Source organism: Staurois parvus, unplaced genomic scaffold (assembly GCF_062004578.1).
Source record: "Staurois parvus isolate SC_StPar_1 unplaced genomic scaffold, SC_StPar_1.0 ptg000941l, whole genome shotgun sequence".
NCBI lineage: Eukaryota > Metazoa > Chordata > Amphibia > Anura > Ranidae > Staurois > Staurois parvus.
The window spans coordinates 691,690-835,868 of NW_028318737.1; the positions used below are offsets into that span (position 1 = coordinate 691,690).

The window sequence follows — 144,179 nt, forward strand, 5'->3', positions numbered from 1 at the left end:
CGTCCTCCGGCACAGTGAGTATCTGCTCTCCTATTCCCCACTCTGACAGCCATGCAGAGGTTCCTGAACCCCCAGAACCATCGCTGAAAGAAATAACAGCAGTCCACACTCATGGCACATCGCTCACACAGCTTACTGTGGAATATAAACGCATGAAAGAGGACATTTTATTTATCCGCCATGATATGCACAAGATGAGAGAGAGGGCGACCACCATTGAAGGCAGGGTGAGCACATTGGAGGATGAACTCCCTCCATTGTAACAAGATGTACATTCTAACACCATGAGAACATCTGAGCACCTGGCCAGATCAGAGGACATGGAGAATCACCTACGTAGGAGCAACCTTCACCTGGTAGGCTTGCCTGAGAAAGCTGAGGGAAAGAATCCTGTGGGATTTATTGAGACTTGGTTACTGAATACATTCGGCAAAGATGACCTAACACCTTTTTTCTCAGTGGAAAGAGCCTATCGGGTCCCACCCCGTCCTCCACCACCGGGGGCCCCTGACAGACCTTGTCTACTGAAACTTTTACATTACAAGGATAGAGATGTCATCCTCCATCTTGCTAGACAACCACCTGCCATGGAAATACAAGGTGCAAAAATATCTATATTTCCAGATTTCTCAGCTGAAATCCAGCGTAAGTGAGCCAGATCTACTGATGTTAAATGCCGCCTACGTGTGATCCAAGTGTCTTACTCCATGATTTATCCTGAGAAGCTACAAGTCATAATAGATGGCTCCGTACAATTCTATGACTCCACTGCAGCAGCAGCTACCTTGCTGGATAGGAATGAAAGGCGCTTATGTCCAGCTCCAGTATGACTTATCCATTGCCCAGCGTTCCCAGCTCAAATTTCTCCTTGTCTCTCCCTTAGTATGAAAGCGGAGTTCAGGGATGAGTAGATTGCCTGTTTTGCTTTAGTAACAGATGACTCTCATGGCTACACCCTTTGGAATGTCACATATAGTCCCTTTGCTTTCCCCTTCTGTTATCCTGCGGGGCGTTTTTGAGTTGACTCAGGTTTGCCCGTGTTTGGGCCTAAGCTGGTATTTTTTCTATTTTTTTCACTTGCTATGCTGTCTCTGGACTGGAAAACATCCTACGCCAATTATCGCCTACTGGAGTGTGAGAGGAGATCTATCATCTCTGGGTGTTCCCTATAATTGTATATATTGTGCTGACGATATCCCACCAAACACTTCCTTGGGACATGGAACACTACCCCTGAGGAATCACACTCCTAGTCTTCATAACCTCCTTCATAACTATGAGTAATCAAAAGGATATTGTCCTTTCTTGGAATGTCCATGGCCTGCATGACCCAAAGAAGAGAATGGCTGTCTTCACATTCCTCAGCCATCAAAACCCTTCCATTGTATGCCTTCAGGAGACTCACATGACTTTGGATGCTCTTCGTCTTTTGAAACGCTCTGAGTTCCCCCTTCAGTTCCATGCTGCACACTCTCAGTACTCTAGGGGCATGAGTATAATGGTTGTCAGAGGAGTACCTTTCATGGTTATCTCATCCAAAATAGATCCATTGGGTCGTTATATATTTCTGTTATACAGTTGGGACTCTCATTTATGTGTTCTTGCAAATATGTATGTACCTCTACCATTTCATATGGAGACGGTGAGATGTCTGTTTCAATTTATAGCCACCCATCCACAAACACCATTATTGGTAATGGGGGACATTAACACAGTTTTGGATACTTCCTTAGATCTCTTAAAAAAAATTATCCCCACTTGGCCCTAGACAAATCACTCCTTTTGTCCACCACATGAAGGAAATTGGACTCCGGGACTTATGGCGATCTCTCCACCCACTAGATGCTCAATTTTCATGTCACTCAAGCTCCCACTCCTTGCTATCCTGCATAGATTTGGCATTGGGTTCCAATCTGATTCTACCATATACACCTCAGGTGACCTCTTTAGCCAGGAGCCTATCTGATCATTCCCCAATGCGTATATCCTTGTCCCTGAAAAGGTCCTCTACATTTACATTGGGGAAGCTCAACCCATTCTGGATAACTCTCTTCACTGACTTAATGCATAAACAATTACAGGGCTTTCTATTTGGTTACAGACACTCAACGATTCCTATGATTGTTTGGGATGCTTTGAAAGCATATATTAGAGGCACGTGTATCAAAGACATTTCCAGAATGAAGACTAACTCCAGACAGTGGGAGGTTGAGGCCGGCCAAGAGAGGGGGTGCTTGCGGCACAACAGTTTCTGCGCACTGTCCAACTTCAGCATGCTAAAAATAAACATTTTTTCTTCTCAAACCTTGAGGAGGCGGAAAAGACGGGTCATATTCTCACAATCATTGCAAAAGCTCAGTAACCATCTTCTCATATCTCTTCTTCAAAACTGTCCGACTCAATTGGTCACAGATACCCCCTCCATCTTACAAGGCTTTAGATCTTTTCATGAAACGCTCTACTCTCCCAAAGTGTCTTCTGATGACTCTAGTATGTGGGAGTTTTTAACACTTCCTCAACTTACTATCCAACAAAGGCAAAAGCTTAATGCACCACTCACTCCTGAAGACTTGCAGATGGCTGGAGCTTCATACTCCAATTCCAAGGCTCTCGGCGGAGATGGGCTGCTGATGGAAATTTACAAATCTTTTGGGGGAATACTTCTACCTGAACTACTTAAAATACTCCAGGTGGCATTGGAACAGAACTCCCTCCCCATGTATGAGGCAATAATAGTCGTACTTGGAGCCGGGGAGGGACCCAACCTTAGCAGAATCCTACCGGTCCATATCGCTATTGAGCTCAGACCTCATAATTATTACTGAAGTACTGGTGACCAGACTGACTAGGGTTATCTCTACACTTATTCACCCGGATCAGTCGGGTTTCATTCAGATCTACAGCAATCAATAGTCATAGGCTTTATCTTAACCTTCAAATCCCTTCTGATAATATGGGTGATGGCGATTTTGTCTCCCGACGCTGCTAAGGTGTTTGGCAGTGTAGAATGGAGATACCTTTGGCAAGTCCTTGTGAAATTTAACCCTGGGGGACACTTTCATTTTGTGGATTTAATTATTCTATTGTGCCCATTCGGGTTAACAATGCCCTGTCCATCTCATTCACACTAGGCAGAGGGACACGGCAGGGCTGTCCTCTCTCCCCGCTGTTATTCGCTATAGTGATAGAACCTCTGGTGGCTGCCATTGGAGAGGATCCGGGTAAATGGTTTTTGTAGAGGAGAGCAGATGGAGAAAGTAGCGTTCTATGACGATGTATGACTTCTGTTTTTGGGTGATACATTTGCCTCATTGACACACCTAATGACATTAATCAGTGAATTTGGCTCCTTCTCCGGCTTCTCAATAAATTGGGATAAGTCCACCCTTCTCCCACTGGACACCCTTACACATCCCATACCACCTGAAGCTGCGCAGATGGAAATAGTGGCCTCCTTTATATATCTGGGTATTATCATTCACCCCACTCTATCGAATATACAGATCTAAACTGACATCCATTCATTAAAACATTTCAACAGAAAACAACTAGCTGGACTAAACTCCCTCGATTCGTGGTAGGGAGGTGTAACTTCATCAGAATGATCTGGGCCCCTCAATGACTTTATATTCTGCACAACGTCCTTGTTTGGATTGCTATACGGATCTTTAGAAGATTTGATATGGTGTTTGGCTCCTTAATCTGGTGGGTGCCACGCCTCGGATTAAACTAGAAACTCTACAGGAGGCTAAAGATATGGGAGGCCCTGAGGTTCCCAATCCTTCTCTTTATTATATTGTGGCCCAGTTACAACACTTTCCAGCCTGGCAGGACAATCCACACCCAGACCCGGTCAGTTCACTTCTTCTAGGGATTGTGTCCACAGATCATTTAGTGGAATGCCTGGAAGCAGGTGAGTTCAAAGCCCTAGCACAGTTCCCCACTCTAGCACTGATTGACAGAATGTGGAGCAAGGCCAAATATTATTTCCAATCTCAAGGTTTTACCACATTCACACGTATCCTTAATAACCAGAACTACCTGGAGCTTCTTAAACTGGAGGGGGTGAACTCAGTGGAAAGAGTGTCTTGAGTGGGGGAGGGGTGACAACACTAAGGGAGAAAGTGTCCTCAGAAGGGGAAGGCTGTCCCCAGTGCAGGAAAGGAGGGGAAGCGGTGTCTTCAGAGGAGGAAAAGAGAGGAATGGAGTATCTTCAGTGGAGAGGGTGTCTTTAGTGGGGGAGGGGTGTCCTCTATGGGGGAGAAAGGGGGTGTTCTTAGTGGAGGACGGGAAGGGTTTTTTGGGTAAATGACACCAGATCAAAGTCCTCCTGAGAAGTTCCTAAAAAGACAACTGTCTTGTTTATGTAAAAAGATAGCTTTAGCTGAATCTTAGAAAGCACAGCGTATTCTGAGGGGGGGGGGGGGGCTAGGAGGTAAACTGGCCCCAGCTTTGTTTATGGACAGGGAGGAGTTCAATGGTCTGTTTACACAAGTCCTAAACAAAAGCTCCATTGTTCTCCAGTTTCCTTTCTCCAGAAGGAAGAACCTGCTCTGGCTGTACAGATCACACAGGTGGAGTCTACACTGCAGTCTGCATTGTCAGCCGAGCAGCTGAAGGAGTCCAACATCTAACCGTCTACTAATCAGGCGTACTCTTGGAGCACCACCTACACAAGACTCACCTCGTCCATCTAGACTGCTCACTAGAGCTTCTTCTACAGCCTCTGACCCATCACTTCCCTCCTCTGCTGGAGGCACTTTATTAGGATCTATAGAGGGACAACTCCGGCCTCGTATTGTCCATCAGAATCAAGGAAACAGCAGAGATCCGGCCACAGGGGAGGTAGGAAACATCAATGCTGCAACAAGGGATCTCCCACTCATCCAACCATCCCAACAGATGATTCATCATCAACAGAAATAGACGGAATTGTCACCTTCTCCTCAGCTGGACTGACATCGGGGAAGATGGACCTTCTGGGGAAAGGTTTGGGCTTTAGCCCTAAAGGTATCATGAAGAAGTTGTTGTTGGCACAGGACTTGTATAGATGTCTCAGGAATATTAGATTGAAGGGACATTATTCTTGGAGAGGCGATATTGAGGGATCATCTGTAGTCACACCACTGAGTAGGTCTCTCTGAGGTTTACAGGCAAAATGGAAGTTTCCACCACCCACTACATATGCAGCAGCAGAAATGTTTCTTCATTTGGATGATAAAGATGGTGACGTATGACAGTCTATAATCAGGAACTCTGGGGTCATATCCTAATAATGGGACCATTGAGGAGAAAGGTGCATTGCCATCATTAGCAGCAAGGGGAGATATAACATTGAAGCCAGCTGATATGGGGGATGGGTGGTCATTATGGACACAGCATGTGATGACAATGAGACACTGGAGAGTGCAAAGTCTGGTGTAGCTCTGCATGGGAACCAATCAGCTTCCAGGTTTATGGTCAAAGCTTAATTGAACAAGCTGAAGTCAGAACCTGATTGGCTCCCATGCACAGCTGCCCCAGATTTTGCACACTCCAGTTTTAGTAAATCAGCCCCATTGTGTCCATCTGAGATGGTTTGTGCCAGATCCCGGGTTGTGAGTTCCATTCAGTACAATGTCTTTGGGTTCTCTTGCTAGTTGACTGCCCCCTTGTTAGTTGAGGTGTTTGTAGTCATAGAGGTGTTGGGTCATGATGGAATGATGTTGTGTCAGGTGAATGGTAGGCTCTGACCTGGTTTTATCTGCCAGCTCTGTGTTGATTCGCTGAGTTTTCTATTGTTTGTTATGTCCATCCTTGGAATTAGGGAGGACAGTATGATGTTGGAGTGAGGACATTTTTGTTGTGCGGTCTCTGTTAGTTGTAATAGTTTATTCTCAGAGGCTTCCTTTTGTCCCTGGAGGATGTTTGGGTCGGTGTGTATGATGATATGTTTGGGTCGGTGTGTATGATGATACGTTTGGGTCGGTGTGTATGATGATACGTTTGGGTCGGTGTGTATGATGATATGTTTGGGTCGGTGTGTATGATGATATGTTTGGGTCGGTGTGTATGATGATATGTTTGGGTCGGTGTGTATGATGATATGTTTGGGTCGGTGTGTATGATGATATGTTTGGGGTTGGTGAAATACACATCATTGATGACTCCTATCGCTTGTTCAGTTGTTGGACTTGAATTTAGTTGTCTCTTGTTCCTGGGAAGAGCCGTTTGGTGTTTAGATATTTCCCATTGGAGTCTATTAATAACAAAAAGAATCCGGAGTTTGTTGGCTGTTCTTGTGGTTTGATGATTGTTTGTTTGTAGGGATGGGCTTCATGTTCCAGTTGAACCTAAGTTTGATTTGAACATGGGCCGTTCGTGTGTTCAGCAAACACAAACAGTACGGGTGTTCAGTGGGCTGTTTGCTCACCATGCCCCACAATGCACTGCGCCCTGACAATGCATTATGATTGGACAAAGCAATGCACCTAACCACAAGTCAAGTGTAATACTTTGACCAATCACAGTGTGTGGTGATGTCACAGGGGGGCGGGGTATATAATGTTGGATCTACTTTGGGGGACATTTTTTAAAATGTTTATTTTTAATAAAGGACTGGTCAAAGACTGACTCCTATCACTTTTTACACTACACATTTTTTTGTGAATGGGTAGCAATACCATATACCGCCTACTCATTCACATAGGTGGGGGGCCAGGATCTTGGGGCCCCCTTGTTAAAGGGGGCTTCCAGATTCCAATAAGCCCCCCAGGCTACAGACCCCCACAACCAAAAGCTATGGATGTGGGAAAGAGGCCCTTGTCCCCATCAATGGACAAAGTGCTTTGGGGGGCTCCTGGCCTAAGGCACCCCCCCATGTTGAGGACATGTTCCCTGGTATGGTTCAGGAGAGGGGGTGCTCTCCCTCCTTCATTTCCTGACCTGCCGGGCTGCATGCTAGGATAAGGGTCTGATATGGATTTTTAGGGGACCCCCATGCCATTTTTAAAAAAATAATTGGCATGGAGGGTTCCTCTCAAAATCCATACCAGTCTTGCATGTCTCACTACTAAAATACGGCGTGATTTCATCATATAACTCATGCCGGATATTAGTAACTGAGCGGGATCTTCATACTCAGATGCGGTAAGACACCTCTCAGTCCTTCATGTTTGACATTCATTGTAGAACATTCTGTAGGTTCGGATGTTTGACCGCGACCTGAACAGGGGGGTGTTCGGCCATCACTATTTGTGGTCTCAGGATTAGTAGAGTTGTCTTGGCTATTGCTGGTCTTTGTTACATTTCGGAAGCTGATTGGTCTCACCGGTCTGTTGTTCCTTGATGGGTACTTTGTATAAATCATCCTCTTTGATTCTCTTTCCTGATTGTTGAACTCCATTTGTATCTTTGGTGTCATTATCTCTTCCCTCAGTTGAGGGTTTTCTTGGTGTAATTGTTACATTTTAGACTGAATTTCTAGGATAGATCTTTGGGGGTAGTTTTAGTGTTTTTTTAGCTCTTCTCTCAGCTTCTCATTTACATTTTCTCACTTGTCTTTGAAGTTTTTCTTTTAATTGAACAAAGTCTCTCCCTAGCTGAGATTAAGCTGGTAATTTTTGGATTCTTAGATGTACTTTCTGAACGAACCTGCAAATCGAATCCAAGCATTCTGGTTATCAACTCATACTCCCACCAGGCATGGATTGAGCAGGTGAACCCCATAATAATACATGAAAACCTAACTTCTCCTAGGAGACTTATGGCTCTCTGGCAGAACTGGCTGGATACTCCGGTACTCACTCCCCATACTTCATTTGTCATAGCTTTTTATAGGTTTACCTTTTTTAGGCCCCTAAAAATGGACCCGGCCAACTGTACCCTACTAAATGGTGACTACATTGGAGGCCGATACTTGGTGTATGATCCTGTAGACACAGGCCTACTTGAATGGAGTCAGCTATCTATGTATGTACTGGAGAGAGTTACTTGCCATGTACAGGTGAATTGTTCTACGTTGCTTCTTATTTCTCTTTTCATTTGTTTATAGAAAGTAAAAGTGACACCAGAGACAAAGCAAGTTATTGTTCTGTATGATCTGTAACATTGCCACAACTGCCTATACATTAGAATGTATGACTCCATTGTCTGGGCTGAATGTTGGATATACTGTGTGCACTTAAACTGTCTTAAATACAATTTAATGTAATAAAAAAATATATTTTATATATATACAGTGGGGATTGAAAGTTTGGGCACCCCAACTAAAAATTGGTATTAATGTGCATAAAGAAGCCAAGGAAAGATGGAAAAATCTCCAAAAGGCATCAAATTACAGATTAGACATTCTTATAATATGTCAACAAAAGTTAGATTTTATTTCCATCATTTACACTTTAAAAATAACAGAAAACAAAAAAATGGCGTCTGCAAAAGTATGGGCCCCCTGCAGAATTTATAGCATGTACTGCCCCCTTTGCAAAGCTGAGACCTGCCAGTGTCATGGATTGTTCTCAATCATCGTCTGGGAAGACCAGGTGATGTCAATCTCAAAGGTTTTAAATGTCCAGACTCATCTGACCTTGCCCCAACAATCAGCACCATGGGTTCTTCTAAGCAGTTGTCTAGAAAACTGAAACTGAAAATAGTTGACGCTCACAAGCTGGAGAAGGCTATAAGAAGATAGCAAAGCGTTTTCAGATGTCAGTATCCTCTGTTCGGAATGTAATTAAGAAATGGCAGTCATCAGGAACAGTGGAAGTTAAAGCAAGATCTGGAAGACCAAGAAAAATATCAGACAGAATAGCTCGCAGGATTGTGAGAAAAACAATTCAAAACCCACGTTTGACGGCACGATCCCTCCAGAAAGATCTGGCAGACACTGGAGTTGTGTTCACTATTCCACTATAAAGAGATACTTGTACAAATATGGTCTTCATGGAAGAGTCATCAGAAGGAAACCTCTTCTACGTCCTCACCACAAAAATCATCGTCTGAACTTTGCAAATGAACATATAGACAAGCCTGATGCATTTTGGAAACAAGTTCTGTGGACCGATGAGGTTAAAATTGAACTTTTTGGCCGGAATGAGCAAAGGTACGTTTGGAGAAGAAGGGGCACAGAATTTAATGAAAAGAACCTCTGTCCAACTGTGAAGCATGGGGTTGGATCAATCATGCTTTGGGGTTGTGTTGCAGCCAGTGGCACAGGGAACATGTCACGAGTAGAAGGAAAAATGGATTCAATACAATTTCAGCAAATTTTGGATGGTAACTTGATGCCATCTGTGAAAAAGCTGAAGTTAAAGAGAGGATGGCTTCTACAAATGGGTAATGATCCTAAACACACCTCGAAATCCACGGGGGATTAAATCAAGAGGCGTAAACTGAAGGTTTTGCCATGGCCTTCACAATCTCCTGACCTCAACATAATTGAAGATCTATGGATAGACCTTAAAAGAGAAGTGCGTGACAGGCAGCCCAGAAATCTCAGAGAACTGGAAGACTTTTGTAAGGAAGAATGGGCAAAGATACCTCAAACAAGAATTGAAAGACTCTTGGCTGGCTACAAAAAGCGTTTACAAGCCGTGATACTTGCCAAAGGGGGCAGTACAAGATATTAACTCTGCAGGGTGCCCAAACTTTTGCGGACGCCATTTTTTTGTTTTTTGTTATTTTGAAAGTGTAAATGATGGAAATAAAATCTAACTTTTGTTGACATATTATAAGAATGTCTAATCTGTAATTTGATGCCTTTTGGAGATTTCTCCATCTTTCCTTGGCTTCTTTATGCACATTAATACAAATTTTTAGCTGGGGTGCCCAAACTTTCCATCCCCTCTGTATATACTCATATATATATATATACAGTATATATATATATATATATATATAGAGATGAGCGAATCGAAGTATCCGAAGTGGAATTCGAGTCGAATATCGGAAAAATTTCGATTCGTGCCGAATCCGAAAAACAGCCTAATTCGGACGCGCGAATCGAAATTTTTCCGAAAATGGCGGCTGACATGTGCGGCGACGGAGCGGGGATGTCGGGGAAGGCGCGCAGACAAGGCGCGCTGCCCCATAATGCATTCCTCAACGACATGTGATCGCATCAGCCAATCAGCAGCCAGCCAGCCAGCACTGTGTAATGGTCGAGGTATATATAGCGGCCATTTTGGAAATCTTCATTTGCCTGCAGTCATTGAACAGAGGCAGACCGCTCTGTACTAGGGACAGGGACAGAGTTAGGGCCACAGAAACGAGAATTGGGGACAGAGAGAAGTTACTTAGGGACAGAGAACCATTACTCAGGGACACAGACTTGTTAATGAGGGCCACAGAATCGTTATTTAGGGACAAAGAAACGCTAGTTAGGGCCACAGAATTCATACTCAGGGACAGACAGAATTGTTACTCAGTGCCAGAGAATTGTTACTTAGGGCCACAGAAACGTTATTAGGGCCACAGAATTTTTACTCAGGGACAGACAGAATTGTTACTGAGTGCCAGAGAATTGTTACTCAGGGACAGACAGAATTGTTACTGAGTGCCAGAGAATTCTTACTCAGGGCCACAGAATTCATTCTCAGGGACAGACAGAATTGTTACTGAGTGCCAGAGAATTGTTACTCAGGGACAGACAGAATTGTTACTGAGTGCCAGAGAATTGTTACTCAGGGACAGACAGAATTGTTACTGAGTGCCAGAGAATTGTTACTCAGGGACAGACAGAATTGTTACTGAGTGCCAGAGAATTGTTACTCAGGGACAGACAGAATTGTTACTGAGTGCCAGAGAATTGTTACTCAGGGACAGACAGAATTGTTACTGAGTGCCAGAGAATTGTTACTCAGGGACAGACAGAATTGTTACTGAGTGCCAGAGAATTGTTACTCGCACAGACACAAAATTGTTACTTGCACAGACACAGAATTGTTACTCGCACAGACACAGAATTGTTACTCAGGGCCACAGAATTCATACTCAGGGACAGACAGAATTGTTACTGAGTGCCAGAGAATTGTTACTCAGGGACAGACAGAATTGTTACTGAGTGCCAGAGAATTGTTACTCAGGGACAGACAGAATTGTTACTGAGTGCCAGAGAATTGTTACTCGCACAGACACAAAATTGTTACTTGCACAGACACAGAATTGTTACTCGCACAGACACAGAATTGTTACTCAGGGCCACAGAATTCATACTCAGGGACAGACAGAATTGTTACTGAGTGCCAGAGAATTGTTACTCAGGGACAGACAGAATTGTTACTGAGTGCCAGAGAATTGTTACTCAGGGACAGACAGAATTGTTACTGAGTGCCAGAGAATTGTTACTCGCACAGACACAAAATTGTTACTTGCACAGACACAGAATTGTTACTCGCACAGACACAGAATTGTTACTCAGGGCCACAGAATTCATACTCAGGGACAGACAGAATTGTTACTGAGTGCCAGAGAATTGTTACTCAGGGACAGACAGAATTGTTACTGAGTGCCAGAGAATTGTTACTCAGGGACAGACAGAATTGTTACTGAGTGCCAGAGAATTGTTACTCGCACAGACACAAAATTGTTACTTGCACAGACACAGAATTGTTACTCGCACAGACACAGAATTGTTACTCAGGGCCACAGAATTCATACTCAGGGACAGACAGAATTGTTACTGAGTGCCAGAGAATTGTTACTCAGGGACAGACAGAATTGTTACTGAGTGCCAGAGAATTGTTACTCAGGGACAGACAGAATTGTTACTGAGTGCCAGAGGATTGTTACTCGCACAGACACAAAATTGTTACTTGCACAGACACAGAATTGTTACTCGCACAGACACAGAATTGTTACTCAGGGCCACAGAATTCATACTCAGGGACAGACAGAATTGTTACTGAGCGCCAGAGAATTGTTACTCAGGGACAGACAGAATTGTTACTGAGTGCCAGAGAATTGTTACTCAGGGACAGACAGAATTGTTACTGAGTGCCAGAGAATTGTTACTCAGGGACAGACAGAATTGTTACTGAGTGCCAGAGAATTGTTACTCAGGGACAGACAGAATTGTTACTGAGTGCCAGAGAATTGTTACTCGCACAGACACAAAATTGTTACTTGCACAGACACAGAATTGTTACTCGCACAGACACAGAATTGTTACTCAGGGCCACAGAATTCATACTCAGGGACAGACAGAATTGTTACTGAGTGCCAGAGAATTGTTACTCAGGGACAGACAGAATTGTTACTGAGTGCCAGAGAATTGTTACTCAGGGACAGACAGAATTGTTACTGAGTGCCAGAGAATTGTTACTCGCACAGACACAAAATTGTTACTTGCACAGACACAGAATTGTTACTCGCACAGACACAGAATTGTTACTCAGGGCCACAGAATTCATACTCAGGGACAGACAGAATTGTTACTGAGCGCCAGAGAATTGTTACTCAGGGACAGACAGAATTGTTACTGAGTGCCAGAGAATTGTTACTCAGGGACAGACAGAATTGTTACTGAGTGCCAGAGAATTGTTACTCAGGGACAGACAGAATTGTTACTGAGTGCCAGAGAATTGTTACTCAGGGACAGACAGAATTGTTACTGAGTGCCAGAGAATTGTTACTCGCACAGACACAAAATTGTTACTTGCATAGACACAGAATTGTTACTCGCGCAGACACAGAATTGTTACTCAGGGCCACAGAATTCATACTCAGGGACAGACAGAATTGTTACTGAGTGCCAGAGAATTGTTACTCAGGGACAGACAGAATTGTTACTGAGTGCCAGAGAATTGTTACTCAGGGACAGACAGAATTGTTACTGAGTGCCAGAGAATTGTTACTCAGGGACAGACAGAATTGTTACTGAGTGCCAGAGAATTGTTACTCGCACAGACACAAAATTGTTACTTGCACAGACACAGAATTGTTACTCGCACAGACACAGAATTGTTACTCAGGGCCACAGAATTCATACTCAGGGACAGACAGAATTGTTACTGAGCGCCAGAGAATTGTTACTCAGGGACAGACAGAATTGTTACTGAGTGCCAGAGAATTGTTACTCAGGGACAGACAGAATTGTTACTGAGTGCCAGAGAATTGTTACTCAGGGACAGACAGAATTGTTACTGAGTGCCAGAGAATTGTTACTCAGGGACAGACAGAATTGTTACTGAGTGCCAGAGAATTGTTACTCGCACAGACACAAAATTGTTACTTGCACAGACACAGAATTGTTACTCGCACAGACACAGAATTGTTACTCAGGGCCACAGAATTCATACTCAGGGACAGACAGAATTGTTACTGAGTGCCAGAGAATTGTTACTCAGGGACAGACAGAATTGTTACTGAGTGCCAGAGAATTGTTACTCAGGGACAGACAGAATTGTTACTGAGTGCCAGAGAATTGTTACTCGCACAGACACAAAATTGTTACTTGCACAGACACAGAATTGTTACTCGCACAGACACAGAATTGTTACTCAGGGCCACAGAATTCATACTCAGGGACAGACAGAATTGTTACTGAGTGCCAGAGAATTGTTACTCAGGGACAGACAGAATTGTTACTGAGTGCCAGAGAATTGTTACTCAGGGACAGACAGAATTGTTACTGAGTGCCAGAGAATTGTTACTTGCACAGACACAAAATTGTTACTTGCACAGACACAGAATTGTTACTCGCACAGACACAGAATTGTTACTCGCACAGACACAGAATTGTTACTCAGGGCCACAGAATTCATACTCAGGGACAGACAGAATTGTTACTGAGTGCCAGAGAATTGTTACTCAGGGACACCTAATCGTTGAATTAAATAGTATGTCAGACAACATGCAGAGGAGTGGCAGAGGAGGCAATGTTTTAGGAGCGAGCAGACGTGGCAGCAGAGGAAGGGGTCGAGGCAGCAGTATTCGCAGCCAGAGGCCAGTGCTCCCGGTGTCATCCAGCGGTCGTGTCTCCACCGACAACCCTGCCGTCATTGATTGGTTGGCTCGGTCGTCTTCCTCTTCCCAGGTCACCTCTGACACCTACAGCCAACGGTCGGTGGGTACGTCAGACACAACCGTTAGTTGGCATGGCCCGGGACCAAGCCCACTGAAATCACGTGTCCTCTACCTGCCCCTGTCCTTTGCTGTTCCCTCACCAAGCGAAGTATCGCATGCTGTGGGCTCAGCCCCACTGTACAGTGAGGAAGAGCTAACAGAGGGCGGTCAGGAACGGGGGGAGACATCGGCCTTTTCAGCAGCCAAGCGAACAAGTACTGGCGAGGAGAGTGGCTCGGTAGCCGGTCTAGAGACAGGTCTGTCTCCTGACCCAGACGCAGCCGAGGGGGCTAGTAGTGAGGCGGAGACCCTACTTGATGATGAGGAGGTTGATCGCACTTGGCAGCCTCGTCGTCATCAGGCAATTTCTTCCGCATCATCAGGAGAAGAGGGTGGCAGCTTGGCAGCGAGCAAAACAGTCGGTGGGTTGCCCAGGAGACAGCAGCAGGGTCGCATCAGTGTCAGTGGAGCCAAACGTCCACGGAGTAGAGCACCAGCTCCACTGCAGCCTACCACCACGGCCAGTAGTGGTGCCGGTGCGCACGGAGGAAGTAGCAGTCAGCCAGTGAAGAGTAGCGGGGGCAAAGTTTCCTACTCGGTGGTGTGGCAATTTTTCCTCAAGCCGCCCGAGGAAGTAAACGTAGCCGTATGTCGACTATGTGGCCAGAAATGCAAGCGTGGCCAGGGGGCCCATGTTGGGACTACAGCGTTGCGTCAGCATATGCAGCGTCACCATTCGGTGGCCTGGGAAAACCGTGATAAACATACGGCGGTTCTGCCTGCCCCAGCCCCCGCTCCATCACCCGCTCCGTTACTTGCTCCGTCACCCGACGTCGTCAATCGCCCTCTATCAGCCAGTCAAGGCTCCAACACCTCTGCTGAGGGGAGTTGTCGCTCATTGGCATCTTCCGCTCGTTCAGATGCTCCTTCTCCTGCTACTCCTCTTCTCGGATTCCGTCAACAGTCTTTCTTGGAATCCGTATCCAAGAGACAACAGTTTGCGAGCACGCACCCGACGGTGCAAAAGCTGAACGTCCTCCTGTCCAAGTTGCTGGTGCTGCAGTCCCTCCCTTTCCAACTGGTGGACTCAGCACCTTTCCGAGAAATGATGGCTTGTGCCGCGCCGCGGTGGAGAGTGCCAAGCCGTCATTTCTTTGCCCAAAAGGCAGTGCCAGCCCTGCATTCACATGTAGAAGAGATGGTGGGCCAGTCTTTGAGCATGTCGGTCTCTGCCAAAGTGCACGGCAGCGCCGACGTGTGGAGCTGTAACTACGGTCAGGGACAGTACATGTCATTTACGGCCCACTGGGTGAACGTGGTGCCGGCACAGCCGCACCAGCAACTTGGACAGGTCACGACGCTTTTGCCTCCACGTTTGCACGTCCTTGGTCCAGCAAGCATGTCCGCCTCTACCACCTCTTTTTCCGCCGTGTCCTCAGCCGCCACCCCCGTGCCAAGTCCCATTACCCGACCGGCATATCACATGTGCAGGGCGCAACGGTGTCACGCTGTGCTGCACCTGGTATGCCTTGGCGAACGTAGTCACACAGGGGAGGAACTGCTGAGTGTAATGAACAGAGAAATCGACAGATGGCTGTCTCCGCGCAAACTAAAAATCGGAACCATGTTGACTGACAACGGAAAGAACATGGTGTCTGCTCTGCGTCAAGGAAGGTTGTGCCATGCGCCATGCATGGCTCACGTGTTCAATCTGGTTGTCAAGCGGTTCCTAAAATCCACCATCCCACTGCAAGACATCCTTAAAATGTCACGTAAACTGTGCATGCATTTCAGCCATTCCTACACCGCAAAGAACACCCTCATTGAGCTGCAGCGGCAGAACGGAATTCCACAGCATCGCCTGATCTGCGACGTTGCAACAAGGTGGAATTCAACCCTACACATGTTAGACCGCCTTTACGAGCAGCGAAAGGCCATCACCGATTTCCTGATGTTACAAGCGGATAAAGGTACTCCCCTGTGTAACTTAGATGTCAGCCATTGGCAGCTCATGCGTGACACCTGCCGCTTGCTCAGGCCCTTTGAGGAGGCCACGCTATTCGTGAGTCGGCAGGACTATGGGATGAACGACGTCATTCCTCTGTTGCACGTCCTGGAACAAATGCTGTTAACAATGGCTGGTCAGGGTGCGGTAGACGTGGCGCACAGATCTCAACGCCACATGACCCCTGTGGGGGCAGGACAGGAAGAAGAGGAGGAGGTAGAGGAGGACATTTGTGCTCAGGAATTATTGAGTGAAATGGGTGGTTTTTCCACTCAGCGGACAGGAGTGGAGGAGCAGGAGCATCTGGTAGAGGAGGAGGAGGAGGAGACAGAGGACCCAGACGCACCGTGGCAGTATGCTGTGGAGATGGAGGCAGGGAGTCCCTCGCATTCCTTGGCACAAATGGCCCATAGCATGCTCGGTTGCTTGCGTAGCGACAGCCGAATAATAACCATCAGACAGAGGGATGACTTTTGGCTGTCCACCTTGTTGGACCCTCGCTACCGGTCCAAAATGGTGGCCTTTTTCACACCTGCTGAGAGGGAGGCCAAAATTACGTACTATAAAAACCACCTATGTAGTCAGTTGGTCTCTGCCTTTGTGCGCCAACGTCCATCCTCAGACACTGTGGGCCCTGTGCGCTCGCGTTCCGCTGGCATGGCAGCAGGGGAGGGGTGGGGTGGTAGGAGCAGTGGCAGCTCCACCAGCAGCGGCTGCCTCAGTCTGCAGTCGATGATGAGTAGCTTTCTTCACCAGCGCAGTGAGGAAACTACTAACCAGCCGCAGCAGCAGCAGCAGCATCAGGTGGACCTGGAGCAGGAGCTCAAACAACAGGCTTGGGCCTACTTGGACAGCACCCTGCCAACCGAGGTAGACAATCCCCTTGACTACTGGGCAACGAAACTTGACCTTTGGCCCCAACTAGCTGAATTTGCCCTTGAAAGGCTGTCATGCCCGGCCAGTAGCGTGGCATCGGAGCGCGTGTTTAGTGCGGCAGGAGGTATTGTAACTCCGCGGAGGACACGACTGTCCACCCAAAGTGTGGAGAGACTCACGTTTGTGAAAATGAATCAGGCGTGGATTAGTCTGGATTTCAAACCACCAGTTCCTGACACAACTGACTAAATCCGCCATGAATCATGCCTCAAACATGTGCCACTTTCAGGTCTCCTCACACTGCTGGTGTGTTAAATTTTTTGACATAGGGTGCAGGCAGATTACGGGCCTCCTATAGCTGCTGCCAGGCCCCTAATCTGCCATGGGCCCCTATATACCGCCTCCTCATGCTGCTGCCAAGTCCAGAGTCTGTCATGGGTCCCTGTACGGCCTCCCATTGCTGCTGTCTCCATCGCCACACTCTGCTGCCATGTGCCACTTTCAGGTCTCTTCACACTGCTGGTGTGTTAAATTTTTTGACATAGGGTGCAGGCAGATTACGGGCCTCACATAGCTGCTGCCAGGCCCCTAATCTGCCATGGGCCCCTATATACCGCCTCCTCATGCTGCTGCCAAGTCTAGAGTCTCTCATGGGTCCCTGTACGGCCTCCCATTGCTGCTGTCTCCATCGCCACACTCTGCTGCCATGTGCCACTTTCAGGTCTCTTCACACTGCTGGTGTGTTAAATTTTTTGACATAGGGTGCAGGCAGATTACGGGCCTCACATAGCTGCTGGCAGGCCCCTAATCTGCCATGGGCCCCTATATACCGCCTCCTCATGCTGCTGCCAAGTCCAGAGTCTGTCATGGTCCCTGTACGGCCTCCCATTGCTGCTGTCTCCATCGCCACACTCTGCTGCCATGTGCCACTTTCAGGTCTCTTCACACTGCTGGTGTGTTTAATTTTTTGACATAGGGTGCAGGCAGATTACGGGCCTCACATAGCTGCTGCCAGGCCCCTAATCTGCCATGGGCCCCTATATACCGCCTCCTCATGCTGCTGCCAAGTCCAGAGTCTCTCATGGGTCCCTGTACGGCCTCCCATTGCTGCTGTCTCCATCGCCACACTCTGCTGCCATGTGCCACTTTCAGGTCTCTTCACACTGCTGGTGTGTTAAATTTTTTGACATAGGGTGCAGGCAGATTACGGGCCTCACATAGCTGCTGCCAGGCCCCTAATCTGCCATGGGCCCCTATATACCGCCTCCTCATGCTGCTGCCAAGTCCAGAGTCTGTCATGGTCCCTGTACGGCCTCCCATTGCTGCTGTCTCCATCGCCACACTCTGCTGCCATGTGCCACTTTCAGGTCTCTTCACACTGCTGGTGTGTTAAATTTTTTGACATAGGGTGCAGGCAGATTACGGGCCTCACATAGCTGCTGCCAGGCCCCTAATCTGCCATGGGCCCCTATATACCGCCTCCTCATGCTGCTGCCAAGTCCAGAGTCTGTCATGGTCCCTGTACGGCCTCCCATTGCTGCTGTCTCCATCGCCACACTCTGCCATGTGCCACTTTCAGGTCTCTTCACACTGCTGGTGTGTTGAATTTTTTGACATAGGGTGCTGGCAGATTACGGGCCTCCTATAGCTGCTGCCAGGCCCCTAATCTGCCATGGGCCCCTATATACCGCCTCCTCATGCTGCTGCCAAGTCCAGAGTCTGTCATGGGTCCCTGTACGGCCTCCCATTGCTGCTGTCTCCATCGCCACACTCTGCCATGTGCCACTTTCAGGTCTCCTCACACACTGCTGGTGTGTTGAATTTTTTGACATAGGGTGCTGGCAGATTACGGGCCTCCTATAGCTGCTGCCAGGCCCCTAATCTGCCGTAGGCCCCTATATACCGCCTCCTCATGCTGCTGCCAGGTCCAGAGTCTCTCATGGGTCCCTGTACGGCCTCCCATTGCTGCTGTCTCCATCGCCACACTCTGCCATGTGCCACTTTCAGGTCTCCTCACACTGCTGGTGTGTTCCATTTTTTGTCATAGGGTGCTGGCAGATTATGGGCCTCCCATAACTGCTGCCAGGCCCCTAATCTGCCATGGGCCCCTATACCGACTCCTCATGCTGTGACGTTGCAACAACGTGGAATTCAACCCTACATATGTTAGACCGCCTTTACGAACAGCAAAAGGCCATCACAGATTTCCTGATGTTAAAAGCAGATAAAGGTACTCCCTGTGTAACTTAGATGTCAGCCATTGGCAGCTCATGCGTGACACCTGCGCTTGCTCAGGCCCTTTGAGGAGGCCACGCTATTCGTGAGTCGGCAGGACTATGGGATGAACGACGTCATTCCTCTGTTGCACGTCCTGGAACAAATGCTGTTAACAATGGCTGGTCAGGGTGCGGTAGACGTGGCGCACAGATCTCAACGCCACATGGCCCCTGTGGGGGCAGGACTGGAAGAAGAGGAGGAGGTAGAGGAGGACATTGGTGCTCAGGAATTATTGAGTGAAATGGGTGGTTTTTCCACTCAGCGGACAGGAGTGGAGGAGCAGGAGCATCTGGTAGAGGAGGAGGAAGAGGAGACAGAGGACCTAGACGCACCGTGGCAGTATGCTGTGGAGATGGAGGCAGGGAGTCCCTCGCATTCCTTGGCACAAATGGCCCATAGCATGCTCGGTTGCTTGCGTAGCGACAGCCGAATAATAACCATCAGACAGAGGGATGACTTTTGGCTGTCCACCTTGTTGGACCCTCGCTACCGTTCAAAAATGGTGGCCTTTTTCACACCTGCTGAGAGGGAGGCCAAAATAACGTACTATAAAAAACACCTATGTAGTCAGCTGGTCTCTGCCTGTCTGCGCCAACGTCCATCCTCAGACACTGTGGGCCCTGTGCGCTCGTGTTCCGCTGCCATGGCAGCAGGGGAGGGGTGGGGTGGTAGGAGCAGTGGCAGCTCCACCAGCAGCGGCTGCCTCAGTCTGCAGTCGATGATGAGTAGCTTTCTTCACCAGCGCAGTGAGGAAACTACTAACCAGCCGCAGCAGCAGCAGCAGCATCAGGTGGACCTGGAGCAGGACCTCAAACAACAGGCTTAGGCCTACTTGGACAGCACCCTGCCAACCGAGGTAGACAATCCCCTTGACTACTGGGCAACGAAACTTGACCTTTGGCCCCAACTAGCTGAATTTGCCCTTGAAAGGCTGTCATGCCCGGCCAGTAGCGTGGCATCGGAGCGCGTGTTTAGTGCGGCAGGAGGTATTGCAACTCCGCGGAGGACACGACTGTCCACCCAAAGTGTGGAGAGACTCACGTTTGTGAAAATGAATCAGGCGTGGATTAGTCTGGATTTCAAACCACCAGTTCCTGACACAACTGACTAAATCCGCCATGAATCATGCCCCAAACATGTGCCACTTTCAGGTCTCCTCACACTGCTGGTGTGTTCCATTTTTTGTCATAGGGTGCTGGCAGATTACGGGCCTCCCATAGCTGCTGCCAGGCCCCTAATCTGCCATGGGCCCCTATACCGCCTCCTCATGCTGCTGCCAAGTCCAGAGTCTCTCATGGGTCCCTGTACGGCCTCCCATTGCTGCTGCCTCCATCGCCACACTCTGCCATGTGCCACTTTCAGGTCTCCTCACACTGCTGGTGTGTTCCATTTTTTGTCATAGGGTGCTGGCAGATTACGGGCCTCCCATAGCTGCTGCCAGGCCCCTAATCTGCCATGGGCCCCTATACCGCCTCCTCATGCTGCTGCCAGGTCCAGAGTCTCTCATGGGTCCCTGTACGGCCTCCCATTGCTGCTGTCTCCATCGCCACACTCTGCCATGTGCCACTTTCAGGTCTCCTCACACTGCTGGTGGGTTCCATTTTTTGTCATAGGGTGCTGGCAGATTACGGGCCTCCCATAGCTGCTGCCAGGCCCGTAATCTGCCATGGGCCCCCGTACCGACTCCTCATGCTGCTGCCAGGCCCGTAATCTGTCATGGGCCCCTGTTGTCGCTTGTTGGCATATTCCGCTCGTTCAGATGCTCCTTCTCCTGCTACTCATCTTCACGGATTCCGTCAGCAGTCTTTCTTGGAATCCGTTTCCAAGAGACAACAGTTTGCGAGCACGCACCCGACGGTGCAGAAGCTGAACGTCCTCCTGTCCAAGTTGCTGCTGCCAGGCTCGTAATCTGTCATGCGCCCCTGTACCGCCTCCTCATGCTGCTGCCAGGTCCAGAGTGTGTCATGGGCCCCCGTACCGACTCCTCATGCTGCTGCCAGGCCCGTAATCTGTCATGGGCCCCTGTACCGCCTCCCCATGCTGCTGCCAGGTCCAGAGTGTGTCATGGGTCCCTGTACGGCCTCCCATTGCTGCTGCCAGGCCCGTAATCTGCCATGGGCCCCTGTACCGACTCCTCATGCTGCTGCCAGGCCCGTAATCTGTCATGGGCCCCTGTACCGCCTCCTCATGCTGCTGCCAGGTCCAGAGTGTGTCATGGGTCCCTGTACGGCCTCCCATTGCTGCTGTCTCTATCGCCACACTCTGCCATGTGCCACTTTCAGGTCTCCTCACACTGCTGGTGGTTTCCATTTTTGTCATAGGGTGCTGTATGGCCTCCCATTGCTGCTGCCTCCACCGCCACACTGTGGCTCCACACTCTGGTTTTGGCCCCGTGACTGCCCAAATGAGTGAAGTGTGCGGTGATTCTAAGATCGACGGCACTCATCTGCATGTCATACTGACTGACAGTATTATTTCTCTTCCCCAGCAGACTCCAAGGGCATTTAAATTAAAGGTACAGTGTTCTGCACTAATATTAAGTCTCTCTGAAGCCTAGAAACACCCTTTTTTAAGTTAAATTCACAGCGAATTTATTCGACTCGAATCGAATATTGTCCACGAATTCGCCGAATCAGTCGAATCGAATTTTTCATTTCTTCGCTCATCTCTATATATATATATACATACATACATACAGTGAGGAACAGAGGTATTTGAACACCCTGCGATTTTGCAAGTTCTCCCACTTAGAAATCATGGAGGGGTCTGACATTCACATTGTAGGTGCATTCCCACTCTGAGAGACAGAATTTTAAAAAGAATTCAGGAAATCCCATTGTATGATTTGTAAAGAATGTATTTGTCTCGCACGGCTGAACATAAGTATTTGAACACCTAAGAAACAGCAAGAATTCTGGCTCTCAGAGACCTGTTACTGTGCCTTTAAAAAGCCCCCCTCTACTCCACTCATTAATCTAACTTAGTAGCACCTGTCTGAGCTCTTTAAAGACACCTGTCCACCCCACAGTCAGTCAGACGCCAACTACTACCATGGGCAAGACCAAAAAGCTGTCAAAAGACACCAGAGACAAAACTGTGGACCTCCACAAGGCTGGAAAGGGTTACGGGGCAATTGTCAAGCAGCTTGGTGAAAATAGATCAACTGTTGGAGCAATTGTTAGAAAATGGAAGAGGCTAAAGATGACTGTCAGTCTCCCTCGGACTGGGGCTCCATGCAAGATGTCACCTCGTGGGGTATCACTGATGAGAAGAAAGGTGAGGAATCAGCCCAGAACTACAAGGGAGCAGCTGGTCAATGACATGAAGAGAGCTGGGACCACAGTTTCAAAGGTCGCTGTCAATAGAACACTACGCCGTCATGGTTTCAAATCATGCATTGCACGGAAGGTTCTCCTGCTCAAGTCATCACATGTCCAGGCCCGTCTGAAGGTTCCCCTGCTCAAGTCATCACATGTCCAGGCCCGTCTGAAGGTTCCCCTGCTCCAGTCATCACATGTCCAGGCCCGTCTGAAGTTTGCCAATGACCATCTGGATGATCCAGAGGAGGCATGGGAGAAAGTCATGTGGTCAGATGAGACCAAAGTAGAACTTTTTGGTCTAAACTTCACTCGTTGTGTTTTGAGGAAAAAGGATGATTTGCATCCCAAGAACACCATCCCTATTGTGAAGCATGGGGGTGGTAACATCATGCTTTGGGGGTCCTTTTCTGCGAAGGGGACAGGGACGACTTCACTGTATTAAGGAGAGGATGAATGGGGCCATTTATTGTGAGATTTTCAGCAACAACCTCCTTCCCTCAGTCAGAGCATTGAAGACGGGTCGTGGCTGGGTCTTCCAACATGACAACGACCCGAAGCACACAGCCAGGAGAACCAAGGAGTGGCTCCGTAAGAAGCATATCAAGGTTCTGGAGTGGCCTAGCCAGTCTCCACACCTAAATCCAATAGAACATCTTTGGAGGGAGCTGAAACTCCGTGTTGCTCAGCGACAGCCCCGAAACCTGACAGATCTAGAGGAGATCTGTGTGGAGGAGTCGGCTAAAATCCCTGTTGCAGTGCAAACCTGGCCAAGGACTACAGGAACCGTCTGACCTCTGTAATTGCAAACAAAGGTTTCTGTACCAAATATTAACATTGATTTTCTCAGGGGTTCAAATACTTCTGTTCAGCAGTGCAAGACAAATACATTCTTTAAAAATCATACAATGGGATTTCCTAATTTTTTTTAAAAAAATTCTGTCTCTCAAAGTGGGAATGCACCTAAAATGTGAATTTTAGACCCCTCCATGATTTCTAAGTGGGAGAACTTGCAAAATCGCAGGGTGTTCAAATACTTCTGTTCCTCACTGTATATATACATAATGATGTACATTGTACATATGCTTTCAATATATATCATACGTGTCAAACATCTATATCAGCTCTCTAGGTTATTTCATGTGGCCCTTGCACCTCTCCTGCAGGTACCCCCTTTTTTCCTCCCCCACCTTGTCTCAGCAGTTGGCAGCAGTGAAGAGAATAGAACTCCTCTGCCAAATCCTGCACCTCTCAGTGCAGCTGCAGCATCCCCTCATCCTCGTCTCCATTGGTCTCAGCATTCAGCAGACTCTGGTAATTGACTCCACTCCTCCTCTGGACCTCCTCCAGACCCTTCACTTTCTGCTTTCCAGCTCTGCCCCCAAAGGAGGTGCACGGTGATGTTAGGGTGGGTGTGGGGTTCTTGGCATCTGATGTAATGGGGGGGTGAGGTGCTCTGGAGATCTAGTCTTACAGTTACAACTGGCCCTTTGAGGACAACCATAATGCTGACACAGCCTGCGATGATATATAAGATATATTTATTAATGATCATTAAAAATAAAAACCAACTTTAGCCCTTTATATAGAATTCTGATTTTTTTATTTTTTTTTGTACAGGTGGATTGATGAGCCACGTTTTCGGTCATGCTGGTCTTCGTGAATACAACTCAGTCACATGGGAAACCAAACATCTGGGTGTCTTAATTGATGGAAAGTTTTTATTGCAGTTCACTGGAGGAGTCACACAGGACACAAGTCATATCCGTGTTCTAAATGTCATAAGTGCTTTGGGTCCTCTTCAACACTGATCCAACCTCAGAGGACAACATGAGAAAAGTCATTTCAGTGTTCTGGAAGTGACAATTGCTTTACAGTAAAGTCCAACCCATGTATACATAAGAGGAGTCATTTCAAGCGATTTCTTGTTTGGAACGTGACAAAGATTTTACAATGGAGGCAAAACATATACCCCTGACCCCTGCACTATATACTCTGTTGTACATTACATACTCCTGACCCCTGCACTATATACTCTATGTTGTACATTACATACTCCTGACCCCTGCACTATATACTCCATGTTGTACATTACATACTCCTGACCCCTGCACTATATACTCTGTTGTACATTACATACTCCTGACCCCTGCACTATATACTCTGTGTTGTACATTACATACTCCTGACCCCTGCACTGTATACACTATGTTGTACATTACATCCTCCTGACCTGTGCACTATATACTCTACAGTGGATATACACCCCTTAAAATGTCAGGTTTCTGTGATGTAAAAAATTAGACAAGGATAAATAATTTCAGAACTTTTCCACCTTTAATGCATGCTATAAAGAACTGCATTGAAAAACAAACTGATATCTTTTAGGGGGTAAAAAACAAAAAATACTAAAATAATGTGGTTGCATAAGTGTGCACACCCTCTTATAACTGGGGATGTAGCTGTGTTCAGAATGAAGCAATCACATTCACAATCATAGTAAATAGGAGTCAGTACACACCCGCCATCATTTAAAGTGCCTCTGATTAACCCCAAATAAAGTTCAGCTGTTCTAGTCGGTCTTTTCTGACATTTTCTTAGTCGCATCCTACAGCAAAAGCCATGGTCTGCAGAGAGCTTCCAAAGCATCATAGGGATCTCTTTGTTAAAAGGTATCAGTCAGGAGAAGGGAACAAAAGAATTCCCAAGGCATTAGATGTACCATTATTATTATTATACAGTATTTATATAGCGCTAAAAGGTTTGCTCAGCACTGTACATTATAGTGGGGGATGGTACATGAGACAGGACAGTAACAGAACATGAGGGGTTCAAGGGCCCTGCTCCTTGGAGCTTACAATCTAGGATACCATGGAACACAGTGAAGACAGTCATCATCAAATGGAGAAAATATGGCGTAGCAGTGACATCGCCAACAGTGACATCACCAACAGTGACCTCGCCAACAGTGACCTCGCCAACAGTGACATCGCCAACAGTGACATCACCAACAGTGACCTCGCCAACAGTGACATCGCCAACAGTGACCTCGCCAACAGTGACATCGCCAACAGTGACATCCCCAACAGTGACCTCGCCAACAGTGACATCGCCAACAGTGACATCCCCAACAGTGACATCGCCAACAGTGACATCGCCAACAGTGACATCGCCAACAGTGACCTCGCCAACAGTGACATCACCAAGAACTGGACGTCCCTCCAAATTGGATGAAAAGATGAGAAGAAAACTGGTCTGGGAGGTGGCCAAGAGGCTTACAGCAACATGAAAGGAGCTGCAGGAATATCTGACAAGTCCTGGCTGTGTGGTCCATGTGACAACAATCTCCGTGTTCTTCATATGTCTGGTCTATGGGGTAGAGTGGAAGATGGAAGCCCTTTCTTAGGAAGAAAACCACCCAAGCCCGGCTACATTCTACAAAAACACATCTGAAGTCTCCCAGAAGCATGTGGGGAGATGTGTTCTGGTCTGATGAAACCAAGGTTGAACTTTTTGGCCATAATTCCAAAAGATATGTTTGGCATAAAAACAACACTGCACATCACCAGAAGAACACCATACCCACTGTGAAGCATGGTGGTGGCAGCATCATGCTTTGGGGCTGTTTTTCTTCAGCTGGAACTGGGGCCTTAGCCAAGGTAGAGGGAATTATGAACAGGTCCAAATACCAGTCAATATCGGCACAAAACCTTCCGGCTTCTGCTAGAAAGCTGAACAAAGAGGAGCTTCACCTTTCAGCATGACGACCACCCAAAGCATCCATCCAAATCCACAAAGGAATGGCTTCACCAGAAGAAGATGGAAGATTTGGAATGGCCCAGCCAGAGCCCAGACCTGAATCCGATGGACAATCTGTGGGGTGATCTGAAGAGGGCTGTGCGCAGGAGATGACACGCAATCTGACAGATTTGGAGTGTTTTTGCAAGGAAGAGCGGGCAAATATTGCCAAGTCAGGATGTGCCGTGCTGATAGACTCCTCCCCAAAACGACTGAGTGCTGGAATCACATCAAAAGGGGCTTCAACAAAGGATTAGTGTAAGGGTGTGTACACTTATGCAACCAGACTAATTTCATTTTTTATTCTTAATTCCCCCTAAACGATTTCAGTTTGTTAAACTGAGTTGTACAGTTTATAGGTCACATTAAAGGTGGAAAAAGTTCTGAAATTATTTATCTTTATCTCATTTTTTTTACATCACAGAAACCCGACATTTTCACAGGAGTGTGCAGATGTTTTATATCCACTGTATGTTGTACATTACATACTCCTGACCCCTGCACTATATACTCTATGTTGTACATTACATACTCCTGACCCCTGCACTATATACTCTATGTTGTACATTACATACTCCTGACCCCTGCACTATATACTCTATGTTGTACATTACATACTCCTGACCCCTGCACTATATACTCTATATTGTACATTACATACTCCTGACCCCTGCACTATATACTCTATGTTGTACATTATATACTCCTGATCCCTGCACTATATACTCTATGTTGTACATTACATACTCCTGACCCCTGCACTATATACTCTATGTTGTACATTACATCCTCCTGACCCCTGCACTATATACTCTATGTTGTACATTACATACTCCTGACCCCTGCACTATATACTCTATGTTGTATATTACATACTCCTGACCCCTGCACTTTACACTCTAGTTTGTACATTACATACTCCTGTCCCCTGCACTATATACTCTATGTTGTACATTACATACTCCTGACCCCTGCACTATATACTCTATGTTGTACATTACATACTCCTGACCCCTGCACTATATACTCTATGTTGTACATTACATACTCCTGACCCCTGCACTATATACTCTATGTTGTACATTCCATACCCCTGACCCCTGCACTATATACTCTATGTTGTACATTCCATACTCCTGACCCCTGCACTATATACTCTATGTTGTACATTCCATACTCCTGACCCCTGCACTATATACTCTATGTTGTACATTCCATACTCCTGACCCCTGCTTTATATATTCTGTTGTACATTACATACTCCTGACCCCTGCACTATATACTCTATGTTGTACATTACATACTCCTGACCCCTGCACTATATACTCTATATTGTACATTACATACTCCTGACCCCTGCACTATATACTCTATGTTGTACATTACATACTCCTGACCCCTGCACTATATACTCTATGTTGTACATTACATACTCCTGACCCCTGCACTATATACTCTATGTTGTACATTACATACTCCTGACCTCTGCACTATATACTCTATGTTGTACATTACATACTCCTGACCCCTGCACTATATACTCTATGTTGTACATTACATATTCCTGACTTTTGCTCTCCCCCCTCCCCCCACTTCTATATATACACATAATATGGATTCTCTTTTGTTCCCCCCATTTCCTCCCAGCTGGACATTTTATATCGGATGATGTGATTGGAGCACAGACTTTTACATGGTGATAATAATGTGATAACATCCTCCAACTTTGGACCCTTAAACAGAAAGTGATAATGAGGGAGGAGTCAATACCCCAATGATGGTGGTCTTCAGGATCAGTCCAGTCTTCATCTTGGTTGTTCTCCCCCCATCCTCACTCTCTGACCTCTGGTGGGGCTCAGCCCCGCTGTTCTTCATGACTAAATCATGGACTAAATAAGGAAGTGCAATACTTCTTGTGTTGGGAAGATGGTGATGAGTGATAGAGGGGGTGGGGACCCTCGTCCTATAATCCCCTCATCACTGTCCCTCCTATAAAAGACAGTTCTGGTTGTTTCCTCACTCTTTGACTAAGGTCCATGAATAAAGAAATGACCTGGTAGGAGATCAGAGGAGCCATTTCCTAGTTCCCTTGAGGGTGGAATTGTAAGCTCCTCAGAGACCAAGCTGCCTGATGTGGGTGGAGTCCTGGTTTGGGGGAACCAATCAGCTCCTGTCTAGTAATCCTCTTTGTCTTTGTATTTTAGTCCATGGCCGGGAGATGAGGAAAACCTCCGAGGATTGTCTCACTTTGTCTCCAGACTGGAAAGTAGAAGATGAGGACATCACACAGTATAGTCCAGGAGAAAACCCGGCTCCCTCCAATGTCCATCCGGCACCACCCAGTGTAGATGGACCATCGGATTCCTCGTATCCTGAGGAACCTCAGACTGTGCGTGACCGGGCCGGCCTTCCAACAGGGAAGAGGTTCTCCTGTACAGAGTGCGCGAAATGTTTCCGTTATAAATCCCATCTTAATGTGCATAAAAGATCTCACACGGGAGAGAAGCTGTATTCCTGTCCTGAGTGCGGGAAATGTTTTTTAGATAAGTCCAGTCTTTCCAAACATCAAAGATCTCACACAGGGGAGAAGCCGTATTCCTGTCCTGAGTGTGGGAAATGTTTTTCAAGGAAGTTCAGTCTTCACACACATCAGAGATCTCACACGGGGGAGAAGCCGTATTCCTGTCCTGAGTGCGGGAAATGTTTTCCAAGTAAGCCCAGTCTTAACACACATCAGAGATCTCACACGGGGGAGAAGCCGTATTCCTGTCCTGAGTGTGGGAAATGTTTTTCACAGAAGTCCTATCTTTACAATCATCAGAGATTGCACATGGGGGAGAAGCCGTATTCATGTTTTGAGTGTGGGAAATGTTTTTCAAGGAAGTCCAATCTTTACATGCATCAGAGATCTCACACAGGGGAGAAGCCAAATTCCTGTCCTGAGTGCGGGAAATGTTTTTCAGATACAGCCAAACTTCATTTACATCAGAGATCACACACGGGGGAGAAGCCATTTTTCTGTCCTGAGTGCGGGAAATGTTTTTCAAAAAAGTACAATCTTCATATACATCAGAGAACTCACACGGGGGAGAAGCCGTATTCCTGTCCTGAGTGCCGGAAATGGTTTTCAGATATGTCCAGTCTTCATAGACACAAGAGATCTCACAGGAGGGAGAAGCTGTATTCCTGTCCTGAGTGCGGGAAATGTTTTTCACAGAAGACTGATCTTCTCAGTCATCAGAGATTTCACACAGGGGAGAAGCTGTATTCCTGTCCAGAGTGCGAGAAATGTTTTTTATACAAGGTCAGGCTTCACACACATCAGAGATCTCACACTGGGGAGAAGCCGTATTCCTGTCCTGAATGCGGGAAATGTTTTTCACAGAAGTCCAATCTTTACAAACATCAGAGATCTCACACAGGGGAGAAGCCACTTTCCTGTCCTGAGTGAGGGAAATGTTCCTCACTGAAGTCCTTTCTTCTTGTACATCATGGATCCCACACAACCCTGGAGGTGTATTAGTGCCTTGAGTGCGGGAAATGTCTTCTAGATGAATGTTGCTGGACATCCCAGCTCTCATGTGGGGAAGAAGCACACCCTGATATACACCTCAGATATACTCCATGGCTGATCTTCATCATGGAAGAAACAGTTCATAAGGAGATCAGAGGTCCCCAAAGACATGGATGAAGTGTGGGACCGGGTTGGCTATTGATGGCAGGAGAAGAAAAAAAAATGGAGTCCTGATATAGAGCACTGGGCTGACTTTTCATTGGGGTGTAGCCTACAGTGAAGGAAATGCGTAATTGCTCCCCCCTGATGGTGAATGTTCGCCCCTCACACAGAAATGATCGGTCTAACAATGGAATGTTCGGTGTAACACTGAGAGACAGAATACAACAAATTCAGCAGAAATGCGTCTAACAAATGATGACTGATCTGTATGTTCATGAGGGAAAGAAGGATTTGATCCCCTATCATTCAGCAGGATTTCTGGCTCCCAGGTGTCTCTCATACAGGTAACAAGCTGAGATTAGAAGCAGTCTCTTAAAGGGAGTGCTGCTAATCTCATTGTGTTACCTGTATAAAAGACACCTGTCCACAGGAGCAATCAAACCATCAGATTCCAAACTCTCCACCATGGCAAAGACCAAAGAGCTGTCCAAGGATGTCAGGGACAAGATTGTAGACCTACACAAGGCTGGACTGGGCTACCAAACTATGGCCAAGCAGCTTGGTGAGAAGGTGACAACAGTTGGTGCAATCATTCACAAATGGAAGAAACACAAAACAAGTGTCAGTCTCCCTAGGTCTGGTGCACCATGCAAGATCTCACCTCGTGGAGTTTCAATGATCATGAGAACAGTGAGGAATCATCCCAGAACTGCACGTGAGGATCTTGTCAATGATCTCCAGGCAGCTGGGACCACAGTCACCAAGAAAACAATTGGTAACACACTACGCCGACAAGGACTGAAATCCTGCAGTGCCGCAAGGTCCCTCTGCTCAAGAAAGCACATGTCCAGCCCGTCTGAAGTCTGCCACTGAACATCTGAATGATGCAGAGGAGGACTGGTGGGAAGTGTTGTGGTCAGAGGAGACCAAAATCCAGCTCTTTGTCATCAACTCGACTCGCCGTGTTTGGAGGAGGAGGAATGCTGCCTATGACCCCAAGAACACCATCCCAACTGTGAAACATGGTGGTGAAAACATTCTGCTTTGGGGGTGTTTTTCTGCTAAGGGGACAGAACAACTGCACCGCATCAAAGGGACGATGGACGGGGCAATGTACCATCAAATCTTGGGTGAGAACCTTCTTCCCTCAGCCAGGGCATTGAAAATGGGTGGTGGATGGGTGTTCCAGCATGACAATGACCCAAAACACATGGCCAAGGCAACAAAGGAGCGGCTCAAGAAGAAGCACATTACGGTCCTGGAGTGACCTAGACAGTCTCCAGACCTTCATCCGATTGAAAATCTGCGGAGGGAGCTGAAAGTTTGAGTTGCCAAACATCATCCACCAAACCTTAATGACTTGGAGAGGATTTGCCAAGAGGAGAGGGACAAAATCCCTCCTGAGATGTGTGCAAACCTGGGGGCCAACTCCCGGAAACATATGACCTGATTGCCAACAAGGGATTGGCCACCAAGTACTAAGTCATGTTTTGTGAAGGGGATCAAATACTTATTTCCCTCATCACATGCAGATCAGTCATCATTTGTTAGACGCATTTCTGCTGAATTTGTTGTTGTATTCTGTCTCTCAGTGTTACACCGAACATTCCAATGTTAGACCGATCATTTCTGTGTGAGGGGCGAACATTCAACATCAGCAGGGGAGCAAATACGTATTTCCTGCACTGTATATGCTAGAGATGGTCTGCATATAAATGGAAGGGGGTCTGCTGTGCTGGGGGAGGGGTTTATGGGAAGGCTGGAGGAGTATATAAACTAGGATGGAGGGGGGAGGGAGACTTCAGTTTTAACGGGGTAGACAGATCAGACAGGTCAGTACTTGTTGGTGTTACAAAAAAACAGTGGAATTGGTACCATTTGTATGAAAATAAAAAATGCTCAAAATCCATGTGAACAAGGTGTCAGTGAATGGATAAGGTGTCGGTGAATGAATAAAGTGTCAATGAATTGAATGAACCAGGTGGCCGTGAATGGATGAGGTGTCAGTGAATGAACAAGGTGTCGGTGATTGGACAAGGTGGCGGTCAATGGACAAGGTGTCAATGAATGAACGAGGTGTCAGTGAATGAACAAGGTGGCGGTGAATGGATGAGGTGTCGGTGAATGAACAAGGTGTCGGTGAATGGACAAGGTGGCAGTGATTGGACAAGGTGGCGGTGATTGGACAAGGTGTCGGTGAATGAACAAGGTGGCGGTGATTGGACAAGGTGTCGTGAATGAACAAGGTGTTAGTGAATGGACAAGGTGTCAGGGAATGGACAAGGTTTCAGTGAATGGACAAGGTGTCAGTGAATGGACAAGGTGTCAGTGAATGAAAGTGTTTGCTCACCAATGCCAGAAGTGTGCCCAGCACAATAGGTGAGTTGGAAGGTTTGGTGCATGAAGAGAACTAGGATTGAATTGGTATTGCTGAATCTTGGCTTCATTCCTCACATGACTGGGCCATTCATATTCCTGGCTAGGTTCTCTTTCGGAGAGACGGGGGAAATAGGAAAGGTGGTGGAGTCTGTCTCTATGTGAGAAGTGATCTCAGAGCGAGTGTGAAAGTGGACCTAGTTGATGGAGAGTGTGATGAGGCTGAAGTATTATGGGTGGAGCTGCACATGGGGGGCGGTACTACAAAGGTCATCATTGGAGTTTGTTATAGGCCTTCCAGTGTTAATGAGGAGGTGGAGACTCAGCTCCTCCCACAGATGGAAAGGGCTGCAAGGGCTGGGACAGTGATAATAATGGGGGATGGTAACGACCCAGAAAGTGACTGGAGTAATGGTACTGCGGGTGTAAACACAAAACAACCCCTCCTGCCCTCTATGGCCCAGAACAAGGGTGGATAGATGGACCCGGAACTGGAAGAAATTCCCCACCAAGGCATCAAAGGTTGTGCGGCTCTAAACAAGGCTGGGGAAGCCCCACCAATACTGGAAAGTGAAACAAAAAGTGCACCAACCTTGCGCATTACCTCAGTAAAATGTGATTTTATTGGATGTGAAAATATCCTCACAAACAGAGAAGTATAACAAGCGTGTAAAGTCCTTGGTGAGACTTGACCAATCAGAGACCAGCGCGAGTCTAAACACGAGGGAAGGTTCTCAGAGTCAGGCTGACGCGTTTCGAAGGGAGTCCCTTCTTCATCAGAGCTGACTTGGCAATGAGAGCCCTCTTCAATATATACCCTGGGACAGAGGTTGGACCCTCCCACTTGGGTTGGGCAGTCCCGGGAAAGGAGGCGGGACAAAGGTGACATCACAACATGCTCACACAAGCAACAATACATTACACATCAAGAGGTATAGTAAGAGACATTAGAAACATTCACCGGCATTAAAGCTGTAAGAAACGCAGGGCAGTGTAATATATACATGAGGAGGTCATATAGTCTGTGTATATATATATATCCCCATATAATAAATAATGACATATTGGGAATGCTGCATTGGGGTTCATGGGGATAATATTGTTGGATCAGCACAATGTATAAAAAGTAAAAATGAATGAATTGAATACATAATTCCTTTGGATAAAAGCCTGCTGGTTCCTCAATTGTTGGCTTCTTTCCATGGAGATAAATGTGAACACAAAGTAGGCATACACATACATTTCAATGGCAGCCAGAATGTCCTTGCTTTGTGTGGGCTGTCAGTGGGGTCATTGGGCAGATCTTTGTCTTTAGATGTATGGAGTATTCATGAGTAGTGTTACTATACTGGCAGCAGAGGGAGATCAAGTGCTGCCATTGCCAAATATAGCTTCTGGAGGTGAATTGGAATGCACGCCAAAAGGTGCGTGGCTGTGGGGGCGCATGTGCAGTGAGGCGGTGGCACGCTGGAGTAGTCATGGAGATGGGCCTCCGATGGTCTATCGCACATGTGCAGTTAGGCGGCGGCACGCTGGAGTAGTCATCTAGATGGGCTTCCAACAGGCTATCGCACATGCGCAGTGAGGCGGTGGCACGCTGGAGTAGTCATGGAGATGGGCCTCCGACGGGCTATCGCACATGCGCAGTGAGGAGGTGGCGCGCTGGAGTAGTCATGGAGATGGGCCTCCTGTGGGCTATTGCACATGCACAGTGAGGCGGCGGCACACTGGAGTAGTCATGGAGATGGGCCTCTGATGGGCTATCGCACATGCGCAGTGAGGAGGCAGCGCGCTGGAGTAGTCATGGAGATGGGCCTCCAATGGGCTATCGCACATGCACAGTGAGGAGGTGGCACGCTGGAGTAGTCATGGAGATGGGCCTCCGACAGGCTATCACACATTCATGAGGTGGCATTGTGCGCTAAAGCTGGCTCCTCATTTACCTAGTGGAGCGCACTCCGGACATCCCGGAAGGACGGCTGTGAGATGTGTTCCAGCTGTGACTTCTGGTCTTCCCAGGGAGTGCCTCCAATGGGAGGGGTCTTATGCTGAGTGAACCCCTCACAAGTAAGGGAGGAGAGACACAGGAACTCGTGTACAGCTGTTTGCTGTTGGGGATAATACACTGAAGTGGAAATTGTATAGAAATCAAAATGATATTGAGAGAATCCTGCTTGAGGAAAACAATAGAGGAGGCAGCAATAATTACAGTGCAGGACTTACACAATGACACTTGCAGCACCAAGTATGGCATTATCACAGTTCACACTACAATAGATGGAACATAGAATCATTATTAATATGGGGTACAGAATAGAGAGGGGACAGTATCTAACAGTAATGATAATAATGATGGTACTAGTAAATAGACAGTTGTGTTCAAAATAATAGCAGTGTGTTGATAAAAGTGACTAAAGCTGAAAATCCTTCTAGTAGCTTTTATTTCCATCCACACAAATGCATTGGGAACACGACACATTCTATTCCAAATCACAACATGAAGAAAAATAGATCAAATTTGTGTTGTTCCTCTAAAAAAATGGAAGAAAAGTGACTATTAGACGGTTCAAAAAATTCGCAGTGTTTGTATTCTTCTTTACAAACTCAAACATTCACTATATAAACTGAGAAATGTTTGAAGATTTTGCTTTCCTTTGAATGACTTCATGAATATTTGGTTGTAGTCGCACTGTTTCTGAGAACTGCTGTACATCTGTGTTGCATGGAGTCACCCAACTTCTGGCCCCTGTGATCAGGTATTCCAGCCCAGGATGATTGGACCACATTCCACAGTTCTTCTCTATTTCTTGGTTTGGCCTCAGAAACGGCATTTTTGATGTCACCCCACAAGTTTTCTATTGGATGAAGATCCGGGGATTGGGCTGGCCACTCCATAACGTCCATCTTGTTGGTCTGGAACCAAGATGTTGCACATTTACTGGTGTGTTTGGGGTCGTTGTCTTGTTGGAACACCCATTTCAAGGGCATTTCCTCTTCAGCATAAGGCAGCATGACCTCTTCAAGTATTCTGATGTCTTCAAACTGATCCATGATCCCTGGTATGCGATAAATAGGCCCAACACCGTAGTATGAGAAACATCCCCATATCATGATGCTTGCACCACCATGCTTCACTGTCTTCACAGTGTACTGTGGCTTGAATTCAGTGTTTGGGGGTCGTCTGACAAACTGTCTCCGCCCACTAGACCCAAAAAGAACAATCTTACTTTCATCAGTCCACAAAATGTTGCGCCATTTCTCTTTAGGCCAGTCAATGTGCTCTTTGGCAGATTGTAACCTCTTCAGCACACGTCTTTTTCCCAACAGTGGGACTTTGCGGGGACTTCTTGCAGATAGCTTGGCTTCACATAGGCGTCTTCTAATTGTAACAGTCCTCACAGGGAACGTCACACCTTCTTTCATCTTCCTGGAGCTGATTGTTGGCTGAGTCCTCACAGGGAACGTCACACCTTCTTTCATCTTCCTGGAGCTGATTGTTGGCTGAGTCCGCCCCATTTTGGCTATTCTTCTATCCATTCCAATGGTAGTTTTTCGCTTTCTTCCACGTCTTTCAGGTTTTGGTTGCCATTTTAAAGCATTTGCGATCATTTTAGTTGAGCAGCCGATCATTTTCTGCACTCCTTTATATGTTTTCCCCTCTCCAATCAACTTTTTAATCAAGGTACGCTGTTCTTCTGAACAATGTCTGGAACGACCCATTTTCCTCAGAATTTCAGAGAGAAATACACTGTAACCAGCATATACAACATTTGCTGCCTTCCTTCCTTAAATAAGGGCAATAATTGCCACCTGTTTATCAAAGAATGAATGACCTCACTAATAGAACTCCACACTGCTATTATTTTGAACACGCCCCTTTCAATGAGTGATTCAATGACACAGAATCAGCGGCATGCATGTCATGACTGTTGGGTTTGTTGGATTTCTATGACCCTACTACACCTGCTAGGAAATTATTTGCCATGTAGAAATATCATTTCTACCAAAAACAGTGATTGATCCGGTTAGTGATGTCTGACGGCTATTATTTTGAACATAACTGTATTTCTATATCATTATCATATCTCCTCTGAAGGTCTCATCTCCAAGGAGGATACGTTTCATGTTTGTAGTCATTGCACATCCAACCTGAGGACTGGTGACCAGAACTGGACGTCATACTCCAGATGTGTCCAAACCAGCATTTTGTAAAGTGGGAGACTGAACTACTTATACTGACCTCTATATCATTTATGAACAGAATTGGACCCAGAACAGAGCCCTGGGGTACCCCACTTATAACTCAGACCATTAAGAGGTACATTTATCATCACCCTTTGTATGCACCCAGTGACCAGTTTTCTCTCCATGTACATACACTATTGTCAGCACCAACATGCCTCAATTTGTGGATTAAGCATTTATGGGGTATCGTGTCAGATGTTTTGGTGAAGTCTATATACACTACATCCACGGGGGTTCCTTTATCCAGATTACAGCTCACCTCCTCATAGATTGTTAATAGGTTGGTCTGACAAGAACGATCTTTTCCCATAAATCCATACTGGTTACTACTAATGATACTATGTTCATCAGCACATTCTTGGGTATGGTCCCTTATCATCCCTCCAATAGTTTACAAACTATTGATGTTAGGCTGACTGGCTTGTAGCTTCCAGATATGTATCTTGGTCCTTTCTGGAATACTAGTACCATGTTAGCTTTTCACAAATCTGCTGCCACCATTCCGGTCAGTAAACTTTCCTGAAGACTAGGAATAACAGTCAATGACCTGGATACATTCTTTGAGGACTCTGGGGTGCAAGCCATCTGGTCCTGGTGATTTGTTCCTATTAAGTTTTTCTAGACTTTCTAGTCTTTTGTAAGGGACCACTACACTGACCACTGATAAAAGAGAATCCTTCTCCAATCAGTCACAAATGTAAGGGATCACTAAGCAGACGGCTTCCAGGGACACGCAGCCACGGACAGTGTGCAGGGTCCCTCAGCAGCAGCTCCCAGGGCACTCAGCAGCAGACGGCTTCCAGGGACACGCAGCCACGGACAACATGCAGGGTCCCCCAGCAGCAGCTCTCAGGGCACTAAGCAGCCGATAGGGTACAAGGGTGCTCAGTAGACAGGCTTACAGACTTGCAGGGTCTGGCAGGGTCTCAGCTGTGGGGTCTGACCTTTGAGGAGAAGGCTCATGCAGAGCTGTGGAGATTCCAAACCCTAGGGTATTGTAGAGGGCTACAGTCCTGACCTTTTGGGGTTCTGCAGAGTGCACAGCGGGGATGGCTGGGGAGGCTCGGTCCCCCTCACCCATGCCTCCCAGCATCTTTCTGGGAGCAAGATGATTCCAGCAGCATGGACAGGAACAAAGAAAAGAGGGCTGCTTCCTGTGTGAGTCTTTTGAAAACCATGTGGGATGCAGCTAGGTTGCCTCGGCAATGGCTGGCCCAGCACTGTCCATGAAAGCTACACCTTCATCGGAATGTGCAAGGGGGAAGGGAGGGGTGGAGGGATATAGAGGGGGATGGGAGAGGCACTGGCCCTCTGTGACAGGGATCCTTCTCTCATTGGTCATCAATGTAAAGGGCCACTATTCTGGTCAATAATGTAAAGGGATTTTTCTCCCATTGGTCAACAATGTAAGGAACCACTACAATACCACTGATATAAGGGGATCCTTCTTTCATTGGTCACCAATGTAAGGGACAAATACAATGACCACTGATATAAGGGGGTCCTTCTCCCACTGGTCACCAATGTAAGGTACCACTACACTGACCACTGATATAAGGGGATCCTTCTCCCATTGGTCCCCAATGTAAGGGACCACTACACTGACCACTGATATAAGGGGTCCTTCTCCCATTGGTCACCAATGTAAGGGACCACTACACTGACCACTGATATAAGGGGGTCCTTCTCCCATTGGTCACCAATGTAAGGGACCACTACACTGACCACTGATATAAGGGGGTCCTTCTCCCATTGGTCACCAATGTAAAGGACAAATACAATGACCACTTGGGATGATCTCTGGGTTTAGTTGTCGGAGAGTAGGGATGAGACGACAGTACAAACCAAACTTTGCCTGTTCCGGTCCCGTGTTTTGCAGGAGCCGATCATCACATATAGAAGAGACATTTCTACCACTTCTATATATAACAGCTTCCCGTTGTCACTGGTGCCTGAGGAAGACATGGATGGGTACAGCGGCCACACCCCCAGGAATCAGTGATGTCATTGGGAATCCCTGCCATGTAAGGAAGGGGGCGGGGATAGCAGTGACATCACTGACCAAATATGGTCACTGGCACATTTGGGAAATGAGGTCCCACCATCCCTGTCCCTTCACTTATGTAGATGATGACAGTTTAGGGAGCTGTCATTGGGCTGGTGCTATTGTCGGGTACTATATACCCCATACTCATTCACATGGGGGAACGGTAAATGGGGGCCCCTTGTTATTAAAGGGGGTTTCCAGAATCCAATATGACCCCCACCCACAGACACGTGGTCTGGTATGGATCAGGAGGGGGGGGCACACTACAGCCCCCCTCTGCACTCTGTATGGTGGGCTGTATATGATATACTGCTGACCCCCGCACTCTGCGCCGTTATTGAAGGGTGTGAGGTGTCACCGAGGAGCAATGTTCTATATTGAAGTTTGCCGTCATTGCACCGACACACACAATAGTTTTTGTTCAATAAATGTTTTATTATAATTTTACATTTAACAAGATTGAAGCATAAAAATCAGGAAATGGTAAAGGAAGGAATCCGATTGGACAGGAAGATCCCTTGTCTGGAATGTGGGGGCGGAGTCATTATTATTGGTGTACAATACAATACACAACGTGTTCCATTATTATAACAAAGTATTGTAGAAAAGATCCCAACATAGAAAATGGGGGAAAGGAGGAAAGAAAGGCGGATATGAAGGGGAATCTGTGTACGGGGAACACCTTAACAATCACCACCATTTTATTCTCCAGGGCCTCTGATGTCACAGAATAGATGTTTGGGGGTATATCTCATCTTCAGGACCAAAATCTGCATTTTCCCATGTGTGCAAAATGGGATGCTGGGGTGACATTAGAGCTCCCCCTAGCTGCAGCCTGGTAATAACATTGCTGGGAGGTCTATTCATTTCTCTGCTCCATACTTCCTGTCTTAATAGAAACGTCTCCTGACATTTGGGGGTCTATTCATAGAATGTTTGTATACAATTCCCTCAGTGAGAGTTCATGTCCATTCCTCCTGTGTGAATGGGGGAACCAATGTTATTAGGATCACATCTGAGCTGCTGGAATGTCTTCCATTGATGGAAAATACATTGAAAACTTCTTCTCTTGATATCAATGGCCGACCCGGTCCCACACTTCATCCATGTCTTTGGGGACCTCTGATCTCCTTATCAACTGTTTCTTCCATGATGAAGATCAGCCATGGAGTATATCTGAGGTGTACATCAGGGTGTGCTTCTTCCTCACATGAGAGCTGGGATGTCCAGCAACATTCATCTAGAAGACATTTCACGCACTCAAGGCACTAATACACCTCCAGGATTGTGTGGGACCCCTGATGTACAGGAAGACAGGACTTCAGTGAGGAACATTTCCCTCACTCAGGACAGGAAAGTGGCTTCTCCCTCGTGTGAGATCTCTGATGTATTTTAAGAGTAGACTTTTGTGAAAAACATTTCCCGCACTCAGGACAGGAATACGGCTTCTCCCCTGCGTGAGATCTCTGATGTATTTTAAGAGTAGACTTTTGTGAAAAACATTTCCCGCACTCAGGACAGGAATACGGCTTCTCCCCTGCGTGAGATCTCTGATGTCTGGAAAGATTGTACTTGTGTGAAAAACATTTCCCACACTCAGGACAGGAATATGGCTTCTCCACTGTGTGAGTTCTTTTATGCCTATTAAGATCGTTTTTACAAGTGAAATATTTCCCGCACTCAGGACAGGAATACGGCTTCTCCCCCATGTGAGATTTCTGATGTCTGGAAAGATAGGACTTGTGTGAAAAACATTTCCCACACTCAGGACAGGAATACAGCTTCTCCCTCCGTGTGAGATCTCTGATGTGTGTAAAGATAGGACTTCACTGAAAAACATTTCACGCACTCAGGACAGGAATATGGCTACTCCCCTTTGTGAGATCTCTGATGTTTCTGCAGACTGGACTTTTCTGAAAAACATTTCCTGCAGTCAGAACAGGCATACAGCTTCTCCCCTGTGTGAAATTTCTGGTGCCTGTTAAGAACAGACTTCTGTGAAAAACATTTCCCACACTCAGGACAGGAATATGGCTTCTCCCCTGTGTGAGATCTCTGATGTTTGTGCAGACTGGACTTCTCTGAAAAACATTTCATGCACTCAGGACAAGAATACGGCTTCTCCCCTGTGTGAGATCTCTGATGTGTGTGAAGATGGGACTTCTGTGAAAAACATTTCCCACACTCAGGACAGGAATACAGCTTCTCCCCCGTGTGAGATTTCTGGTGTTTGTAAAGATAGGGCTTCACTGAAAAACATTTCCCGCACTCAGGACAGGAATATGGCTTCTCCCTTGTGTGAGTCTTTTTATGTCGATTAACAAGGAATTTAGAATGAAAACATTTCCTGCACTCAGGACAGGAATATGGCTTCTCCCCTCTGTGAGACCTCTGATGTATGATAAGTGTTGATTTTTCTACAAAACATTTCCCGCACTCAGGGCAGGAATACGGCTTCTCCTCCGTGTGAGATATTTTATGCCTATTAAGAAGGGATGTAGAATGGAAACATTTCCCGCACTCAGGACAGGAATATGGCTTCTCCCCCGTGTGAGATCTTATATGCACATTAAGAGCAGATTTACACCGGAAACCCTTCCCACACTCAGTACAGGAGAACCTCTTCTCTGTTGGAAGGCCGGCCTGGTCCCGCACAGTCTGAGGTTCCTCAGGATACGAGGAATCCGATGGTCCATCTACACTGGGTGGTGCCGGATGGACATTGGAGGGAGCCGGGTTTTCTCCTGGACTATACTGTGTGATGTCCTCATCTTCTACTTTCCAGTCTGGAGACAAAGTGAGACAATCCTCGGAGGTTTTCCTCATCTCCCGGCCATGGACTAAAATACAAAGACAAAGAGGATTACTAGACAGGAGCTGATTGGTTCCCCCAAACCAGGACTCCGCCCACATCTGTAGTGGATTGTGATAGACAGTCCACGTTCTATTAGATGATCAGTAAGATCATCTGTGTGGAGGAACACACAGAAACCCAGTGGACTTTTCACCCAATCAATGTATATGCTTTGCCTGCATCATGAGACCTATAAATGTTACTTTTAGTTCCTCAATAAAACAAAATTTTAGGAAGTTGGTAAGCTGCATTTATGTGCCAGTGTCTTACTTCCACGTGCACGTATTCTCACATTAGACTCACTGGTAGATCACAACAGCTGTGGTCGGTAAGTGACTGCATCCAAAACACATCAGGCGGCTTGGTCTCTGAGGAGCTTACAATTCCACCCTCAAGGGAACTAGGAAATGGCTCCTCTGATCTCCTACCAGGTCATTTCTTTATTCATGGACCTTAGTCAGAGAGTGAGGAAACAACCAGAACTGTCTTTTATAGGAGGGACAGTGATGAGGGGATTATAGGACGAGGGTCCCCACCCCCTCTATCACTCATCACCATCTTCCCAACACAAAAAGTACTGCACTTCCTTATTTAGTCCATGATTTAGTCATGAACAACAGCGGGGCTGAGCCCCACCAGAGAGTGAGGATGGGGGGAGAACAACCAAGATGAAGACTGGACTGATCCTGAAGACCACCATCATTGGGGTATTGACTCCTCCCTCATTATCACTTTCTGTTTAAGGGTCCAAAGTTGGAGGATGTTATCACATTATTATCACCATGTAAAAGTCTGTGCTCCAATCACATCATCCGATATAAAATGTCCAGCTGGGAGAAAATAAGTGCAATATAAGCAAGACCTACAGTATGTAATGCACAACTTATTATATAGGATACAAAAGTTAGGACAAAATAGTATCAGAATATGTAATGTAGAACAGGTCCAGGGGTCAGGAGTAAGTAATATGCAATAAAAATTATGTACTGTAAGTGTCACGACTCATATATATACATACAGTATATACACTACATTGCCAAAAGTATTGGGCCACCTGCCTTTCCACACACATGACCTTTAATGGCCCCCCAGTCTTAGTCCGTAGGGTTCAATATGGAGTTGGCCCCGCCCTTTGCAGCTATAACAGCTTCAACTCTTCTGGGAAGGCCGTCCACAAGGTTTAGGAGGGTGTCTATGGGAAGGTTGGACCATTCTTCCAGAAGCACATTTGTCAGGTCAGGCACTGATGTCGGGGGAGGAGGTCTGGCTCACAGTCTCCGCTCTAATTTATCCCAAAGGTGTCCTATGGGGTTGAGGTCAGGACTCTGTGCAGGACAGTCAAGTTCCTCCACCCCAAACTGGCTCCTCCATGTCTTTATGGACCTTGCTTTGTGCATTGGTGCGCAGTCATGTTGGAACAGGAAGGGGCCATCCCCAAACTCTTCCCACAAAGTTGGGAGCATGAAATTGTCCAAAATGTCTTGGTATGCTGAAACCTTAAGAGTTCCCTTCACTGGAACTAGGGGACCAAGCCAACCCCTGAAAACCAACCCCACACCATATTCCCCCCTCCACCAAACTTTACACTTGGCACAATGCAGTCAGGCAAGTACCGTTCTCCTGGCAACTGCCAAACCCAGACATGTCCATCGGATTGCCAGACAGAGAAGTGTGATTGGTCACTCCAGAGAACACGTCTCCTCTGCTCTAGAGTTCGGCATCCGATGCTTTGCATTGCACTTGGTGATGGAAGGCTTGGATGAAGCTGCTCAGCCATGGAAACCCATTCCATGAAGCTCTCTACACACTGTTGTTTGGCTCATCTGAAGGTCACACCAAGTTTGGAGGTCTTTAGCTATTGACTTCTGCGCACTGTGCGCTTCAGCATGTGCTGACACCGCCCTGTTATGTGACGTGGCCTACCACTTGGTGGCTCAGTTCATGTTGTTCCCAGTTGCTTCCACTTTGTTATAATCCCACTAACAGTTGAGCGTGGAATATTTAGTAGCCAGGAAATGTCACTGATGGACTTATTGCACAGGTGGCCACCTATCACGGGACCACGCTTGGAGTCACTGAGCTCCTGAGAGCGACCCATTCTTTCACAAATGTTTGTAGAAGCAGTCAGAACAAATAACCCAGGAAGAATTGTTCTGTCAGCGATTTGCTAGTCCCAGGCATGGGAAAGAAGGTCCAAGACTCAAACGCCAAGTGCCAAGTCAAGCAACGTCTATGGGGAACATTTTGCTTCCAGCTGAACCCCAGAACCTCCATAAATCCAGTCTAGATACATAAATTGTGTCTGCAGCACAGAGAAGGAAGATTATCCGAGAGAAATCCAGGAATACAGGACGGGGAACACAGCTCAGGAAAGTGACCAGGGGATTACAGGCTGATATCACCCAGTCCCCGCCCTACTCTGGACCAATCAGTGAGCAGTATGGGTGGAGGAATGGATTTAGTGTTCATGACCCACCTGTGCTGATCTCTGTAGGAGTGTCCTCCTCTATAAATGTCCCCGTTATTCCATCCTCCTCCATAGACTGCTGATCATCCCTCACATACGCCTCTTCTTCTTCTGCTTTCACCTCAAATTCTATATCGATTGGATCTCCACTCTAAATCAAGAAAATGAGAGAAAATATCATCTGTAAAATATAAGGTCATCTAAAAAAATCCGCACATCATCTTTACAAGTCCATGTTCTAGATTCTCCATCCCACCAACCTTGTAATAGTGAGGGATGGTGTGACCTCCCTGTGTGGAATCCCGGGAATACAGAGGACGGGGACATCTCTCTGGTGGGTTCCTGGTATTAGGTGGCTCCATCATATCCTTGTGTCCTTCTGAAAACTCCTCCATCACTCCATACTCCTCATCCTCCTCTTTATACTCTTCTTTAACATCAATATTATCATCCCCGAGGATTCCACTCTGAAAGATATAATAAAACATTCATTGTAACAAACATGCTGTGTATAAATCACAACTACCAATAATTGTCATCATCTACCTGATGATGGTGAGGGATGGTGTGACCTTCCTGTGTGGAATCCCGGGAATACAGAGGACGGGGACATCTCTCTGGTGGGTTCCCATGACTGGATCCATCTGTAGGAAACACACACACTGACTGAATCCATTGTTTCTATGTGTTTATCAGATGATGGGGGATCTAGGTGGATCCTCCGTACTGCTCTCTCCTTTACAATAAAGTCTCCTCTTACCCGGTGATGTGAGGGGCGGCTGATTGTCCATCATGACGTCCTTGTAGAGATCCTTGTGTCCTTCTAAATACTCCCACTCCTCCATGGAGAAATAGACAGTGACACCCTGACACCTTATAGGAACCTGACACACACAATGATACAGTCACCATCCAGACACATCCCTTGTCTGTTACTGGAGAATGTCCCAGAATTCCCGGCACCGCTCACCTCTCCTGTCAGCAGCTCAGTGATCTCTCTGGTGACTTCTAGAATCTTCTTCTTCTTTCTCTCTTCTATCAGGGAGGGAGGTGGAGGCAATGTGATGTCATATGATCTCCAGACTTCACAGGAGGAAAACTCTACATCTGAACACAAAGAGTCACATCAAATGATATTCCCAGAATCCTCCTCACCTCTCCATTCAGGTCTCCATTTTATTAAAGCCCCACTTCAGGCTGAGGTATAATTCCCCCCCACAGGACCCCCACACTACGCAGGGTATAGGCTTGTTGCAGCATTCTGATGTCATTACATACAACGCAGGACCAACAGTCCCACTTTACATGTGAGGATACCAAGGGGCCCCACATCCTAAGAGCATCAGAAAAAATCAGATGGAAAGACATTGGGGGGAGGAGCTGTGAGGTCAGTGTGATGTCATAGGATTCTCTGACTCTGGATGGAGGGACATTGGGGGGAGGAGCTGTGAGGTCAGTGTGATGTCATAGGATTCTGACTCTGGATGGAGGGACATTGAGGGGAGGAGCTGTGAGGTCAGTGTGATGTCATAGGATTCTCTGACTCTGGATGGAGGACATTGGGAGGAGGAGCTGTGAGGTCAGTGTGATGTCATAGGATTCTCTGACTCTGAATGGAGGGACATTGGGAGGAGGAGCTGTGAGGTCAGTGTGATGTCATAGGACATATAGACTCTGGATGGAGGGACATTTGGATGGGGAGATTTGAGGGGTCCTCTATATGAGGCTCCCATGTAAACCAAATCCTTGTTCCTGGGTGCGTCCTACCTCTCCTAAACTGAAGAGTGACCTTTGACCTTTACCATCCAGAAATCTGTCCGGAATCTGTGGAAGTAAGCTGTCATGTGATCAGGTGACGTGCGGAGGAACGGAGTGTAAATAGCAGACAATTGTCTCCAGAGCCCCTAATGGTGGGGATGGAATTGGCGGCGTGCTGGTGCCAAGTTTCCTCCCCCCAGGGTCACTGCAGGTGTGGAGAAAAGCTGTGTAAGAGGATATGGAGGAGAGATGAGGAGGAGATCCAGGAATCAGGAGAAAGGTCAGGGCAAGCAACAGACGAGCGCATCCAAGAGACCAAGCCGGGGTCACTACACAGAAAATCAATCCAAGGAAACAACAGGCAGGACGAGGAATAGCAAGAAGGAGCTGAGAGACAAATGAGAATATTGCTCAGCCAATGGGAGATGATCTCAGCATGACTTCCATCATGAAGGAGATGAGGGGGAGGGGAGGAAGTCACTGAAGGTGACCATAGATCCATGGAAATTCAGCTGGTTCAGCAGGGATCGCTCACATTTCCATCCATGTGTGGCCACTGCCGGATAAAAGCCACTCCCCCAGCGGCTGCAGCCAATAGCTTCAGTGCTGATCCGTGTATTCTGAGAGCGGAGGAGTCCCCCCATTGTCAGAATACAAGAGTGCAGCGGGGAGGATTCCCCCATCCACCTCCAATGTGTGGATGGGGGAATCGCTTCAGTTTTTATGGTCATCCCGCTGGCTGAACGATAAAACTGAACCATGTAGGCCAGCTTTGGGGGCAAATATATTATCATCAACTCCTCCCCCTGAAGGGGTTCATCTACGTATTACCTCCTCTGCTGCCAGATCCAGGAATGTCTCCTCTCTGCTTCTTCCTGATTCACCTCTCTAGAATGTCCTGAGGGTACCTCTCATCACTTCCTGCCTGTACCTGACATCACTTCCTGTCTGTACCTGACATCACTTCCTGTCTTCCATAGAGACTTCCTGTCTGGGTAGAAGTGAGATCCCCACCTTGTGGAGCTCAGAGGAACTGCAGCCCTGAGAAGCGTCTGGTAGTGTGACCCCGGCCTTGTGCTGGGTGTGTATGGACTGTAGATCCTTATAGAGGGGTCACCTCCACTCCCACCAAGGGGGACAGAAATATATGACTCCTCGGGGGAGGGATTTTGGCCCCTTTGATTTTGCAGTAACATTGATTGCAGATTTAGTCCTGTAGAACATCTGGTATATGGATACAAAGCCCCCCAGCCCAGAGTAAAGGGTGGAGAGTGATTGAAGTAGATGCAAAGTGGAAGCGGTGGACTTGCAGAGAACACTATACTGAGCACACAATATTGTCTGTCTCCATGGATTTGCACAGGATTTGAGATGATTTCCTATAGCAGCAGATCTGATGAGATGAATGAAGTGGGTGTAAAGTGGAAGCAGTGGATGTGCAGAGAATAGGATTTGGAGCCCCGAGCTCTTTATCTCTGAATGTCTCCACATATTTGTAGTGTATTTGTGATGATTTCTGTGCACACACAATAGGACAGCGCTGTGACACATAATGCTCTTCTAGATGACAGGGAATCCTTCCCTTTGTTACAGCAGCAGTCCGCTAGAAGGTTTTTGTAGGTTTGGAGTTGTTACACATAGCGCGGGTTTTATCCATTTATAGTGATGACATCATTGCCCAAATCTGGGGGTCACCAGCCATTTCCACCCTTTACTCCCAGCTGGGGTTATTATTATTATTATACAGGATTTATGGTGCCAACAGCTTGCTTAGCGCTGTACAATATAAGGGGGGCGGTACAATTACAACACATTTCAGTTCAGAAGGAATAGGAGGGTCCGGCTCGTACAGTTCTTAGGTGGAGGTGGGGTAGGCTTCCTTGAATAAGTTAGACAGACAGGGTGAGGGTTGACCAGACATACTGCAGTAGGGAGTTCCAGAGGATGGGAGAGGCTCTAGAGAAGTCCTGGAGGTGAGTGTAGAAGGAGGAGGTGATGAGGGAGCTAGAGAGCAAGATGTCTTGGGAGGAGCAGAGCCAGTGATATCTGTGGATGAGGTTGGTGATGTAGCTAGGGGCAGGGTTGTGGATGGCTTTGTAAGTTGTGGTTAGTATTTAGAATTTTATATGTTGGGTTAGTTTAAGCCAATGGAGGGATTGGCAGAGAGGGGCAGCAGTTGCTGATCGGTCGGTAAGGTGGATGAGTCTAGCGGCAGCCTCTGATCGGTTGGTAATGTGTATGAGTCTAGCGGCAGTCACTGATCGGTTGGTAAGGTGTATGAGTCTAGCGGCAGTCGCTGATCGGTTGGTAAGGTGTATGAGTCTAGCGGCAGTCGCTGATCAGTCGGTAAGTTGTATTAGTCTTGCGGCAGTTGCTGATCAGTGGGTAAGGTGTATGAGTCTAGCAGCAGTCGTTGATCGGTCAGTAAGGTGTATGAGTCTAGCGGCAGTCGCTGATCGGTGGGTAAGGTGTATGAGTCTAGCGGCAGTCGCTGATCGGTGGGTAAGGTGTATGAGTCTAGCGGCAGTCGCTGATCGGTTGGTAAGGTGGATGAGTCTAGCAGCAGTCGCTGATCGGTTGGTAAGGTGGATGAGTCTAGCAGCAGTCGCTGATCGGTTGGTGAGGTGGATGAGTCTAGCAGCAGTCGCTGATCGGTTGGTAAGGTGGATGAGTCTAGCGGCAGTCGCTGATCGGTTGGTAAGGTGTATGAGTCTAGCAGCAGTCGCTGATCGGTTGGTAAGGTGTATGAGTCTAGCAGCAGTCGCTGATCGGTTGGTAAGGTGGATGAGTCTAGCAGCAGTCGCTGATCGGTTGGTAAGGTGTATGAGTCTAGCAGCAGTCGCTGATCGGTTGGTAAGGTGTATGAGTCTAGCAGCAGTCGCTGATCGGTTGGTAAGGTGGATGAGTCTAGCAGCAGTCGCTGATCGGTTGGTAAGGTGTATGAGTCTAGCAGCAGTCGCTGATTGGTTGGTAAGGTAGATGAGTGTAGCAGCAGTCACTGATCGGTAGGTAAGGAGAACATGCAAACTCCAGACAGGTAGGAAAGTGGTTGGGATTCAAATCAATGACATTAGAGCTGCTGGGAGGAAGTGCTAACCACTGAGCCACTGTGCTGCAGAATATGTTTCTATAAAGGTGGGAAGTATGTAGCAGTGAATAGACCTCCCAGCAATGTTATTACCAGGCTGCAGCTAGGGGGCGCTCTAATGTGTACAGTGTGACCCCAGCAGAGTGATCCCATCTAGCCCACATTAACCCTCTCACTGCCAGAGCTGTTTCTGCATTTTTCTTTTGCGTACATATTAAACTGCAGACTTTGGGCCTGAAGATTAGTTAAACCCCCAAACATATATATCATGACATCAGAGGCCCTGGAGAATACAATGGTGATAGTTTCGAATTTTTGAGAATACAAATACATTATTTTACCAATTTGTTAGTAAAATATAAAAGATGAGGTTGTGCCAAGTCAATAGATACTTAACATGTCCAGCCCTACAATGGGGCGTGCCATTGAGATGATGAAAAACGTTATATATATATACACACACACACACACACTGCTCAAAAAATGAGAGGTACACTTTGAAAACCCATCAGATCTCAATGGGGAAAACTCTCTTGCTGAATATGTATACTGATATGGACAGGGCAATGTAAGGACGCCCCATTGTTTGAAGGAAATGAAAATGATCGATCTACAGAGGACTGAATTCAGACACCATGAAAATCAAAGTGAAAAAATGATGCAGCAGGCGAGTCCATTGTGCTGAAATTTAATTGCAACTCAAAATGATACTCAGTAGTCTGTGTGGCCCCCACGTGCTTGTATGTATGCCTGACAACGTTGGGGGAGGCTCCTAATGAGACGACCGATGGTGTCCTGGGGGATTTCCTCTGAGATCTGGACCGGGGAACCACTGAGCTCCTGGACAGTCTGAGGTGCAACCTGGCAGAGTTGGACGGACCAAAACATGACATCCCAGAGGTGTTCTATTGGATTAGGTTTGGTGGCCATTCAATGGTGTCAATTCCTTCATCCTCCAGGAACTGCCTGCATACTCTCACCACATGAGGCCAGGCATTGTGATGCACCAGGAGGAACCCAGGACCCACTGCACCAGCATAGGGTCTGACAATGGCATAATAGCAGTCAGGGTGCCAATGTCTAGCCCAGCAATGGGCAAACTACGGCCCGCGGGCCGTATACGGCCTGACGGACCTTTTAATCCAGCCCGCGGAGCTAGGCTCCCGCTAGGCTTCTCTCACAGTCCGCCCTGAAGACCGGTATAGCATGAAAATCTGTCTCCTATGAGGATCTGTCCCCATCGACGTATCTGCGCATGTGCCGGAGATCGCCGATCGGCTGCTAATGCCTGAAACTGGCACATGCGCAGATACGTCGAGGGGGGCAGATCCTCATAGGAGACAGATTTTCATGCTACACCGGAACGGCGCGGGAACACGGCGAGAGGAACGCGCGGAGCAAAGGTAAGTGAATTGACACGGGGGGGACTTGGGGACTTAATATGGAGGATGAATTAATATGGGGAATGAATTACTATAGGGGGGATGAATTACTATATGGGGGATGAATTACTATATGGGGGATGAATTACTATAGGTAGGATGAATTACTATATGGGGGATGAATTACTATATGGGGGATGAATTACTATATGGGGGATGAATTACTATGGGGGATGAATTACTATATGGGGGATGAATTACTATATGGGGGATGAATTACTATGGGGGATGACTTACTATATGGGGGATGAATTACTATGGGGGATGAATTACTATGGGGGATGAATTACTATATGGGGGATGAATTACTATGGGGGATGAATTACTATGGGGGATGAATTACTATATGGGGGATGAATTACTATGCTTACTATGGGGGAATATTACTATACTTACTATGGATGACACAATGACACATACACATCATTCATCTACTCTTGGTCCGGCCCCCGGGTCCAATATATGAACCCATTGCGGCCCTCAAGTCAAAAAGTTTGCCCACCGCTGGTCTAGCCTGTAGAGGTCTGTGCGTCCCTCCATGGATATGCCTCCCCAGACCATCACTGACCCACCACCAAAACAGTCATGCTGAACCATGTTACAGGCAGCATAACATTCTCCATGGCTTCTCCAGACCATTGCATGTCTGTCACATATGGTCAGGGGGAACCTGCCTCATCTGTGAAAAGCACAGGGTGCCAGTGGTGGACCTGCCAATTCTGGTGTTCAATGGCAAATGCCAATCCAGCTCTGTGGTGCCGAGCAGGGAGCATAGGACCCACTAGAGGACATCGGGCCTTCAGTCCACCCTCATGAAGTCTGTTTCTGATTGTTTGGTCAGAGACATTCACACCTGCTGGAGGTCATTTTATAGGGCTCTGGCAGTGCTGTTCCTCCTTGCACAAAGGAGCAGATACCGGTCCTGCTGATGGGTTTAGGACCTTCTATGGCCCTGTCCAGCTCTCCTAGAGTAACTGTCCGTCTCCTGGAATCTCCTCCATGCTCTTGAGACTGTGCTGGGAGACACAACCAACCTTCTGGCAATGGCACGCATTGATGTGCCATCCTGGAGGAGTTGGACTGCCTGAGCAACCTCTGTAGGGTCCAGGTATGGCCTCATGCTACCAGTGGTGACACCAACCCTAGCCAAATGCCAAACTAGTGAAAAACAGTCAGAAAAGATGAGTAGGGAAAAAATGTCAGTGGCCTCTGTGACGATTGCGGCGTCAGACCCCAGTCCCTCTCACCAAACTCGTGACCAAAGGACTAGCCAATCTAAAACCATGCTGTCACGTGCGTAACAATGCCACACCCAGCACAACGATTTTCCAGCTAATGGACCGCAGATCGACGTACCGGCAGCCTGAATGCATTTGTTACTGGGTCAGGTTAATTACGCAATTAACCCTTCACACTGCCACCACCTCATTTGTATACAGAGAAAGAGGAAACTCAGCAATACACTAGGATGATTGGTTAATTGACAGTATACCACTATCTCTACAGACTGGTTATACAGAGGGTTATACACTCATTTATTTATTTCAGGTACTTATATAGCGCTGTCAATTTACACAACACTTTCAACATATATACCTATATTGAACATTCACATCAGTCCCTAACCCTCAAGGGGTGTACGATCTAAGGTCCCTAACTTACATTCATACATATACATACTAGGAACAATTTAGACAGGATCCAATTAACCTACCAGCATGTCTTTGGAGTGTGGGAGGAAACCGGAGCACCCAGAGGAAACCCACGCAAGCACAGGGAGAACATGCAAATTCCATGCAGGAGGCACCATGGTCAGGAATCGAACCCATGACCCATTTACTGCAAGGCAGACGTGCTAACCACTAAGCCACTGTGCCGCCCACGGGAGGGACTCGTAAATTGCAATTAAGAGCTATAGAAACAATTCAACGCTTTCAGAAAGTAAGATTTATTACTAAAAGGTCAAAACGGTGCAGTAGAAATATTTACAGGAAGATGTAACATATATATATATATAAATATACAGAGCAATACAGCATAGCAAACAGATAACAGAAAGAAGTTTAGGTAAGTAAGTACTTGCCAAATAAATTCCTGTTGTTAAGCAGTTTCAAGTCTGATGAGCTAAAAAAGGGGTTTCTGGTCTCTCATTGGGTTTCGTTGTTGCCGTGAGATTCTCCTTTGCTTTCTGTCCGATAGATGTTATATTGAACGGTCCTCACTTGTCTGACTCCTCACAAGAACTAACTGCGTCTTTTTCCTACACAAAACCTCTTCCCACGATGGACAAGCCAAGCCTTATTTGGCAAGAGGATTGTATAGACAGCCCCTTAGCAAGGTACGCTGAACGCATTCCTGAGGGAGGGGGAAATCAGAGGAGAGAGACTGATTTGGGAGTTTAAGAGAAATACCAAAATGTAGTTGTTTGGAGCAGAATGGATGACCGCGCCCATCTCTGTGTGCATGATTGTGACAGCCTCCACCTGTAAAACCATGTCTGTTTTGGGGGTCGTCTCATTTTTGCCCATCTAGTGTACCTGTTGTTCATTTTATTAACACCAAAGCAGCTGAAACTGATGAACAACCCCCTCTGCTACTTACCTGAGCAGATCAATATCCCAGGAGGTTCATTGGCTTGGTGGTAGACTCTGATTAAAAAGTCTTCCTTTCATTTTTTTGAGCTATATATATATATCTATTCATATGTATGATTTGACTGTCTGAGTGTCAGCTCTTTATAATCCCATTTTTCTGACTGCTCTTCTGTAACAATGTCACACGTGAAGATCTCTTTGTATCATCTCAGCTTGAGTCTAGTAGGAACGTGTGGATTCTGTTCCTTCCTTCCACCTTCCAGTGGCAATGTTGCTGCATATTCTTCTCAGGAAATTGTTGGCCTCATGGATCTGTTGCTACTAGAAGGTTTGTTATGGAATGACTGAGGCTCTGTTTTCATCTAAAATATAAAATCTATAAAAGAGATAACATCAGCGCAGAGTTGGAGGAAACAGAACAGACCTCCCTGTTGGCCCCAAAGTGATCCCCAAAAACTACCCATGAACCCCAATCCCTTCATCCTGGGGGGAGTAAAGATGATCAAACCTGATAAGGACACCCCGTCCTGGACTCATCTCCATCCCATCTCTTTCCTAAATGTCGATGTCTAAATCCTCATCCAATTTCTATCTAAATGGCTGAATTTATCCCCAAATCTCCTCATTTATAAAGTCTAAGTGGGCTTTGTTCCCTATAGACAAGCAGCCGACAATGTCTGACACACAATCCTCCTGAACCATCGAGTCCATCAGAGATCAGAGCAGATGCTGCTTTCTTTGGATATGTACAAAGCAGATGAGACACCATCATGGTCCTATCTACCCCCCACCCTAACTCACTGGGGTCTAGGTGATGTCTTCCTGAAATGGGTCATGGCTCTATACAACCCCCATCTGTGATGAGTCAATGCCATGGAGTTCAGTCTTCCTGCTTTCTGATTTGTTATTGAACATGTCAGGGATGTCACCCCCCCTCCCCCATTCATTCTAGCACCAGAACCGCTGGCTGCGCAGATCAGATCCAACCTGTGCATTAACCCTTTCTCTGCCGGGCCCTGAGATCCCCTTTTAACCCCTTGCCTACCGTGCACTGTCACCCCTTCCTGCTCAGGCCAGTTTTCAGCTTTCAGCGCTCTCACACTTTGAATGACACCAACTTTTCATCATTTTTGAGACAGATAGAGCTTTCTTTTCTTTTCTTTTGGTGGTATTTAATCACCACCGTGGGGCTTTTATTTTTTGCTAAACAAACTCAAAAATGACACAATTTTGAAAAAAGTTTCTGTTATAAAATGTAAATAAGTAATTTTTCTCCTTCACTGATGTGTGATTATGAGGCTGCACTGATAGATGGTACTGATAGGTGACACTGATGGGTACTGACAGGCATCATTGATGGGCACTGAAAGGTAGCACTGATGGGCACTGCTAGGTGACACTGACTGGCAGTGATAGGTGGCACTGACTGGCACTGATAGGCAGCACCAACTGGCACTGATAGGCAGCACTGATGGGTACTGATAGATTGCACATATGAGGAGGCATTGATGGGCATTGACAGGTATCAATGATGGGCACTGAAAGGCAGCACTGATGGGCACTGAAAGGCAACACTGATGGGCACTGAAAGGCAGCACTGATGGGCACTGATAGGCAGCACTGATCGGTACTGATAGACTGCACTGATGAGGAGGCACTGATGGACATTGACAGGCATCACTAGTGGGCACTGAAAGGCAGCACTGATAGGCACTGAAAGGCAGCACTGATGGGCACTGATAGGCAGCAGTGATAGGCAGCACTGATCGGTACTGATAGACTGCACTGATGAGGAGGCACTGATGGACATTGACAGGCATCACTAGTAGACACTGAAAGGCTTCTCTGATGGGCATTGATATTTGGCATTGATGGACACTGATTGGAGGCAAAGGTGGGCACTGAAAGGCAGCACTGATGGAGCTGCACTGATGATCATTGCCCTGATTAAAAGTGTAGAGGAGAGGACTGCCGATAGCAGCATTTCCTGTTTACATGTGATCAGGTGTGATTGGACACAGCTGATCACATGGTAGAGCCTACATCATTGGCTCTTTACCATGATCAGTGATCCACTGTGTCCCCGGGGGTGTGCATGCACAGATAGAGTGGGAGGATGTCATATGTCCTCCCAGAACAAGAGAGCTCCCCCCCATCCCTCATTTCTCTGTACGGTGGGCAGGAGGCGGTTAAACTCAGGTGGTCAGACCATTTTTGAAATGTTTCCATTTTTTTTTTTTTTTTTACAAACAGCCTTGAAAATTGAGAAATCAAATCTACACAAAACTGTCAAAGAGCAATTTTGTCTAAAAATTATAATTTTTCACTTACAGTTTCCAAAATGTATAAAACCGTACATTTTATGAAAGCATAGGACGGGTAGAATGAAGAGAAGGTGACACCCCCCAAATCACACATTTTCTGAAAGCATAGGATTGGTAGAATGAAGAGAATTTGCCCCCCCCCCCACAAACTACATTTTATGAAAGCATAGTACCGGCAGAATAAAAAGAAAGTGACCTCTCCCCCAAACTGTACATTTTCTGAAAGCATAGAAGCGGGAGAATAAAAAGATGACCCCCCCTAAATCGTACATTTTCTGAAAGCATAGAAGCGGGAGAATAAAAAGGTGACCCCCCCCTAAATCATACATTTTCTGAAAGCATAAGGCAGGTAGAATAAAAAGAAGGGGGGGTCCCTAACTGGGTACATTTTATGAAGGCTTAGGACAGTGATGGCGAACCTTTTTGAGCCCGAATGCCCAAACTGCAACACAAAACCAACTTTTTTATTTCAAAGTGCCAACACTGGAATTAATCACTCGCCTACTGGGCACTTCTACCCCCTTCCTGCCCAGGACAATTTTCAGCTTTCAGTGCTGTTGCACTTAACAATGACAATTGTGCGGTCATGCAACACTGTAACCATATGCAATTTTTATCATTTTTTCACACAAATAGAGCTTTTTTTGGTGGTATTTAATCACCACTGGGTGTTTTATTTTTTGCACTATAAATGAAAAAAGAGCAAAAAATTAAAAACATAAAAGGTTTCCTTTGCTTCTATTCTAAAATTTTGCAAACAGGTAATATTTCTTCTTTGATGTGCGTTGGTGAGGCTGCACTGATAGGCAGCACTGATGGGCATTGATGAGGCGGCACAGATAGGTAGCACTGATGAGGCGGCACTGGTGAGCATTGATGAGGAGGCTCTGATGATGCACTGATATGCAGGAAATGATGGGCACTGATAAGAGGCACTGACAGCACCAACTGGAGGCACTGACAGACGGCACTGACCGGCGGCACTGCTGGGCATCATTGATGGGTGGCACTGATGGGCAGCACTAATGAGGTGTCACAGATAGGTGGCACTGATAGGCGACACTGATAATGGGTACTGATAGACAGCACTGATAGGTGGCATTGACTGACATCACTGCTGGGCACTGACTGGCACAACCGCTGGGCACTGACTGGTGGCACTGACTGGCAGCACTGCTGGGCTGCACTGATGGGCACTGGTGGGTGGCACTGGTGGGCACAGGTGGGCGGCACAGGTGGGTGCATTGCTGGGCACAGGTGGGCGCACTGTTGCGCACAGGTGGGTGCATTGCTGGGCACAGGTGGGCGCACTGCTGGGCACACGTGGGTGCATTGCTGGGCACAGGTGGGCGCATTGCTGGGCACAAGTGGGCGGAACTTGTGTGTGGCACAGGTGGGCACCGATCATCAGGGCACTGATGATCAGTGACCCTGATGATCGGTGCCGATCCCTGTTCTGACAACTGCCGGTTTTCGGCAGTACTTTCCTCACGATCTGACAGCGTGAGAAAAGTGCAGCCGAGAACCGGCATTTGCATTTCCCGGTGATCAGCGTGTCATTGGACACGGCTGATCACGTGGTAAAAGGCCGCTGTGATTGGCCTTTTACCATGTCACGTGATCAGCTGTGTCCGCAGGACACAGCGATCACGGAGATCGCCCGGTGCGCGCCCCCGGAGGTGCGCAGGAGAGCGCGTTCTCTTCCTCTTCCTCTCTTCCTCCTGGCGTGCCCACTGAGATGGCTCTGCGTGCCATAGGTTCCCCATCACTGGCTTAGGACCAGTAGAATAAAAGAAGGTGCTAGTGATTTTTCAGGTCCCGTGATATTTGTGCAAATGTTAATAAAAATATATATATATTTTCACAAAAAAAATACATAAAAGTCATTGTTAGCCGAGACAAACAACAAAACTCACAAAATTCCCGCTAACTTCCCACTAAATCTAAAACTGGACTGCGGTAATCAATAAGAAATATTTGTACATTTTAGATTGCGCCTTTTTGGGAAATGGTGAAAATCAAATATTTGCAAAACTGTAAATGTGCAATTTAGTCTAAAAATCTGAAGGTTATAATTTTTCACTTAATATTTCCAGAATTTGTAAACGACCCCCAAACCAGACATTTTCTGGAAGCATAGAACCAGTGGAATAATAAAAAGTGCTACAGATATATTAGACCCGCAATAGTTGGGCAAACATTTATCCAATCTCTATTTTCACTAAAAATACACTAAAATCATTATTAGAGACATAAACACAACACAACGTACAACATTCCTGCTATAGTCCTACTAAGGCCTCGTTCACACAGGAAATCCTATAGTGTACGCCCTGCCAGGCCTCGGTTCCCCACAGGGTGATGGACAGATGTGCTGTGCGGTCCCATTGGTGTCATTGGGGATTCAGAGACTGCATGGAGGACACAGCTGCTGCCCCCATCCTGACATCCATGAGGGTGCACAGCCCTGAATGCAGACAGTGTGACTTCTGGGACATGCATCCACATGGATGTCAGATTGAGATCAGCAGCTGTGTGTGTGCAGCCGCTGCGTGCCAATTGGCATCAATGGGACTGGTTGTACAGGGATACACAGAGCACCGCTGTATACACATGTGGGTGAACAAGGCCTGACATGGGCCTATGCTGTAATGTGCTCTGTAAGGATGACGCCCCACTGTTTTATTATTCTAATTGTTTTTATAATTTTATTGTATTTATTTTTTTGTGGGGGAGGGGGGTGGTTAGATATCAGAGGACTAAAGAAACCCTCAGAGTCCTCAATGCAACCTCAGCTGCACTGTAGATGAATAAATAGGAGTCTACTGTACAGAAGCTTCTATTCATTCATGAAACTATAGCACAGAAAACACTCTTTACTATGCTTCAGTGATGAATGAACACAGGAGTGATCAGTACTGATCACTCTTTGTGTTCATTCAGGAAGGGGCTGGTAAACATGACATGCCCACCCCCCACTCTCCATCCTGAACACCACACTGATCTCCCACTCCAGCAGCAGCTACAGCCATGGGCGGGGGTAGAGGGAAAGCCGTCCAGCAGCACTGCAGGGAAGGTGCTTCAGAGGATCAGTAAGAGGTCTAAGGACAAGGGGGGAGTCTGAGCGGCAGAGGGAAATATTTAGACATTTTGATTCCCCGTGGCTCCCCTGCAGCAGCTGAAGCTGGTGGGAGGGGAGAGGAGAAGAGGCCAGCAGCAGGGAAGCTAAAGGTAGATCTGTGCTGTGGGCGAGCAATGGGTACTGCGTGGGGGGATCGGTGCTGTAGGGGGATGTTAGAGGTGCAGGGAGCCATCCTAGAGGACAGGCAGAGGGTCTGTGGAGTGGAGGGAAGCTCAGGAGACCATGAGGTTATAGCAGAAGGGGAAAGCCATGGACATATGTCGTACTGACCTGGCCAGCTGGAAGCAGTTCTATAGGTCAGTACAACACCCATCCATGGCAGCACAAGGGTTAATGATCACCTCGGGGGGGTTTTAGGGCACCAACATTTTCCATCATTTCATCAGCACACACCATTCCAAGGATGGACATGTTGGGTGTCTATTTACTCGGCACAACCTCGTATTTTACCCCACAAAAAAAGTAAAATCTTACATTTGTGTTCTCTAATATTACATTAATGTATTTATTTACTGAAATTTAATCTTGATAAATCATTGAGCTTAATCATGTGAAATACAAAACGGGAACTACCACCATTTTATTCTCCAGGGCCTCTGATGTCACAGAATAGATGTTTGGGGGTTTATCTCATCTTCAGGACCAAAATCTGCATTTTCCCATGTGTGCAAAATCATGCAGAAACAGCTCTGGCAGTGAGAGGGTTAATGTGGGCTAGATGGGATCCCTCTGCTGGGGTGACATTAGAGCTCCCCCTAGCTGCAGCCTGGTAATAACATTGCTGGGAGGTCTATTCATTTCTCTGCTCCATACTTCCCGTCTTTATAGAAACGTCTCCTGACATTTGGGGGTCTATTCATAGAATGTTTGTATAGCAATTCCCTCAGTGAGAGTTCATGTCCATTCCTCCTGTGTGAATGGGGGAACCAATGTTATTAGGATCACATCTGAGCTGCTGGAATGTCTTCCATTCATGGAAAATACATTGAAAACTTCTTCTCCTGCCATCAATGGCCGACCCGATCCCACACTTCATCCATGTCTTTGGGGGCCTCCGATATCCTTATGAACTGTTTCTTCCATGATGAAGATCAGCCATGGAGTATATCTGAGGTGTATATCAGGGTGTGCTTCTTCCCCATATGAGAGCTGGGATGTCCAGCAACATTCATCTAGAAGACATTTCCCGCACTCAGGGCACTAATACACCTCCAGGGTTGTGTGGGACCCCTGATGTACCGGAAGACAGGACTTCAGAGAGGAACATTTCTCTCACTCAGGACAGGAATATGGCTTCTCCCCTGTGTGAGATCTCTGATGTTTGTGCAGACTGGACTTCACTGAAAAACATTTCCCACACTCAGGACAGGAAAGAGGCTTCTCCCCCGTGTGAGATCTCTTATGTTTACAAAGACTGGACCTGTCTGAAAAACATTTCTCGCACTCAGGACAGGCATACGGTTTCTCCCCCGTATGAGTTCTCTGATGTATGTAAAGATTAGACTTCTGTGTAAAACATTTCCCGCACACAGTACAGGAATACGGCTTTTCACCAGTGTGAGATCTCTGATGTCTGGAAAGATCGGACTTCTGTGAAAAACGTTTCCAGCACTGAGAACAGGAATATGGCTTTTCCCCTGTGTGAGTTCTCTGATGTTTGTAAAGACTGTATTTTTGTGAAAAACATTTCCCGCATTCAGGGCAGGAATACGGCTTTTCCCCCATGTGAGAGCTCTGATGTATGTAAAGTTGGGACTTCCTTGAAAAACATTTCCCGCACTCAAGGCAGGAATAAGGCTTCTCCCCCGTGTGCAATCTCTGATGTGTGTAAAGATTAAATTTATGTGAAAAACATTTCCCGCACTCAGAACAGGAGTGTGGCTTTTCACCTGTATGAGATCTCTGATGTGTGTAAAGATTAGCCTTCCTTGAAAAAAATTTCCCACACTGAGGACAGGAATATGGCTTTTCAACCGCATGAGACTTCTGATGTCCGACAAGTTTTGATTTTTCTACAAAACATTTCCCACACTTAGAACAGGAATATGGCTTCTCCCCTGTGTGAGATCTCTGATGTTTGTACAGACTAGATTTTTGTGAAAAACTTTTCCCACATTCAGGGCAGCAATATGGCTTTTCCCCCATGTGAGAGCTCTGATGTATGTAAAGATGGGACTTCTTTGAAAAACATTTCCCACACTCAGGACAGGAATATGGCTTCTCCCCCGTGTGCAATCTCTGATGTGTGTACAGATTGGATTTATGTGAAAAACTTTTCCCGCACTCAGGACACAAAAACGGCTTTTCACCTGTGTGAGATCTCTGATGTGTGTAAAGATTAGCTTTCCTTGAAAAAAATTTCCCGCACTCAGGACAGGAATATGGCTTTTCAACCGCATGAGACTTCTGATGTCCAACAAGTTTTGATTTTTCTATAAAACATTTCCCACACTGAGAACAGGAATACAGCTTCTTCCCCATGTGCAATCTCTTATGATGATAAAGGTTAGACTTATCTGAAAAACATTTCCCACATTCAGAACAGAAATATGGCTTCTCCCCCGTGTGAGATCTCAGATGTTTGTACAGACTGGACCTAGCTGAAAAACATTTCCCGCACTCAGGACAGGAATGTGGCTTCTCCCCCGTGTGAGATTTTATATGCAAATTAAGATGGGATTTATAATGGAAACCTTTCCCGCACTCAGTACAGGAGAACCTCTTCCCTGTTGGAGGGTCGGCCCGGTCCCGCACAGTCTGAGGTTCCTCAGGATACGAGGAATCCGATGGTCCATCTACACTGGGTGGTGCCGGATGGACATTGGAGGGAGCCGGGTTTTCTCCTGGACTATACTGTGTGATGTCCTCATCTTCTACTTTCCAGTCTGGAGACAAAGTGAGACAATCCTCGGAGGTTTTCCTCATCTCCCGGCCATGGACTAAAATACAAAGACAAAGAGGATTACTAGACAGGAGCTGATTGGTTCCCCCAAACCAGGACTCCGCCCACATCAGGCAGCTTGGGCTCTTAGGAGCTTACAATTCCACCCTCAAGGGAACTAGGAAATGGCTCCTCTGATCTCCTACCAGGTCATTTCTTTATTCATGGACCTTAGTCAGAGAGTGAGGAAACAACCAGAACTGTCTTTTATAGGAGGGACAGTGATGAGGGGATTATAGGACGAGGGTCCCCACCCCCTCTATCACTCATCGCCATCTTCCCAACACAAGAAGTACTGCACTTCCTTATTTAGTCCATGATTTAGTCATGAAGAACAGCGGGGCTGAGCCCCACCAGAGGTCAGAGAGTGAGGATGGGGGGAGAACAACCAAGATGAAGACTGGACTGATCCTGAAGACCACCATCATTGGGGTATTGACTCCTCCCTCATTATCACTTTCTGTTTAAGGGTCCAAAGTTGGAGGATGTTATCACATTATTATCACCATGTAAAAGTCTGTGCTCCAATCACATCATCCGATATAAAATGTCCAGCTGGGAGGAAATGGGGGGAACAAAAGAGAATCCATATTATGTGTATATATAGCAGTGGGGGGAGGGGGGAGAGCAGAAGTCAGGACTATGTAATGTACAACATAGAGTATATAGTGCAGGGGTCAGGAGGATGTAATGTACAACATAGAGTATATAGTGCAGGGGTCAGGAGTATGTAATGTACAACATAGAGTATATAGTGCTGGGGTCAGGAGTATGTAATGTACAACATGGAGTATATAGTGCAGGGGTCAGGAGTATGTAATGTACAACACAGAGTATATAGTGCAGGGGTCAGGAGTATGTAATGTACAATATAGAGTATATAGTGCAGGGGTCAGGAGTATGTAATGTACAACATAGAGTATATAGTGCAGGGGTCAGGAGTATGTAATGTACAACATAGAGTATATAGTGCAGGGGTCAGGAGTATGTAATGTACAACAGAGTATATAGTGCAGGGGCCAGGAGTATGTAATGTACAACACAGAGTATATAGTGCAGGGGTCAGGAGTATGTAATGTACACCATAGAGTATATAGTGCAGGGGTCAGGAGTATGTAATGTACAACATACAGTATATAGTGCAGAAGTCAGGAGTATGTAATGTACAACATGGAGTATATAGTGCAGGGGTCAGGAGTATGTAATGTACAATATAAATTATACAGTGTAAGGGTCAGGACTCATAATATTGGTATTCAATAATCAGTGGAAGATTAAATGTTTACTGTAGACAAGTTGCAGAGATCCCACACCGCTGCCTCCCATCTCCTGAGACTGCACTCAGTGACTTGGGTCTGAGACACTACAGACATATCCCTCCACCCGGCACAGGTAACAAATACTGGGAGAATTGCTATGTCACCACCATGAGGAATAAGATCAAAAGCACACACCCCAGGTGCCTAGGTCTAGTGATGTCTATGGTAAAAATCAACATTTTGCTGCCAGCTGAACCCCAGAACCTCCATAAATCCAGTCTAGAGACATAAATTGTGTCTGCAGCACAGAGAAGGAAGATTATCCGAGAGAAATCCAGGAATACAGGACGGGGAACACAGCTCAGGAAAGTGACCAGGGGATTACAGGCTGATATCACCCAGTCCCCGCCCTACTCTGGACCAATCAGTGAGCAGTATGGGTGGAGGAATGGATTTAGTGTTCATGACCCACCTGTGCTGATCTCTGTAGGAGTGTCCTCCTCTATAAATGTCCCCGTTATTCCATCCTCCTCCATAGACTGCTGATCATCCCTCACATACGCCTCTTCTTCTTCTGCTTTCACCTCAAATTCTATATCGATTGGATCTCCACTCTAAATCAAGAAAATGAGAGAAAATATCATCTGTAAGATATAAACTCAAATGAAAATCCACACATCATCTTTACAAGTCCATGTTCTAGATGCTCCATCCCACCAACCTTGTAATAGTGAGGGATGGTGTGACCTTCCTGTGTGGAATCCCGGGAATACAGAGGACAGGGACATCTCTCTGGTGGGTTCCCATGACTGGATCCATCTGTAGGAAACACACACACTGACTGAATCCATTGTTTCTATGTGTTTATCAGATGATGGGGGATCTAGGTGGATCCTCCGTACTGCTCTCTCCTTTACAATAAAGTCTCCTCTTACCCGGTGATGTGAGGGGCGGCTGATTGTCCATCATGACGTCCTTGTAGAGATCCTTGTGTCCTTCTAAATACTCCCACTCCTCCATGGAGAAATAGACAGTGACACCCTGACACCTTATAGGAACCTGACACACACAATGATACAGTCACCATCCAGACACATCCCTTGTCTGTTACTGGAGAATGTCCCAGAATTCCCGGCACCGCTCACCTCTCCTGTCAGCAGCTCCATCATCTTCTTGGTGACTTCTAGAATCTTCTGCATGTTGTGTCTCTCAGGGTTTAGGGAGTCACATGGAGGCACTGTGATGGTCATATGATCACCTGACTTCAGAGGAGGAAATCTCTGTATTGAGGAACCAATAGGAATATCATGTTAGATTCCCAGAATCCTCCTCACCTCTCCGGTCAGGTCTGAGTTTTATTACTAGAGATAAGAGTGATGTCATGTGACCTCCCAGAATCCTCCTCACCTCTCTGGTCAGGTCTGTGTTTTATTAATAGAGATAAGAGTGATGTCATGTGACCTCCCAGAATCCTCCTCACCTCTCCGGTCAGCAGGTAGATGATCTCCAGGGTGAGGTTTAGTATCTTCTCAGTCATGTGACTCCGGTCCTCCTCCATCCTCATTGGTGCCATCATGTGATCTATACAGGTCTCCTTGTAGACGGATAACTTTGGGAATTGAAAGTAAGAATGATTTGGATGGTATTGGTCACACAATAATAGGATGTGGATGTGAGGGGGGAATAGGAGGGTTGATGGACATTTAAGAACTACTCCCCCCATGGGAAGATGTTTAGTTGGGACTGTTTAGTATTTGCTACACCTTGGAGGTCCCGGGACCGTCTTGTCCTTCCAGATCAAAAATCCCCTTTTCTCTGTTGGGTTTGTTTGGTCTCTGAACTGGTTTTGATGAGTTTTAGATCTGCAGACAAGGAATGATAAATCTGATCCTTCCTATGACTTGTTTGCTCTGAGGCAGTGCTGTGAGGTCAATGTTGGGTCATCGTGGTGTCCAGGAAGGGGAACTTGATGTCTATTGGCTGGATTTACTGGCTAATCAGGATAATTGCCAGAACTCCGGCTGCAAGGCTCCAATCTCTGACAGCTTTCTAACTGACAGGAGTGATGTCACTGTCACTCTCTGCAGTATGAGAAGGGATTGGATAGAATAGAAGGATGGTGCTGGTGGAGTAGAGAGCTGTGAGGGAGGGGTCTGTTCTCTTTCCTCCAATGGTAGCCCAGTATGGGTAGGAGGAGAATGGCAGGGGGTAGGGTCTTGTTTTCATCATTGGCAAGTATACTGTAGTATCCAGGTCATTGTACAGAGTGGTGGTGGGTTCCTGGGACTCTGAATTCCAGCACCGGGCACTGCCAGAGCCTGTGTCATGGGAAGGTATTGGACTGTCTCCTGAAGATGTTCAGCACTGACCCCTGACTACCTTTTAGTCAATAATACACCAACAGACCTCCTCTAAGAACAAGTACCCACCAAGGGGCAAAAGACTTCCCTTCTTCATTCCACTTGGTATCTTGGAAAATGTTACTTGACTGGTCAGATGATAAGAAGGTGAAGGTTTCTTTCCTTTCCTGGCTGGAGTTCTTTAAGAAGGTCTGGAAAATAAGTGCAGGTGGGAGGACAACCAGAGACCAAGAGCCCCCCTCCCTACCTCAGAGTCCCCCTGAGCCCTACAACCTTCTCTTCCCTCAGAGACATGTTACCTGCCAACCCTATCAACCCAGATTTCACCATCTACTCTACACCCTCAGGGGTCCCAAAGTCTCTCATCCTTAGTACCTCCGTGAGTCCTCTCAGCTCCCCTTCATCCCTCAGACCCCTTATTTTTTTCCTCCCTCTGACACCAATGATGGAACATATTCTTCATGGCAGGCTGGGGAATGTTTTGTTCTGGGTAGAGAAGAAAAATCTGTTTGGCTGCACATCCAAAAAAATAAATCACCTTTATTTGGACATATTCAAACCAGACCCTCCACAATGTATAAAAGAGGGAACATATCAATTCAGTGGTGATTACTCTTCATTCATTTGGAATGTTTCCTTCCTCCTGAGCAGCAATGTAAGGGGCTCTATGCTCCATACTCCTGACCCCGGCACTCCATCATTGTGTTGGCTGCATAGTGTAATGATTGCCCATTGGCTGCCTGTGTAGTGTCATCATTGCCCTTTGTAGGCCATGTATGGTCAGGATGGTCCTTGTCTTGTCTATTTATTGTCAGTGCTGTTTGTTTAGAGGACCATATTACTAGAATTTATCTCCACAATGAGGAGAATGTTCCGGCCCCGGAAGTGGGGGAATGTTCTGCCCCTGAAGGGGTTCATCTGGGTTCCCACACTATATATGTGTGTATCATCATCTGCTGGAGATAAAAGACGTCACAGTGACTATGGAGGAAGAGGACGGACATGACTATGGAGGAAGAGGACGGACATGACTATGGAGGAAGAGGACAGGCGTGACTATGGAGGAAGAGGACGGATGTGACTATGGAGGAAGAGGACGGACGTGAATATGGAGGAAGAGGACGGACGTGACTATGGAGGAAGAAGATGGACATGATGGGGGTTACTGGGTGGAAATAGGAAATCTTATTACCTCCTCTGCTGCCACTTCCACCAATGTCTACTCTTCTTTGAGCCACATGAAATGTCCTGTCTTTGTTCAGATCACTTCCTGTCTGTACCTGACATCACTTCCTGTCTGTATTCCATAGAGACTTCCTGTCTGGGTTTACATGAGATCACCACCTTGTGGAGTTCAGAGGAACTGCAGCCCTCAAAATATCTCATAATAGTCATTCCTGTATATTATCTACCTTTGAGGGCTACCACAGAAGATCAACAATTATTTTAAAAATAAAGAAAAATAAATCTAGATCTTTTGCAACCAACTGTTTATGTAATAAAATATCTAAAGAAAAGTCTTAAAGACACAGAACACAAGTTAAAAACAAAAGGTAAACCCAATGAAACAGATACCTCCGAAATGTATATTTTTGTTGAGGAAAATGCAAATATACATCCTAAAGTATAAGAATATCTATCAATCCACTCATAATGAAGATGTTAGACATAAATGACAAGGATGTAATGGTCACAGAGGAATGGTGGTGGAGATCTCTCAAAGTAAGAACACTTCCTTGAATGGTTCTATAAATAAAGAATGAATCCTGGAGGGAATAAAGCTGTAAAGCAATAAATAATATATAAACTGGGCCATCCACTTCATCCATAAAGACATTGTGATTGAAGATCTTCTAGATCACATAGAAGGAGGACTCATCCATGATTTCATACATTTGTTTGGAAGGATAGAACAATCCTCAGAAGGGAACATGTAGGATGACAGGAAAGGCTCCTGACTGGTGACATCCTCCAAACATAATGATGACATCCATGAACTGGAGCGAGCTCGTTGGGGTGATAAAGCCAATCTGGAAACACTGTGTAGACGTTCTCCAAGAACTCAGCACACTCCAGGTGTGGAGAAAGTCTCCAGGTGGGTTTAGCCTGTCATTTATCATAGGTAGAAATGTCCACACATGGACTTCCACAGGGACCCCCAAGACTACATATAGAACCTGTACAGTGTCCCCAGGTCTCCAGGTGGGTTTAGCCTGTCATTTATCATAGGTAGACATGTCCTCACATGGACTTCCACAGGGACCCCCGAGACTACATATAGAACTTGCACAGTGTCCCCAGGTCTCCAGGTGGGTTTAGCCTGTCATTTATCATAGGTAGACATGTCCTCACATGGACTTCCACAGGGACCCCCGAGACTACATGTAGAACCTGTACAGTGTCCCCAGGTCTCCAGGTAGATTTAGTCTGTAATTAATAATGCACAAATGTCCATATATATGGATTTCTACAGGGACCACTGATACCATCTATGCATGGCTTGGATAGCACCCAGATTACTAGGAGCCCATAAAGCAGATGACCATAAAAAGATATAAAAGTCCATTCACTGTCATGGAGCTTCAGATCAAAGGACCTTTGATCCAGGAAAGAACCAAAGTGTATCCATCATGGAGAGATATAGAGAGCACCATCATAGGATCAGATGGGAAAAGACTGACATGTGACTGGTTTGGTTGGTATCCCAATAGGACAAACAAACTGGAACATGGGAGCCAATAAACACCAGATGCTAGTGCCAAAAAAGTGTACTTTACATTAAACATACAAAACACCCCAAAGCCACCCAATACCAACACAAATACAGAGGTACCATTCTCCATATTCTGGATAGTCAAATCCAAAAGTGTAATGGTCCTAGCATGGTAGGTATACGTGGATTTCAAATTGAACTAATTAATCTACAATCCAATAAATCTACAAAACTCTCATCTTCCTGAGGTTCACCGTGCCAGAGAATGAGAACGTCATCGATGTACCTGAACCAACCAGTGATGTTGCTCAGGTACCCTGACAAGGCCTAATCCCCAAGCACTGACTTCTCCCATTCTTCAACATAAAGGTTAGTGTAGGCCGGTACACATATTATTCCCCATTGTAGTGTCTTGTGCTTGGCAATAACATTTATATCCAACAGGAATGGATTATTTTCCAACAAAAACTTGAGTAACCCGAGAACAAAATGTCTATGTGCAAAATGATTCTAGGTCTGCTGTTGAGTGATTTTCTATAACATTTAAATCCTTCTTATGAGGGATAGAGGAATATGTCACGGTCCCCCCTCACTCTCCCTCATCTTCCTCCCCCCTCCTGTCACGGCTTCCCCCTCGATCCCTTTCATCCTCCCCCCTCCCTTCCCCTTACAGGTTCCCACATCCCGCACAAGCCTACATCAAAGGCTGTGCAGGAGGTCAGGAACTGTTCCCTGTGATGTGGTTAGCACCTCTCCCCAGCTCTGCCAGGGAGGAGTCTGACACCCCACTGTGCCTGCACATGGATTCTTCATGTGCAGGCCACCGGGGTGTCTCTGCGCACGCCCCTTCCTTGTCCTGGTGGGCGCAGTGTGGCCCTAAAGCTTCCCGTGCTCTGCGCCTGCCAGAGACAAAGGCCGCGCTCCCTGGGCGCAGCCAGAGTGAGTGGAGCTCACCTCATTGCCCCGGCAACCTGACACAGGGCTGGCCTTTACCAGGGCAAACAGGAAGCATCCTGCTCCGGGATAAGAGGACAGGAGCAGGACCCAGGTGTTTGTTGGTCCCCTGCTCAGAGAGAGAACAGCTGTGTGTGGTCTGAGCCAAGGCCAGACCCCATAGCCCAGACCCCGCTGAGTGCTCTGCTGATTGCTGTGTCCCTGGGGGTTACCCCTGCCTGCTGCCACTGTGTGCCTAGAAGTTACCCCTGCCTGCTGCCGCTGTGTGCCTGAGGAGTTACCCGTCTGCTTCCGCTGTGTGCCTGAAGAGTTACTCCTGCCTGCTGCTGCTGTGTTCCTGAGAAGTTTCCCCTGCCTGATGACCGCTGTGTCTCTGGGGAGTTACTCCTGCCTGCTCTGCTGATCGCTGTGTGCCCAGGAAGTTACCCCTGCCTGCTGACCGCTGTGCCTGAGAAGTTACCCCTGCCTGCTGACCGCTGTGCCTCAGAAGTTACCCCTGTCTGCTGCTGCTGTGTCTCTGGGAAGTTACCCCTGCCTGCTGCCACTGTGCCTGAGAAGTTACCCTTGCCTACTGACCACTGTGTCTCTGGGAAGTTACCCCTGCCTGCTGCTGCTGTGTGCCTGAGAAGTTACCCCTGCCTTCTGACCGCTTTGACTCTGGGAAGTTACCCCTGCCTAAAACCATGAGTGTTCATATTTCCCCCACCTGGACTACCCCATTGAATCTCTATATTGCCCTGTCTGGACTGCCCCATTGAATGCTCATATTTTCCTTGCCTGGACTGCCCTGTTGAATCTCCATATTGCCCTTGTCTGGACTGCCCTATTGAATTCCCATATTCTCCCTGCCTGGACTTCCCCATTGTACACCCACATTCTCCCTGCCTGGACTTCCCCATTGTACACCCACATTCTCCCTGCCTGGACTTCCCCATTGTACACCCACATTCTCCCTGCCTGGACTTCCCCATTGTACACCCACATTCTCCCTGCCTGGACTACCCCATTGAACACTTGGATTAATACTTGCTCGGACTGCCCTATTGCATGCCTGGATTTTTATAGCTACCTGGACTGCCCCACTGAGTGTTTGGGCCATCGTTACCCAATTCACCCTATTGTGGGCCGGATTATCGCTGTTCTGACTCCTCCCCCCCTCTTCCCCCCTTTTTTGGGTACCCGGATGCTACCTTATTACCTTGATTGAGTGTCTTTCCCATTTCAATAATACTTTGTGTGTTTATCATCCTCCGTGTGCGTTCTGTCCTGCCTACGCTTCCATCACAGGATATAATGCTGCTACATCTAATGTAAGATGACATCATCAGGTACTGACACATCATTTACAACTTTAGGAGGTGCAAAGTGTCTCTCACATAGGAGGGTAAAGCCACCACAAAAGGTTGTAGCAATTCATCAATATACTCATTGACTTTCTTGTGAGGGACCCCCTCCCTGAGATAATAGTTCTTCCAGGAAGGGGTCAACCACTGATTTATGGACTTTTGGAAGTCTATTAAAATGATATCTGGATTTAATACCTTAAAGAAGGTTGTGGTCTTTTTATCAGTGTTACCCTTCTCAGAAGCTTCCTCAGTCACACCAGAGAGGACCTTCTGACCATTCTCCAGGTTGATGGTTGTTGTCTTAGTGTACCTTTCCTTATGTTTTATGATCTGTTGACACATCAACACATATCTTTGTTGCTCCATGATGACAAGGTTTCCCCCCTTGTCAGTAGGCGTGATCACAATGTCATGACAGTTCATAAACTGTTCCAAAGCAACACGTTCTTCACCCATAGGATCATCATAGGCCATCTTCCCAAAATTCACCGTTTTTACTTCTCTGATAACTGCAGCCACAAAACACTGAACTCCAGCTACTGCCGACAAGAAGGGAAAGAGAAGATTTAACACGTAAACCCTGATCATCGGATCTCATTTTATGATAACAGATCAATGATCTCTTATCAAAGTTGGGACCGTTTCTCCAACCGATTAAACACTCTGTGAATCCCCAGCTATATCTAACGTTCTGCTTTCTCATTTGTTCAAGTAATGGTTCAATATTCTCCTTCTTATTAAAGTTTCCACTGCTAGGTCAGCAAAGATCTGCAAATTTATATCTCCATATTTTATTGCTGCCCTTCCTTTTATCTCCTTCCAAAGCTCCTCTTTATCCCGGTAATAATGGAATTGTACAATCACATCTCTCAAATGTTCTCTTCTACCTTCTTGCCATAATCTTCCGATTCTATATACTTCATCAGTTTTAAGTGGCTCTGTTGCAGGTCTGTCCATTACTATTACAAGCATTTTCCCTGTTGTTTCCATTACATTTTCTCCTTGGGAGGTCTCTGGGAAACCTTGAATCCTTAAATTGCATCTTCTATCCCTGTTCTCCTGATTTTGCAGTTTATATAGCAGATTTCTCTGTTCTTTTCTCATTTCCGTCATCTTTCTCTATAAATTTAATATGTCTTGGGCATGTTTATCCAATTCTTCCTCCGTCTCTTCTACCCTCTTCAATACCTGCCCCAAATCTTTGTGCTGTTTCTCCATCTCCAGTTTTATTGACTTTTCTAACCCTTTAAACATTTCTGCAATGTCTGTTTTAGTGGGTAATTGAGAGTTCTTTTTTTGTTCTTCTATGTTCTCCAAATCCGCTGTTTTTCCTGTATCTCCTTCCTCTATATCCTGACCAACGTTGGTCATGTCCAGGGACAATATAGATCATTCTCCATCTCTGTTCTCCATCTCTGTTCTTCCACTTATTCCTTGCTGTCTCTCGGGGGTCTGTTTCTCTTGTTGGGGTATATTTTGTAATTGAGCTTGTCTGGGAGGCCTTTGGCCCTCCTCCTTTTATCCCTTTATTTTTCATCCTGTTGACATTTTTCACCACTTCCTGCACTCCTTCACACCGACCAGCTTCTCCTACCTCCCAGGACTCCTTTGCAGCGAGTCATGTGACCGCTCGGCATCCACGCTGGATCTCTGCTCTCCTCCTCCAGCCTCAGCCGCGCTCTCACTCTCTATCACCGGCCGGCCAGTCAAACCTGGAAGGGTCCGCACTCCTCGCTCTCCTCCACAGGGGACCACTCCTGATCCCAGGTAGGTCACGGCAGCTGCTCCTAGGGGATTTCCTCCTGTGCTGTAGTGGGACATTGGAGACGCCTGGTACTGGGAGATCTCACATTGATCTCCCAATTGGCGCCATGTTCAGGCTCCTCCTCTGCAAACTAGTTTCCTTCATTTATTGATAAACCCCATAAGACCAATGAAGTGGGTGTAAAGTGGAAGCAGTGGATGTGCAGAGAATAGGATTTGGAGCCCCGAGCTCTTTATCTCTGAATGTCTCCACATATTTGTAGTGTATTTGTGATGATTTCTGTGCACACACAATAGGACAGCGCTGTGACACATAATGCTCTTCTAGATGACAGGGAATCCTTCCCTTTGTTACAGCAGCAGTCCGCTAGAAGGTTTTTGTAGGTTTGGAGTTGTTACACATAGCGCGGGTTTTATCCATTTATAGTGATGACATCATTGCCCAAATCTGGGGGTCACCAGCCATTTTCACCCTTTACTCCCAGCTGGGGGGCTTTGTATCCATTTACCAGATGTTCTACAGGACTAAATCTGCAATCAATGTTACTGCAAAATCAAAGGGGCCCAAACCCCTCCCCCGAGCAGTCATATATTTCTGTCCCCCTTGGTGGGAGTGGAGGTGACCCCTCTATAAGGATCTACAGTCCATACAAACCCAGCACAAGGCCGGGGTCACACTACCAGACGCTTCTCAGGGCTGCAGTTCCTCTGAGCTCCACAAGGTGGGGATCTCACTTCTACCCAGACAGGAAGTCTCTATGAAAGACAGACAGGAAGTGATGTCAGGTACAGACAGGAAGTTCCAGGGGAAACATGAGTAAGTAGGAAGCAGAGAGGAGACATTGTTGGATCTGGCAGCAAAGTAGGTAATACGTAGATGAACCCCTTCAGGGGGAGGAGTTGATGATAATATATCTTGCTCCCAAAGCTGGCCTACATGGTTTAGAAGGACACAAGGATCTCTACAAGGACGTCATGATGGACAATCAGCCGCCCCTCACATCACCGGGTAAGAGGAGACTTTATTGTAAAGGAGAGAGCAGTACGGAGGATCCACCTAGATCCCCCATCATCTGATAAACACATAGAAACAATGGATTCAGTCAGTGTGTGTGTTTCCTACAGATGGATCCAGTCATGGGAACCCACCAGAGAGATGTCCCCGTCCTCTGTATTCCCGGGATTCCACACAGGAAGGTCACACCATCCCTCACCATCATCAGGTAGATGATGACAATTATTGGTAGTTGTGATTTATACACAGCATGTTTGTTACAATGAATGTTTTATTATATCTTTCAGAGTGGAATCCTCGGGGATGAGAATATTGATGTTAAAGAAGAGTATAAAGAGGAGGATGAGGAGTATGGAGTGATGGAGGAGTTTTCAGAAGGACACAAGGATATGATGGAGCCACCTAATACCAGGAACCCACCAGAGAGATGTCCCCGTCCTCTGTATTCCCGGGATTCCACACAGGAAGTTCACACCATTCCTCACTATTACAAGGTTGGTGGGATGAAGCATCTAGAACATGGACTTGTAGAGACGATGTGTAAATATTTTATGTGACCTTATATTTTACAGATGATATTTCCTCTCATTTCCTTGATTTAGAGTGGAGATCCCATCGATATAGAAGTTGAGGTTAAATCAGAAGAAGAAGAGGCGTATGTGAGGGATGATCAGCAGTCTATGGAGGAGGATGGAATAACGGGGACATTTATAGAGGAGGACACTCCTACAGAGATCAGCACAGGTGGGTCATGAACACTATCTAGATCACCTCTATGGGGGAGGCACATGCCAGGGTGGTGCATGTTGGGGTTCTCCCAATATAGTGGGTTTGTTAATTAGGTGGCACTTCTCCTCTTCCACTTCAGCAATGCATGAAGCGATAATCTACAGCAAGCTACTTTGTAAAACATCAGACTGCAGGTGATCTCATTTCCCCATTCGGCTCTCCTTCCTCTCTGTAACATGCACCCTCTACCTCTCCTTTTCACAGTTGTGTCCTCTCCTCAAACTCTGTTTCCTTCACTCCTCCACCCCACAATCTGTATATATCACCCTCACTTCTGTCCTCTCCTTATCACTGCACTCATCATCTCCTCCTCATTCTATGCCCACATGCTAATAACCCCCCAGGATGCTGAGGCATGTCTCCTCATATAAGTCGTACTCTCAGATTACTTCCCTCACCCTTCTGCTTCTCCTCTGGAGACATATCCCCAAACCCTGGACCCCTGTTACCAATGCACCCATCCCCTGCATCCTCTGGCAGTATCCACAATCCACATAATCTGGTTTCCAATCCTCTTCTTCCCAGAACCAGTCTACCCTTCTCTTGTACCCTCTGGAATGCCCGCTCTGTCTGCAATAAACTCACCTCTGTTCAGGACCTCTTTGTCACTAATTCCATTCATGTACTTACTGTCAATGAAAATTGAATGAACATGAATCCAACACTGCTTCTCCTGCTTCCCTCTCCCATGGTGGCCTTCTCTGGACTCCCCCAGACCCAGTGGCTGCAAGGGAGGTGGAGTGGGAATCCTCCTATCCCCACAGAGCACCTTTTCAGGTTCTTCACTCTCTGCCCTCTCTGTCTCGGTTATCATTTGAAGCTCACTGTGTACGTCGATTTTCTCCAACTTTAAGAATTGCTGTCATCTGCTGGCCCTCTGGACCTGTACCAACTTTCCTTGATGACGTCTCTGCCTGGCTACCCCACATCCTCTCTTCTGAAATCCCCACAATCATTCTTGGTGACTTCAACATCCCTGTTAATACTAACACTCCTGCTACTTCTTAGCCTACTCTCCTCATTTGACCTGAAGCAATGGGTGGATGGTCCTCACTCTGAGGGCAACACCCTTGACCTTGTATTCTCCTACCTATGCACTCCATTCATCCTCACCAACAATCCTTTCCCACTCTCTGATCACCACCTTATTAGTTTGCTCTCTCCCTGTCTTCCACCACCTCTCCCTCCAACTGCTTAACAATTACCCATACAGACCCTTGCTAATTTAACCCTTCTCTTCTCCACTCTGCTACCTCTATGACAATATCTCACCCCTGTCCTGCCCTAATCTAGCCACTTCTGTCTATAATAGATCCCTGTCCTCCACCCTGGATGAGCTCACTCCTCCCACTACACACAGAATCAGGCCCCGACCCCCACAACCCTGGCAAACAGACTACACCAGAAGTCTCAAAAAACGCAGCCTGGTCTACAACCAACCAAGTGACCACCTTATTCAGAATAACCTTCTTGATCCCCTTCAGTCTGGATTTTGCCCTCAACACTCCACAGAAACTGCTCTCCTAAAACTCACAAATTATTTACTAACAGCAAAAACCAATGGACATTATTCTGTACTACTACTTCTGGACCTTTCAGCTGCCTTTGGTACAGTTAACCACCCCCTCCTCAAACAAAAACAACTTTATTCCCTTGGTATCCATGACTGTGGTCTTCGTTGGTTCTCATCCTATCTCATTGCACCTTCAGTGTCACTTACAACTTACAATTTTACTTCCTCCTCTTCTCTTCCTTTGAACCTCCAGGTCCCACAAGGTTCTGTTCTTGGATGCCTCCTATTCTTGATCTACACCTCCTCCCTGGATCAGCTGACAATTTCCCATGGCTTCCAATATCATTTCTACGCTAACAACACCCAAATCTGTCTCTCTAGCCCTCAGCTCACATCAGTCTCCTCACAGATCACTAATTTACTAACAGACACATCATTATGGATGTCACACCACTTCCTCAAACTCAATCTATCCAATAACAGGTCCTACTATTTCCCCCCACATGCTCCTTCCCCTGACCTCTGTCAAGACCAATGGCACAAGTCTCCACATGCCAGGGTGCTAGGGGTAAGCCTGAACTCTGAACTTTCCTTTTGGCCCCAAATTCAGTCTCTTTGAAAAGCTTGCCAACTCAACCTCCACAGCATCTCCAAAAAACGCTCCATCATAACCAATGACACCACAAAGCTCCCAATTCACTCCCAGGTTATCTCTCGCTTTGACTACAGCAACTCCCTCCTCATTGGCTTACCTTTACATAGGCTATACCCCCTCCAGTCCATCATGAATGCTGCTGCCAGGCTCATCCACATTACCAACTGCTCAGTGTCTGCCACTCCTCTCTGCCAATCCCAGCATTGGATGCCACTCGCCCAATGAATTAAATTCAAAATAATAACCACTTACAAAGCAATCCACAACTCAACCCCCAGAGACATCACCAACGTGGTCTCAAAATTCCAACCAAATTGCTCTCTTCATTTCTCCCAAGACCTTCTGTTCTCTAGCTCCCTTGTCACCTCCTCCCATGCTTGTCTGAAGAACTTCCCCTAAGCCTCTCCCATCCTATGGAATTCCCTCCCCCAATCTGTCTGACTATCTTAAACTTTTAAGTGATCCCTGAAAACTTTTCAGAGAAGCCTATCCTGCCTCCGCCAAACAACTGTACATGTATTTTCTCCATCAGTTCATCCCCCACAGTTATTACCTTTTGTGTCACTTGACCCTCCTCTTTTAGATTGTAAGCTCTAACGAGCCGGGCCCTCTGATCCCTTCTGTATACAATTGTATTGTGACTGTATTGTTTGCCCCCACATGGTAAAGCACTGCGCAAACTGTTGGTGCAATATAAATGCTGTATAATAATTACATTCCTCCATCCATACTGCTCACTGATTGGTCCAGAGTAGGGCGGGGACTGGGTGATATCAGCCTGTAATCCCCTGGTCACTTTCCTGAGCTGTGTTCCCCGTCCTGTATTCCTGGATTTCTCTCGGATAATCTTCCTTCTCTGTGCTGCAGACACAATTTATGTATCTAGACTGGATTTATGGAGGTTCTGGGGTTCAGCTGGCAGCAAAATGTTGATCTCCTTCATAGGCATTCTATGACCTAGGTACCTGGGGAATGTACCTGAGGTCTTCTACCCCATATCCTGGATTTAAAAGGCTCTGTGATAGAGCAATTCTCCCAGGGTTACTTTGTTGTCTGCTGGCTGTGCCGGGTGGAGGGATATGTCTGTATAGTCTCAGACCCAAGTCACTGAGTGCAGTCTCAGGAGATGGGAGGCAGCGGTGTGGGATCTCTGCAACTTGTCTACAGTAAACATTTAATCTTCCACTGATTACTGAATACCAATATTATGAGTCCTAACATACTATATCATTTATAATGCACATTACATACTCCTGACCCCTGCACTATATACTCCATGTTGTACATTACATACTCCTGACTCCTGGACTATATACTCTGTTGTACATTACATACTCCTGACCCCTGCACTATATACTCTATGTTGTACATTACATACTCCTGACCCCTGCACTATATACTCTATGTTGTACATTACATACTCCTGACCCCTGCACTATATACTCTATGTTGTACATTACATCCTCCTGATCCCTGCACTATATACTCTATGCTGTACATTACATACTCCTGACCCCTGCATTATATACTCTGTTGTACATTACATACTCCTGACCCCTGCACTATATACTCTATGTTGTACATTACATCCTCCTGATCCCTGCACTATATACTCTATGCTGTACATTACATACTCCTGATCCCTGCACTATATACTCTATGTTGTACATTACATCCTCCTGATCCCTGCACTATATACTCTATGCTGTACATTACATACTCCTGATCCCTGCACTATATACTCTATGCTGTACATTACATACTCCTGATCCCTGCACTATATACTCTATGTTGTACATTACATACTCCTGACTCCTGCACTATATGCTCTATGTTGTACATTACATACTCTTGACCCCTGCACTATATGCTCTATGTTGTACATTACATACTCCTGACCCCTGCACTATATACTCTATGCTGTACATTACATACTCCTGACCCCTGCACTATATACTCCATGTTGTACATTCCATACTCCTGACCCCTGCACTATATACTCTATGTTGTACATTACATACTCCTGACCCCTGCACTATATACTCTATGTTGTACATTACATACTCCTGACCCCTGCACTATATACTCTATGTTGTACATTACATACTCCTGACCCCTGCACTATATACTCTATGTTGTACATTACATACTCCTGACCCCTGTACTATATACTTTATGTTGTACATTATACAGGTGAAACTTAAAAAATTAGAATATTGTACAAAAGTTCATTTATTTCAGTGATACAACTTAAAAGGTGAAACTAATATATGAGACTCATTCCATGCAAAGCAAGATAGTTGAAGCCGTGATTTGTGATCATTGTGATGATTATGACTTACAGCTCATGAAAACCCCAAATCCACAATCTCAGAAAATGAGAATATTGTGAAAAGGTGGAATATTCTCGGCTCAAAGTGTCCAACTCTAATCAGCTCATTCAGCCATAACACCTGCAAAGGGTTCCTGAGCCTTTAAATGGTCTCTCAGTCTGGTTCAGAAGGAATCACAATCATGGGAAAGACTGCTGACCTGACACCATCACTGACACCCTCCATAAGGAGGGAAAGCCTGAAAAGGTAATTGCAGAAGAAGTTGGATGTTCCCAAAGTGCTGTATCAAAGCACATTAATAGAAAGTTATGTGGAAGGGAAAAGTGTGGAAGAAAAAGGTGCACAAGCAGCAGGGATGACCGCAGCCTGGAGAGGATTGTCAGGCAAAGGCAAATCAAAAGTGTTGGGGACTTTCACAAGGAGTGGACTGAGGCTGGAGTCAGTGCATCAAGAGCCACTACACACAGACGGATCCTGGACATGGGCTTCAGATGTCATATTCCTCTTGTCAAGCTGCTCCTGAACAACAAACAACATCAGAAGCGTCTTACCTGGGCTAAAGAAAAACAGACCTGGTCTGGTGCTCACTGGTCCAAAGTCCTCTTTTCTGATGAGAGCAACGTTTGCATCTCATTTGGAAACCAAGGACCTCGAGTATGGAGGAAGAATGGAGAGGCCCAAGGACCCCGAGTATGGAGGAAGAATGGAGAGGCCCAAGGACCCCGAGTATGGAGGAAGAATGGAGAGGCCCAAGGACCCCGAGTATGGAGGAAGAATGGAGAGGCCCAAGGACCCCGAGTATGGAGGAAGAATGGAGAGGCCCAAGGACCCCGAGTATGGAGGAAGAATGGAGAGGCCCAAGGACCCCGAGTATGGAGGAAGAATGGAGAGGCCCAAGGACCCCGAGTATGGAGGAAGAATGGAGAGGTCCAAGGACCCCGAGTATGGAGGAAGAATGGAAAGGCCCAAGGAGCCCGAGTATGGAGGAAGAATGGAAAGGCCCAAGGAGCCCGAGTATGGAGGAAGAATGGAGAGGCCCAAGGAGCCCGAGTATGGAGGAAGAATGGAGAGGCACACACTGCAAGATGCTTGAAGTCCAGTGTGAAGTTTCCACAGCCTGTGTTGATTTGGGGAGCCATGTCATCTGCTGGTGTTGGTCCACTGTGCTTCATTAAGTTCAGGGTCAACACAGATGTCTACTAGGAGAGTTTAGTTTCACCTGTATACTCCTGACCCCTGCACTATATACTCTATGTTGTACATTACATACTCCTGACCCCTGAACTATATACTCTATGTTGTACATTACATCCTCCTGACCCCTGCACTATATACTCTATGTTGTGCATTACATACTCCTGACCCCTGCACTATATACTCTATGTTGTACATTACATACTCCTGACCCCTGCACTATATACACTATGTTGTACATTACATCCTCCTGACCCCTGCACTATATACTCTATGTTGTACATTACATACTCCTGACCCCTGCACTATATACTCTATGTTGTACATTACATACTCCTGACCCCTGCACTATATACTCTATGTTGTACATTATATACTCCTGACCCCTGCACTATATACTCTATGTTGTACATTACATACTCCTGACCCCTGCACTATATACTCTATGTTGTACATTACATACTCCTGACCCCTGCACTATATACTCTATGTTGTACATTACATACTCCTGACCCCTGCACTATATACTCTATGTTGTACATTATATACTCCTGACCCCTGCACTATATATTCTATATTGTACATTACATCATTCTGATACTATATAGTCATATCTGCTGTATCTTATACAATATATTGTACATTCCATAGTCCTGACTTCTTCTCTCCACCCTCCACCCTCTGCTACAGTATCTCCCAGAAGTGAGTCCCCTCCTCACATTTGTGTAAATATTTGATTCTCTCTTTTCATGTGACAACACTGAAGAAAAGACATTTTGCTACAATGTGACGTAGTCAGTGTACAGCTTGTATAACATGGAAATTTGCTGTCCCCTCAAAATAACTCAACACATCGCCATTAATGTCTAAACTGCTGGCAAAAAAAGTGTGCCCACTCCTAGGTAAAAATGTCCAAATTGGGCCGAAAGTGTAAATATTTTGTGCCATTATTTTCCAGCACTGCCTTAACTCTCTTGGGCATGGAGGTCACCAGAGCTTCACAGGTTGCCACTGGAGTCCTCTTCCACTCCTCCATGATGATATCACGGAGCTGGTGGATGTTAGAGACCTTGCACTCTTCCACCTTCCATTTGAGGATGCCCCACAGATGCTCAATAGGGTTCAGGTCTGGAGACATGCTTGGCCAGTCCATCACCTTAACCCTCAGCTTCTTTAGCGAGGCAGTGGTGGTCCTGGAGGTGTGTTTGGGGTCGTTATCATGTTGGAATACTGCCCTGCATCCAGACTCTGAAGGGAGGGGATCATGCTCTGCTTCAGTATGTCACAGTACATGTTGGCATTCATGGTTGCCTCAATGACCTGTAGATCCCCAGTGCCGGCAGCACTCATGCAGTCCCAGACCATGACACTCCCACCACCATGCTTGACTGTAGGCAAGACACGGTGGTCTTTGTACTCCTCACCTGGTTGCCACCACACACGCCTGACACCATCTGAACCAAATCAGTTGATCTTGGTGTCATCAGTCCACAGGACATGGTTCCAGTAATCCATGTCCTTAGTCTGCTTGTCTTCAGCAAACTGTTTGCAGGCTTCCTTGTGCATCATCTTTAGAAGATTCTTCCTTCAGGGATGACAGCCATGAAGACCAATTTGATGCAGTGTGCAGTGTAAGGTCTGAGCACTGACAGGCTGACCCCCCCCCCCCTTCACCCTCTGCAGCAATGCTGGCAGCACTCATACGTCTATTTCCCAAAGACAGCCTCTGGATATGATGCTGAACACGTGCACTCAAATTCTTTGGTCAACCATGGTGAAGCCTGTTCTGAGTGGAACCTGTCCTGTTAAACCGCTGTATGGTCTTGGCCCCCGTGCTGCAGCTCAGTTTCAGGGTCTTGGCAATCTTCTTATAGCCTCGGCCATCTTTATGTAGAGCAACAATTCTTTTTTTCAGATACTCAGAGAGTTCTTTGCCATGATGTGCCATGTTGAACTTCCAGTGACCAGTATGAGAGAGTGAGAGCGATAACACCGAATTTAACACACCTGCCCAAGAGGGTTAAGGCAGTGCTGGAAAATAATGGTGGCTATGCAAAATATTGACACTTTTGGCCCAATTTGGACATTTTTACTTAGGAGTGGGCACACTTTTTTTGCCAGTGGATTAGACATTAATGGCTGCATTGAGTTATTTTGAGGGGACAGCAAATTTCCATGTTATACAAGCTGTAGTACGACACATTGTAGCAAAGTGTCATTTCTTCAGTGTTGTCACATGAAAAGAGAAGATGGCGATGAGTGATAGAGGGGGTGGGGACCCTCGTCCTATAATCCCCTCATCACTGTCCCTCCTATAAAAGACAGTTCTGGTTGTTTCCTCACTCTCTGACTAACGCCCATGAATAAAGAAATGACCTGGTAGGAGATCAGAGGAGCCATTTCCTAGTTCCCTTGAGGGTGGAAGTGTTAGCTCCTCAGAGACCAAGCTGCCTGATGTGGGCGGAGTCCTGGTTTGGGGGAACCAATCAGCTCCTGTCTAGTAATCCTCTTTGTCTTTGTATTTTAGTCCATGGCCGGGAGATGAGGAAAACCTCAGAGGATTGTCTCACTTTGTCTCCAGACTGGAAAGTAGAAGATGAGGACATCACACAGTATAGTCCAGGAGAAAACCCGGCTCCCTCCAGTGTCCATCCGGCACCACCCAGTGTAGATGGACCATCGGATTCCACGTATCCTGAGGAACCTCAGACTGTGCGGGACTGGGTCGGTCTTTCAACAGAGAAGAGGTTTTCCTGTACTGAGTGTGGGAAGGGTTTCTGTTTTAAATCACATCTTAACATGCACAAAAGATCTCACACAGGTGAGAAGCCATTTTCCTGTCCTGAGTGCGGGAAATGTTTTTCATTAAAGACCAATCTTCAAATACATCAGAGATCTCACACAGGAGAGAATCCATATACCTGTCCTGAGTGCGGGAAATGTTTTTCTGGTAAGTCCAATTTTTACAGACATCAGAGATCTCACACAGGGGAGAAGCCCTTTTTCTGCCCTGAGTGCGGGAAATGTTTTTCATTAAAGACCAATCTTCAAATCCATCAGAGGTCTCACACAGGGGAGAAGCCATATTCCTGTCCTGAGTGCAAGAAATGCTTTTCACAGAAGTCTGATCTTTACACACATCAGAGATCTCACACGGGGGAGAAGCCTTACTCCTGTCTTGAATGTGAAAAATGTTTTTCAGAGAAGTCCAGTCTTTACAAACATCGGAGATCTCACACAGGAGAGAAGCCGTATTCTTGTCCTGAATGTGGGAATAGTTTTTCAAGAAAGTCCAATCTTTACACACATCAGAGATCTCACACAGGAGAGAAGCCGTATTCCTGTCCTGAGTGCGGGAAATGTTTTTCAAGGAAATCACATCTTCACAGACATCAGAGATTGCACACAGGGGAGAAGCCACTTTCCTGTCCTGAGTGCGGGAAATGTTTTTCTAGGAAATCGCATCTTTACAATCATCAGAGGTCTCACATGGGAGAGAAGCCACTTTCCTGTCTTGGATGAGGGAAATGTTCCTCACTGAAGTCCTGCCTTCCTGTACATCGGGGATCCCACACAACCCTGGAGGTGTATTAGTGCCTTGAGTGTGGAAATGTCTTCTAGATGAATGTTGCTGGACATCCTAGCTCTCATGTAGGGAAGAAGCACACCCTGATATACACCTCAGATATACTCCATGGCTGATCTTCATCATGGAAGAAACAGTCCATAAGGAGATAAGTGTGGGACGGGCTTGGCCATTTTTCAGTGTAATCTTTCACAAATTCTTAGAGGTCTATATTTATAAAATGAGTGGAATAAATATGAAATGTGTTTGCTCAGCTCAGCACATATTGTCCGTATTTTATTTCATATAGTGGTTTCCTATGACCATCTAGTGCAGGGCTGTCAGACTCTGTCACTGCGGGCACACCAAAATTGTTGGTCATTGATAAGAGTAGGAAAATAAAAATGGAGCCATTGCCTTTCATTGGCTGAGTACATTTTGTGGTGGGAGATTTCATAACTATTTAGAGATCTATTTAAAAAATCTTAGTTGAATGAATGTGACGATCCTTCCCCCAGCTGTGATGCGTTTTGGCCATTGTTAGGATAGATCGGTTTCATGCCGGCACCCTCCATACAATCACGCCGGATACAAAGTACTCTGGGAATAATGCAATTCAGACACTGAGGTGTGAAACGCAGAATTCAAAGTCTTCATTGTTTGAGGTGAAATCCAGAGATAACAATGGAAACCCACGAGTAAAGGACTCACTGGAAGAGAAGTCCTCAAGAGAACAGAGCTGCGGCTTGAAACACAATTTGTGTTGAAATTGACATGACAACAATAGAAAGCTGACAATGCCCTCCACCCAGCACAATAAAATCATGACAACGTTGCCATATAGAGAGGCACCCACCTGGGCACCCGGGTCCACGCCACACGCACATGTACAGCACTAAGATTGGCCAATATAATGAGGGACTGTGAAACCCAAAGAGGGTCATTCCACATCAAACATAGAAATCAAGGGAGATCAAGAATAATTTTAAAAAAAATTGGAAGTAGAGTAATCACGGAAGTCAGTGGAGCCAAATGTAGATCGTGGCAGGATCAAAAAACTTCAACACAATAAAACAGACTCAGACAGTCCTTGTGTAGGTGTATATGAATCCCGGTATATCCATAGAAGGCAGTCCAGAACACGCCACATGTGTGAAAGATAATTGTAAGGATAGGAATACAGCCCGTTGCTCCTATAAACCAAGTAGATGGACCCCCAATAGAGGGAAATGATAAAACAACCAGAAGCAGTATATAGAAATGGGGAGACAAACGGTTATCATTTATTAGACCACATGGATCAATCCCTTGATGGTTGTTGAGGTCATAGATGCATGACAGACCCATATACTTCCCATAGAGGACAGTCCACTAAATCATCCTTGATTGGAGATGTAAATGGCCATAATCTCAGTATGATTGGCAGTATACAGGATACAATAGATGGGGGGTGAGCTGTTGTACAGATCTGTAATGAATCGCTTTCCCACCATAAGGATAAATACATCCAATAAGTAACTCAACCGAGCAATTTGCTATTGTGGGGAATTTTCCAATATATTGATGCCTTAATGTGAAAACAATGTCTGCTCAGCCAACCATATACCGACATCTATGGTGATCTTGACTTGCTGCAACATGAGAGCTGCAGGAGCATGCCATGTGGTTGTCCAGGGATGGAGAGTCTGTCAGATGGTCCGGTGTGGTCAGATTGTAGAGCCGCCAAGGAGGACCCGGATGGTGAGGAAGTGAGTGTTACAATGCTGTGATGTCAATGCATTTCGCCCATTGAGTCACGTGAGCTTCAGGATGTAGCGGCCATATTGTTGAAGACATTTATAGGGGACACAGTCGTCACACAGGAAAAATGGCCACTACAGAAAAGTCATTCCAGCAATGCAAAAATGCTACAAATCATATAATTAAAACAAAATGAGGGGATTCAAATATACATAATTGGGCAAACATTCCCATACATAGGGGCAACTAGAACCCCATATAAAGTACAGTATGTGCCATAGTGAGCCAGAGTAACCAAATGGCCAAACAGGAAAGAGATAGGATTAGTCAGCATATATAACCGATTGTTAACAAATGGGAATTATAGCAGTGAGTAGGGGGCAAAAAGGACAGTTATGGGTCAAGAAAGACCTGTAAACTGAATTCAGTATTTAAGCCACTAAGTGCTGGGGATCCAATTTTAAAGAGCCATTCCTTCTCCTTACGTAAAAGAATTGTATCAAAGTCACCCCTACAATTGGGCAAATTGAGTGCATAAATGGCCTTCACACGCAAACCGACAGGAGATGAATTGTGGAATTTATCAAAATGTTCAGCTATTGGAGTTCGATCGTGTTTATTACAAAAGCGTCCTAAATGTTCACCCATTCGTATACGTGATTGCCGTTTTGTTTTTCCAATATATATTTTGTCACAAGGACACTGGAGCATATATTTCACATGTGTGGTGGCACAGTTCCTGAATTGCTTGAAATGAAAAACTTTCTGTCTGTTGACAGCAGTAAATGTGTCTGTCCGGTCAACTTACCTGCATATACTACATCGTTCACAGGGAAACATTCCTATGAGCGGAGCTAAATCTGTTAGCCAATTGTTTGTTGGTGTGAATTCAGATTTAACTAGATTGTCCCTCAGGTTCATTGCTCGCTTAGTGACCATAAGGGGTCTAGGGCCTACAATCTGAGATAATTCAGGGGACTGAGTAAGGATGTGCCAATGCTTAGTAAGAACTTCCCGTACCGCCTCCCACTGGACCCCAAACCGGGTAATAATACGCACAGAAGACAGATCATGAGAGACAGAATTGTCAGTACATGTATGTAATAACTTCCCGCTTACATTTAGAGGCTTCACTTTGGATTGTCTAAGAGTACTATGTTGATACCCATTTCCTGAAATCTGTTATAGAGGCCATCTGCTTCTTGTTCATAGTCGTCACCACAGGTACAATTTCTGCAAATACACAGACATTGTCCAGTGGGGATCCCCCGGATCAGAGAATGTGGATGGGGGCTAGAGGTGAGGAGCAAGGAATTGACAGCTGTAGATTTCCTATACGTTTTAATATGGAGGGCATCACCCTCAATCCATACTGAGAGATCAAGGAACGAGGTTCCCTATAGTTAAAGGTATAGGTGAGTTTGATATTATGATTGTTATTATTGAGTTCAGACAAAAACGCATGAAGCGTCGACTCAGTGCCTTCCCATAGCATGAGGACATCATCGATGTACAGGGGGATGAATAAACAATTTGTTCCTCCCACCAGCCAACGTGCAAGCACGCTGGCAGGGATCGCCACGGCGCTGGTCCTGGCGCAGGCGCAGTGCGCCACCTCACACAGGAATGCGGGCACTAGGTCCGGGCCAGCCGCAGCGAGCTTGCACATGCGCACTGAGTGACGCGGGCGCGCGCTGGGCACCAATGACAGCGCAGGGCGCGGTATTTAAATTGCCCTGAGCTGTCATTGAATGCCATTCGGTCTATTCTGTTCCTGTGTTACCTGATTACTGTGAGTACTTACCTGGTTCAATCTTTAACAAGCTTGTGCAGACTCCACCTCCGCAACATCGCTAAAATCTACACGTTCCTAACCCCAGAAACCACTAAACAGCTCATCCACTCCCTCATCATATCACGACTCGACTACTGCAACTCCCTCCTCACTGGCCTGCCTCACCACAGGCTATCCCCACTTCAGTCCATCCTGAATACGGCTGCCAGACACATTCACCTTTCCAACCGCTCCGTCTCCACCACCCCTCTCTGCCAATCCCTCCACTGGCTTCCGATTGCGCAACAGATCAAATTCAAAATCCTAACACTGACGTACAAAGCCGTCCACCATACTGCCCCGAACTACATCACTGACCTAATATCCAAGTACCACCCAACACGCACACTCCGCTCCTCACAAGACCTCCTTCTCTCTAGTTCCCTGGTCTCCTCCTCCCATGCCTGCCTCCAGGACTTCTCCAGGGTGTCACCCATCCTCTGGAACTCCCTGCCCCAACCCATCAGATTATCACCTACTCTCCTCTCCTTTAGGCGCACCCTGAAAACCCATCTCTTCAGGGAAGCCTACCCTACCCACTGCTAACTTGACCGACCTCCTCCACTCTCCCTACCACCCCATCCCCCACAGGTATCTCCTCCTGTGCCACCATCCCCTCCCTCCTAGATTGTAAGCTCCAAGGAACAGGGCCCTCAATCCCCTCATGTTTTGCATTGTATTGTTGTTGTTTTGTCACATGTTCTGTCCCCCTTTGTAATGTACAGCGCTGAGTGAACTATTGGCGCTTTATAAATACTGTATAATAATAATAAAAAGACAGGGTTGTCTACCTATAAAATCTACTAAAATGCCCCAGATCCGGAAAAATCGATGGCTGGGAGTATTCCTTGATCTGGTTCATCGTGACTTGGCACAGCTTGATTGGAGACCAAGTGGTGTTGATAACCTTTCACAGCATGAGAGACAGGTACTCAGGGAACTTAAGGAAGCACCCAACCTTGTGACAAAGGTGGTAATGTGGTGTTCATGTCCACAGATGACTATGAATGTGAGATCAAAAGGCAGCTTCAATATACTTCTACATACAGTAAACTAGAGAGGAATCCTTTTCCCAGGGTGGTCTCGCTCCTTAATCATGAACTATCCCTGGCATGTGAGGTGGGCCTTATCACCAAGAAGGAATACAGTTATCTACATGTGGAGGATTATAGCATCCCCACTATCTACATTATCCCCAAGGTACATAAGAGGTTGGTTATTCCACCAGGGAGGCCCATCATCTCAGCCATTAAAGGACCCTTGGAGTGAATTGGAAAATACATTGATGCCCTTATTAAGGATTATTAATAATAAAGTAATTATTTCTAAGGTCTCGGGGTTTCCTAAAGATCAAGCTCGGCTTCTGTGGAAGTGAGTGACCCAGGGCAGGATCATTTTTGAGAATGTTCCAACTTTTGGAAAGAATCTGTTTGATGGCCCAGGATCTATTATTAAATCTCGCACAGAACCATATTGAATCTCATACCTTAGATGTATCCTAGCTCCCAGTAGGCTACTCAAGACTACGAGCCTCCCTAAATCTGTTCCAGGCCCATGGTCTGGTCTCTTTGACCAAAAAGGGAATTATAGATGTGATGTTCCCAACTGTGGCACCTGCGAGATCACTTGGGATCATTAAATGTAGTACTTCTTTTGTTGTGTATGGACTTTAGTGCCCATGCGGCTTACTCTATATAGGCCGTACTTCCTGTCCTTTGAGAATTCACATCAGTGAAATAAAAGCAGTATCAAAAAATGGTAAAAAAAAAATGCTCTGTCCCCCATCATTTTAAAGACGTCCCCCGAGGTAGTTACTGTGGTATCAGAGTCTTTGGGGTGGAGGCCATACCGAAAGATCTGGACAATGGCAGGAGACACCAAAGACTCTGCAGGAGAGAAAACACTTGGATTTTTACACTAGATACTTTATCCCCAAAAGGTTTGAATGATGATCTTGAAACACATGCCTTGATATAGTCCATGAAAAGTCTCCATCTGTTTTAAACAGCAGTTACATCACATGAAATCTACCCATTCTTTTCATGAACAATTTATCTCCAGCCCAATGTCTTTTCTTATTTCTTTATTCATTTATCCCCAAAATTCATAGAGGCCTGGAAGGTTCTCGGTTTTTGGTCTTTTAATTATTTTTATCATTCATCATTTATTATGATTCATCATAAATTCATGAATTAATTATTTAATTAATTTATTATTATTATAGTCTTCCTGTTTTATTTTTGTCTTTATTTTTCATATTTACTGTATATACTAGTTTCTGTTTCATTCCCTTCTATTCATTCATTTTTATTTATTCAGTCATTAACTATCATTTATTCAATTTATATATATATATAAAAATATATTTTTATCATTATTTTAAATATTTTCCAATATTTTTCATTATCGTTATTCATCAATTCAATTTACCAGTGTTGTGGTCCATCAATTGTTAGTTAATCATTTATTTTATTTTTTATTTTTTGAGTTATTTGCATAATTTCCCCCCTTTTTTTCCTTCCTTCTTTGGATCATAATCCATAAACTCTTCCATCTAGTGCAAGGTGGGCGCTGTGCCCCTCCATCCCTCCTTGTGTTGTGAGATGGAGGTGTTGGTTCCTGGGCTCTCCATCCCGCAAGTGACAACGCAGTAAGCAGTAGACTGTGGCTGTGTGCAGCCGCCCTCCGTCTGTTCGGATTTACATAGGGGCGGTTTCAGAGGCTTCTCGGTTGCACCTCCTGTGATATGCCCTCCAGTGACAAGTAAAGATGGCGGCTGGAATGCATTGAGCAGGCACCCACTAATGGTTACATTCCGGCGTGCATTCCACCGCCATCTGAGCAGCCTCTGCTGTTGATTGATTGTTTGAAGTTCCTCTCTCCACTGCCGTTGTTACAATTCTGACACATCGAACACAATACTTCCTCATAATATTCCTCTAAACCCGTCTGATCACTTGGAAAGAGTTCTAAAGAGTTGCTGAAGCATTTTATGATCTCTAATAACATGGATTTAATGCAAATCACTCAGCAAAAGATCGATATGCTCTAATCACAATGTACAGGTAAAGCTGAATCATGGATTTATTACTACACCGTGTTCCAAATTATTCTGCAAATTCTATTTAAGTGTCACATAGATGAAATATTTTGTTTTTCAGTGTAACTCATGGATGGCATTGTGTGTCAGGGCTCTTTTGATCACTGAAAACAATCTGGGACACCTGTGATAATTAGATTGGCCGGTGAGCCCAATTTAAGGAAAAACTACTAAAGGACGGCGTTCCACATTATTAAGCAGAGCACCATTTTCAAGCAATATGGGGAAGAAAAAGGATCTCTCTGCTGCCGAAAAGAGTGAAATAGTTCGATGCCTTGGACGAGGGATGAAAACATTCGATATTTCACGAAAATCTAAGCGTGATCATCGCACTATGAAGAGATTTGTGGCTGATTCAGAGCACAGACGGGTTGGTGCAGATAAAGGCACATTGAGGAAGATTTCTGCCAGATCCATGCATCGGATCAAGAGAGCAGCTGATAAAATCCCATTACATAGCAGCAAACAGATATTTGAAGCTGCTGGTGCCTCTGGAGTCCCACGGACATCGAGGTGTAGAGTCCTCCAGAGTCTTGCAACTGTGCATAAACCTTCTATTCAGCCACCACTAACCAATGCTCACCAGCAGAAACGGCTGCATTGGGCAGAAAAATACATGAAGACTCATTTTCAAACAGTCCTGTTCACTGATGAGTGCCGTGCAACCCTGGATGGTCCAGATGGATGGAGTAGTGGATGGTTGGTGGACGGCCACCCTGTTCCAACAAGGCTGTGACGTCAGCAAGGCGGTGGTGGAGTCATGTTTTGGGCCGGAATCACGGGAACAGAGCTTCTCAGCCCCTTTAGGGTCCCTGAAGGTGTAAAGATGACCTCTGCAAAGTATGTGGAGTTTATGACTGACCACTTTCTTCCCTGCTACAGAAGGAAGAACTATGCTTTCCGTAATAAAATCATCTTCATGCATGACAATGCACCATCTCATGCTGCAATGAATACCTCTGCATCAATGGCTGCTATGGGGATAAAAGGAGAGAAAGTCATGGTGTGGCCTCCATCCTCCCCTGACATCAGTCCTATTGAGAACCTTTGGAGCATCCTCAAGCAAAAGATCTATGAGGGTGGGAGGCAGTTTACATCCAAACAACAGCTCTGGGAGGCTATTCTGACATCTTGCAAACAAATTCAAGCAGAAACTGTCCAAAAACTCACAAGTTCAATGGATGCGAGACTTGTGATCTGCTATCAGATAAGGGCTCCTATGTTACAATGTAACGTGACCGCTTCAAATGTTTACAAAGTTACAATGTTGTTAAAAGTTTGATTGAAATAGCTTTTGATTTCAGTAAATATGCTGCAAACACAACAAATGACAATTTTCAGTTCTTTACAACCTATAAAGTGTTTTGAAACTTCCTGTGCGGAATAATCCGGAACACAAATCCTGTTATCATTAGGAGGTTTGTTCAATAAAATGTGAATTGTAGGGGGCGCATGCGCGGCCGGCTCGAGGATGGACGCGAGATAGCTCCCGCTCCGTCCACCCGCCAGCACTGAAGCGGCTCACTCAGACCCCAGGGAATTCTGACAGCACACGGCAGCTAACGGAGTGTGCCCGCAGCCCACTAGACATGCCCCGGAGGAAAAAAAGCCCGGGGCAGCCAGGGAAACTGACAAACTTTTTCCCGGCCGTCATGCCGGGAAACCAAGATGGCGGCCGCCATTCAAACATGCGGGGAGGCAGCAATGAGCAGGAGGAGGACTACAGGTCCCAGAACGTGGATCCCAGGCTACAACACCAGCTTTACCCGGGGGACCCTGGTGAGTTGTCTCCTCCACTGTCACCCACGACCTGTAGCCCAGCAAAATCACGGCCGCGGCTAGAGAGTGACTCTGATGACACCCACCGGGCCCTAAATTTTCCACCTCAGCCACCACATACCTCCCTGCCTGATATAGACACATTTCCAGCGTCTGACCAACCACTGACCGAAATCTGCATGAAAAACATGCTAACATCATTGCGCCAGACCTTGCATAATGATATATCTGCGCCATTGACCCAAATTACTGCTTTGGTACAAAGACAGGAACGCAGAATCCGCCACATTGAGACTAATATAGCAGACATCATAGAAGCGCACAATGATCTGATTGATGCTCATACAGATCACCTATCGGACATAGAACAAATCAACTTAAAATTAGCTGACATGGAGGACAGATCACGCCGTAATAATATCAAATTCAGAGGGATTCCAGAAACCGTGTCTACCGACACGTTATTGCCATATCTGCAACACTTTCTCAAGCTTTTAATCCCAACACTCTCTGAAGTTGAGGCTACGATCGACCGTGCACATCGACTTCCAAAACCTCCATTCCTGTCAGCATCCATCCCTAGGGATGTGCTTGTCCGCTTACATTTCTACCATATTAAAGAGAGAATTATGCTGGCCACTAGAAATCCACCTCCACTTCCACCCTCTCATGCGAATCTGCGTCTCTATGCTGATCTATCCAAGGCCACACTTTCTAATAGAAAGAAACTAATATCAATTACCAAAGCACTCAGAAACCACAATATCGCCTACCAATGGGGCTTTCCAACAAAACTAATAGTACGACACCAAGGAAAGGTGTATACCATTAAAAATTTGGAGGCTGGCTTGGACTTTCTTAAGGCCTGGGGCATATTGCCTGCAGATCCACAGAAGAATAACCCTGGCTCCGTTCAAAACATGGAAGCGACCTGACGGCCCTAGCGGCATAAGCCGCAATATACATGTTTAAATTTTTCCCTGGAGGCTCCTTTTGAACACTCCTTTTACTGGCGATCGGCCTGTATCCAATGACTCTCATCTTCAAAAATTTCTATAGGTTTGACCCTTCTGGAGGTCAAAACCTGTCTGACTCCCCCTTTTTTGCAGTAGCGTTCCTATCTACTTTGGTTACTTGCATTATACGCAAGAGTTTTTTTACTGTTGTTCCTTCCCTTCCCACCTGCCCCTCACCATGGCACCACCAGCTATATCTTTCGGACACTAGATCTAGATCTCCTGACCCCGAATACGGCCAAAGAATACTCCAACTGTATATATACTCCGTGAATCCATGTATCAATGATTACTATTACATCTCTTAACGTACGAGGCCTCAACTCCCCATTCAAAAGGTCGATGCTATCGAGAGAAATCCGGAGATCTCAAGCTGACATACTTTTTATACAAGAATCCCACTTCGCCACGGACAAGATCCCTAAACTATATCTTCCCCACTTCTCTCAACAATTTATGGCAACTAATATCAAAAAGAAGAATGGAGTTATTATTGCTGTTAATGACGCTCTCTCTTTCCAATCTACCTCCACCATAATCGACCCACAGGGGCGATACCTCATTTTGATATGCGAAATTAACAAAATCTCTTACACCTTGGTGAACATTTATGGACCAAATAACAAACAAATAAGATTTCCCCGCAAGCTCTTCAACCTCATTTCCCGAAACAAACGAGGTAGACTTATTATTGGCGGAGACTTTAATGCTCTTAGTAACTCACTTCTAGACTCTTCTTCTACCAAGAAACCCATCAACCTTGACCTCAATCGCCTATTACATGAACATGACCTATACGACATCTGGAGATGCCAACATGGCTCGGAGAGAGACTACACCTATTTCTCACCCCCACATCTCTCATATTCTAGAATTGACATGTTTGCCTCTGATAAATGGACCTTACAACACGTATCATCATCCAACATTGGTACTATAACTTGGTCCGACCATGCTCCGATCAGCATATCCTTAGACGATACCCAACGGTCAGCGATCCCACCTATTTGGAGACTGAATCCTACCCTTTTGAAACTCCCAGAAAACCAAAAATTTGTATTGGATGCTCATCACCTCTTTTTTGAAACCAACAGCACCCCAGATATCTCTATCGTCACGCTTTGGTTAACATATAAAGCTTATATGAGAGGTATCCTCATCCAACTAAATTCTCGCATCAAAAAACAACGCTCACAACAAATTGACCAACTCCTCACTTCTATACGCAAAAACAAAGACATTAACAAACAAAATCCGAACTCCACTACGACCGCAGCCTTAAACCGGGATAGAAATGCACTACGCACTATCCTACTACACACTTATGACATGAACCTACAAAAAACCAAATCCCAATTTTATGCTGTTGTGGACCTTTTGAATTATGTCTCAAAAATATGACTTTATCAAGACATAATATTATATGACAAACAGCTCAGTATAGCCGGATGCTAAGAGTTAATTTTGTCTTGGTTGAACCCTCAAGGATTCTAGTTAAGAAATGGAGAGAATGGGGGAAGTGAGACTTTTCCAAGACAATAAGACTGTTTGGACTGTCAACAAGGACTATTTGTATATTGAGGTTGAGAAGAATGCATATACAGAAAGTCAAACAAATAGCCAGATAGGACTTCGACTTTCAAACATTTTAACAATAATGAGACGGGAACTCAACTGGTTGAAAGCTTAACCAAAACTTGCAGAGTGTGATAAACCAACAGACCTCTGAAACTATTACAATATACTATTGTTCACCAAGGGTGAAAGCATTAACAGTTGTTTACCATGATTCCAATACAAGAGCCAGGCAAACAGAGAGTTTTTCCCTACACATAGAAAACGTTGGTTCTAAAACAAAGAGGTGAAATTCAGGACATTTAAGTCTAAAAATTGACTGTGTATAATTACAAAGATATATTACAAAAACATATTATAAATAAGATGTTATAGATTTTACACACCACTAAATATTCAGCAATGGGAACTATATATCACTAACTTGAGTATTGAGATGATGGGAAGTAAGATGTATTATAAACTAGCATTAGTTACATGTCTTATCAGGAAACAAACAGGATGGTATTTCCAGAAGGAATAACTGAATATACACCTATATTCCATGGTCCCTATTTAGAATATTATAGGTATGATCACTTATATCTGGAAAAAGACGTATATTTGATCCCTGAAATTACCTTAAGATTCCACCCGAGGTATGAGTCATCTCAAATACTCAAATTGTTCTATGATACATGACCGCCACCTGGCGGGCAGGTGAGAAATAGCTTATGTACACACATTTCTCAACTAGCCAATCAAGAAGCCTGGTGGGAAGGTATCTTAGAACAATGGATTAGTGGATATAAAAGCCCTTGTACCTTTAAGAAACAAAAAACCTCATCAGAAAACCTCATCAAGAAAAACTTATCAAAAGAAAAGACCTCATCAAAAGAAGACCCTGACATCTGAAGAAGATCTCTGCTGAATAACTACTCTTCCATACTTTCAAACTTCCTAAAACTTTACTAAATTTCAAAACCTCTATCCTTATAACTTCCTACATTCTCCCATACTAAATATCTATCACTTGCCCTATAATATCATTTCTAAAGGCGTTCCACTGCCAGCTAAATCCACGGGAGAGTTGCCTAATCTGAATGCCGGGTGCGGTGAGATTGTTTATTTGATTTTGTATTACCTATTTTCTCTGTTGTGTGGAATCATAAAATTACCTTAGTGTATCACAACAATATTGGGTAGTTAGATATATGTAGAGAGATCCTGTTTTACTGTTAAAAATTGTTTGTTGCCATATTATAAATTTTTTCATATTTCATAATTTATTGAATATTAATAACCAGAGTATCATATATCAAGGGCTTGCTTCTTGCAATCCTATGGCCACGGCTTGTGAGAATATAACCTTTGAGATATTCGAAATTATTAATTATTAATAAATTTAATAAATAATCATATCATTTAAAAATTGTGATATTGATGTAATTAGTTAGAAACCTTATTATTGTGTCTTACATTGGTAGGATATATTTTGATTGTGTGTACCAATATTCATTTATCACCAGTCTTTTGTGTTTTGTGTTAATATATATATAATTTTTGTACATAAATAAATTTTTATATTTATCTATTATAAGGCAAATTTTGTGTGTATGGTACGAAATCATATTGGCTAAAAGAATTCAAGGTATAATAATAAGTGGTGATCAAATTATCAAGGTGTCCAAATTATTGGTTTACTAAATATTTGCCGTATTTTAACGGCTGGAGGCACTGCAATATTTCATCTAAGGGAAAGGGACACGCCCTTTATAAATAAAATATAACCTTACATAAACCACCACAGGATAAATTTGGAGGCACTGCTGAGAGCCATAGAAATCGTACCATAACACAAAACGCACTGGTGATTGTATATTTGTACACTTTATCAAACATATATTTTGTATCAAAATGGCATCCAGTAATCACGGATCCACCTCTTCCAAGCATAACGAGGAAAATATGGCGGCTCAAGGCATTGAGCAGGAAGCTATGAAGCCAGCTCGGAAAGCTGCCGGTGCTTGGCAGAAGTATGTTGAATGTGAAGTAATAGATTATCTCCGCAAGAGATTAAGTTTGGGGGATAGCAATAATGAATTTGTGGATGAAGAGAAAAGGCAGGCTATTAGCACCTTTGAGGACCTGTTCAACCAAAAGGGCCAGGTTGTTGAGTTTTTAATGGCATTTGCTAGAGTAGAAAGTGATAGAAGCCGTGACAGACTTCTCCTAGAAGCTTGGCCCATGTTATGGTTCATGACCGCTGGAGCTGCCCAGCGAACCATGACTTTAAGGGAAGAGTTGTCAGAGGCCCGCCTCTTGTTAGAAAACAAAGATCAGGACATTGAGTCTTTGAAAGGGAAGCTTGGTCATGCCGGTATTCGTTTAGACGAATCCGAGAAACATTATGATAGATTGGTCGGAGACTTTCGAAGTGCTCAGGACCTGTATGAAAGAAACTTTCAGGAATTAAAACAACTTCAAGAGAAGTATCAGGACTTAAAAGATGAGGTGGAGTACTTCAGATCAGAAAGGTTATCTCCTGTCAAAATTAAAGTTCACCCAGGGGATAAGCATGACCAGTCAGAACTTACATTGATAAAATCTGAGCAGAAAACTCTGGAGGAGCAGATCATGAGGTTGACGGCCCAAATAAATTCTGGGGTCCAAAACCGGACCAACCCAGGCAAGCAGGAGGCTGATGAGCGGAGATACCCGCATCACAGCGAAGTATCTGATAGTGAGGCAGGGTCAGAATATAGGTCACCTCCTAAGCTTTCAAGATACACTCCAGAGCGCTCTGAAGAAAAATATGAGGTTTCATATAGGCAGGAAGGGAAATCCCAGGGGTCATTCAGGAGATATGACACCCCAAAGGTCATTAAGTTCCTGAAGGACACTGTTCCTATGTTTTCTAAGAAAGGGTCCCTTGAGATCACCGAACACATGAAAACCTATGAACAGACGTTAGAGATTCTGGGCATTAGAGATGACCACACCAAAATAGAATTGCTGCCATGGGTGTTTGAAGAGAAATACCGGCAATTCTTTGAGACCTTGAGGGCCTATTCCAGTCAGTCCTGGAGAGAGGTTAAACATAAGTGCCACATGGAATTTGGGCCTTATAAAACTGTAACCTCTGCCAAGGCTGCGGCCTACAATTTAAAGTGTGGTCCTCACCAAAGCCCTGCAGAATTTCTGGCTGTCCTCAGAAATGCCTATTTCCTGGCTGAAAAGGATCCCAATCCTAACCAGCCAGAATTCAAGACACTATTCTATGAAGCATTACCTGCTTACATAAAATTGGGACTTGCAAAGGATTACAGAAAGGGATGCTCTCTTGATTGGTTGGTGAGAGAGAGTGACTATTTATTCTCGATCCAACAGTCCAGTGAGGGCGGGATAAAAAGAGAACCCAAAAATAGCCCCAAGATAGTAGCAACCACTACCGTTTCCCCTCCAAATCCAAATTTGCAGGTAGAGAAGAAATCATATGCGGAAGTAGTCCGTGGGGGTAAAACCAATGGTTCCCCTAGATTTGTGCCTCAAACCCAGCAAGTGAAGGAGGTCCATAACTTTGCACCCCAAAACCAGTGGGTGAGAAAGGATAGACAAAAGCCAGGAAACTACGGTAGTGGAAGTGAGAAGAATAAAAAGTATGGTAAGGGCCAGTACAGTGATGAGAATCAAAGGAGTCAATGGTATCCTCGGAGGTTCTATTATCCTCGCCAAAACCAACATGGGAATTTTTATGGGAACCCCAATTTCAACAGGCCCCATAATTACAATAAGAATCCCCATTTTAATAAGAACTCCGACTTCCAAAGATTTCCTCCACGCCAAGAACACCCTCAAGCTCAAAGGGGGGATACAGTACCCCAGGCTCCCTTTAATGACAGGGAGACCCCAAAACCTCAGAGAGAACAATGGCGTCGGGACCAGAGCAGTAGTTCTGACTCTGAGTCTCATTACCAGTCTCGTCCAAAATACAAGCGCAAGTATAGGAAAAGGGAGAATCAACAGAATGACTCCTCTGAGCGTATTGGACAAATAGAGGCACAGGTCAGCAAAATGGCTGAACAAATGGACAGGCTTGTCACTCAATTTCCATCCAATCCTTTTTTAGGAGCAGCTCCTGTGACCAACCAAGGGTCACAGAATTAACAGGCAACCAAGCCTTAAACCAACAGGGGAGGACACTGAGTCAAATGACAGGAGATGTGTGCCCCGTCCCTGACACGCCTACTAATGGAGAAGCTAGTTCTCAGGCAAAGGGGGACCAGTTGTTGGTTATTAATGATTCTCCTGCTTTTCAGTGTCCATCTATTGCCCCTAATATAGTCGCGGCATCGGAAATCGTCGGGATTGACAAGCCAGACGGAGCACCAACTTCTAGTTGTGCTTCTGTTTTGAGACAGTCCAAGAATCCCACCAGGGAGGATAAGGGTGATGTGTCCACCACATGCGGTGAGATAAGAGCTAGTCATATGTTATTGAAGGGCCCACAGATCTTCAACCACACTAATTTCATGTGTGAGCTGACTGAATCTGATGGGAGATATTATGCCACGGTGCAGGTGCAGGATGCCAGTGATCTTTCGATTGTCGGCCTAATAGACACTGGATCCCAAGCAACCATCATGTCACAGGAACATTTTGATAAAGTGGCGAATGTCATGCCCACCAAGCCGAGACTTAAAAGTTTTGACAGCTCATTGATTGGTGTAGGTGGAGACCCTTTACAAGTCATGGGTACCGCCTGGCTTAAACTGAAACTGGGTAATAAGGAACTGAGACACCCCATCATCATTGCCAGCATCTCCCAGCACCACATGATAATTGGGATGGACTTCCTAAAAAGGCTGAACACAATAGTTGACTGTGTGAACCAAGTACTGTGGTCACAGGTAAATACCCCGATTAAATATGGGAAACTTAAAACTCCCCATTCCCGACAACACTGCCACCTGGTGGAAGAAAGGCCTGGATCATTAGAAATCCATTTCAGGAACAGCCAACTTCCTGATGTAACGGTTATCAAACCTGATGACCATAACCCTATCAGAAGAGATGAGGAACACATTTTTAGAATTCCCCAAGATAAAATCAAAGATATTTCCCTCCAAGATGACATCCTTACGATATATTTTCATCAGGAGGATAAACCAAGAAAAGGGGGAGATCACACCCAATTCTTGACAGGTATTGAAAGGGTTAACAGCGACTTGTTCATCCCCATCCGGATAAATGGTCTTAATAGGTCAAAATATGCCAAACTAGATTTGAGACAGGAACACAGCTTTGTAAGCCATGGGTTGATAAAACACCTGACCGAAATGGAAATGATCCGTTTCTCCACACCTCAGCGTCATTGGATTTCAGACTCCCTTGATGACTCTGATGATCACAATTCAATGGCTAGGTGTCTCTTAAACGTCACTGTAGGAAACAAAACAGCCACCCATGTGTTCCTAGTCTTGGATAATCCCCAAACTAAAATTTATTTTGGCAACGATGTGTTACATCGCTTTGCAATGCAAGTCGACCTAATTAATGACTGTTTATGGAGTCGACTAAAGGGGGACCCCGAAAAATACCAAAATCTGGACTTAGCTTTAAAATCCCAGCAACAGATGCCTTATGCTGTTGAAGTCCAGGTAGCCCAAAAGATTACAATTCCTAAGGGCATAAATAATTTCATACTCCCCATCCAAGTTAAAAAGGGACATAGACTGAAGGGGTCAGATGCATTAGTATGCCTCTCCCATAAAATGCAGGGGGAGGGACTGAACATTACACACACGCCCCTAGTCAACACACATCAATCCCCGATGTACATTTACATACATAATCTGTCCAATCAGGACATCGTCTTACCCAAAGAGACCCTTATTGGTCTAGCGGTAGAGACTGAATATTACACCTTTGGGGTCACTAACCAGGTGATTGGACTCCTCCCCGATGAATATTTGTCGGAGGAACAATTAATTGAACAAACATTCCATTCATTACCAGAGGGTATTTTCACCATAGAGTCCATTTATCCATTCGATTCTAAAGATGGCACCTGTCGAATCGAAGAGACATCAATTGTCTTTGATCACCCAATCAAAGAACAAGAGTACCCCAAAGAACCTGGATGGCAGGAGAACACACACACACATCACATACCCAATGACCTCACCACGAAACTTGAAGAGGCATATGAGATAGGTCAGCCGGAAAGCTTTCCTGGATTCAAGGAGTTAGTGGAAGAGATGGTGGCCCTCGCCGATGCATGTGCCAGTGATCTCGACCGACAATTGCTCCGAGAGCTTCTCCTTGAATTCCAAGAGATCTTTGCCAAGGATTCTTATGATTGTGGGACTACTGACCTACACATCGCTAGGATCCAAACAGATCCAGATGCCCCACCAGTATTCGTAAGACAGTATAGGTTACCATTACCTTCCTATGAATCTCTAGCTGAGATTATCAGGAAGTTACATGAAAGGGGTATAATTAGGCCCATCCACAGCTCCTACAACCACCCGATCCTGGGTATTTTAAAACCCAATGGACAATGGCGTTTGTGCGCTGACCTCCGTCAGCTGAATAAACGTGTGTACATGTCAGGATGGCCTGTCCCATACATAGACCAGTGTCTAGCCCAGCTCCAAGGATCCCAGGTTTTTACAGCCTTGGATTGTGCACAGGGGTATTGGACCATAAAGGTGAGTGAGGAAGACCAATACAAACTGGCTTTCAGTTTTGGGAATCGACAATATTGTTGGGTGCGAATGCCTTTCGGATTCATAAATTCCGGACATGAATTTGCTGTGTTCATGCACAAGGCCATGCCAGACGCCTTCGAAAGGGGGACGTTGGCATATGTGGACGATATCCTGATAAAAAGTACGGATATGGCCAAACACATTACAGAACTTCGGCATGTCCTGGGCCAATTAAAAGCAGCAGGAGTTAAACTGTCCTTACAAAAAGCCCAGTGGTGTCGCACGAAGGTAAACTTCCTAGGCCATGAAGTTACTGCTGAAGGTTTGAACCCACAAAAGAAGAAAGTTGAGGCGGTTCTGAACTGTAAAGTCCCTACTAACCTTAAAGAATTGAGATCATTCCTAGGTATGGTAAACTACTCGCGTAAGTTTATTGATAATTACGCCGAGATAAGCAAGCCGTTGCTTCACCTACTGAAGAAGGATGTCGAATGGTCGTGGGGTAAGAAACAGGAGGACGCCATGAAGGAATTAAAGGAACGTCTCACACAAGCCCCGTGTCTCGGATATCCCGAAGGGGGTAAAAATTTCTATCTAGAGACAGGGTTTACGCAGGTAAGTATGAGTTCTGTTCTTTACCAGAAACGTGATGATGTCAGTAAGGTGATTGCCTATGCCAGTAAAACTTTGTCCCCGGTTGAAGTAAAGTTCAGTGACTGTGAAAAAGCTCTATTGTCCACCGTGTGGGCATTACAGAATTTCCGCAGTTACATTCAGGGAGAGAGAATCATTGTTGAAACGGCACACCAGCCTTTACAGTATTTAAAGAGTGAACGTATCAAGGGAGGAAATGTGTCTAATAGCCGCATCACTGCTTGGACTTTGTCTTTGCAAGGGTGGCCTCTTGAAATTCGGTATAAACAGAACAAGGAAAGTCCAGTAGCCCAGGGCCTAGCCGAGCTCCATGATTGTTCCGCAACTACGCCTGCTATGGGGGCCCCGGACACTGACTTTCTGGAAGAACAACTGTTCTCTCCCTACAAGGTTTATGATGAAGAATACTGTAAACAGCTGCCGTGTGTATATGTGGATGGTTGTGCTTTTCATCACAAGGATGGGGAACAGCTCCAACTAGTGGCAGGTATTGGAATCGTTTGGACCCAAGGTGTCACCCCAATTTCTGTGGGATACAAACTTGGACCAAAAAGCAGTCAGGTTGCTGAACTTACTGCAATTCTTAGAACAGTTGAGATGGCTATAGAGTTTAACATCAGAGAGTGTGCCATCATAACCGATTCCAATTATGTCAGGAATAGTTTTGTGGAGTATTTCCCTAGGTGGAAGCGAAACAACATGAACAAGAGTAATCACAAACCTGTGAAACATGGTAAGCTCTTTTGTCACATCGATGAACTGGTAAGGTCCAATGATCTCACCCTGCACTTCAAGAAGACCAAAGGCCACTCCAAGGTTCTAGGTGCCGAGAAAGAAGGGAACGATCTGGCCGATTCTCTAGCCAAGGAAGGGGCAATCACCGGTGAACTGTTAGACATTGACCAATTTTTAGGTACCGTACAGGTTGAAGCTGTCACCAGGACACAGGCCAGAACAGCTGGTGATCCGAATGCATTACAGTGGAGTCACGATTCTCCTAGTGAGGATTTAATTACTGCCCAAAAAGAAGACCCAATAATTGGCTTGTTTTATAGTCATATAGAAGATCCCAACCAAAATCCCATAAATAAGGAAGTATGTAGTGGGAAGGAGGATTTACGTATCTTAATGAAATCCAAATCCCAATTCTCTTTATACCAGGGATTGTTGATACGAACCTCAAAGGGTGGCGTACAACAATGGGTCGTCCCACTTAAATTTAGAGGTTTGATGCTACAGCATGCCCATGATGCTCCCACTTCCGGTCATCGTGGAGAGAAGATCACGTATGAGATCCTGCGGGATTATGCCTACTGGCCTCATATGTTACGTGATGTGAAGGAATACTGCCAAGGTTGCCTAATATGTCCCCAATTTCAACCTACCAAGCCAACTCACAGAGCACCTCTCCAGAAGAGGGGGATATGTATGCCTTGGTCAGACCTTCAGATGGATTTTATTGGGCCAGTAACAAAATCTTCACGAGGAAATCGGTATATGTTAACAGTTACATGTTTATTCACCAAGTATGTCGAATGTATACCAGCACCAAATAACAGCTCCAAGACATGTGCTGCATTGCTAATAAATCATGTATTTTCACGTTTTGGTTTACCTCAGAGGATAGAGTCTGATAGAGGATCGCACTTCACTAGCGAAGTGATGGCCAAATTGTGGAAAATTTTGGGGGTTAAAAGGAAATTGCATATCGCCTATCGGCCAGCCTCTAGTGGTGGTGTAGAACGATACAATCAGACCATCGTTAACGTCCTTAAGAAATTTGTTAAGGAAACAGGCAAAGATTGGGATGTCAAACTGCCACTGGTCCTGATGGCGTTGAGGGCTACTCCGAATACAGTTACAAAAATGTCATCTTTTGAACTGATGACAGGTAGACGGATGGTACTGCCCCAGCACTTATTGTATCGCACTACAGATCAAAATTTGATCAATGCTACCACCACACACCAGTACATAGAGGATTTACGTAAACATCTGCAATATGCTTTTGCCTTTGCCCAGCGAAATTTGGAAAGAGCTGCAACTAGTGCTAAGACATACTATGATCTCAAAACCTCCAAGAAGGAATATGAGATTGGTGACAAGGTCTATCTATACAACTTTGCAAGAGACCAGATCAAGGAACGGAAATTCCTTCCATCTTGGAAAGGTCCGTTCTCTATCATTGATAAAATCTCTCCGGTCGCATATAAATTGCAGGTTACCCGGTATGGTGAAATCAGTGATAGATGGGTGCACATCAATCAATTACGTGCTTGCCATCCGAAGTCTCAATTGCAGTTGTTGGAAGACTAACCCACCAGTTCCTATCTGGAGATATTGAGATCATCATTAAATTTCCTTTGAACATATAATTCATCCTTTGCCTTACAGGATCCAGTAATATAATTTTATGTATATCCGATACTTAAACTGTTCATTTTAATAATTTAGAAAGGAAGGCCCAGACTGTGATCAGACCGGCGATCGGAGGTGTCAATGACCAGACCCTAGAAGGAAGCTATAATGTCCTGTGGGAAAGACCAGATGCCAGAGATCGATCCGGAGACGATAACCTGATGTCCCAGGCCACCAAGGGCCAGTCCAGAGGAAAAGACCCGCCTAGGAGACCGTCTAAGAGACCTGTCGTGCGGAGGACCCATGGACCCCAAGGTGGATGTGCCAGGCCGGCCTCATCACAAGACCAGGATCGTCATCAGAAGTGTCCATCTAAAGACGCCGAGTCAAGTTGAGGACCAACCAGCATCACCGCTGCCATTTTATTATATAAAAAAAAAAAAAAAAAAAAAAAAAAAAAAAATTTTTTTTTTTTATTTCATTCAATTCACCGGAGAAGACGAACAATCACTCTAGCCAAAAGCCCCACTCATGTTTTGCGACACAGACACCCCTATACACGTGCCTGTACCCCAAACAAAGGGGGATTTGTTGTGGGCTTTTGAGTTATGTCTCAAAAACATGATTTATCAAGACATAATCCTATATAACATCAAGTCAGCATAGCCGGATGTTAAGGGGTTAATTTGTCTTGGTTGGAAAGTCGAATGACCATCTAGCTAGAGAAATGTAATGGGTGAAGGGATTGTTTTTCTTTCCTCCTAGAGACAATACTATTTTGAAGTTCTACAGGTGATCAAACACCATTATTCAGACTTCAATAAGCAGGTAAACATATACAAGGTCTGGACATGACAATAGAGGAACCAAACTGATTGTCTGAGAGCTTACCCGAACCTTGTAGAGTGTGATGAACCAACAGACCTCTGAAACTATTACCATATACTATTGTTCACCAAGGGTGAAAGCATTAACAGTTGTTTACCATGAGTCCAATACAAGGGCCAGGCAAACAGAGAGTTTTTTTTCCTACACAGAGAAAATGTTGATTCTGAAACAAAGAGGTGAAATTCAGGACATTTAAGTCTAAAAGTTCACTGTATATAATTACAAAAATATACTACAAAAACAGATTATAAATAAGATGTTATAGATTTTAAACACCACTAAATACTCAGCAATGGGAACTATATATCACTAATTTGAGTATTGAGACGATGGGAAGTAAGATGTATTATAGACTAGCATTAGTTACATGTCTTATCAGGAAACAAACAGGATGGTACTTCAAGAAGGAATAACTGAATATACACCTATATTCCATGGTCCCTATTTAGAATAATATAGGTATGATCACTGCTATATCTGGAAAGAGCCGTATATTTAATTCCTGAAATTACCTGAAGATTCCACCCAAGGTATGAGTCATCTCAAATACTCACATTGTTCTGTGATACATGACCGCCACCTGGCGGGCAGGTGAGAAATAGCTTATGTACACACATTTCTCAACTAGCCAATCAGGAAGCCTGGTGGGAAGGTATCTTAGAACAATGGACTAGTGGATATAAAAGCCCTTGTGCTTTAAGAAAAAAAAACCCTCATAAAAACCTCATGGAAAGACCTGATCAAGAAGAAGATCTCTGCTGAACAACTACTCTTCCATCTTTTAAGACTTCCTAAAACTTTAACTAAATTCCTAAACCTCTAATCTTATAACTTCCTACATTCTCCCCTACTGAGAATCTTTCACTTACCCTATATATCAGTCCAAAGGCGTTCCACTGCCAGCTAAATCCACGGGAGAGTTGCCTAGTCTGAATTCCGGGTGTGGTGAGATGTTTATTTGATTTTGTATTAACCTATTTTCTCTGTTGTGTGGAATCATAAAATTATCTTAGTGTATCACAACAATATTGGGTAGTTAGATATATGTAGAGAAATCTTATTTTACTGTTAAAAAATTGTTCATTGCCATATTATAAATTTTTTCATATTTCATAATTTATTGAATATTAATAACCAGAGTATCATATATCAAAGGCGTGCTTCTTGCAATCCTATGGCCACGGCTTGTGAGAATATAACCTTTGAGATATTCGAAATTATTAATTATTAATAAATTTAATAAATAATCAGATCATTTAAAAATTGTGATTGATGTAATTAGTTAGAAACTTTATTATTGTGTCTTACATTGGTAGAATATATTCTTGATTGTGTGTACCCATATTCATTTATCACCAGTCTTTTACGTTTTGTGTTAATATATATATAATTTTTGTACATAAATAAATTCTTATATTTATCTATTACAAGGCAAATTTTGTGTGTATGGTACGAAATCATATTGGCTAAAAGAATTCAAGGTATAATAATAAGTGGTGTCCAAATTATTGGTTTACTAAATATTTGCCGTATCTTAACGGCTGGAGGCACTGTAATATTTCATCTAAGGGAAAGGGACACGCCCTTTATAAATAAAATATATCCTTACATAAACCACCACAGTATTATACATGGAGATCATATCCCCCTTATGTATTATACATGGAGATCATATCCCCCTTATGTATTATACATGGAGATCATATCCCCCCTTATGTATTATGCATGGAGATCATATCCCCCTTATGTATTATACATGGAGATCATATCCCCCTTATGTATTATACATGGAGATCATATCCCCCCTTATGTATTATGCATGGAGATCATATCCCCCTTATGTATTATACATGGAGATCATATCCCCCCCTTATGTATTATACATGGAGATCATATCCCCCTTATGTATTATACATTGAGATCATATCCCCCCTTATGTATTATACATGGAGATCATATCCCCCTTATGTATTCTACATGGAGATCATATCCCCCCTTATGTATTATACATGGAGATCATATCCTCCCTTATGTATTGCACATGGAGATCATAACCCCCTTATGTATTACACATGGAGATCATATCCCCCCTTATGTATTATACATGGTGTTCATATCACCCCCTTACGTATTATACATGGAGATCATATCCCCCCCTTATGTATTATACATGGAGATCATATCCCCCTTATGTGTTATACATGGAGATCATATCCCCCCTTATGTATTATACATGGAGATCATATCCCCCCTTATGTATTATACATGGAGATCATACCCCCCCTTATGTATTATACATGGAGATCATATCCCCCCTTATGTATTATACATGGAGATCATACCCCCCCTTATGTATTATACATGGAGATCATATCCCCCCTTATGTATTATACATGGAGATCATATCCCCCCTTATGTATTATACATGGAGATCATATTCCCCCTCATGTGTTATACATGGAGATCATATCCCCCTTTATGTATTATACATGGAGATCATACCCCCCCCTTATGTATTATACATGGAGATCATATCCCCCCTTATGTATTATACATGGAGATCATACCCCCCCTTATGTATTATACATGGAGATCATATCCCCCCTTATGTATTATACATGGAGATCATATCCCCCCTTATGTATTATACATGGAGATCATATTCCCCCTTATGTATTATACATGGAGATCATATCCCCCTTATGTATTATACATGGAGATCATATCCCCCCTTATGTATTATACATGGAGATCATATCCCCCTTATGTATTATACATGGAGATCATATCCCCCTTATGTATTATACATGGAGATCATATCCCCCCTTATGTATTATACATGGAGATCATATCCCCCCCCTTATGTATTATACATGGAGATCATATCCCCCCTTATGTATTATACATGGAGATCATATCCCCCCTTATGTATTATACATGGAGATCATATCCCCCCTTATGTATTATACATGGAGATCATATTCCCCCTTATGTATTATACATGGAGATCATATCCCCCTTATGTATTATACATGGAGATCATATCCCCCCTTATGTATTATACATGGAGATCATATCCCCCTTATGTATTATACATGGAGATCATATCCCCCTTATGTATTATACATGGAGATCATATCCCCCCTTATGTATTATACATGGAGATCATATCCCCCCTTATGTATTATACATGGAGATCATATCCCCCTTATGTATTATACATGGAGATCATATCCCCCCTTATGTATTATACATGGAGATCATATTCCCCCTTATGTGTTATACATGGAGATCATATCCCCCCTTATGTATTATACATGGAGATCATACCCCCCCCCCTTATGTATTATACATGGAGATCATATCCCCCCTTATGTATTATACATGGAGATCATACCCCCCCTTATGTATTATACATGGAGATCATATCCCCCCTTATGTATTATACATGGAGATCATATCCCCCCTTATGTATTATACATGGTGATCATATCCCCCTTATGTATTATACATGGAGATCATATCCCCCCTTATGTATTATACATGGAGATCATATCCCCCCCTTATGTATTATACATGGAGATCATATCCCCCCCTTATGTATTATACATGGTGATCATATCCCCCTTATGTAATATACATGGAGATCATATCCCCCCTTATGTATTATACATGGAGATCATATCCCCCCTTATGTATTATACATGGAGATCATATCCCCCTTATGTGTTATACATGGAGATCATATCCCCCCTTATGTATTATACATGGAGATCATACCCCCCCCTTATGTATTATACATGGAGATCATACCCCCGCTTATGTATTATACATGGAGATCATATCCCCCCTTATGTATTATACATGGAGATCATACCCCCCCTTATGTATTATACATGGAGATCATATCCCCCCTTATGTATTATACATGGAGATCATATCCCCCCTTATGTATTATACATGGAGATCATATCCCCCCTTATGTATTATACATGGAGATCATAACCCCTTATGTGTTATACATGGAGATCATATCCCCCCTTATGTATTATACATGGAGATCATACCCCCCCTTATGTATTATACATGGAGATCATATTCCCCCTTATGTATTATACATGGAGATCATATCCCCCTTATGTATTATACATGGAGATCATATCCCCCCTTATGTATTATACATGGAGATCATATCCCCCCTTATGTATTATACATGGAGATCATATCCCCCTTATGTATTATACATGGAGATCATATCCCCCCTTATGTATTATACATGGTGATCATATCCCCCCCTTATGTATTATACATGGTGATCATATCCCCCCTTATATATTATACATGGTGATCATATTCCCCCCTTATGTATTATACATGGAGATCATATCCCCCCTTATGTATTATACATGGTGATCATATCCCCCCTTATGTATTATACATGGTGATCATATCCCCCCTTATGTATTATACATGGAGATCATATCCCCCCTTATGTATTATACATGGAGATCATATCCCCCCCTTATGTATTATACATGGAGATCATATCCCCCCTTATGTATTATACATGGAGATCATATCCCCCCTTATGTATTATACATGGAGATCATATCCCCCCTTATGTATTATACATGGAGATCATATTCCCCCTTATGTATTATACATGGAGATCATATCCCCCTTATGTTTTATACATGGAGATCATATCCCCCCTTATGTATTATACATGGAGATCATATCCCCTCTTATGTATTATACATGGAGATCATATCCCCCCTTATGTATTATACATGGAGATCATATCCCCCCCTTATGTATTATACATGGAGATCATATCCCCCCCTTATGTATTATACATGGAGATCATATCCCCCTTATGTATTATACATGGTGATCATATCCCCCTTATGTAATATACATGGAGATCATATCCCCCCTTATGTATTATACATGGAGATCATATCCCCCCTTATGTATTATACATGGAGATCATATCCCCCTTATGTGTTATACATGGAGATCATATCCCCCCTTATGTATTATACATGGAGATCATACCCCCCCCTTATGTATTATACATGGAGATCATACCCCCCCTTATGTATTATACATGGAGATCATACCCCCCCTTATGTATTATACATGGAGATCATATCCCCCCTTATGTATTATACATGGAGATCATATCCCCCCTTATGTATTATACATGGAGATCATATCCCCCCTTATGTATTATACATGGAGATCATAACCCCTTATGTGTTATACATGGAGATCATATCCCCCCTTATGTATTATACATGGAGATCATACCCCCCCCTTATGTATTATACATGGAGATCATATTCCCCCTTATGTATTATACATGGAGATCATATCCCCCTTATGTATTATACATGGAGATCATATCCCCCCTTATGTATTATACATGGAGATCATATCCCCCCTTATGTATTATACATGGAGATCATAACCCCTTATGTGTTATACATGGAGATCATATCCCCCCTTATGTATTATACATGGAGATCATATCCCCCCTTATGTATTATACATGGAGATCATATCCCCCTTATGTATTATACATGGAGATCATATCCCCCTTATGTATTATACATGGAGATCATATCCCCCCTTATGTATTATACATGGAGATCATATCCCCCTTATGTATTATACATGGAAATCATATCCCCCTTATGTATTATACATGGAGATCATATCCCCCCTTATGTATTATACATGGAGATCATAACCCCTTATGTGTTATACATGGAGATCATATCCCCCCTTATGTATTATACATGGAGATCATATCCCCCCCTTATGTATTATACATGGAGATCATATCCCCCCTTATGTATTATACATGGAGATCATATCCCCCCCTTATGTATTATACATGGAGATCATATCACCCCTTATGTATTATACATGGAGATCATATCCCCCTTATGTATTATACATGGAGATCATATCCCCCCCTTATGTATTTATACATGGAGATCATATCCCCCTTATGTATTATACATGGAGATCATATCCCCCCTTATGTATTATACATGGAGATCATATCCCCCCCTTATGTATTATACATGGAGATCATATCCCCCCTTATGTATTATACATGGAGATCATGTCCCCCCTTATGTATTATACATGGAGATCATATCCCCCCCTTATGTATTATACATGGAGATCATATCCCCCTTATGTATTATACATGGAGATCATATCCCCCCTTATGTATTATACATGGAGATCATATCCCCCCTTATGTATTATACATGGTGATCATATCCCCTCCTTATGTATTATACATGGAGATCATATCCCCCCCCCCTTATGTATTATACATGGAGATCATATCCCCCTTATGTATTATACATGGAGATCATATCCCCCCTTAATCTCCTCTTCTCAGTAGAGAATACATTCAGTTCCTCTAATCTTTCCTCATAGCTGATCTCCTCCATGCCTCGTATCAGTTTGGTTGCCCTTCTCTGTACTTTCTCCAGTTCCCCAATGTTCTTTTTGTGAATTGGAGCTCAAAACTGAACTGCATATTCCAGATGAGGTATTACTAATGATTTGTACCGGGGGGGGGGGGGGGGGGGAGGGGGGGTGATATCTCTCTCTGGAGTCTATACCTCTCCTAATACAAGAGAGGATTTTGCTCGCTTTAGAACCCGCAGCTTTGTATTGCATGCCATTATTAAGCTTGTGATCTACTAGAACCCCCAGATCCTTCTCCACCATTGGCCCCCCCCAGATCCTTCACCATTCACCCCCCCAGACCCTTCTCCACCATTGACCCCCCCAGACCCTTCTCCACCATTGACCCCAACAGACCCTTCTCCACCATTGACCCCCCCCAGTATGTATGATGCATGCATTTTCTTAGCCCCCCCCAAGTGCAGAAACTTACATTTATCACCATTAGCCCTCATTGGCCCCATAGCCCCCCAATTACACAGAGCATTGAGGTCGGCTTGTAAGTTGGAGACATCCTGTAAGGACGTTATTCCCCGGCACAGCTTGGTGTCATCTGCAAAGACTGGAATGGGATTTATAATCTCACACCCCATATTGTTTATATATATATTAATAAGTAAGGGTCCCAACACTGAACCTTGGGGTACCCCACTAATAACAGTGAACCATGGGGTACTCCACTAATGACACTGAGCCTTGGGGTACCCCACTAATGACACTGAAAAATGGGGTCCCCCACTAATCACACTGAACCTTGGGGTACACCACTGATGACCCCAAACTATTCAAAGGATAAATCATTAACCACTACTCTGAATACGATCTTTTATCCAGTTTTCTATCCATTTACATTCAGATTTTTCCAGTCCATAGACTTTACCTTACATATTAGCCATGTGTGAGGAACTGTGTCCAAGTATTCCACGTCCACCGCCACCCCTCTGTCCAAGTATACCACGTCCACCGCCACCCCTCTGTCCAAGTATACCACGTCCACCGCCACCCCTCTGTCCAAGTATACCACGTCCACCGCCACCCCTCTGTCCAAGTATACCACGTCCACCGGCACCCCTCTGTTCATGTATACCACGTCCACCGCCACCCCTCTGTTCATGTATACCACGTCCACCGCCACCCCTCTGTCCAAGTATACCATGTCCCCCGCCACCCCTCTGTCCAATTATACCACATCCACCGCAACCCCTCTGTCCAAGCATACCACGTCCACGGCTACCCCTCTGTCCAAGTATACCACGGCCACCCCTCTGTCCAAGTATACCACGTCCACCGCTCTGTCCAAGTATACCACGTCGACCCCTCTGTCCAAGTATACCACATTCACCCCTCTGTCCAAGTATACCACATCCACCCCTCTGTCCAAGTATACCACATCCACCCCTCTGTCCAAGTATACCATGTCCACCGCCACCCCTCTGTCCAAGTATACCACATCTACCACCACCCCACTGTCCAAGTATACCACGTCCACCGCTACCCCACTGTCCAAGTATACCACGTACCCCGCCACCCCACTGTCCAAGTATACCACGTACCCCGCCACCCCTCTATCCAAGTATCCCATGTACCCCACCACCCCTCTGTGCAAGTATACCACATCCACCGCCACCCCTCTGTCCAAGTATACCAAGTCCACCGCCACCCCTCTGTCCAAGTATACCACATCCACTGCCACCCCACTGTCCCAAGTATACCACGTCCACTGCCTCCCCTCTGGCAAAGTATACCACATCCACTGCCACCCCTCTGTCCAAGTATACCACGTCCACCCTTCTGTCCAAGTATACCACGTCCACCGCCATTCTTCTGTCCAAGTATACCACGTCCACCACCACCCTTCTGTCCAAGGTTTTGCTCACCTCCTCATAAAAGAAATCAGATTTGTTTGACAACTTCCATCTTTCATGAATCCACGTTGTCTGTGGCTTACAATATTTGTTTCCAGCAAGAACTCCTCTCTGTGGTCTTTTATTAAACTCTCCGGTATCTTCCCAACTATAGAAGTTCCACTAACAGGTCTATAATTACTTGGGAAAGATTTTGTCCCCTTTATAAATATTGGCCCCACATTGGCCTTACACCAATCCAGTGGTACTATGCCAGTCATTAAAGAGTCCCTAACAATGAGAAACAATGGCTGTGAGATGACAGAGCTGAATTCTTTAAGGCCCCGTGGGTGTCTGCCATCCGGTCCAGGGGCTTTATTCACCTTTATTCTGTACAAATATTTCTGGATCATATCAATTGTGAGCCAATGTGGATCATCTGGGGGGTGTCAGTACCACCCCCCATTATGGACAAGAGCCCCCCCATGCTCCTTTGTATACACAGAGCTGAAGAAGGGATTTCATACATTGTCCTTCTCTTTGTCCCCCCCCTCTAGATGGTTCTGTAAAGGGCCTACATGCTGGGACCGGACCTTTCTACTATTCATATATTGGAGGAATGTTTTGGGGTCGTCCTGATATCTTTCTGTCGTTTGTTTTCAGTTTTTGTGCCTTTATTTCCTTTTTGCATCTTCTGTTCTATTCTTTGTAATGTGTAAACGATGATCACGTTCCTTCATTGTTATATTTAATAAAAGCTCTTTTCTTATTATCTATAGCTTTTGTAACTTTGGCCGTCAGCCACATAGGTTGGATTTGTAGCCTTTTATACTTGTTGCCCATGGGAATATATTTTGCAGTGTGGTCACATACAGTCTTTTTGAAGAACTCCCATTTCTGTGTTGTGTTCATCGATGCCAATATTCCCTCCCAGTCTAAGTCTTGGAGAGCATCTCTCAGCCTTGGAAAATTAGCTCTCTTAAAGTTGAATGTTTTTATTTTTCCCGTATGTGCTCGCTGTTTACAGCTAACAATAAATTAAATCATGTTATGGTCACTGCTACCCAGATGTTCTTTTATATGGACATTCGTAATAAAAACTGCATGGTTGGAGATGATCAGGTCCAGCAGAGCATCATTCCTAGTTGGGGCCTCTATGACTGTACCATAAAATTGTCCTGTAGTAGTTTTATACATTTTTGCCCTTTAACTGTTCCTGCAGAACCATTACTCCAGTCACTTTCCGGGTAGTTAGTCCCAGCCCTTTCCATCTGTGCGAGGAGCTGAGTCTCCACCTCCTCATTAACACTGGGAGGCCTATAACAAACTCCAATGATGACCTTTGTAGTACCGCCCCCCATGTGCAGTTTCACCCATAATCCTTCAGCCTCATCACACTCTCCATCAACTAGGTCCTCTTTCACACTTGCTCTGAGATCACTTCTCACATAGAGACAGACACCACCACCTTTCCTATTTCCCCCGTCTCTCCGAAAGAGAACCTAGCCAGGAATATGAATGGCCCAGTCATGTGAGGAATGAAGCCAAGATTCAGCAATACCAATTCAATCCTAGTTCTCTTCATGCACCAAACCTTCCAACTCACCTATTGTGCTGGGCTCACTTCTGGTATTGGTGAACAAACACTTTCATTCACTGACACCTTGTCCATTCACTGACACCTTGTTCACACGGATTTTGTGCATTTTTTATTTTCATACAAATGGTACCAATTCCACTGGTTGTTTCTAACATGGGAACGTTCTTACCATCTGCCATAGCCCTCCCCCCATCTTTCCCCATTACACCCCCCCAATAAGTACTAACCCATCTGATCTGTCTACCACGTTATAATCCCTGATGTACAGGAAGACAGGACTTCAGTGAGGAACATTTCCCTCAATCAGGACAGGAAAGTGGCTTCTCCCCCATGTGAGATCTCTGATGTCTGTAAACCTTGGACTTCTGTGAAAAACATTTCCCGCACTCAGGACAAGATTACGGCTTCTCCCCCGTGTGAGATCTCTGATGTCTGTAAAGACTGGACTTCAATGAAAAACATTTCCCACACTCAGGACAGGAATATGGCTCCTCCCCAGTGTGAGATCTTTGATGTGTGTAAAGACCGGATTTCCCACACTCAGGACAGGAATACGGCTTCTCCCCCGTGTGAGATCTCTGATGTATGTAAAGACTGGACTTCTCTGAAAAACGTTTCCCGCACTCAAGACAGGAATATGGCTTCTCCCCCGTGTGAGATCTTTGATGTGTGTAAAGATTGGACTTCACTGAAAAACATTTCCTGCACTCAGGACAAGAATACGGCTTCTCTCCCGTGTGAGATCTCTGATGTCTGTAAAGACTGGACTTCACTGAAAAACATTTCCTGCACTCAGGACAAGAATACGGCTTCTCTCCCGTGTGAGATCTCTGATGTCTGTAAAGACTGGACTTCTCTGAAAAACATTTCCCACACTCAGGACAGGAATATGGCTTTTCCCCCGTGTGAGATCTTTGATGTGTGTAAAGATGGGACTTCAATGAAAAACATTTCCCACACTCAGGACAGGAATACGGCTTCTCCCCCGTGTGAGATCTCTGATGTATGTAAAGACTGGACTTCTCTGAAAAACGTTTCCCGCACTCAAGACAGGAATATGGCTTCTCCCCCGTGTGAGATCTCTGATGTGTGTAAAGATTGGACTTCCCTGAAAAACGTTTCCCGCACTCAAGACAGGAATATGGCTTCTCCCCCGTGTGAGATCTCTGATGTCTGTAAAGATTGGACTTCTCTGAAAAACATTTCCCACACTCAGGGCAGGAATACGGCTTCTCCCCTGTATGAGATCTCTGATGTATGTAAAGACTGGACTTCTCTGAAAAACCTTTCCCGCACTTAAGACAGGAATATGGCTTCACCCCTGTGTGAGATCTTTGATGTGTGTTACGATAGTACTTAGTTGAAAAACATTTCCCACACTCAGGACAGGAATACGGCTTCTCCCCTGTGTGAGAACGTTTATGCACATAAAGACTGGATTTATAACGGAAACCCTTCCCACACTCAGTACAGGAGAAGCTCTTCCCTGTTGGAAGGCCGGCCCGGTCCCGCACAGTCTGAGGTTCCTCAGGATACGAGGAATCCGATGGTCCATCTACACTGGGTGGTGCCGGATGGACATTGGAGGGAGCCGGGTTTTCTCCTGGACTATACTGTGTGATGTCCTCATCTTCTACTTTCCAGTCTGGAGACAAAGTGAGACAATCCTCGGAGGTTTTCCTCATCTCCCGGCCATGGACTAAAATACAAAGACAAAGAGGATTACTAGACAGGAGCTGATTGGTTCCCCCAAACCAGGACTCCACCCACATCAGGCAGCTTGGTCTCTGAGGAGCTTACAATTCCACCCTCAAGGGAACTAGGAAATGGCTCCTCTGATCTCCTACCAGGTCATTTCTTTATTCATGGACCTTAGTCAGAGAGTGAGGAAACAACCAGAACTGTCTTTTATAGGAGGGACAGTGATGAGGGGATTATAGGACGAGGGTCCCCACCCCCTCTATCACTCATCGCCATCTTCCCAACACAAGAAGTACTGCACTTCCTTATTTACTCCATGATTTAGTCATGAAGAACAGCGGGGCTGAGCCCCACCAGAGGTCAGAGAGTGAGGATGGGGGAGAACAACCAAGATGAAGACTGGACTGACCCTGAAGACCACCATCATTGGGGTATTGACTCCTCCCTCATTATCACTTTCTGTTTAAGGGTCCAAAGTTGGAGGATGTTATCACATTATTATCACCATGTAAAAGTCTGTGCTCCAATCACATCATCCGATATAAAATGTCCAGCTGGGAGGAAATGGGTGTAACAAAAGAGAATCCATATTATGTGTATATATAGCAGTGGGGGGAGAGCAGAAGTCAGGACTATGTAATGTACAACATAGAATATATAGTGCAGGGGTCAGGAGTATGTAATGTACAACATAGAGTATATAGTGCAGGGGTCAGGAGGATGTAATGTACAACATGGAGTATATAGTGCAGGGGTCAGGAGGATGTAATGTACAACATGGAGTATATAGTGCAGGGGTCAGGAGGATGTAATGTACAACATGGAGTATATAGTGCAGGGGTCAGGAGGATGTAATGTACAACATAGAGTATATAGTGCAGGGGTCAGGAGGATGTAATGTACAACATAGAGTATATAGTGCAGGGGTCAGGAGTATGTAATGTACAACATAGAGTATATAGTGCAGGGGTCAGGAGGATGTAATGTACAACACAGAGAATATAGTGCAGGGGTCAGGAGTATGTAATGTACAACATAGAGAATATAGCGTAGGGGCCAGGAGTATGTAATGTACAACAGAGTAAATTTATTTATTTATCGAGTTTATATAGCGCCAAAGGGTTTGCTCAGCGCTGTACAATAGAGGGGGGGGGGACAATACATGAAACAATACAGTAACATCAAACAGCACACGAGGGGTTAGAGGGCCCTACTCTTTCGAGCTTACAATCTAGGAGGGAGGGGGTAGAGGCACAGGAGGAAATGGCTGTGGGGGATGGAGTGGTAGGAGGAGGGAAGGGCAGTGGCTGTTAGGTGAGGGTGGGGTAGGCTTCCCTGAAGAGGTGGGTTTTCAGGGAGCGCCTGAAGGTGAGGAGGGAAGGTGACAGTCTGATGGATTGGGGTAGTGAGTTCCAGAGGATGGGGGAGGACCTGGAGAAGTCCTGGAGTCGTGCGTGGGAGGAGGAGACCAGGGAGCAAGATAGAAGGAGGTCCTGTGAGGAGCGAAGGGTACGGGTAGAGTGGTACCTGGGAATCAGGTTGGTGAGGTAGTTAGGGGCAGTGTTGTGAATGGCCTTATAGGTCAGAGTGAGCAGTTTGAATTTAATGCGTTGAGCAATGGGGAGCCAGTGGAGGGAGAGGCAGAGGGGGGTGGAGCCAGTGGAGGGAGAGGCAGAGGGGGGTGGAGCCAGTGGAGGGATAGGCAGAGAGGGGTGGCAGATGTGGAACGGTTGGTGAGGTGGATGAGTCTGGCCGCTGAGTTCAGGATGGTCTGAAGCGGGGAGAGCCTGCACTGGGGTAGGCCGGTGAGAAGGGAGTTGCAGTAGTCCAGACGTGAGATAATCAGGGAGTGTACGAGTAGTTTAGTGGTGTCTGGGGTGAGGAAGGAGCGTATTTTGGCGATGTTCCGGAGGTGGAGCCTGCATGTGTTTGTAAGTGATTTGACATGAGGTTGAAAGGAAAGGTTTGAGTCCAGAATGACGCCAAGGACTTTGGCTTGCGGGGCGGGATTGATGGTGGCGTTGTTGGTAGTGATGGAAAGGATGGGGGGGGAGCGGGAAGGGGGGAAGACGAGAAGCTCGGTTTTGGAGAGGTTGAGCTTGAGGAAATGGAGCGACATCCAGTCAGAGATGTCGTTTAGGAGGTGAGTGATGCGGGCGGAGAATGTGGGGGTGAGGTGAGGGGTGGAGAGGTAGATTTGAGTATCATCAGCATAGAGGTGGTAGTTGAAGCCGTGGGAGTGTATGAGTTTTCCAAGGGAGGAGGTGTAGATGGAGAAGAGAAGGGGTCCAAGGACAGAGCCTTGGGGGACCCCAACAGAGAGGGGGAGGGAAGGGGAGGTGGCATCATTGTAGGAAACGCTGAAGGAGCGTTGGGATAGATAGGACGAGAACCAGGAGAGAGCGGTGTCTCTGATGCCAAGGGAGAGTAGTTTATTAAGGAGGAGGGGGTGGTCAACTGTGTCAAAGGCCGCGGAGAGGTCCAGGAGAAGGAGGACAGAGTAGTCTCCTTTGACTTTGGCGGTTAGTAGGTCGTTAGTGATTTTGAGGAGGGCGGTTTCGGTGGAGTGTAGGGGACGGAAGCCGGACTGTAGTGAATCAAGGAGGTTGCTGTCAGTTAGGTGGGCGCTTAGGCGATCGTAGACCAAGCGCTCAAGGAGCTTGGAAGTGAGTGGCAGCAGGGAAATTAGTCTGAAGTTGTTGAGGTCAGTGGGGTCGAGGGAGGGCTTTTTGAGTATGGGGGTGATGTGCGCATGTTTTAGGGGGGAGGGGAAGACGCCAGTAGAGAGGGAGAGATTGAAGATGTGGGTGAGGGAGCGGATGAGGGAAGAGGGTGGTGACCGGAGGAGTTGAGAGGGGATAGGGTCCAGGGGGCAGGTGGTGAGGCGGGCTTCTGAGAAGACTCTGGTGACTTCCTCAGTGGTAGTAGGGCTGAAGGAGTGCAGTGATGGGGGGGTTACGGTAGGCAGGGCCTTGGGTGTGGTGGGGGGCAGTGCCGTTGCGAGGTCAGAGGAGGGGAGAGATGAGGGGGTGATGGAAGGGGGGAGGCTAGATGGGGAGGTAGATTGCAAGTTGACTATGTCCTTGCGGATTGCATCAATCTTGTTGTGGAGATGAGTGGCAATCTCGTGGGCGGTAAGTGAGGTACTGAGTGGAGGAGGGGGGGAGAGAGCAGAGAGTTGAAGGTGGAGAAGAGTCGGCGAGGGCAGGTGGAGAGGGTGTTGATCAGGTTAACGAAGTAGGCCTGCTTGGCGGCGTGGAGGGAGGAGGTGTAGGTGAGGAAGGCAGATTTGTAGAGGGAGAATGCATGAGGGGACCTGGTTTTGCGCCATAGTCTCTCCAGCGTACGACTGTGACGTTTGAGGCATTTAGTGTGGTCGTTCTGCCATGGTTGGAGCGGTCTGGGTTTGATGTTGCGTGTGGTTAGGGGTGCCAGAGAGTCTAGGGTGGCTGATAGTGAGTCGTTGTACGCGGTGGTGGCTAGGTAAGAACATGACAGTGGAAGGATGCTGTCGTGTAGGCAGTCGGCAGCCGAGTGGAGGGGGGCCGGGTGCAGGTTGCGGAGGTTGCGGCTGGTGATGGTTTGGCGCACTGGGGGGGGGGGGGAAGGGGAGATGGAGAACGTGAGGAGGTGGTGGTCGGAGAGAGGGAAGGGGGTGTTAGTGAAGTGGTTAAGGGTACAGAGGTGGGAGAAGACGAGGTCCAGGGTGTTCCCTCCGATGTGGGTGGAGGAGTGCGTGTGCTGTGTGAGCGCGAAGGAGGAGGTTAGGTGGAGGAGTTGGGAGGTAGCCGGGGTGTTGTCGTTGATGGGGATGTTGAAGTCCCCGAGAATGATGGTCGGTAGCTCAGAGGAGAGGAAGAAGGGAAGCCAGGCGGCGAAGTCATCCAGGAAGCGGGCTATGGATCCGGGGGGCCTGTAGATCACTGCGATCCTTAGGGGGTGGGGGAGAAGAGCCGGATGCAGTGAGCCTCGAAGGAGGAGAAGGTTAGGGAGGGGGGGTTAGGGAGGACCTGGAAGGTGCTCAGCGGTGATAGGAGCAGGCCGACCCCACCACCTTTGTGACCGCTCAGTCTTGGTGAATGGGACCAGATGAGACCTCCATGGGAGAGTGCCGCAGGGGAGGTAGTGTCAGTGGCCTGTACCCAGGTTTCGGTGATGGCTAGGAGGTTGAGGGAGCGGGAGATAAAGAGGTCATGGATGGCAGTTAGTTTGTTGCAAACCGAACGGGCGTTCAGAAGTGCAACCGAGGGGGGGGGTGGATGCGGGGAGGAGGTGCACAGGTATGAGGTTGAGGGGGTTGCGGCGGCTGGTGGGAGCAGGGGGGTCCCTGGAGGGGGGGTTCCTGGAGGGGGGGAGAGGTGGTGAGGGGCCAGGTTTCGTGGAGATGTCCCCAGCGGATAGGAGAAGGGTGAGGAGGGTGACATGGGAATGGGAGGTGCAGGAGCGTGTGGGTCTGGTAGTGGTGGCACGTGGGTCGACCGGGGAGTGGAGTACCAGGAGGAGGTGGTGAGTGCCGTAGTGGGGAGAGAGCAGAAGTGAAGGGTCAATGTAGAGCTGTTTTAGGGGGGGGCGGGTAGAGGGAGGTGATTTTTGGGATGGAGGAGAGGAAAACGAGGAGGAGAAGTGCAGGTGGCATGCTGGGGTGAGTGCAGTGCTGTTCGGGTCAGGGGAGGTGAAGGGATACGGGTCAGGGCGAGGTGATGTGGAGAGTCTGTATCACCGTGGAGGAGTCCACTAGAGTCCTTCTGTAGGGGGAGAGTGGGAGTAAAGGGTAGCAGCTGGCTGCAATCTGTGGGTGCAGTATGCTGGCGTCTGAGGGGTCTTCAGTGGGTCCGGTGGATCGGCGAGTGGAGGGGTCGTAGGGTGCGATGTCTGGGGATGTTGGTAGGCACGGCATCTGGTGATGCTGGCGGCTCGGTGACTGGAGATTCGCTGGGTGGTCCGGGTCCGGGAGATTCGCTGGGCGACGTCTCGATTCGCTGGGTGGTCCGGGTGTTGGGTGTCCAGAGGTAATAGCTGGGTGCCCGGTAGCTGGGTGCTGGGTGTCCAGGGGTGGTAGCTGGGTGCCCGGTAGCTGGGTGTCCAGGGGTGGTAGCTGGGTGCCCGGTAGCTGGGTGCCCGGTAGCTGGGTGCTGAGTGTCCAGGGGTGGTAGCTGGGTGCCCGGTAGCTGGGTGCCCGGTAGCTGGGTGTCCAGGGGTGGTAGCTGGGTGCAGGGTGTCCAGGGGTGGGCCTGGAACCGATGTATGGGCTGGGCAGCGGAGCAGCTATCAGTGGGCCTGAGCTGGTTCCTGGTGGTCAGGGATGGACATGGCTAGTGAGGAGGGCCCTGCGGAGGCTGGCAGGTCTGTGGGGATCGGTGGCAGCTTACCCGTTCTGGTGGTGCTGCCGTGCAGGTATCCTGGGGTGGTCCTGGGCTGCTGTCAGCTTGGTGGTCCTGCTAGGCTGATCTTTGGTGGGGTGGTTGTTGTCGCCTTGCGTCAGGCTGCTGTGGCCCTGGAGACGGTGGAGAGGTTCAGGGGCCGCATGGGGAGGACCACCCCGCTGTGTGTCAGAGGGCAGGAGCCGAGGGACGGAGCGGCGGCGCCGCGATTCGGCGGCGGTGCCGCAAGTCGGCCCGTGAATAAATCGAGGCTGCAGCTTCGCCGGTTGTAGTAGGCCGTGATTTTCGGAGGGGGCCAAAACTAGGGGCCGCAGGTGTGTCGGGGCCCTCGTAGTGTCCGTTGCCGCCCGGATGGCAACGGATTAGGCAGTGAGGCGACGGAGCTCTCAGATGGCATGTTGCTCCGTCGCCATCTTGGACATGATTCATAAATAGTGAATCATAAATAGTGCAGGGGTCAGGAGTATGTAATGTACAACATAGAGTATATAGTGCAGGGGTCAGGAGTATGTAATGTACAACATAGAGTATATAGTGCAGGGGTCAGGAGTATGTAATGTATAACATAGAGTATATAGTGCAGGGGTCAGGAGTATGTAATGTACAACATAGAGTATATAGTGCAGGGGTCAGGAGTATGTAATGTACAACATAGAGTATATAGTGCAGGGGTCAGGAGTATGTATTGTACAACATAGAGTATATAGTGCAGGGGTCAGGAGGATGTAATGTACAACATAGAGTATATAGTGCAGGGGTCAGGAGTATGTAATGTACAACATAGAGTATATAGTGCAGGGGTCAGGAGTATGTAATGTACAACATAGAGTATATAGTGCAGGGGTCAGGAGTATGTAATGTACAACATAGAGTATATAGTGCAGGGGTCAGGAGTATGTAATGTACAACATAGAGTATACAGTGCAGGGGTCAGGAGGATGTAATGTACAACATAGAGTATATAGTGCAGGGGTCAGGAGGATGTAACGTACAATATAGTGTATATAGTGCAGGGGTCAGGAGGATGTAATGTACAACAGAGTATATAGTGCAGGGGTCAGGAGTGTGTAATGTACAACATAGAGTATATAGTGCAGGGGTCAGGAGTATGTAATGTACAACAGAGTATATAGTGCAGGGGTCAGGAGTATGTAATGTACAACATAGAGTATATAGTGCAGGGGTCAGGAGTATGTAATGTACAACATAGAGTATATAGTGCAGGGGTCAGGAGTATGTAATGTACAACATAGAGTATATAGTGCAGGGGTCAGGAGGATGTAATGTACAACATAGAGTATACAGTGCAGGGGTCAGGAGGATGTAATGTACAACATAGAGTATATAGTGCAGGGGTCAGGAGTATGTAATGTACAACATAGAGTATATAGTGCATGGGCTGGAAAAATCTGAATGTAAATGGATAGAAAACTGGATAAAAGATCGTATTCAGAGAGTAGTGGTTAATGATTCATACTCTGATTGGTCTGGGGGTGTCAGTGGTGTACCCCAAAGTTCAGTGTTATTAGTGGTGTACCCAAAAGTTCAGTGTTATTAGTGGTGTACCCTAAGTTTCAGTGCTATTAGTGGGGTACCCCAAGGTTCAGTGTTATTAGTGGGGTACCCCAGGGTTTAGTGTTATTAGTGGGGTACCCCAGGGTTTAGTGTTATTAGTGGGGTACCCCAAGGTTCAGTGTTGTTAGTGGTGTACCCCAGGGATCAGTGTTATTAGTGGTGTACCCCAGGGTTTAGTGTTATTAGTGGGGTACCCCAGGGTTCAGTGTTATTAGTGGGGTACCCCAGGGTTTAGTGTTATTAGTGGGGTACCCCAAGGTTCGGTGTTATTAGTGGGGTACCCCAAGGTTCATAGTTATCAGTGGGGTACCCCAAGGTTCTGTGTTATTAGTGGGGTACCCCAAGGTTCTGTGTTATTAGTGGGGTACCCCAAGGTTCAGTGTTATTAGTGGGGTTCCCCAAGGTTCAGTGTTATTAGTGGTGTACCCCAGGGATCAGTGTTATTAGTGGTGTACCCCAGGGTTTAGTGTTATTAGTGGGGTACCCCAAGGTTCGGTGTTATTAGTGGGGTACCCCAAGGTTCGGTGTTATTAGTGGGGTACCCCAAGGTTCAGTGTTATTAGTGGGGTTCCCCAAGGTTCAGTGTTATTAGTGGTGTACCCCAGGGATCAGTGTTATTAGTGGTGTACCCCAGGGTTTAGTGTTATTAGTGGGGTACCCCAAGGTTCGGTGTTATTAGTGGGGTACCCCAAGGTTCTGTGTTATTAGTGGTGTACCCCAGGGCTTAGTGTTATTAGTGGGGTACCCCAAGGTTCAGTGTTATTAGTGGGGTACCCCAAGGTTCAGTGTTATTAGTGGGGTACCCCAAGGTTCAGTGTTATATGTTTGGTACCTCAAGGTTCAGTGTTATTAGTGGGGTACCCCAAGGTTCAGTGTTATTAGTGGGGTACCTCAAGGTTAAGAGTTATTAGTGGTGTACCCCAAGGATCAGTTTTAGTGGGGGACCCCAAAGTTCAGTGTTATTAGTGGGGTAACCCAGGGTTCATTGTTATTAGTGGGGTACCCCAAGGTTCAGTATTAGTGTGGTACCCCAAGGTTCATTATTAGTGCGGTACCCCAAGGTTCATTATTAGTGCGGTACCCCAAGGTTCAGTGTGATTAGTGGGGTACCCCAAGGTTAAGGGTTATTAGTGGGGTACCCCAAGGTTCAGTGTTATTAGTGGGGTACCCCAGGGTTCAGTGTTATTAGTGGGGTACCCCAAGGGTCAGTGTTATTAGTGGGGTACCCCAAGGGTCAGTGTTATTAGTGGGGTACCCCAAGGTTCAGTGTTATTAGTGGGGTACCCCAGGGTTCAGTGTTGGGACCCTTACTTATTAATATATATATAAACAATATGGGGTGTGAGATTATAAACCCCATTCCAGTCTTTGCAGATGACACCAAGCTGTGCCGGGGAATAACGTCCTTACAGGATGTCTCCAACTTACAAGCCGACCTCAATGCTCTGTGTAATTGGGGGGCTATGGGGCCAATGAGGGCTAATGGTGATAAATGTAAGGTTCTGCACTTGGGGGGGCTAAGAATATGCATCATACATACTAGGGGGGTACAACTGGGGGGGGGGGACAATGGTGGAGAAGGATCTGAAGGGGACAATGGTGGAGAAGGATCTGGGGGGGTCAATGGTGGAGAAAAATCTGGGGGGGTCAATGATGGAGAAGGATCTGGGGGGGTCAATGATGGAGAAGGATCTGGGGGGCCAATGGAGAAGAAGGATCTGGGGGGTCAATGGTGGAGAAGGTTCTAGTAGATCACAAGCTTAACAATGGCAGCAATACAAAGCTGCGGGTTCTAAAGCGAGCAAAATCCTCTCTTGTATTAGGAGAGGTATAGACTCCAGAGAGAGATATCACCCCCCCTCCCGGTACAAATCATTACTAATACCTCATCTGGAATATGCAGTTCAGTTTTGGGCTCCAATTCACAAAAAGAACATTGGGGAACTGGAGGAAGTACAGAGAAGGGCAACCAAACTGATACGAGGCATGGAGGAGATCAGCTATGAGGAAAGATTAGAGGAACTGAATGTATTCTCTACTGAGAAGAGGAGATTAAGGGGGGATATGATCTCCATGTATAATACATAAGGGGGGGATATGATCTCCATGTATAATACATAAGGGGGGATATGATCTCCATGTATAATACATAAGGGGGGATATGATCTCCATGTATAATACATAAGGGGGGATATGATCTCCATGTATAATACATAAGGGGGGATATGATCTCCATGTATAATACATAAGGGGGGATATGATCTCCATGTATAATACATAAGGGGGGATATGATCTCCATGTATAATACATAAGGGGGATATGATCTCCATGTATAATACATAAGGGGGGATATGATCACCATGTATAATACATAAGGGGGGATATGATCTCCATGTATAATACATAAGGGGGGGTATGATCTCCATGTATAATACATAAGGGGGATATGATCTCCATGTATAATACATAAGGGGGGATATGATCTCCATGTATAATACATAAGGGGGATATGATCTCCATGTATAATACATAAGGGGGATATGATCTCCATGTATAATACATAAGGGGGATATGATCTCCATGTATAATACATAAGGGGGGATATGATCTCCATGTATAATACATAAGGGGGGGATATGATCTCCATGTATAATACATAAGGGGGGGATATGATCTCCATGTATAATACATAAGGGGGGGATATGATCTCCATGTATAATACATAAGGGGGGATATGATCTCCATGTATAATATATAAGGGGGGATTGCTGTAGGAAAGTCCTGGATTCTTTCTTGGATACACAGAATATAACTGGATATAACATTTATAGGGAAAGTTGATCCAAGGAATATCTGATTGCCTCTCGGGGGGTCAGGAAGGAATTTTTTCCCTTGCAGGGGGAGATTTTATCGTGCTTTGCTGGGTTTTTGCCTTCTGGTGGATCAGCTGTGGGTGTCGGATTATAACTTTTATTTTTAATGGTTCAACTAGATGGATGTCTTTTTTCAGCCAGACTAACTATGTAACTATGTAGGTCCCACACCGCTGCCTCCCATCTCCTGAGACTGCACTCAGTGACTTGGGTCTGAGACACTACAGACATATCCCTCCACCCGGCACAGCCAGCAGATAACAGAGAAGGTCCCCTGGAAGAGTCAGGCACAAGGCAGGAGACCCCAGTCACATGTCCTGGGTGCCTACATTATGCAATGCTTAGAGTAAAAATCAACATTTTTCTGCCAGCTGAACCCCAGAACCTCCATAAATCCAGTCTAGAGACATAAATTGTGTCTGCAGCACAGAGAAGGAAGATTATCCGAGAGAAATCCAGGAATACAGGACGGGGAACACAGCTCAGGAAAGTGACCAGGGGATTACAGGCTGATATCACCCAGTCCCCGCCCTACTCTGGACCAATCAGTGAGCAGTATGGGTGGAGGAATGGATTTAGTGTTCATGACCCACCTGTGCTGATCTCTGTAGGAGTGTCCTCCTCTATAAATGTCCCCGTTATTCCATCCTCCTCCATAGACTGCTGATCATCCCTCACATACGCCTCTTCTTCTTCTGCTTTCACCTCAAATTCTATATCGATTGGATCTCCACTCTAAATCAAGGAAATGAGAGAAAATATCATCTGTAATTTATAAACTCACATTAAAAAATCCACAAATTGTCTTCATCAGTCCATGTTCTAGATGCTCCATCCCACTGACCTTGCAATACTGTGGGATGGTGTGACCTTCCTGTGTGGAATCCCGGGAATACAGAGGACGGGGACATCTCTCTGGGGGGTTCCTGGTATTAGGTGGCTCCATCATATCCTTGTGTCCTTCTGAAAACTCCTCCATCACTCCATACTCCTCATCCTCCTCTTTATACTCTTCTTTACCATCAATATTATCATGCCCGAGGATTCCACTCTGAAAGATATAATAAAACATTCATTGTAACAAACATGCTGTGTATAAATCACAACTACCAATAATTGTCATCATCTACCTGATGATGGTGAGGGATGGTGTGACCTTCCTGTGTGGAATCCCGGGAATACAGAGGACGGGGACATCTCTCTGGTGGGTTCCCATGACTGGATCCATCTGTAGGAAACACACACACTGACTGAATCCATTGTTTCTATGTGTTTATCAGATGATGGGGGATCTAGGTGGATCCTCCGTACTGCTCTCTCCTTTACAATAAAGTCTCCTCTTACCCGGTGATGTGAGGGGCGGCTGATTGTCCATCATGACGTCCTTGTAGAGATCCTTGTGTCCTTCTAAATATTGATGCGTATCATCAACATGTGTGTATCATCATCTGCTGGAGATAAAAGACATCACAGTGACTATGGAGGAAGAGGACAGACATGACTATGGAGGAAGAGGACGGATATGACTATGGAGGAAGAGGACAGACATGACCATGGAGGGAGAGGACGTATATGACTATGGAGGGAGAGGACGGATATGACTATGGAGGAAGAGGACAGACATGACCATGGAGGAAGAGGATGGACATGACTATGGAGGAAGAGGACGGACATGATGGGGGGTTACTGGGTTCAAATAGAACATAACATCTTATTACCGTTTTATGACTGTAGTCTGTGTCTGGTCTGTTTGAGAATCATCCCCCCCTATTCATGTGATCCTTATCAGTTCCTAATTGGGGCGGAGATGAGTGCTCATTGGGCCATCTCCCTATAAATTTAGATCAGCTGATGGGGGGAGATCACTGATGGTGGGGCACAGTCACTGAGGGGGGGCTGCTTTTGAGTGCGTTCTGCGTTGATGGAGTGCTAAGAAGCAGTTGAACTAAAGCAGCAGGAAGATACAACAAGAAACTCTCCTGCATGGTGGACAGACTGCAAGCAAACACCCCGGGAAACATCTCCTACAAGTCTGAGTCCCACTCCGTGTGCCTTTAATATGTCCCCTCTACTTCTCCTTTTCATATTACTTTCCTTTGTTCCCAAAATCTCACTTCTTTACCCCTCTGTTCCACCCCAGAACTTGTACATCTCCCCCTCACTGCTACCATCTCCCTACTACTGCTCTTATCACCTCCTGCTGACCCAAACACCAGGACTGGAAGGCATGTGCGCTCGTGTACATCCCGCCCCTATCTTACTTTCTGCACCCTCCTTCTCCTAACCTCTGGGGATATCTCCCCAAACCCTGGTCCTCCACTATCTCACCCCCACACCAAGCACCCTCCTTCTCATAACCTCTGGGGATATCTTCCCAAACCCTGGTCCTCCACTATCTGACCCCCACACCAGGCAGCCTCCTTCTCATAACCTCTGGGGATATCTCTCCAAACCCTGGTCCTCCACTATCTCACCCCCACACCAGGCATCCTCCTCCTTCTCCTAACCTCTGGAGATATCTCCCCAAACCCTGGTCCTCCACTATCTCACCCCTGCACCAGGCACCCTCCTTCTCCTAACCTCTGGGGATATCTCCCCAAACCCTGGTCTCCAACTATCTCACCCCCGCACCAGGCATCCTTCTTCTAACCTCTGGGGATATCTCCCCAAACCCTGGTCCTCCAGTATCTCACCCCCGCACCAGGCACCCTCCTCCTAACCTCTGGGGATATCTCCCCAAACCGTGGTCCTCCAGTATTTCACCCCCACACCAGGCACCCGCTTTCCTCCAGGAATAGCCGCAATCCCCTCAATTTAATAGGAGTCCCCGTGCTCCCAAAAACCACCCTCCCTTTTTTTGTGTGCTCTGGAATGCCCGCTCTGTCTGTAATAATCTCACCTCTGTCCATGACCTTTTTGTCTCCCGCTCCCTTAACCTACTAGCAATTACAGAAACCTGACTCCAAGCAGCAGATTCTGCTTCCCCCGCAGCACTTCCCTATGGAGGCCTCCTCTGGACCCACTCACCCAGACCCAGTGGTCAGAAAGGTGGTGGGGTTGGTTTGCTTCTATCCTCACTGAGCACCTTCCATGTCCCCCCTAACCCTCCCTCTCTATCATTCTCTTCTTTCCAGACTCACTGCATCCGGCTGTTTTCTCCCATTTCTCTGAGGATTGCAGTGATCTATCGGCCTCCTGGACCCGTGTCCCGCTTTCTTGAAGATTTCTCCTCCTGGCTACCCTACTTTCTCTACTCTGAGCTACCCGCTATCATCCTTAGAGATTTTACCATTCCTATTAATGTCAACAACCCGGCTACATCCCAACTCTTCAACATAACCTCATCTTTTGCATTAGCACAATGTATACCGTCCTCCACTCACTATGATGGGAATACATTAGACCTTGTTTCCTCCCATCTTTGTACTCCCTACAACCTCACAAACACCCCCTTTCCTCTCTCTGATCACAATCTCATCACCTTCACAGTCTCCTCGTCTTCAAACACCTATCCCTCCAAGCAGCCAACAATTACCCGCAGAAACCTTCACAACTTGAACCCGGCTCCTTTCCACTCTGCAACTGACCAACTCTATTACAGAATCTCTCCCCTGTCCTGCCTTTACCTGGTCACTGCTTTCTATAACAGTTTGCTTTCATCAACATTAGACTCACTTGCTCCTCTAACAACACGAAGCCTCAGGCCCCGACCATTACATCCGTGGCAGACTGACAACACCAGAAATCTTAAGTGACATAGTCGTGCGCTGGAGCGATTGTGGCGTAAAACCAAATCTCAACAAGCGTTCACCTGATATAAATCTGCTTTCTTCACATACAATTCCTCCCTCCATGCTGCCAAACAAGACGACTTTGTCACTCTCATCAATACTTTGTCATCCAGTCCTCATTGTCTCTTCTCTACTTTTAACTCTCTACTTTCTCCACCTCCACCCAGTACCTCACTCACTGCTCATGAGATTGCAAATCATTTCAAAAACAAGATTGCTGCAATTCATAGCGGCATCACCACTGCACAGACATCCATCCCACTTAGCATACCTTATACTAAACCTCCCTCAACACTTTCCTCTTCTGACCTCGCTACTACCAAAGAGGTCACTAAGGTTTTCTCAGAAGCCAGTCTCACCACCTGCCCCCTGGATCCTGTCCCCTCACAACTACTACGGTCACCCTCTTCTTCCATCCTATGCTCCCTCACTCACATCTTCAATCTTTCCCTCTCTACTGGTGCCTTCCCCTCCCCTCTAAAGCATGCGCACATCACTCCCATACTTAACAAGCCCTCCCTGGACCCCACCAACCTGAACAACGTAAGACCCATCTCCCTGCTGCCATTTACCTCTAAACTCCTAGAACGCTTAGTCTACAATCGCCTGAGCTCCCACCTCACTGACAACAACCTTCTTCACCCTTTACAGTCTGGCTTTCACTCACTACACTCTACTGAAACTGCCCTACTAAACCTCACTAATGATCTACTAACTGCTAAAACCAATGACCACTACTCTGTACTCATCCCAGCCAATGGTCACTACTCCATACTCATCCCAACCAATGGTCACTACTCCGTACTCATCCCAACCAATGGCCGCTACTCCGTACTCATCCCAACCAATGGCCGCTACTCCGTACTCATCCCAACCAATGGCCGCTACTCTGTACAAATCCCAACCAATGGCCGCTACTCCATACTAATCCCAGCCAATGGCCACTACTCCATACTCCTGCCAACCAATGGCCACTACTCCGTACTCATCCCAACCAATGGCCACTACTACGTACTCATCCCAACCAATGGCCACTACTCCGTACTCATCCCAACCAATGGCCACTACTCCGTACTCATCCCAACCAATGGCCACTACTCCGTACTCATCCCAGCCAATGGCCACTACTCCGTACTCATCCCAACCAATGATCGCTACTCCGTACTCATCCCAACCAATGGCCACTACTCCGTACTCCTCCCAACCAATGGCCACTACTCCGCACTCATCCCAACCGATGGCCACTACTCCGCACTCATCCCAACCGATGGCCACTACTCCATACTCATCCCAACCGATGGCCACTACTCCATACTCATCCCAACCGATGGCCACTACTCCGTACTCATCCCAACCAATGGCCACTACTCTGTACTCATCCCAGCCAATAGCCACTACTTTGTACTCTTACTACTTGACCCCCTCCTCCCAAAAAAACTACACTCTCTTGGCCTCCGAGACTCTGCTCTCTCCTGGTTCTCCTCCTACCTATCGCAGAGCTCCTTCAGTGTTACCGATAACTCTGCCTCCTCCTCTTCACTCCCTCTCTCTGTAGGGGTCCCTCAAGGCTCTGTCCTTGGACCCCTTCTCTTCTCCATCTACACCTCCTCCCTTGGTCACTTCATAAACTCCCACGGCTTTAAGTACCATCTCTATGCCGATGACACACAAATCTATCTTTCTACCCCTTATCTCGCCCCTTCAGTCTCCTCCTCACCTCACCCCTTCAGTCTCCTCCTCACCTCTTCAGGCTCTTCTCGCATTACTAACCTACTAAGTGACATATTGGCATGGATGTCACTCCACTTCCTCAAACTCAATCTTTCCAAAACTGAGCTCTTAGTATTCCCTCCAGCCTGTGCCCCCTCCCCTGACTTCTCCATCAAGATCAATAATACACCCATCAGTCCCTCCCCTCATGCCAGGGTACTAGGTGTAATCCTAGACTCCCATTTTTCCTTTCACTCCCAAATCCAATAACTGTCCAAATCTTGTAGACTTCACCTCCGCAACATCTCCAAGATACGCCCGTTCCTAACCTCGGAAACCACTAAGCAACTTATTCACTCCCTTGTTATATCTCGCCTTGACTATTGTAACTCCCTCCTCATTGGCTGACCTCATCGCAGGCTATCCCCTCTTCAGTCTATCATGAATACTGCTGCCAGACTCATCCACCTTACTAACCACTCCATATCTGCCATCCCTCTCTGTCAATCCCTCCACTGGCCTTCACCCAGTGTCCTCCACCCCTCTTTGCCGATCCCTCCACTGGCCTCCATTCAGTGTCCTCCACCCCTCTCTGCCAATCCCTCCACTCAGTGTCCTCCACCCCTCTCTGCCAATCCCTCCACTGGTCTCCATTCAGTGTCCTCCACCCCTCTCTGCCAATCCCTCCACTGGCTTCCCATTTCCCAATGGATAAAATTCAAAACACTAACAATAACATACGAAGCTATGTATAACTCTGCTCCAAATTACATCACCGATCTTGTCTCTAAATATCACCCAAACCGTCCTCTCCGCTCCTCGCAAGACCTCCTACTATCTAGCTCCCTTGTCTCCTCCTCCCATGCTCGTCTCCAGGACTTCTCCAGAGCTTCCCTATACTCTGGAACTCTCTACCCCAATTTATCAGACTATCACCTACTCTGTTCACTTTTAGGTGATCTCTGAAAACCTATCTCGTCAGGGAAGCCTATCCTGCCCTCAGCTGAAAATGGAATCTTCTACTCTTCCAACCAGTCCATCCCCCACAGTTACTACCTTTTGTACCACTAGCCCCTCCCTCTTAGATTATAAGCTCCCAGGATCAGGTCCTCCTATCCCTCTTGTATTGATCTGTATTGTTGCTGTATTGTCTCCTGTTATATTGTAAAGCGCTGAGCAAACTGTTGGCGCCATAAATCCTGTATAATAATAATTACCTCCTCTACTGCCATGTCCAGCAACCTCTCCGATCTCCTTCAGACCAAAAGGAACGTCTTATCTTTATTCCAGATCACTTCCTGTCTGTACCTGACATCACTTCCTGTCCGTATTCCATAGAGAAGTCCTGTCTGGGTAGTAGAAATGAGATCACCATCTTGTGGAGTTCAGAGGAACTGCAGCCCCAAGAAATGTCTCCTAATAACCATTCCTGCATTGTATCTACCTTATAGAGATACCAGGGAAGTTCAAAAAGAACTAAAAAATGTAAGAAACAATAAACCTAACTCTTATGAAACCAACTGTTTAAAAAATATATTTTACTACAGATAGAAAAGTCTTAAAGACACAGAACACAAGATAAAAACAAAATGCATAATAAAACAGAGACCTCTAAAATCTGACACACTACCCATAATGTCCCTCCTTCATATCAGAGAGAGACAGACTACCCAGAATGTCCCTCCTTCATATCAGAGAGAAAGACTACCCAGAATATTGCATCCTCCATATCAGAGAGAGACAGACTACCCAGAATGTTCGTCCTTCATATCAGAGAGAGACAAACTACCCAGAATGTTCGTCCTTCATATCAGAGAGAGACAAACTACCCAGAATGTTCCGTCCTTCATATCAGAGAGAGACAGACTACCCAAAATGTCCTCCATATCAGAGAGAGACAGACTACCCAGAATGTTCAATCCTTCATATCAGAGACCGAGACAGACTACCCAGAATGTCCCGTCCTTCATATCAAAGACCGAGACAGACTTCCCAGAATGTCCCGTCCTTCATATCAAAGAGAGACAGACTACCCAGAATGTCCCGTCCTTCATATCAGAGAGAGACAGACTACCCAGAATGTCCTGGCTTTCATATTAGAGAGAGACAGACTACCCAGCATGTCCTGTCCTTCATATCAGAGAGAAACAGACTACCCAGCATGTCCAATCCTTCATATCAGAGAGAGACAGACTACCGAGCATGTCCCATCCTTCATATCAGAGATCGAGACAGACTACCCAGTATGTCCCATCCTTCATATAAGAGACCAAGACACACTACCCAGCATGTCCCGTCCTTCATATCAGAGAGAGACAGACTACCTAAAATGCTCCATCCTTAATATCAGAGACCGAGACAGACTACCCAGAATGTCCTGTCCTTCATATCAGAGAGAGACACACTACCCGGAATGTCCCATCCTTCATATCAAAGGCCGAGATAGACTACCCAGAATGTCCCATCCTTCATATCAGAGAGAGACAGACTACCCAGAATGTCCCGTCCTTCTCATCAGAGAGACAGACTACCCAGAATGTAACATCCTTCATATCAAAGACCGAGATAGACTACCCAGCATGACCCATCCTTCATATCAGAGAATGAGACAGACTACCCAGAATGTCCCATCCTTCATATCAGAGACTGAGACTGAGACAGACTACCCAGAATGTCCCATCTTTCATATCAGAGACTGAGACAGACTACCCAGAATGTCCCATCCTTCATATCAGAGAGAGACAGACTACCCAGTATGTCCCGTCCTTCATATCAGAGACTGAGACAGACTACCAAGAAATGTTGCAGTCGTGCACTGGAGAGACTATGGTGCAAAACCAGGTCCCCTCATACATTCTCCCTCTACAAATCTGCATTTCTTACCTACACCTCCTTCCTCCACGCCGCCAAGCAGGCCTACTTTGTTAACCTGATCAACACCCTCTCCTCCTGCCCCCGCCGACTCTTTTCCACCTTCAACTCCCTGCTCTCTCCCCCCCTCCTCCACTCAGTACCTCTCTCACCGCCCACAAGATTGCCGCCCATTTCCACAACAAGATTGACGCTATCCGTAAGGACATCGACAACTTGCAATCTACCTCCCCACCTAGCCTCCCCACCCCCGTCACCCCTTCATCTCCCCCCTCCTCTGCCCTCACAACCGCACTGCCCCCCACTTCTCCGAAGGCCCCGCCCACCGTAACCCCCCCTGCACTGCACTCCCTCAGCCCTGTTACTACTGAGGAAGTCGCCAAAGTCCTCTCAGAAGCCCGCCTCACTACCTTCCCCCTGGACCCTATCCCCTCTCAACTCCTCCGGTCACCCCCCGCCTCCCTCATCCGCTCCCTCACCCACATCTTCAATCTCTCCCTCTCTACTGGCACATTCCCCTCCCCCCTAAAGCACGCGCATATCACCCCCATCCTCAAAAAGCCCTCCCTGGATCCCGCGGACCCCAACAACCTCAGACTCATCTCCCTGCTGCCACTCACCTCCAAGCTCCTTGAGCGCATAGTCTACGATCGCCTAAGCGCCCACCTTACAGACAATAACCTCCTTGACCCACTACAGTCCGGCTTCCGTCCCCTACACTCCACCGAAACCGCCCTCCTCAAAATCACTAACGACCTACTACACTCCTGATTATCTCACGCCTTGACTACTGCAACTCTCTTCTCACCGGCCTAACCAAGTGCAGGCTCTCCCCGCTCCAGACCATCCTGAACTCAGTGGCTAGACTCATCCACCTCACCACCCGCTCCACCTCTGCCACCCCCCTCTGCATCTCCCTCCACTGGCTCCCGATTGCCCAACGCATCAAATTTAAACTTCTAACCCTGACCTACAAAGCCATTCACAACACTGCCCCTGACTACCTCACCAACCTGATCCCCAAGTACCTCCCTACCCATACCCTTTGCTCCTCACTGGACCTCCTTCTATCCTGTTCCCTGGTCTCCTCCTCCCATGCACGACTGCAGGACTTCTCCAGGTCCTCCCCCATTCCTCTGGAACTCACTGCCCCAATCCATCAGACTGTCGCCTTCCCTCTTCACATTCAGGCGCTCCCTCAAAACCCATCTCTTCAGGGAAGCCTACCCCACCCTCACCTAACGGCCATTCTCCCTCTTTTCTCCTTCCCCTCAGCCACTTCCTACTGTACCTTTTCCCCCTCCCTCCTAGATTGTAAGCTCGAAAGAGTAGGGCCCTCTTACCCCTCGTACGTTGTTTGTTATTGTTGTACTGTGCCATGTATTGTCCCCCCCTCTATTGTACAGCGCTGAGCAAACCCTTTGGTGCTATATAAACTCGATGTAATAATAATAATAATCTCCCTTCCTTCATATCAGAGACTGAGACAGACTACCCAGAATGTCCGGTCCTTCATATCAGAGAGAGACAGACTACCCAGAATGTCCCATCCTTCATATCAGAGACTGAGACAGACTACCCAGAATTTCCCATCCTTCATATCAGAGAGACATACTACCCAGAATGTCCCATCCTTCATATCAAAGGCCGAGATAGACTACCCAGAATGTCCCATCCTTCATATCAGAGACCGAGACAGACTACCCAGAATCTCCCATCCTTCATATCAGAGACTGAGACAGACTACCCAGAATGTCCCATCCTTCATATTAGAGAGAGACAGACTACCCAGAATGTCCCATCCTTCATATCAGAGACTGAGACAGACTACCCATAATGTCCCATCCTTCATATCAGAGACTGAGACAGACTACCCAGAATGTCCCGTCCTTCATATCAGAGAGAGACAGACTTCCCAGAATGTCCCATCCTTCATATCAGAGACTGAGACAGACTACCAAGAATCTCCCTTCCTTCATATCAGGGACCGAGACAGACTACCCAGAATGTCCTGTCCTTCATATCAGAGAGAGACAGACTACCCAGAATGTCCCATTCTTGATATCAGAGACCGAGACAGACTACCCAGAATGTCCCGTCCTTCCTATCAGAGACCAAGGCAGACTACCCAGAATCTTCCATCTTTCCTGTCAGAGAGAGACAGACTACCCAGAATGTCCCATCCTTCATATCAGACAGCCAGCCAGCTCTTGAAGGCTGGTAGGAAAGAACCCTAAGAGTACCTAAGGGCTTGACTAGAAGAGGAAAAAGTGCCAAGACACCTCCACAGGAATAAGCAGTGAGAAGAAAAATGGCGCAACCCATATGGTGCACAAAACACCAGCAGGTCATAAGGATGCACAGGGACCTATGTGCCTAAACACCCACCGCTGCCTCTAAGCAAAACTGCCGACATCTAATCATGGAGCATGGTCCAACAAAGCATCCTCAGCTGAGGAGAGGGGAAGGGGGAAGGGATCCTAGATTTTCTACCTGATTAGGAACAGGAGCAAGGGAAGGAGTCTGGAGGAACTGCACATCGGTAATCAAATGAGAACTTAACCTCCAGTGACCAGGTCCCACAAAGGTCTCCAGGCAGACCCCCTACCTGCTGGGGCAACTAGCAGCAGGACCCAAGCATGATCTTCTTGCTGACAATGTGGAGAGCACAGGGCCATCCAGCAATTAAATCTTCCTGCCAGGTGGTAAATCAACAGCTTTCAGGTACTGAATCAGAAGAGAACCAGATGGCAAATTCCATGTCCATCCATATCAGCGCAGGAGGTACTATATATTATTTTATTGACTTTTACATAACAGCAATTGGCTCTTGTCTGAAGCGAAGTAAGACTCCTATGAGATTGTTGTTCAGATTAGGGAGACCCCTTCATGATGAGCACTTGAGTCAAAGACCACCCTAATGTGATCAGGCTTGCGAGGATGGTAGACACCAAAGCATGGTAGATACCAACATTGTTCTCCTTCCTTAAGGGGAGGTGCAGGCTCAGCATGATCTCTCTCAAACACCCTCTGCATAAAGTCCTCAAAGTGCTTTTTTATCTCAGGCTTCTGGTTCAAACTGTGATTTAAAGAAACAAACTAAGATTCTGCATGTACCCTGTTGTTTGGTAGTCTCTTTTCTTGGGCTACGAAATGATAGAGGTGCTACCCAACTGTTGGAATCATCTTGGTAGAACTCTTTACTCATGGTTTTCAAGAATTCTTTGTCTTCTGTGGTAGCTGCTAACTCATTGTCTTTAGTGGTTACCTCGAACACTGTGTTGCCGATGTTTCATCCCAGAGATTAGGAGCTTTCTTATTGTCTTGTATGATGTGCTGTTGTGCACCTTTTTTAAACAGTCTTTCTTTCACAATATATTTATGTGGTCGTTGTTCCGAACAAGTTGTTCGTCCATTTGACAGGACATGTGTTTTAAAAAAAGCGACTGAGTAGGACCTATTGTCCTTGTCTAGGCAGGCATTGCCTATGATGACCCATCCTAGATCCAGACGCTGAGCATATGGTGCATTGTGTGGACCATTGATTTGATGATGAACTTTGTGCACCCTTAGGATGTCTTGACCAGATAACAGCAGGATATCAGCACTTTCATGGAGGAAATGTATTTGGTTGGCTATGTGCCTTAAGTGAGAATGGTGAAAAGCAGCTTCAGGAGTAGGGATCTCCTCTTTGATGCTTGGAATCTGGTTGCACTCAGTGATAGTGGGCAAAGATATTTCCACATTGTCATTCAGAGGAGCAACTACAAGACCACTGGCTCTCCTACCTAAGACTTCTGTAGTGCCGGAACAAGTGCTTAGAGTATAAGGCAGAGCATCTCCAGTTATGTTCAACAGTTCAAAAAACTGTGTTCTTGCAGGAGATCTGTTACTCTGATCCTCCAGAATAGTACACAGTCCTATGGCCTTTTCAGGTTGACCTTTGGGGTATACACGGACCAAGCATATCTTTGTACAGGAGTTGTCACAGAATCCTTCTCTGCAGACCTCTGTACATGTAGAGAACACTGGGATGGAAGGTGCTGCTTGATCTGGGCGCTCCCCGCCTTGCCTTGCCTCAGGAAGATTGTTTGTGAGCGTAGTAGAGTTGTGCAAATATTGATGAAGATCTTGCACATGGTCATCGCTGTCATACACACTCTATACATTTGATGATCGCTTTACAGTCCTTTGCAAAGTGTTCTGTGGAGGCACAGCATTTGTAGCAAACCCCAAATTTCTTCAAAAGTTCCTTATGTTCTTGGAGGGATTTCTTTCTGAAGCCGATACATTTCTTAAGTGGATGTGGTTTGTTATGTATTGGACATTGGCGATTTGGGTCCTCAATTCTCTTGCTTTGATCAGTCTTTTCAAGAACTGTAGAAGGTGTAGGTAGAACATTAGTCCATATGGTAGCTTTAGAACAATAGATTTGATGCCATGAGAGGTGTCAAGGTAACTGAGACCAGGTAAGTTGATGTCAAGGTAACTGAGACCAGGTAAGTTGATGTCAGCCTTAGCAAGTTGAAGCTCTAACAGAACATCGCTGATTTCTTGAAACTTTAGATTGTCGTTAGCAGAAATCCTTGGGAAGCTTTGCAACCTTTTGAATAAAGCATCTTCAATGGTCTCTGGGCTGCCAAAGGTATGTTCAAGTCTGCCCCAAGCAGCATTAAGGCCTGCAGCAGGGTTGTCAATATGAACTGCTTTGAGTCTCTTGATGCGTTCAGTGGACTGGGGACCTAGCCATCTGATGAGTAGATCTAATTCCTCTGTGGCATTGATGTCTAGGTCACTCATTGTGGCCTTAAAAGTGGATTTCCAGCCTCTGTAATTCTCAGGCTTGTCATTAAACTTGGTGAGGCCTGTCTTAACAAGCCCTCTGCAGAGCATGTATGTAGCAAGCTGTGACATATCCGTGTTTTCAGATTTTGGGTGCATGACTGCAGGTGGAACAGAGTTGGTTGTGACGGTTGGTGGACTTACGTGAAGTGACTTGGGAACATATGTTGCTGCGAAGGCATTCAATGCCAGAGCTGGCTTAGAGTCCATTGGCATGTTAGTTTGTAGAGTGGTGCGTTTGCTGGGAAGTCAAAGTATGATGGACGGTCTGTTAAATACACCCCAGTGTCTGCGGCTGGCTGAGATGCTGCAGTCTGATGTATTGGAGGATACTGTATAAGGGAAATCATCCTGAGGTACAGGAGGTGCAGAGAAGACACTTTGATGGAGTACTTTGGCTGCTGTGACAGGAAGTTGACGTTCTGGAGAGATGTGTGAAGAATCTGAGACATAAGATACAACTGAGTGTCTGGAACTGTTGTCTCTTGTTTTTACTAGCGGCTTGTTCTAAGACCCAGAACCTTGTCATGGCTGTGGCTGCTCACATTGTTTTTCCAAAACTTCAATTTCTGCCTTTTGGTGGGTGGCTTTAGTGTCTTTCTCTGCAGCCTGAGCCTCCATTCCTGCTTTCGTATGTGCGGCCTGAGCCTCCATTCCTGCTTTCGTGTGTGCGGCCTGAGCCTCCATTTCTGCGGCCTGATCCTCCATTTCTGCGGCCTGAGCCTCCATTTGTGAGGTCTGAGCCTCCATTTGTGAGCTCTGAGCCTCCATTTCTGCGGCCTGAGCCTCCATTCCTGCTTTCTTATGTGCGGCCTGAGCCTCCATTCCTGCTTTTGTATGTGCGGCCTGATCCTCCATTTCTGCAGCCTGAGCTTCCATTCCTGCTTTCGTATGTGCGGCCTGAGCCTCCATTTGTGAGGCCTGAGCCTCCATTTCTGCGGCCTGAGCCTCCATTCCTGCTTTCGTATGTGCGGCCTGAGCCTCCATTTGTGAGGCCTGAGCCTCCATTTCTGCGGCCTGAGCTTCCATTTCTGCTTTCTTATGTGCGGCCTGAGCCTCCATTTGTGAGGTCTGAGCTTCCATTTCTGCGGCCTGAGCTTCCATTTCTGCTTTCTTTTGTGCGGTCTGAGCCTCCATTTCTGTGGCCTGAGCTTCCATTTCTGCGGCCTGAGCCTCCATTTCTGCGGCCTGAGCCTCCATTTCTGTGGACTGAGCCTCCATTTCTGCGGCCTGAGCCTCCATTCCTGCTTTCTTATGTGCGGCCTGAGCCTCCATTTCTGCAGCCTGAGCCTCCATTTCTGCGGCCTGAGCCTCCATTTCTACGACCTAAGCCTCCATTTCTGTGGCCTGAGCCACCATTTCTGCGGCCTGAGCCTCCATTTCTGCGACCTAAGCCTCCATTTCTGCAGCCTCAGCCTCCATTTCTGCGGCCTGAGCCTCCATTTCTGCGGCCTGAGCCTCCTTTTCTGCTTTCTTATGTGAGGCCTGAGCTTCCATTTCTGCGGCTTGAGCCTCCATTTCTGCTTTCTTTTGTGCGGCCTGAGCTTCCATTTCTGTGGCCTGAGCCTCCATTTCTGCGGCCTGAGCCTCCATTTCTGCAGCCTGAGCCTCCATTTCTGTGGCCTGAGCTTCCATTTCTGCTTTCTTTTGTGCGGCCTGAGCCTCCATTTCTGCGGCCTGAGCCTCCATTTCTGCTTTCTTTTGTGCGGCCTGAGCCGCTATTTCTGCGGTCTGAGCCTCCATTTCTGCGACCTGAGCCCCCATTTCTGCGGCCTGAGCCTCCATTTCTGCTTTCTTCTGGGTGAAAGCTGCCTGAATTTTAGAATCTTCAGCATCAGCACGGCTTTTATTAGTTGCTGACTGAGTGCAGAGAACCTTGATTGTATGGATTGGGAAGATGTTGAGGAGTGTCTAGTAGACGCAGAGCGATCAGATCTGGATTCATGGAGATGTTATCCTCACTTCTGCCTCTGTCTTTGTTCTCACCACTAAATTGTCTCTACAAGATTGAGCTCCTGAACCCCTCAATCCTCCAATGACTCCTGAGTGTTGTACGGCTGTAACAGACCAATATATGTAACACAGTCTTTTATAATTCTCAGAGGCAACATTCAATTGCTGGATAGCGCCCCCTAGTTGTAATGACTCATGAGATTGTTGGGGGAGGGGCAGACATGCGTTTACCAGTATTACACCACAAGTCATTAATATTACACAGCAATTCTGACTTGTCAGCATTAAGATTTTCTTGTACTTTAACTGACAATTGCGCGGTCATGCAACGCTGCACCCTAATGAAATTTACCTCCCTAAAAAAAATCAACTTTCATCCTAAATTTCAACCAATATGTATTCTGCTCCATGTCTTTGGTAAAAATAATCCCAATACGTGTAAATTAATTGGTTTACGTGAAAGATATAGCGTCTACAAATGGTGGTGTAGATACTGGGATTTTTTTTTATACTAGTAATGGTCAGTGACTTATAGTGGGACTGCAGCAGGCATTCTGACACTGGAGGGAACTGACTTGGTGTCACTGACATCTCCAGTGACACCAATACAGTGATCAGTGCTAATAAAAAGCACTGACACTTTACTAATGGCACTGGGCAGGAAGGGGTTAACATCTGAGGCAATCAAAGGGTTAACTGTGTGCTGTTTCATTATGGGGGCTGTGTGTGTGCTTCACTGTGCGCACACTGCTATGCAGAGCCATACAAAGCAGTTTGCAGGAGCTGACAGGGGAGAGATCTGTATTGTTTATACACAGGTCTCTCCCCCATCAGTGATACACAGCAATCACAGGGTGCCAGCAGGGAAACACTGTCCAGGACCCAGTGATTGACAGCTGAGGCCACCAATGGCAGCGCTGGTAAGGCATGCACATGTGGCTCACGCACGCCCCCTACCCAGAATTGCAAAATCATGTATATATATACATGATTATACACACCCCTGCTGCCCTGTAGCAGTATTTCTGCTATAAGGTGGTGGTTAATATATTTATTTATATACATTTTTAACACACACTTTTTTTTCTCTCAGAAAAGACAGAGAAAGATACAATGTGTAATATAATGTATATAATGATACAATGTGTAATATAATGTATATAATGAGACAATGTATAATATGATGTATATAATGATACAATGTGTAATATAATGTATATAATGAGACAATGTATAATATGATGTATATAATGATACAATGTGTAATATAATGTATATAATGATACAATGTGTAATATAATGTATGTAATAATACAATGTATAATATAATGTATATAGTGATACAATGTATAATAGAATGTATATAATAATACAATGTGTAATATATTGTATATAATGATACAATGTATAATGGAATGTATATAATGATACAATGTATAATGGATTGTATATAATTATACAATGTATAATAGGATGTATATAATGATACAATGTATAATAGGATGTATATAATGATACAATGTATAATAGGATGTATATAATGATATAATGTGTAATATAATGTATATAATGATACAATGTGTAATATAATGTATATAGTGATACAATGTGTAATATAATGTATATAATGATACAATGTATAATATAATGTATATAGTGATACAATGTGTAATGTAATGTATATAATGATACAATGTATAATGTAATATAATAATAATAATAATAATAATAATACAATGTGTAATATAATGTATATAATAATAATAATAATAATACATTGTATAATAAAATGTATATAATTATACAATGTATAATATAATGATACAATGTATAATGGAATGTATATAATGATGCAATATATCTCTCTCCTCCATTCACAGAGAGAAAACAAAGGGGTGGGTTTCATAGTGACTAATCACTGTGATAGCCAATCAGAGGCTATCACAGCGATCATGTGACCCGGAATTGAGAGTTCCAGGCTCTCAGTGACACCCCGGTCTTTGTGCTTTGAGTGCGCCGTGCGGTGTGCTCCCAGCACAAAGACAGGTACACAAATTAGCGGCCCCACAGAACAAATCCCAGGTCTGGTCTGAGAGGTCACTAATTTGCGTGCGCTCCGCATCAGGGGGTTAAACCAACACTATGACACCAGCCATTGATTTAAAATGGTAAATTCTTCATTTGGCCTTTAGATGGCGCTAAGTATCCTAGGAATTCTCACCATCCAATAGACAAATGTGGTATTTTCCATGTGAAATGGATGGAAACCCTTCAAGCAGCTCAGCAAAGATCCTCCTACCATTGGTCCCCCCATCCCATTCACACAGAAGGAATGGACTGTACCGGCACTTCTACCTGGGGGAGTTGTTGTTCCATTTATTAATAGACTCCTAAATGTCAGGAGACGATTATTTATTGTATTTATTATTAATACTTCCCTACCCGGCCAATTCTGACATTCCGACATGTAAAAGTCATTATTTGCTGGGAAATGACTGAGAGCCCCCAAATATTATATGTAAGCAGAGACCCTGGAGAGTAACATGGTTGCTGGTACAATATTTGTCGCTCCGTATTTCTGCAGATTTTTTTAATACACATTTTTTAGAAAATAAACTTTACCTCATGTTAGTGCAGCAAACACAATATAATACCATTTTGGGGTAAAAGATGATGTTATGCCGAGTAAATAGATACCTAACATGTCACGCTTTACAATTGCAAACGCCAGTGGAACGGCACCAAACCACGGGGCCTAAATACCCCCCATAGGTGTCACTCAGGTTACCAGTGTAGAGTTACCCAGGAGGTCTGATGCCGGAATTATCGCTCTCACTCTGACATTTCCAGCCATACCTGTGTGGAGACACGTGTGGTGAGAACACCGTTTACAACGCGTGGTGGACTTCTGTATGTGTTAGCCTTTGTGTGCAAACACAGGGGGGGGGGGGGTGCTTTCATTTTTTTCTATTTTTACACTGTCCCAATTTATTTATTACTTTTATTGCTATCAGACAGGTTCTCTTTACTGAGACATCTGGAGTCTATTGGACCCCAAATCCCAATCTGACCATAAAAACATCCGATCAAACCAAGATCAGTTCATTCTGATGCTTTCACAAGCTGGAAATGGCTTGTTTACATCTGAGTGACTCTGGAAGTGACACAATCCTCGT

At 45.9% G+C, this 144,179-nt stretch overlaps 1 protein-coding gene and 1 long non-coding RNA gene across 2 annotated transcripts; one reads left to right on the plus strand and one right to left on the minus strand.

Moving 5' to 3' along the window:
• The first annotated feature begins 284 nt into the window (after positions 1–284).
• Positions 285–83,006, plus strand: LOC149441849 (uncharacterized). The gene is made up of 3 exons (XM_089656832.1): positions 285–645; positions 28,518–29,277; positions 81,946–83,006. Exons 1-3 carry the CDS (start codon positions 285–287, stop codon positions 82,682–82,684), a joined length of 1,860 nt encoding a protein of 619 aa, XP_089512958.1. The 3' UTR covers positions 82,685–83,006.
• A 43,268-nt stretch (positions 83,007–126,274) lies between these two features.
• On the minus strand, positions 126,275–127,059 carry LOC149441850 (uncharacterized). Its single transcript, XR_016307283.1, has 3 exons — positions 126,967–127,059; positions 126,681–126,887; positions 126,275–126,571 (listed from the first exon to the last, which is right to left on the minus strand). It is a non-coding gene; the product is annotated as an uncharacterized LOC149441850 (long non-coding RNA).
• Positions 127,060–144,179: the final 17,120 nt, after the last annotated feature.

Bases quoted from the DNA above. Each gene is read 5' to 3' on its own strand.
- LOC149441849 (XM_089656832.1), top strand. From the start codon at position 285: ATGAGAACATCTGAGCACCTGGCCAGATCAGAGGACATGGAGAATCAC. The intron at 646-28,517 runs GTAAGTGAGCCA...TTTGTATTTTAG, and splicing joins TTTCTCAGCTGAAATCCAGC to TCCATGGCCGGGAGATGAGG. The intron at 29,278-81,945 runs TACAGCCAAACT...GGGTTTCTGTTT, and splicing joins TGCGGGAAATGTTTTTCAGA to TAAATCACATCTTAACATGC.